General features: G+C 40.1%; 3 protein-coding genes across 6 annotated transcripts in view; 2 read left to right on the top strand and 1 right to left on the bottom strand.

Annotated features, from left to right (window-relative positions):
• The window catches only part of TCAIM (T cell activation inhibitor, mitochondrial), a 22,729-nt gene extending 17,497 nt beyond the window's left edge, over positions 1-5,232 (top strand). For 2 of the 3 annotated variants that reach the window (XM_042476481.1, XM_042476480.1), the window contains exons 10-11: positions 1,400-1,531; positions 2,215-4,237. In XM_042476481.1, the coding sequence (XP_042332415.1) occupies positions 1,400-1,531; positions 2,215-2,458 (376 nt within the window). In that variant the 3' untranslated portion in view covers positions 2,459-4,237. Of the gene's footprint in view, positions 1-1,399; positions 1,532-2,214; positions 4,238-4,847 lie in introns of those variants that run through there. The other variant, XM_042476482.1, reaches the window with a different exon arrangement.
• Positions 5,233-48,708: 43,476 nt separating this feature from the next.
• On the top strand, positions 48,709-105,199 carry TRIM71 (tripartite motif containing 71). Its single transcript, XM_042475793.1, has 5 exons — positions 48,709-49,875; positions 49,957-50,082; positions 92,407-92,574; positions 98,793-98,927; positions 103,351-105,199. The coding sequence occupies exons 1-5, from the start codon at positions 49,075-49,077 to the stop codon at positions 104,800-104,802; spliced, it is 2,682 nt and encodes an 893-aa protein (XP_042331727.1). The 5' UTR covers positions 48,709-49,074; the 3' UTR covers positions 104,803-105,199.
• Positions 105,200-115,162: 9,963 nt separating this feature from the next.
• On the bottom strand, positions 115,163-141,204 carry CNOT10 (CCR4-NOT transcription complex subunit 10). Of its 2 annotated transcripts, none has more exons than XM_042475131.1 (19): positions 141,005-141,204; positions 138,735-138,829; positions 136,302-136,463; positions 135,016-135,166; positions 133,372-133,514; positions 132,752-132,838; positions 132,129-132,212; positions 130,788-130,905; positions 129,768-129,917; positions 128,672-128,874; positions 127,948-128,069; positions 126,930-127,103; positions 124,943-125,020; positions 119,650-119,763; positions 118,914-119,044; positions 118,262-118,297; positions 117,257-117,384; positions 116,295-116,370; positions 115,163-115,382 (listed from the first exon to the last, which is right to left on the bottom strand). In XM_042475131.1, the coding sequence occupies exons 1-19, from the start codon at positions 141,024-141,026 to the stop codon at positions 115,228-115,230; spliced, it is 2,229 nt and encodes a 742-aa protein (XP_042331065.1). In that variant the 5' UTR covers positions 141,027-141,204; the 3' UTR covers positions 115,163-115,227. The 2 variants fall into 2 exon arrangements, with proteins under 2 accessions (XP_042331065.1, XP_042331064.1); XM_042475130.1 differs by having other exon boundaries at positions 124,943-125,023; positions 141,005-141,202.
• Positions 141,205-144,179: the final 2,975 nt, after the last annotated feature.

The following is a 144,179-nucleotide window of genomic DNA, read 5'->3' as shown; positions in this document are numbered from 1 at the left end:
AATTGATCATGCTTTCTTTTTAAGAATTATTTTAGCCAAGATCAAAGTATGGGTGGCAGTGTTTTGCTTCCACAAGGTATACTTCAGTTGCCTTCTTCCAACATGAGTCCCAAAAACACACCTTTAAAAGTACATCCTTGGAAGGCAAGTTGCCCTCCAGAGTGACACCTTATAAATTGTGAAGAGCTGCTGGTAGAAAGATCTGTCATTACTAATTACAAAGCTAAAAAGCTAAAAATGTATATTCCCTAGGTTTTTCAAATAGGATCTTGATTCATGCATTTTAAAGTATTTATTGTATTTCAGATCGTTCTTTTTCCTGTAGGAAGAGTGGCCACCTTATGTATATTCTGAATATTTTTCTCTTTTTCACTGAGACTGAAGAAAACATTTCTAACTAGAGCGAAATATCTATGCATTGGAAAACATTTGTATAGCACATTCTGCAAAACAAATGACTCATGGATATTGCTTCTTGTATGTAAATAGTCAAATTGTCCTCTATATCAACTCTAGTTGTGACTAGCAACTAGAGTAGGGTGTAGGCCTAGTTTTCTAATGAATATAACATTTTGAATTAAAGAGGTTTAGTAGCAAGAAAGCAGGCGGTTGGGCAGTCAGTTAAAATGAAGAAGATGCAGGTTACTCATGTTCACTGTGTATTTGTTCACTAGTGCTTCAGTCCTTCTTCCTGATTGGGCCGCAACAGATCCACTTGTCAGGCCTAGGTACACCCAGCAGCATATAGTCCTTTCCTCTGATGGTACTGTGGTTTACAGAGAACTCTGGGGGTTCTTAGGTTAATCTGACCTTTCGAACAGTCACATACATCTTCCTGCTGCAAAGCCTAGCAATAAAAGATTCCCACTATTCTTCTTCTGGAGAAGCTGAGCTTTAGAGCAGTACCATCATTTCTCTGACTGTTCTGAAGGTACCATGATATGAGGGAAACTCCTTACCCTCTGTAGAGTCCTCTGGCATTCACAGGACAAAAAGGTTTGGTTAGCAGACACAAAAAGTGACTGGTTGCTAAACCAGGTCAAACTGTGCAGACTCTTTAAGTGTATGCATTCATTTTGATGTAATGCTTGTAGTTCATTAAAAACTGTTCAGTATGCAGTTGTTGGTCCAATTTAACCGTCTGTTATCCCCTCTGTTGTAAGCCGCCCGGATTCCCAGTGATTGGGCGGCATATAAATAAATCCTATTATTATTATCTTGATATCTGCTGGAAATTGTTGGGCTAATTTGTGTAAGACCTGGATTTACAGATGATCTTCAGGCATATCCAACATTTGTCTTTTCTTCTTGTTAAAATGCCTATTTTATGAACAAAAGACTTTCGGAAAAGATGTATGGTTGACCTGTTCGTACTGTCTTTAATGCACTTTTATTGCAGTGACAGGTATGCACCAAGTTTGCATGAATTGGGCCATTTCATCATCCCAACAACCTGTGATTTTGTAGCCCTTCAGTGGTTTATCATCAGCAAAGCACAACAAGCAAGAGAAAAACTGAAAAGAAAGGAAGAGTAAGTAAAACACGTTGCTATCTGTGTTCCATTCTGGGCTTGATATCATGGGAAATTTCCATGGAGACTGCTGTGGAGAGAAGTACTCTCTTTAGTATACGTAAAAAGAGAATTTCAGCTAAAAATTAAAAAGATTGGAGTGTGACATTAGAATATTTTTATTCAGTAAAACATAAAAGTCTCTACTGTCACGTTTGCATCTTGCTCAGTTTTTATATTCTGAGTTTTTGTTTTTACTGTTTGTTCCAGCCAGAGAGAGGCACCCAGTGGCTATAAAAAAGGACCAGGGCCACATGTCAGTTTCCCAAACTGTGAAGTAGTGTGCCTGCACATACACAAGTTGACCAAAGTGAAACAGAGAGGGAGTTGGGGAACTGGTTCTTCCCCTGGCATTCATGATAGTCATTTGCTAGTCTGCCATGGCACTTCTCTCCCTCTCAAGTAGGATGTGATTAAAGAATTGGATGGGGATTGGCCAAAAGAATGGGGATGGACTGAAAAAGACTGCTACAAAATTATTGATTACTTCCTTCCCCCCACCCATACACAGATGGTTATATGAACTACTACTTGTTGAACAGATTATTTTCCAGCCAGAAAATCATTTTGTAGCACAAATAATTCCCACTAAAATTTAAAAACACAGTTTGAAGACTGGGGGTGGGGGTTGTTTACTCTTTCAGATTAATGAAGCTAGAAAAGGAGCTGGTAGAGGCTGCTACAGAAAAATTCTGTCTCCAACGACTGTATAAGGAGCCCAGTGTTTCCAGTGTACAGATGATTCATTCATGCAGCCGACTGCTAGAACAGAAGTTGCTGCCATACCTGCAGGGCATGCACCTCTGCATATCCCACTTCTATTCAGTGCTGCAAGATGGAGACCTCTGTATCCCTTGGAACTGGAAGAATGGAGGACATGCCCAGTGAACTGACAGGTCTTATATTTTGTGTAAGAGAAAATGGAACATTTCTCAGAACTTGATTTAAATTCCCCAAACCCTTTTCATGCCAGTATTACAAGTAAACCAAGCCATCTCCTTGGTTTTTAATTACTGTTCAGAAAGCTACAAACAGGTGTCTTTTAAAGATACACAGTTTCAGCAAAAGGTTGAATGGTTTCTATATGAATCTGCGTCAAGATGTTAATGAAAGACTTTGTTATGGAATGAGTTGTACAAAACCTGAATGAAACGGAAAAGCACAACAATATGTGGATTTTATATATTTTAAAAATGGTGAATTATAGATAGACCTGAGATTTACTTAAACAGGGCAAATTGTAACGTATAAGGAACTGTACTTAGAGAAGCATTCTGCAAATTGAAACTAATATGTGGCACATTCAGAGAATGTTGCAGTATAAAAGCAGGAGAGCTAACATCTCTGAAGCTATACAATGTTTTAGTTACATATTTGTACATAAAACATTTTCCAGTGAAAGAGATAGTATTTATTTTGCAAAAATGCTGTACAACTCCCTTGAGAAGATTTTATATATTGACAACGGTTATCCACTAGATCTTGCACTTTCAATATTTTTTCCAGATAAATAGACAAAAAAAATATGTATCAGCCTAAATTGTGATTACTTTTCTGAATATAGTTTGTCCTTTTAAACCAAGGAGCCAAAGTGTGATTCTCTGTAGGAACTCAGGCCTACCCAGAGTGTGGGAGGGAGAGCAGGAAAAATGTTTCCAGTACTCCACACCTCATCTCCTGTATGTACTGATGGCCCTGGCCCAACCCTGCCATGATGCTTACCAGAGCCCCACATGCACAGACTCATGAGGTGTGACAGGCTTACGGTTGCTCCAGGACTAGTTAAACTCCTGATCTAGTTCTGGGTACACTGCATCTTAAAAGACATAGCTCTTCATCTTCCCTGATAGGGCACCTCTTTGCCAAGAGCATTAAATTGTTTGTTTCAATTACTATCCTATCAGCAGTGCAGGTGGATCGGTAAAGGGAGGGGAACCAAATTGGGCTGAAGTTACCATAGTATGTGACACAGCTTAAATTCCTAAAATGAGCACCTTGTGTTTATTATATTCCCATAATCTCCAGGAAGACAATTGATTTCAGGATGAGTGGCCTGTAGCCCTCTACATGTTCATATACCCATCCGCCCCTTCCACCATAGACAGTAGTCAAGAAGGATGTGAGCTGTAATCCTGCAACTTCTGGAGGGCCACAGTTTGCCACCCCAAACAAAAATATGATTTCACTAGTATGAGTCAGGAAACATGAACCTGTTTGATTATGACAAGCTAGTTTTCATCCATGTATACATATGCCTAGCTGAATGGTTTGGTACAGTGTATTTAAGGTACAAATATTATCAGCCTTGAATGTCAACAAGGTAATTTGTAGCTCTAACCTTTCTTTTGAAAGCTTCAGTATTCTCTGCAAATTTTGTGTTTCAAAAGTATGCCTAGTTTAATGAAATTATTGATTGAGGAAGAGAAGAAAATATTAAGACTGGTTACTACAGATGACAGTGCACCTTTGAATCCAGTAGAAACTTAGAGCACAAAGATTCTTGCAGAGTGATTCTTAAACATGCAGGTACATATTTTGTTGCTGGATGTCAGTTGTCTGAAAATTGTGTTGTGCTATTTCAGTATTTTTAAAGTTTTCCTGATGAGGGAACAGTGCTGTTTTGTTTGTTTGTTTGTTTTTCAGAAATAAAGAAGTTCTTTAATATGATGTGGCTATGTAATATTATTTGTGATTTTGGTGAAGATGGTTCATTAAAATCCAACACAGAACAGCCCACCAAACAGGACCTCTTTTAGCCCAAAGGTCAAATTCAGTTTCATATTCCTGAAGTCCGCATTCAAGATCAAAGAAAAAAGTACTGAAAGACAAAAAATATCACCATATAAATATGACCCTTGGTATCATCTAGGGTTTGGTTCCAGGACTCCCTGTGGATATCACTATCTATGGATGCTCAAGTCCCATTATACGCAGTGGCATAGAAAAATGGTGTCCTTATATAAAATGGCAAAATCAAGGTTTACTTTTAGGTTATTTTAAATATTTTCAAGCAATGGATGGTTGTCATTCTGGATGCAGGATCTGTGAATACAGAGAACTGACTGTATTTTAGTTTAATCAGTTATTGCCATCAACAAAGCTGTAGGAGAGATGTTTCAACCTTTTAGACCTGGTAAACTGAGAAGCCAGCAAATGGTAGCATCCTAGGGAAGCAGGCCTTGCTTTCTGGGTAACCCAAGAGGGATGGAGAGAATCCAGACCTCCAAAGGGCTCAGGGTTCAATATAAATAAATAATAAATATTTTTTTATTTATAGCCCGCTCCTCTGTCCAAGACAACCAGGACGGCACATCACTGCACCAAGCCACAAGACAGCTCACCAACCATGGATCATGCTCTATTAAAGTCTCAATAAATCAGATATATTTGCTGCATGCCTGGCACTGAAAAATAAATCAGGAGGATTTTTCATGCTCATGGCAAGAATACAGGACATAATCATTGGTCTTTGTTAGGTTTGTTAGATCACAGTTTGCAGAGCCTTTTAGTTTACTATGGGAGGGGCAGCATGGCTCTCCAAATTTTGTTGTGTTGCGCCTCCGATAATCCCTTACACTTTGTTACAGTTGGGAAATACAGTCCAACACCTGAAAGGTCATGGATTGTCAGTTATATCCCAGTTTATAAAGTGAATAAGTACTGTAACTGAGATGCTATTTTTACTTCTACTCCTTGAAATTAGAAAAACTGCAGCCATTCTGCTACAGAAAGGGGTTAGTGCAAATGTTCTTCTCAAGTTTAAGAAAGCCTAAGAGTCCCAGTGGATTTCCAGCTAGTTTTCCCTGGTTGAGCTTAGTTTACTTAGCTTTCATTGTGCTGCCTAGCCTTCCCAGCAGAGGGAGAGCTTTCCAAAAGAATCATGTAAATCTGAACCAGGGACAAACCAGTGGACTGGCAAAGAGCCAGGAAAAGATTTATAGGCCTTTTGCATCAGAAGGAAAAGGAGAATTAAGCTACTTGGTAGTCCATTCTCTTGGCTATAAAAGAACATTAAATATTGAAGTGTCCAGTATTTGCCTTCATTTGGAAAGTAGCTCTGCTGACAGTGCCACCTTCTGGAAATAACTCTATAAATGGGAAACTGTGCAGGCCATTACTACAACCTGAGATTTGTTTTTACATCCATATTGTTTCTGGCCATGAGAGCATAGCTGAGAGTAAAAATGCATAACATCAATGCTGGCCAAATGGACAGTCATTTTTAGTATCGTCCATTAAAAAAAATATCTCTGGGCTAGACTACAAGATTATTCAAATGATTAAAACTGCAAGAATGCAATTTACATCCCGCTGGCTAGATAACTGAGTAAACATAATGCAAAATGTTCCATGATGGTATTTGTTGTTATGTGCTGGATGTGTGTGTGCACATTTATTATAGCAAAAGAGAGATACTCCCAAGGGAAAACAAAATCTAGGTCTGTCTCAGGTTATTAAAAACAGAATTGCAAGGCATTCTCAGTAGCTTGTTGCTAAGCAGCCAACAGAAGTCATTGGCCATCAGTTTAGTTTTCTTTCAGTAAGAGTGTCCAAGACTAGCTTACGTCTTTCTTTATATGTAGAAGGGGAGATGTTCTAAAATAGGGTGGGAAACCATTTTAGGAGACATGTATCCATTTTAAATTGCCTGGTGCAGGTACTGTCCTGTGAGGCACTACATCAAACACACACACTCATCTGCTGTTGGGGATTGCAGGTGTTTTATTATACCAGACCCTATATCAAGTTCTCAGGGCAATGTACAGATAAGATAGATTTTAAATTAATTTAGAGCAATTTAAAGAAAACCATAATAAATTATATGGATTTAGAAATTTATCCAACAGTGCAACTGTGAAGACAAAACAGTCTAAAGCTGTCTACCTGGGTGAAATTGCTAGATCCCAAGGGGCTTTGATAATTGTTTTAATGTGACAACAAAATAAAGCCACCATCAGCAACAGCTGGACCTCCAATGAAAGGGTCTTCCACAACCAGGCCACCACAATAGAAAAGACCCACATACTTGTTTTGCTCCTATTGGAAGAAAACAAAAGAAGGTCCTCCAGCAGAACACCAGTAGGTGTATACGGGGCTAGATCCCTCCAGCAATCTTCAGTCCCTGGGTAGGCATGTAGTGGAAGAGCTCAGAATCCTTTCAGGACTTAAATGTCATCACCAGCACCTTAAGTTCAGCATAGTGGCAGCCAGTGCAACTCTTTTACAAACAGTCTCATGTGGTTTCTATAATGTATTTGCATCAGTGGCTTAGCTGCTCTGTGTTGCACTACCTACAACCTCTGAGTCATCAAGGGCTGCTCCTTGTAGAGTGTGTTGCTGTGGTCTAATCAGGATGTTACCTTTCCATGCTCTGCCATTAATATATGTTCTAGAAGTGGTTTGCTGCCGCGGACCAACACTGCTGCCTGCAGTTCTGTCCTCTTCTTTAAGATGTGGTTATGGGGCCTATCAAACTGAATGCCTGAACGTCACAGCTCTCAAGCATGTGTGCCATGTTAATGTCCTCTTTGATGCTCTTGGCCTGTTAACTCAGCCCATGTGGCATTTATTTTAAATAATAATGTCCCGGTAGGAAGATAGTGGTAATGCCCAAAAGTTTTGGGTTGCACCCTGAACAGTCTCAGTCAGATCTAAGACTCATTAAAACAGATAGGCTTAATACCAGATAGTCTTGTGTAGAACATTATTATTATTATTATTATTATTATTATTATTCTTTATTTATGTTTTTCCAGGTTCCAGCCCATCATATACTTGTGTCCTCCAGATATGTTGGACAGTTGGACTGTATAGATTCTCTTACCAGAGAGACCTATACAGTACTTTTTAACACTAACAAATACCAATATTTCAAAACCAGAAGTGGACTTCTTCCCAGGGAAGTAGTGAGACAATTTTCACAAGGGGAAGCATAGAAAGGGTTGGTTAGCTATCAGTAGAAAGAAGTTTCTGTGGACAAAAATGTTTTTGTAGGTAATGGCAAAAAATAACTTCCAATTCATGAATTGTAATTAGAAAATACATTGAGAAGCTTCCAAAAACTCAAATCAATTTAAACTGCATTATTTTCCACATGCAAAGTAGGGATGTAAATGAAGTCACAGTGACTAGGAATTAGATGCATATTTTGCAAGTTGTCTTACTATAAATATTTGAACAGTTAATCAAGTCTAAATGAACTGTGATGTCTCTGCAAACTCGTGTAGAAACTCTCCACTTTAAGTTCCGTCATATATGTTACTTTCAAAACCCAAGACTACTCAATTTTCCTTTCTCCGATGAAGCACAGAAAGCTTGGCTGGTATCAACACATGCGTCAGAGTTGGAAATTAATTTTCACATACAGCCGTAAATGCAACAAAGATGGATCCTAAAGTGTAGAGAGTCTTCCTTTTATAAGTACAATGTTTTAGTATGTTCGTGAAGTGCTCATGTTGGAGATCTGCATGATTTTCGCACATCCTTTTCTTAGGTGAATAAACTATATTTCTGAATTGAAGTTTTAAGTTTCTGCAATATTGGAAATTTGGGGACTATAGGAGAATTTCATTTGCGGTCATAATTCTTACTTGGGGGTCAGTGCCGCCACACACACACATCACTACATGTCTATTTCTGACCAGTTGTGAGGGTAATTTTTGACAGAACATATGACCTTCTGAGATTGACCCTGAGACCTTCCTGAGATCCTACCCTTGATGTTCACCAATACGTTCAGATAATGTCAGACTCTTATTTCAAAATCTCTGTATTTTCCTTTTTCTCACTTTTGCCTTGCTTGCTAGTTTAGCTGAATTGGCATTTCATCAAATTTTACAGTGGAGTAAGATCAGATCCAAAACCCCGTCCCCCTTCTCTCCCATCCAATCTTGGCTTGAAGTTGCCCACACTTTTCTCAACAGATCTGTTTTTCAGATTTACCCCCATTTGAAGCAAGCATGTGTATTAAGAGTTCCCAGATCTTAACCTGGCTCTGAAGATCCATTCCTTAGATCAAGGAAAAGGAAGCTCAGATTGAGAGTGCTTCCTTTAAAATTAAGTTTACGTATTGCTCATTTGTTTTGTGTTAGAATTTAATACTCTGTCCAGCACTGTGATTGCTGCTTAATTAATTGTCCTTAATGACTTCATCAGAGACTGCCCCTTGTAACATAACTCTTAACATCACAAGCAGACACCTCTAGACCTCAGATTTTGGTCTTGAAATCTAGGGCCTGCCAGCACTTGGCAACCCTCATGTGTATACAGAGTCCTTTTGCTATCTGGGATGTGGAACGGAGGGAGAGGAACAGTTCTTGAACTTCTAGGAAAAGCCTCTGCCCAAGGAGTCCAGTTGCTTTCTGGGCACACATACCTGAGGGCCAGACTCCTCCTTTAACACTCAAACTGTGCTTAACTGGTAAATAAGTACTGAGTCAATTGTTGTTCCCTCTTCCCAGTGAATTATCATACTCAGAGCTTGGAAACATTACTTTTCAATACTACAACTCTTATAAACACCAGCCCAAATGGCCACTGGCTATGCTGGCTAGGGAGTGCTGGGATTTGCAATTGAAAAAAAATTACTTGTTAAACATTTTAACAGTTTAGGGATAACAGACTACTGAATTAAGTTCATTTTTTAATCACAGAAAAACATATAGAAAAGTGTGTGTGTGTGTGTGTGTGTTGTGTGTGTGTGTTGTGTTGTGTTGTGTTGTGTGCCTTCAAGTCATTTCTGACTTATGGCAATCCTAAGGTGAATCCTATCATGGGGTTTTCTTGGCAAGATTTATTCAGATGAGGTTTCCCATTGATTTCCCCTAAGGCTGAGAAAGTGTGACTGGGAATCAAACTGGTCTCCAGCGTAATGATCCAACACTCAAACCAGTATGCTGTGCTGGCAAAAAAACACTAAAAGGGGGGGGGGGGGGGGAGAAACCAGAATAATATAACATGCACATGTAAAATATGAAATAATAATATTAAAATACTTATACCTTTCTTAACAAGCTTAAACAGATATTAAAGCATTGTTTTTTCAGTAAACTACCTACAGAAACTAGCTGTGGCCTGAGGATTCTGATCTGACAAAAGATCTAGTAAATGAAATTCATCAAATCTGCCAGGAATTTTCTGTACAATTGGAGTAATAAAAGTAAATTGGATATCTCAATAAAGAAGAAAAATACAGTAAAATGTGTCCAACTGCTTCCACTTTCCCCATCTCACAAGGGCATAATCACTCTTGATAAAAGACCCTCTTAAATCTTCCTTCCAGAAGCGCAGATGGCAGAACATTGAATCTTCCTAATGTAAATGCTTTTCTGAATTTAGAAATGATCAAATTTGCTAAGTAATTTGTGGGCAGAAATGTCCTTCCAGTGTCCCTAAAATCAGGGCAAATTGATGTCAAACATAAATGATTTTGCAATTCTTATCACATACAGGCTGGATATTAGATATCCTTATGCAGACTGTCTTGCCAAACTGGAGTTCCCAGTATCCTTTGGGAATAGTGTGTCCATTGTCACGATGGACAGAGCTTGGGAATTATCATTAAGAAATATTTTCCTCCTGTTCCTTGTTGTAATATTTTTAAATTATTGATTGCTGTTACTCTTTACAAGGTTTGACAACTGACCCACTGTATTACTCCTTCTGTTCAATTTGTTTGTTTCTTTGTCTAATATCCTGCCTTTCTCCCAAAATTAGACTCAAGTATCCAAGTGATTTGGTAGCATCTTTGTTGTGACAGCCAGTGTGTGGGTGAGTGGTCTCAGCTTTGGACTAGGTTTTGAGAAGACATGAGGTTGAAAATCTGCTCAGCCATGGAAACACATGACCCAAGACCAGTCATACTTTCTCATCCTAAGAGGAAGGCAATGGCAAACCTCCTCTTCCAAGACAACTCTATAAACTGACACTAACTTGAAGGCATATTTTGTTACCTCCTAGAAAATAATATGGAGTTCTAATCTCTGAGTTACAAGGAGTTAGGTTGGGGAATAACCAATGTCTGGGAGCTTTCCCATTTGCTAAAAATAGAACTTCACAAAGGTGTTTGTGGGAGGGGAGAAAGACTATCCCACTTTTATAATAATGCACATGGCCAAAACAAACACCTGGTTGAAAACCTTATCTACTGTATTCACTTGTTTCATCCATTGAGTAGCTCAGTGATTCCCAAACTCTGGTCCTTTTGGACTTCAGCTGCCAGAAGCCTCAGCCATCTTGGCCAACGGTCTGGGATTCTGGGAACCAAAGTCCAAAATACTTGGATAGACAGAGCTTGGGAATCACTGGCGCTGAATATACTTAACATATGATTCAACCACATGGACTTATCCTATCATGGGAACCATGTGGCTCCCCAGATCTCATTAGACAAAAACTCTCAGCTTTCCTTTCTTTTTGCTTTATTGGCTAAGCTGCTGGAATTTACAGGCCGACAACATCTGGAGTGTCACATGATTCCCAACTCTATATAAGGAAGAATGAGGTGTCTACTCCAATAACAGATTATAGGTATACAAAAGGACAGCCAATGGATATGTTGCTTTATTTTTACTTAACTACCATGGATGAGGAGCAGAACCCATTAAATTGTCCACCTCAGATGCACAAGGGTTGACTGGTGTGAGTAATAGGCACCTTGAAAGAGGTAGTTGGGTGTGCTATGCTCCATTCTTCCTCAAATGGAAAGATGCCTTGGGCAGACCTTGCCAACCATATTTTATACAATGCTATTACAAGGCATTCTGTACAACTATAGTCATGCGTTTGTGACATTCACAGCGGGTGGGCAGACATGCTCAATAGCAGTAACAGTATGCCTAACCCTTGTAGCTGTTCCTGCTCTTTAAAAAATGATGGTGGAATTATGTCCGAATTGAAACATGTAAAATCCCATCATAGCAGGTCTACATCTACTAACTTAGCATGTTTATAATTTACACACTGACAATTTTTTTTAATCACATTTTACGTACAAATCACTTGCCCCTGGGAGAAAGATGGCTCATAAAAACAACTACTACTAGCAACTGTTTCTTGCATTTTTTTAAAACAGGCTTGCAAATTAAATTGAACAATTTATTTTATTCGAGGTGATCTGAATAAGAAATTGGGTGAAATGCCTTTGGGTAGTTTAAACAAATCCTAGTCACGTCAGCTGCATTTACCAGGATGGATCTAAATTAGCATTTGCAAATGTTACGCCCGTTTGTGTCCTACAACCCTTGGTTCCCCAAACTTTTCAGAAGAATGTGAAAATATTCATTACTTTTTGGACTACCACTTGAAACCCACAGCTCCGCTTTGAACAAGCTCTACTTGCAGGAGCCGTTCCTACAGACAAAACTAAAGATCATTATGCTCACTGAAAGTGCGATACAAAGAATGGATGAAATTATGTTGAGAATTTGGTCATTCCTTCCATGCTTCTGGTGCAGCTGGAGCTGGTTTCAAGGCGCTCTGCTCCAAATGCCTCATTAACAAAGGGGTTACAGTGGGCTAGAAAATTTGAGAGAGCCTAGCGTGCCAGGGTCAGCTGCCCTTGCTTCCTTGCGCCTCCCCCTTCCATGTGCCTAAAAATAGAGATAATCAGGTTTCAAAGAGGAAAAAGGAATGGAAAGGTCAAGTGTCATGACCTCAGCTATATTCCAACACTGCTTTTCTCTCCAACCCCCTGTTTTCCTTAGCTGGGCCTCCTCCGGCAGCAGTTCTTTTCCAAGGAGGGAATCCATCACTGTGGCTTGCTCTTGGACCTATCATTATCATTGATTGTCTTTGACCCTTTCGCTCCAGTAACCCCTTCCTTGTTTACTTCCTGCTTTGCTGATCTTGATTCCTTCTTTAAAGGGGGAAAAATGATAATCATAAACAAAAATACACCCAATTATAAAGTATCTTTTGTTAGGCTGCTGCATCAGTCAACAAAGCCGTAATTGCTGCTGTTCCTGCAGAAGTCCCCAAAGCCGGATGCAAGACACATTTTTGTGTGTGACAAGCCTGGTATTGTATGCCTGAAGTGGCCCTTACATGTTTAACTTTCAATCCCCTGAGCATCACAATTTTCCAGAGCATGGAAACATTACAACATGTGTGTCTGTGTGCTACTACTCCAAGAATTGATCAGGGAACAGATTATACATCATATAAAATTCTACAGTGAGTTGTCTTCAAAATAAGTGGCTGTTCTTTCTCCCAGTTTTGGAATATGCAGGTCCAAGATACTGTGAAAAGCATAGGATTACAAATAGGAGCAGCCCCAAGATGTACAGAACTTGAAGGCATCAGGCTAAAACAGGAGTTGCATAGCTCTGCCTGCCTGCATAGATCAGTCCTGCTCAAGTAGCATTTGCTGTCAGAGACAGTCCCTTCATCTTATCTAACAGGAGAGCCAGGCTTTATAACTAGGCTGCATCCGCACTGCGGAAATAATCCAGTTGGCCCTCACTTTAAGTGCCATGTCTCGAGCCTATGGAATTCTGGGATTTGTAGTTTGTTGTGGCATCAGAGCTTTGCTCTGAATACAGCTCTGGTGCCACAACAAACTACCATTCCCAAAAGTCCATAGCCTTGAGCCATGGCAGTTAAAGTGGTGTCAAACCAGATTATTTCTGCAGTGAGGATGTAGCCAAGGAAATAATTGTTGTAATACCTCTGTGGAGGCACTGTCCTGGAAGGAAGATTCTGTCAATATCCCCTCAACTTGACATGGAGTAAACCTTGCATTTTTGGCAGTTGCTAGGCGACATTAAGCTAAATGCCTTCACCACTTCACTGGTTCCCTGAGTAACATGCTTTTGTCAACCTTGAATGTTGCAGGGTTACAGGGTTACATTCCTTTCTCTGTGACAAAGGGACATCAGATATTGTATAGGTCGAAGGTAACACCCACCCTGCAAAGCCTTTCCCCTGAACTGTATTGTAGTTTATCTGCAGGTTTGTCCGCCCCCAAGGAAACAAAACAACAACCTATAAGTGTTGCGAGCCCAGATGAGGAAGCAAAATAAATACATTTCCCAAATATCTCACCATATTTCAAAACCAAGCCAAACGTCCCCATAGGAAGGTGGCATGCCGGAAATATCTAGTTCCCACACACAAGACAAGGCCTCTGTAGACAAACTTGGTGAATTTCCATCAGCCATTGACTGCTCTATTTGAACAGTGGTAGAAACCCGACACAAAAAGAAAGAAAAATCCTGCCACAATACTTAAAGCAGCTATGTCTGGCTTTGTGCATCAGAGGCCATGCCAAACATTAGCATGCCCAATTATTCTTCCCACTATTATTATATATTCTATACCTATATGATACCCCAATTTTTCTCTAGTAGGCACTGGTTACCAGTAGATGATCCCTCAGCATCAGTAGGTATTTCTCATTGTCTTCTCCATTCACTGATATCCTTAGATCTTTCCAGAGAGACCTTAATTGTGTGTTCAGATCCAGCCAGCTATGCTTAGTTACATATTTTAGCCTGTCTCAATATGCGTACTGACTAGCCAAGATTTCGTGTTCTTCTCGTTCAATTTTTTCTCCGTCCATCTTGCACACGTTTCACAGCATGGAGAGCGTAGCCAGGGCATGCAAAGAAAGGGAATTATGGGTTTAGTAATTTAGTTTTAAGATGTGGGATACAAGTTGGCATGGAAACAATATTTGAAGACCATTTGCAATTGTAATCTGTCTGTTTCAGGGTTTAGATTTTAAAAAACTATTTTGTGGGTTACATTTGATATCGAACCTGGATGGGCATAGTGAAAGCCAACAAGATATATGGAGCATATGGCACATGGCTACATTGGCTCCCTCATCATGTTGACCAGGATTGATGGGGTTACAGTACAGCAGCTTCTAGAAGGACACATAATAGATACAAGCCAGAAATAAGTTAACCTATCTAATAAATTTTGGTAAATCATCTAGTTTATTCTAGTTGTATTTCTGCTTAAATATCAACTAATCACTTGTCAAGGGTGGCCAATAGGGACCATAAATGGCTTGCTCAAATGCTTTTCATCGTCTCAATATAGACATCTAAACCAGTGTGCTTTTCAGACTCACTGAACAATAATTCCTTGCTTAGTTCCTTGCAGCCATTCCCTCTACAGGTGAAATCCTTCCTCTTTGGACAGGCTTTTAGAAAATGACCATTAAGATTTTTAATAGTGTGCTGTTTTGCTGATCTTAATGGATCTTAATGTTTTAAATGAGAACATTTTAACTGGTTTTCATTTCTATATGTACGTTAATTGCATTTTAATAGCAACTTTTTAATGTTTTTATGTATACTTTGTGTTTTAACAGTGTGTGTATTCTAACCCATGTAAGCTTCTTTAAGTCCTAGCATTGGGGAAAAGACAGGATATAAATGAATAAAGAGTGTAGTAGTAAGAATAATGATGCCCAGAATCCTGTTGGGGACTTAAATCTTCATAAGTGGATATATGTATGTGGGAATTAGAGGGGCTCAGTAGTATAACATCCATACCTTGTAGAGAAATGCTATTATATTATTACTTAGCAGAACCAGCAAAGTACCCAAGGCACATTGGTGCCCGATGCACAAGGAGACTGATGCATAACAAGACACATTGCACCAGTCCTGATAGGTATTGGACACTATTGGGCACTCTTGCTAGTGTCCCATTATGCATCTTTCCAGCTAATTCAAGTGGCTTCTTAGCATCGCTATTAAGTAGCTAGGTAAATGTAAAGTTACATAATATAACAGATCATATAGGATTCCACCATAGAATGAGAATAAGAATGGGAATGAGAATGAATCCCAGCATCCCAGACAGCATAGATAAGACAAAAACCTGTACCTCAACTGAATTTATTCCCAACTATGTTGTTCCCATGAGAACAAAATCAATACTTATGTAAAGCCAAAGGCTTTCACGGCTGGCATTCATGCCTGAAAAACCCACAAAATACTTACATAAGTACCATAGATCCAGTAGGTCTACTCTAGTTGGGATTAGGTCACAACGCTGAGAAAAAAGAGGTGCTCTGCTTCCCTCAAGCTTTTGAAGACAGAGAGCACACTTGGAATTTGGAGAATGTCATGCAGGTGTTTTCACAAATTGGGTGCTGTAAGGTGGGGATCGCCCATTCACAAAATGACTGTTTTGGTGGATGTTGTTGGGGGGGGGAATACTGCCTACAACTAATGGGGCTAATACAGGGTAGGCAAAGTGCAATTCATGGGTCACATGCAAATCCTCAGATTAATTTTAAAACCCTGGTGGGGGTCTTGCCCCCCAAATGCTCTAAATGGGTGAAAAGCACCACAATATGAAGCAGTTTTGCCATCATAACTCCCAAGCCCCCAAATACACCAAAACATTCCTTAAATGCAATACATACATACATACATTCAGCAAAACATTGGCCAAGAATGATGCCATACTACTGCCAATTGTGTCAGGCACACCAATGCAGCCTGTCAGTGCAGAAGTCTGTTGAAAACCACTCCCCAACCCCTCCACAACTATCCACCCCAGTCTAGAAAAATGTAACTTACTCAAGACAGTTATTATGCAAGCACATTGGGTGGCTTTGTCTTGAATGGGTAATTAAGACCTATTTGCATTACAAGAAGGATGCTCTTGGTAGAGAAGACAACTATCACACCTACTTAAAAACAAACCAGCTATAACTAGCCTTGTTTGAGCATTGATCTACAACTCTGGAGACCAGTTTTCGAATTCTTCTCAGACATGGAAACCCAGTGGGTGACCTCGGGCCAGTTACACTCTCTCAGCCTCAGAGCAAGACAAAGGCAAACCCCCCTCTGAATAAATCTTGCCAAGAAGCCTCTGTGATAGGGTCGCCATAACTCATACATGCCTTGAAGATTTACAACAGGTTTTGTTGGTATGGACCAATTCAGCTACCTGCCTTTTTGAACTCTCTTAAGGACATGAGGCTCTTTTGTACTGTGAGAGCGAGCATGGTGTAGCGGTTTGAGTTTTGGACTATGACTCTGGAGACTTGGATTGATTCCCCACTTGACTATGAAATCCACTGAGTGACCTTGGGGACGTCACATGCTCTCAACTTCAGGAGAAGGCAATGACAAACCTCCTCTGAGCAAATGTTGCCAAGATAACTCCTAGGGTCACCATAGGCCAGAAATAACTTGAAGGCACACAACAACAAATTTGTGCTGTAAGATCATCGTTTCCATCTGTTTTCTCCATATTAGAGGCGAAACAGGTCATAATGAAAAACAAGACCTTGTGGATCAGGCAACCTGGTCCACAGAAAACAGTCCCTTGGCTCAGAAACAGCATCGTTCTCTTGTAGGCGCCACACAACTTCCCTCCAAGACTTTTAAAATATGCTTGCAGTTTTAAAACCTACAGTAGCCATTTGCTCTCTTTTAATCTGATGGTTCTTGTTATGCAACCTGATGGCTCATACAAAAATAAAATCTGTAAATTTTGGAATTATATCTAACTGATGGGGATACAGACATATTTTAAATTAAGTCAGATAAGTACATGGAAAATGGTTTAACTGGCTTCTTTGTCATCGTGTTGTATTATTTCGGATGTGCATCCCCCAGTTGCATCAAAAGGCCAAGTGGATCAAAATTCTACTTAGGCCTATAAGACGTTGGCTGTCGTGGCACCTGTTCCATTGAAAGAAGACCCCAAGGAAACCTATTTCAGCCCAGCTCTGTAGAGCTCCTGGAAGCAGAGTGGGTTGTGTGTTTTGTTTTGTTTTTCTGCTAATGGAAAAACCCTATTATTTTTATGGGTTTTAATAATTAAAATGCATATAGTTTTATTAGTTCCAGTAATGCGGTATATAATGTTTTTAATATTGAATTTACTAGTTCTTGCACAGTGTTTTATGGTATTATGTTTAAATATTATGGTTTGTTGCCTGCCTTGGGCTTCTTAACTTAAAATTCAACAAATAAAAGGGAGATAATTTTGCCTGTCATCTTACAGTGACCTCATTAATTTCATAGGGTTTTATTAGACAAGGTTTTGCCAGTTCCTTCCTCTGTATAGCAAACAGCATCTGATATTAACTGGCAGTCTTAGCCTCCAAGATCAGATGGGATCTGGTGTCTTTAGGGTATTTAGGCCCCATTTACCTCATTTACCAGTCAGTAACCACAATACTGCCTGTGCTGTATTCTAGCAATACAGAGCTTAGCAAAGTTGCTTTTTTTGGACCAACATTTGCCTTGCTGGTTAGAAAGAAAGAAAGAGAGAGAGAGAGAGAGAGAGAGAGAGAAAGAAAGAAAGAAAGAAAGATAGAAAGAAAGAAAGAAGTTTGGGAAGCATCATAGCTAGTTGATTCTCTGGAAAGCTTGGAAATTTGGGGGTTTTTTTCCTAATACAGTTCCCAGAATCCTCCAGTCTGCATTGGTGGCCATAATGACTAAGGAGTTAAAGAAGTCTAAAAAGTATTTTTTCCAGACTCTGGTTTTCTTCTTCTTTCTTAGAATGGATAGAACAAGTAATGCTTCATTTAAAAAAAATAGTTGCAAATTAGAAGAACTTCACTTTCCTTGGCAACCTCCTTGCAGATAATTGTTGCTCAGCACAAAGCTCTGATTAGTTGTTTTTTTTCTGAGTTGGTGGTGTGAAAAATTTGAGGAAGGAGAAAGCTGGCTTATCTTTAATGTCCTAATCCAAGAATAAGAGTGCCAAACGATTCTCTCTTTCCTGAGGATACCTGATAACTTTGAGTGGGTAGCTGGATATGGGTAAATTCTCAGTTGGCTTGAACAGCTGCAGGCTTTGTGTAAAATTTATTATATTTGCCTCTGCCAGGACGCTGTTGCCAGAAATGGGAGTTGATATTTGCAGTGGAGAGAAGATATGTACTATAGTTGTAGATTTATTATAAATGCAAACAATTCCTAGCAAGAATGTGAAAGTGGGTGATTTCTTTCTTTCTTTCTTTCTTTCTTTCTTTCCTTTTTTGACTTGAAGTAAAAGCAGCCAAAACTGGGAGTTATGAAAAATTACTCATAGAGGCAGATGGTGTAACTATTGCCATAACAGAATAGCAGAAGCATACCACAAATATAGCACCAGTTTATTAGGGCATTGTCACCAGGCTCACCATACCATTAGGGAGAGTGAGGCAGTCATTTCAGGCAGCAAATATGAGGAAGGGGAGCATTGGCAGACCCTTGGGTTCTTCCTCCATTGTATAGGCCGCACATGTCCTCCTGGACCTGCTAAACTATTGTGTTAGTTTATCCACTAATCTTTAAGTAATCCTAGTCCTCTCTTTAATTCGAACCAGACAGCTATGGTTACCAGCTTTTGAACCAGCCAGGATCTTAAAGCAGAGGTTGAAGACAGTTTAATATCCCGGCTAGTTCCTAAGCTGGTTAACATTATTCCCTAGCTTAGACGGAATAGGAAGTTACGGCCCCTATGGGCTTTTTTTAAACAAAAATATTTGATTGCTCATACCATAAAGGAAGGAGAAAATGTACTGCTTGCATTCTCAAATCTTGGTGTACTATTGAGAGAAAACGTGATCCTCCCAGCATAGCCAATGTATTATATAAACATCCGGTGCTTACATCTTATTCTTGCCAGTAGCTCTTATAGCTATACTCTGTGGTAATATACCATGTAGTTGCAAACATAGTTTGAGATACTTTATCCCAGAAATTGCAAATGTCACTTTTGCGGGGTGGGTCTACCACTCCCATAATCTTGCAGCTCAGTTCTTCCCTACTACTGTACATACAGTTGCATGCACAGATACATACATACATTTTGTATTTCTTCTCGCAATATTACTCTAGACAATGGTATCAACATGTTGGAGATCCCAGGGTTTGGTGGTTCAGGGGAGATGCAGTCCCCTATAGGATCAGCTTTATAACTTGGGGTTCTCCCAGACAAGCTTTATCTATGGAATCCTGGGATTGGCAGTTTTGTTCTTAACTGCTGTCAAGTCAACTTCAATTTATGGCAACCCTATGAATGAGAGAGCACTAAGTCACTGTGTCATCAATTCAGGCCTTGCAGACTCAGGGTTGTGGCTTCCTTGATTGACATCTCGAATGCACTTCCTTTTTTCCCTACTGCCTTCTACTTTACCAAGCATTATTGTCTTTTCTAGTGAGTCATGTCTTCTGATTATATGTCTGAAGTACAACAGCTTCAGTTTAGTCATCTTGGCTTCTAGGGAGAGTTTAGGCTTTATTTGCTCTAGGACTCATATATTACATTACATTTTAAGCAGTCCATGGTATCTGTAGAACTCTTCTTCAGCACCATGTTTCAAATGCGTTTATTTTCTTCCTATCAGCTTTTTTTCACAATCATACATAAAAATGGGAAATACAATGGTATGGAGTGGACAAACAATTCTGTTTCTCTCTATTCTGTCCCAATTGTAGCCTCTAAACCTGAGTACAGGTTACACATCCGGACAATCAAATGTATTGGCAGTCCCATTTCTTTTATAGCGAGCCATAGTTTTTCATTATCTACACTACACAAATCAAAGGCTTTGTTATAACCTGTAAAGCACAGACAGGTTTTCTTCTAAAATTATCTGGTGCACTCCATTATCCAATGTAGGTTTCCAGTATGATCCCTAGTGCCTCTTCCTTTCCTGAACATCTTGGACGTCTGGCATTTCTCACTCCATATATGGCAAAAGCCTTTGATGTAGAATTTTGAGCATCACTTTGCTTGCATGGGAAGTCAAAGCAGATGTCCTGTGATTACTGCAATTCCTGGTTTCCCTTTTCTTGGGAACTATATTGTATCTTGAGCATTTCCAATCTTTTGGCCATTGTTTTATTTTTCATATTTGTTCACCTTCAAAATATGTAAATAGACATAATAAACATTATTTAGTTCATGGGTGGGAACTACGCATCCCTCGAACTGCTGTTGAACTGCAGCAGCCGAAAACATTGTCCAGCCTAACCAATGGTAAAAATGCTGGGAGTTGCAGTCCAATAACATCTAGAGAGTTACACAATTTCTATCCCTGCTTCAATTACTTATGCCTGATATAAAAAGAGTAGGATTTTTAGTGCAGCCAATGTAATTTTTCTCTCACTCCAGAACTGACTGCCATAAAATGTATCTGGACAATTATTTTTAGCATATAAAATCAATGCTAATTAGCTATATTCTAAGTGTCAGTCCACAGACCAGTTAGTTTAACATAAAGGTACTTTACTGAGATAGCACAAAAGGAGTCAAAGCAATACTGCAGATATGAATGCCTTTTATTTAAAAAAATGGTGTCAGGGGATCTTTCCCTCCTCCTCCCTGCCGACAGCAGCTTTGATTTAAAATGTCAGCAAAGAGATCACTTCACTGGCAACCAATATTACTTCCTTGCTAGCTGCTCGGGTGTTGACAGCAGGCAGTAAAGGCTCCTCAGCCATGACATCAAGTCAGATAGCATGGTTCCTGAGGCAGGTCTCATGGCACATTGATATTCCAGCATCTAATTCACAGGTTATAAATTTAGAATCGGTCTCTGGACATATTCCCTGAACTGTGACTACAGGATTGTTGCCACACGTTTTAAAACACACACACACACCAGTTACATGTTTTCACAGTACTCAAAATTAAGATGGAAAACATGGGAACACCAATCCATTGCAGGAGTGTGCACAAAATTGTTTTTCTTTGACTCTAACATGACACATACATGTATGAACAGCTCCATGATGAGCCAAATTGGGGGGGCTGTAATGTGGCAGGAAAAAAAAAAGCAATAAGCACAAAGGTTAGCAATCAGTAGCCTAAGAGTCACAGGCATCTATTAGTTTAATTTTAAACATCTTCTGCAAAAAAAAAGCACTCTTGACTTTGCCAAGCATGATAAATAATAATAAAAAATAAAACTATTTTTCTACCCCTCTTTTTGTTAAACAAAGCGCCTTACAACAGTTAAAATAGTACATCCATATATACAATGTATCCCCCCTTTAAAAATATTAAACAATATAAGATTTAAAATTACATAACTATTAAAACCAGTAACAGTGTCAGAGTCATGACATATATGTGAGAGAATCACCACATGGCCGAGTAGTTTATTCTAGAAAAGCCTGCCGGAAGAGATCTGTTTTGGCAGCTTTCTTGAAGCTATCTAAGTTGGTAATTTGACATATCTCATCCGGCAGGCGATTCCATAGACTGGGAGTGGTTGCAGAAAAGGTCCTGTGGGAAGTGGCAGTCAGTCTGGTTTTCATAGGTTGCAATAAACTCTTCTCAGAGGACTCGAGTGCACGGGGCGGGTTATATGCAAGTGGGCAATTCCTTAGATAAGTTGGGCCCAAGCCATGTAGGGCTTTAAAGGCGATAACCAACACCTTGTACTGTGCCCGGAAACTAATAGGCAACCAGTGGAGTAACTTTAGTATTGGTGTTATATGGCCACTCCTGGATGTTCCAGTAATCAACCTGGCTGCCATTTTCTGTACCAGTTGAAGTTTTCAGACTAGGCACAAGGGTAACCCCATGTAGAGTGCATTGCAAAAATCAAGTCTTGAAGTTACCAGTGCGTGTACTACATTTTCCCGGTTCCAGGAAAGGGCGCAGTGGGTGTACCAACTGAAGCTGATAACAGGCGCTCTTGACTGTCGCATTCACCAGATTTCTCATGTGAAGCGACGGATCAAGAAGCACCCCCAGACTGCGAACACAGTCCTTTGAGGAGAGTGTGAACCCCTCTTGGACTGGAGGTTGCAACCTGATACCTGGTTTGGGGGCCCTACCATAAGTACTTCTGTTTTGACTGGATTCAGCTTGAGCTTATTTTCCCTCATCCAGTCCATTACTGCCTCAAGACACTGATTGAGAGGAGAAATACTATCTGTCATCGTCGCCGATGTCTGAGACATGGAGAAATATATTTGGGTGTCATCAGCATACTGATGATCTGTTCCTGCCTTCCCAACAGTCTTCTGCATGGGGAGAAAATTAGAGAAAGAGAAGGAAGTGGTACAAGGAGATATAACAGGGTGGCCCTATCCACTTTGATTCTGGCTCTTCCTACTAGCAACTCTGGTCTTACCAGTGTCATCATGCAGACCCTGAGATATTACTCCTAATGATCATATCTTGGTGGGTACCTCTAGGCACAGGCACTCCCTTCTGAGGGAAGCTAGCATGGCCTCTTACTTCTAGTCCTTCTGTCAATGGGCAAAATCTTTTTTTTTCTAACAGGGTGGAGAACTGAAGATTTTAAAATAAAGGGCTTTTCTGATAGGGTGCTTAAATGTTCTCTGCTGGACCAAGAGAGGAATGACCTAGAGCCATTAAACTTAGTGCTATTCCACATATTCACTCCAAAGTTCAGCATACACATTATTTCTCAAGTTTCTTTAATTCTTCAACAACAACAACAACAAAAATCAGATGCTGGTCACTGAAATACTGTTCTGCTGCTGCTGTCACACAAAATCATTAAAATGTCCTTCCTTTCAAACTCGTTTTAAGGTTTGGAAAGAGGAAATAGCCATTTTTATTGTAAAGTAAACAAAGTTTCAAAATAACTACTGTATTAAATTTACTTGTTAAGTGAATAATTCATAGATGTTTTAATATGGCTGGACTCACTAGATCTTCTCATCAACACTTAAATTAATCTCATGCTTTAATGAGTTAGTTAACTTTAGAATCATGGAATTTATCTGAGTGTTCTTCCTCTTGCAAATTCATTAAAACAGAAAGAATGATAGAGAAGAAAGATTAGGACTTGGAGCAATGTTTTCATTGCTATGCAGTAGAACTAGGCAGGGAAGCAATTAAAGAACAACAACTGGGGATCAACTGAAGAAGACTGAAAAGGAAGAAAAGATAGTAATGGAATGGAGTGAAAGACTGATTTGTTTGCTGAGCCATTAAGTAGCTGTGGTTCTTACAGAATGTCAAACTCTAAAGGTCTGAAAAGCTGGTGTCCCTGCCACCCCTTCACCTGTCTATCTTGGTGACAATGCATTTTGATTCTCTTCACTTATCTTCCTCTGTTGATACTGTTCTGGTTTCTATTGTATAGTGTAGAATATTGTATTGTATTATTTGGAATTAGTTGCAATGAACTTTGTGTACTCTTTTAGTGTCTTTGTTACTGCTCACACAGCTAGACACTTGGCACCTTATTACACGAGAGAAACACAAGACAAAGCAGAGGCGGCTTTCTCTTTTCCTCTCTGCATGCTGTTGTAGCACTTCCGTTCTCCTTCCAGAGGGAGACAGTTGTAAAAGGGTGCCTTTTGCCAAATGGATTTTTCCAGGGGGAAAAAGACACTTTTATTACCATCTCCCTTGGGAAGAGAATGGAAGTGCTTCGACAGCATGCAGAGAGACATGGAGAAAGCCAGTACTCTCCAGCTCTGTTTCAGCTTTTTTTTCTCATGCCATAAGGCTCTAGGATATAAGTGATCCCCCCCCCAACCCCAACTCACCCATTTCCTCCTCTCTTGGTTTATCTTCCACTCTTCACTATCACCATTCCCCACTCCCTTTATTCATTGTATCACACTCTTTTAGGAATTTGGTATGGATGGCATTTGGAGCAAAAAGATTAAAGTTAACTAAACTCCCCTCCCCCGGTCCTATATATCTACTCAGAAGTAAATCCTATTGAAAGTGTTTATAATCTTTCAGCATGTTTTATTATTATTCACAAAGGGTGGCCACTTGAATAATTAAACAGGAAGTTTTCCTGTCATACTTACCCATTTCCTCCTCTCTTGGTTTATCCTCTCCTCCCCATCTCTCTTATTTCGCTTCTTACTCAGGCTCTTCTTCATACTTTAAGGGGTTTAGTAAGATTACTTGAGCATCCATGGATTTTGTTATCCACGGAGGATCCTGGAACCAAACCCCAGCGGATGGGCTAGATCCAACATTAGTCCTACCCACCTAAATGCTTGAGACTTGTCAGGCTAAAGTAAACTACTGCTGTACCTAATTTCAGTTAGTTTACTGTAGGTATGAGCAACCTTGTATTTAATATAATAATCACAGATTTGCGTAGTGGTGGATATTTCCCCCCCTGAGGAATGAACTTTTATTTCTCCCTGACAAGCCTAAGAGAACAAGATGTAGCAAGGTCATGCAGTGTTGTAGTTAATAGATAATTTTGTGATACATTCCAGTAAACTTGATTCTAGTTCATTTTATTGCACATGCCTGACTTCAGTTTTTAGAGTGGGATGGATGTGGATGTATTTCCAAGGGACAGCTAGACATGAATGAGGTTTTAGAATGCAAGCATTAGATTTTACAATGCTTGCTGAGGAAAGGTAGGATGGGTGAGATGAATGAGCAGATTAATCCATCAATAAATTAAGGGAAGAAATGTGCATTTTACATTCAGTTTAGGAAAGTGTTGAGGAAAAAGATGGATCCCTTCTGGCAAAAGTTACCATGTACAGTGAAAATCCTTACACACATAGAACAGAAGTAAATCCAATTGAATTCAATTGGAGTTTTTATGGGTAGTGGGGCCCAGGAAGACCTAAACCACCATATTTTGTAGCAGCTTGGAAGGTTATTAAAATTTGTAGTCTAGGGTCTGCAACATGGGGTCCTGGGGTGCACTAGTAGAGGACTTACTTCTGGGAAAAGCCTAGAAAAATTAAGGAGCCTGTAAAAGTTACCTTTTCAACTACAAATCCCATAATGCCTGAGCTTGTTGCTGGGGAGGTTATAAGGGCTGTAGTTCAAAAATGTAACTTTCCCAGGCTCTGCTTCTGGGTGAATTTGCACAGGATTGCACTGCAGGAGCCATAAAGCAAGCACAAGTCTCTCCTGCCCAGTAGATTATGGCTTTGTAGAAATCTAGCATTCCTTTTGAATTAACTGGAGTGAAATGGAAGGCCTTGAAGAAACAACTTCGCAATAGATCTCTCACTTCATTTCCTCTGATGACTGTGCCTGTCTCTGAGCCGGTTTCATGGGTCACTTTGTACCCCCTGCCTAATTTTAATATCTGACCCACCAGGGGTTTATTCATTCATAACATCTCAACCATGAATTCTCACGTGATACGAAGGCAACTTGGAGCATCTTTTCAAGAGAGCGCCTGTATTATTCATCATATTAACAAAGTTATATATTTTCTAATAAGATAATCACCTTGGGTCCTTCAATAAGAGATTGCAATCTCTGTTATTAAAACATGTTGCAGTTTATAATTTAGTCTATTTGAACCTCTTTTTCTGAAATGTTAACGACCTAATTTAAAATAACTGTCCCACGTATTTGAAAGTTTTTTTTTACAAATACATTCAAGAAGTTAATATAATTCCTTCCCCAACTTTTAGAAACAAGGTACCAAAATGTTCTACAATTAACATTGCACCTTTCTTCTTTCTTTCTTTCTTTTTAATCATTTATTAAAATATTTGTTCACCAAGTTCTTGCTGGGGTGGCTGAATACAATGAGAACACTTTCTCATTTAGGATTACAATATCTAAGAGCACTCTTTCTATTCCTAGTGTCTGTGTTTGGATATCTGTATTCAAGAGACTGTGAACTTCATTAGATTTGCACTGAATTTACTGAAGCCAACTAAAAGTGCATATTTTTATTTTCCTGGTCCTGAAAACTGAATTCTGAGTTGGAAATTCTGTTTAAATAACTGGGGACTATTATAGTCACTGATCCCAAATAATTAAGTTTAGGATTGTGAAGCTGTTTTGAAAGGGGAGCATACAGTGATGCAGTCCTGCCATTTACATCCAAGGCGCTTTGTTTTAGTGAAGACAACCCAGCAAAGCAAACCACTTTCTGTATTTAGGAGAGTGTGACTCAATAGTTGATCTTCCTGTGTCAAGGCCACAATTTACCGCATAAGATCAGTAGAAGCAGATGAGTGCTTTATCTCTGAATGTTCAAATTATCAGAATCTAGAAACCATTATGGAGTCACATCTTACCTTCACTTTCCTACTGTCTCTTGCACACAGAAGTACTGTACAAATTTATAACGTTTCAGATGCTAAAATAAATAAATAAATGGATATCTGTGTCCTAACCCAACAGGAGAGAGAAAAATGTATATTCCTCAGTTTGCCAATACGCCTCAAAGATATTCCCTGGAATGTTTTACCAAAATCCAAAATCCCCAGAATTCCCCAATGTTTATTAATATTCAGTCAAAATCCCCAGAAAGAAATTAATTAAATTCCCCAGATTCCTGGAAATTCCCCAGAAATTGGCAACACTGTTCCTCATGCAGGCTAGTTTAAGTACATAATAATATAAGAAGACAATTGCTGGATCAGACTAAAGCCTATCCAGTATTATTTGCCAGTGCATAACCTCATACTGGGTATATATAAAAGCATAACTGATATCTAGCACAGAGCATAACTGGATGTCATGATGATGGCTGACACATATTTTGGGATTCATGATGGCCAACGGTTACTAGAAAAGCGCCAGTGTCAGGACACACAGAATAGGCCATGCCAAGCTAGAGAGACAAGCACCATGGGTAATACATGACCCAACGTTACCCCTACCAGCTTATTTTGCATTTACTATGGGAAAGGAAATGACAAAGAGTCTGTCAAAGGAGACAGAAGCCAGAACTCATCTAACTCTATGAAATTATCTTCCACTTCTCCATGCCTACCCCCAGATCAAAGAAAGGCATTCCAGACTGTATCAATATATAACACCTCAGTGCCACAATCCTTTTAGGTTGTATCCTTTCCCAGGAAAACATCAAGAAGGCTTTTAAACCCTTTGTGAGTCCACAAACATATTACTCTGAGGCAAGGGTTTTTTTTTTTTTTTTTTGTATAAATGCATCTCCAATCTGAAATGCCTTTGTTCACTTCGTTGAAGGAGTGTTCCCACAGCAATGGCTGAATATCCAGCATCTTTTGGCTTGTTCACCACTCTTTGTAGTGTTCCCTTCTGCTCTGGCTGAGATCCCAGCTTTCTCTTTCCTAAGGTCCCAAACACACTGCAGAAATAATCCATTTTGAGACCACTTTAGCTACCCTGCTCTGGGCTAAAGAATCCTGGGAATTGTAGTTTACTGTGGCACCAGAGCTCTCTGACAGAGAAGGCTAAATGTCTCACAAAACTACACTTCGCAGAATTCCCTAGCATTGAGCCAGGGCAGTTAAAGCAGTCTCAAACTGGATTATTTCTGCAGTGTGTTGTGGACCTAAATTAACCTTCTGGGATCTCCTTCATTCTCTCTCTCTCTCTCTCTCTCTCTTTCAAGCCTCACCTTTGTGAATAATAGCAGTCCTACATTCTGTCCACACAGGGATTAAACATTTGCCTCTTCAAAGTCCGGAGCATAACTGCATTCCTATGCAACTGATATACATAGGTATATTGCCCCTGGTATTGAGAGGAATAGATTTCTGACTTGACTGGAAGCTATCAATAGACTTATCCCTTTGTGTAGCAGGAGCTGTGGTTTCACAGGATATATAAACAAGGCCACTGAATACGAAGGGAGGAAAGAGTGTGGGAGCCTAAGGGTCAGGCATGAAACACCAGCCATCTGATTGATAGCTACGAGAGGATACTTGATGCTTGCTTGACCAAGTGTAGAATTCTAACACTGGTAAACAGGATTTAAAATAGGACTCAGCTCAAAATGTCACCCATGCACAATTTTAAAGTCTCTATTAGTGATTTAAAAATACATTAATTATATACATAACATAATTTGAAGTACAGCTCACGTTTACTTGGTAGCTTTTGAAACAAAAATGTAGAGCATCATTTGCAGCAATAGAATGGGCCAAACACAATATTAGACCATTATGTGGTGTTCCATGCCTGAGCTTTGGGTTTATTAACTCCTTCCATTGTGCATACATTACTGCAAGTCCTTCATGTCATTCAGATCATAGAATCATAGAGTTGGAAGAGTCCTCAAGGATCATCCAGTCCAACCCTCCTGCCATGTAGGAGCATATGATCAAAGCAGCCCTGACAGATGACCATCAAGACTCTGTTTAAAAACCTCCAAAGAAGGAGACTCTACCACTCCCCAAGGGAGTATGTTCCACTTTCGAACAGCTCTTGCTGTCAGGAAGCTCTTCTCAATGTTGAGGTGAAATCTCTTTTCCTGCAGTTTGCATCCATTACACCATGTCCTGTTCTCTGGAGCAACAGAAAACAAGCTTGCTCTGTCCTCAATATGACATCCCTTCAAATATTTAAACAGGGCTATCATTTCACCTCTTAACCTTCTCTTCTCCAAGATAAACAAACCCTAAGTTGCTCCATAGAGCATGGTTTCCTGTAGCGCTTGCTTCTGCTTTTAAGTAAATCACTGTTTTTGTCAGATCCAAATTCCGGGAACTGTGGCTGTTTTAAACTGGTTTCAGTACAAGCCAGGATTCAAAACCAATTTTATTATGGCTTGCTTTCATTCAACCATAGAGTGAAGAAACCAAGACACCTTGTAGGACCAAAAGGCACCATTGGTGCAAAGGGAAAGAAGGTTTCTATATTATCTGCTAGTGCCCACCCCTCCCAGTGTCACATCCTAATACAAGGTGAGCAGTAGTTAGTTTCAGATGTAATGAGTGATTTGCAATTGATCAGCAAATGTCTCGTGTCTAACACAATAGACTTTTTATGGTATAAATTTGACAGTATTTGCATAAAAGGAAAATTGCTGAAAGACTAAACCTCAACAGGAAGTAGTGAAAAAAGGTAGATATAAGATTTGCCACTTTCAGACCAGCACTTTCCTGCCTGACCAGAAAATCAAATCCTAGGTGTGAGACATTAATTCAGACATGTTAAGGCAACCCTATGATATCAAAGAAATCCTGAGTTCTGACATATTGGGCAGCCTAAGCATGAATGTTGAGGTTTCCAGGATAATAATCATGGGACAGAACAGTGTTTGCTGGGGGATTCTGGCAGCTAGAGTCAAAAAATAACTTTTACAAATTTTGTTCTGAGGGCCCTCACTCTGCCTAAACTTTTGTGTTGGGACCTTTATGTGGGAGCTATTTTGCTTATATCCTGCTCCAAGATTTTAAGTCAAACTCCTTTCTTACTACCTGCAAAGGCAGAAATAGATAATGTGTATCATGAACAGCCACAAAAAATAATTCATGTGATTAAAAATCCAGCCACAGGGTGCCACTGTTGATCTACATAAACAAAAATGAAAAGAACCCTATGTTTTCAGGACTGCAGCGGCTGCTGATAGATGGTTGTTGTGTGCCTTCAAGTCATTTCCGACTTATTATGACACTGAAATGGGGTTTTCTTGGCATGATTTGTTCAGGGGAATTTTGCCATTGCCTTCCTCTGAGGCTGAGAGAGTGTGATTTTCCCGCAGTCACCTATTGGATTTCCATGGCCAAAGGGGGATTCAAACTGGTCTCCAAAGCTGGATTCCAACAGACAAGCATGCCGGCTCTTGATATGTAAATATCTAATGATTTTTGCAGCAATGTATGTTCATTCATAAGTGTTCTGATGTGTAATTCCATCTCAAAAAAATAGTTTTGTTATGCATCTGGAAAAAGTAAGGTGCCTCCCAAGCAATATGATATTATATTAAAATACATCTTCCTTTCCCTAAATTGTAGCCAACATGGATTAATTTAAAATGGGAGAGATCTTCCAAAAGTAACTGCTTTGAGCTACCCAGCTCTGCAATGAAAAAGTTATTCATTAGGGAAGAAAATGCACATTCTACATATGCACAGAGATGTAATTTTCCCTAGTTGTTATTATTATTATTTATATATTCCAGGGATGAGTCTTCCTGTTGTTGAAATAGATTTCTAGGGTGCTGGTGAACAAATTTACCAGCACTTCTGGCCTAACTGTCTACTCAAATTAAACCCTGGGCTTTCTGTTAACACATGTAAATTTTGAGACCCATAGCCTCCCCCAACCATTTGCATGCAGACTTCCTGCTGAAATCAATGAGGAGAATCAATGGACCCAGCTAGAGGGAATCCAGCATCCAAGTGTCTCTGCTGAAGAGAAGGAGCAGGAAGTAAGAGGATGTTCAAATTAATTGTAGTAAACTTGCAATACATCTCAATCCAGGTTTTTTTTTTTTAAAAAAATCCTAACTACTATGTGGTCCTTAAAGCATTAATTGGGTTCAGGTTACCAAACACAACCCTTTCTACTCATTTGTTTTGTGAGGCTTCCTGGTGGTTCTTCATTTATTAAAGAACAGCAGAGTGAGAGGTAGGCAGCTCAGATTCATGGCTACAGGAACCAAGAGATCTGATAAAATCAAGAAGTTTTCAACAACCAGTGATTAAACAGGGTTGCCAATGCTCTTTGTATGTGTGGATTCCCAAATTATCTACCTCAAGGTAGGGCTTATTTGTTAATGGAATAATTGCACTGTTGTGAGGCACAGCAACAGGAAAGGCCTGAAATGATTTTTACAGGAGACTGTGGTAGATCTTTTTATTCACATTGCAAACCAATATGCATCCAGGAAAAGAGTAGAAGTGCAAGAAAAATCAGCTGGAATCCTGTTGGTTAGTCCCAACTAGTGTTCAATGAATTGTGGAATGGTAAGTCAGCGCATAGGTAAATCCCACTGATTCAATGGGTTTAATTTAGGTAATACTAGCAACAGATTTCAGACCATCATTTTTTAAAATCACAATTTTTTTTAGAAAGGTAACAATATATTTTACTTAAATAACCAAATCAGTAACATAGTATGTTAAAACAAAGGCATGTAAATATTATTAGAATATTTTCCCTTATTTCACTGATTCCATTATAGAAATAAAAACAATAGTGGCTAGTGTTTAATTATATTAAATACTAGAAGCTTAACTTTTCCCAATACAAAATAAACAACCACTGGTGCTAAAATATTTTAGTGTGATTTTCAGCTCTTGCTCGGCTATACTTTCTTCTTCGTGTTACAAACAGAAAAGGAGTTCAAGCAATTAGGAAGTCTGAGGGTTGAGTTTTGTTTACACAGAAAATCTGAGCTGGTGCTTGTAATTTTCTCTGTGATGGCAACAATCCCACATGTCTGAAAAACAAGGCTATAAATGGATCTTAATTGACTGGGCCCTTTTCTTAAATGCTGTGCTATCTCTGCTTTTGTCACTGTCAAATATAAGCAGAGAAGCACATAGTACTGAAACACAAGTTTTGATTCACACAGGATTCTCCAGATCTTGGAAAAAGCTGAAGAGCAATTGAAGGATAATGGCTTCTTTTGGTTTCTCATCTTCCCTCCCCCCCCTCCCTGTTCTGTTTTCCAGCCACTCCAGCCCAGCTCACACACTTTGAGTTTGGTGGATTGAAGCTATTAGTTTGAAGCCAAAGGATTAGTTTTCCAGCACTTGTGCCTTCACTAGGTCTACTTAGGTGTAAAATTTAACCCCTTTATAATCCTTCAGAGTGTTTATTAATGCACACAAACTACTGGACAACTGGCTAGTAAAGTGCAATATTTTCCTCCCCCGTCCTGAGCAGACAATGAAAGGACATAGATTTAAATAAATTAATGTTTTGGCTCCAGACTAATAGCTCACACTTCACCATAAGCTCTCAGCTTTTTCATAACTCTTGACTTTCATTTCCCCTGACCTTATTCTACCCCACTCTCCTATTCTCTTTTTCACTCACCTCCTCACAACATATTTGCAAGGTTTTGGTGAGGATGGAATTAAAAGAGAGAGAGGGAAATTCATACTCTCTCATCCCTCCTTACATGTTAATTTTTAAAAGTCTATTTATAACTAAGTTTCATTAACTTCAGTGAACAAAACATGTGCTCTACCACTGATCTTTACACATCATGTCCCTTGGTAGGATGTGGGAAAGCAGAGAGCATCCAGTGATGTATATTTTGCAAAAAAATATTCTGCATATGCTCAGAAGCATTTGAAACATTTCTAGTTAAGAATTCTCTACCTTTGATTCACAGATGGATCTCTGTAGCCAGCTGTGTGTTGCAGCACTCCCAGTGGATCACTGTCCTCTAGCTAAAATTAACACACCGTTCCTTACAACTGTTTAGCATCACTCTTTATTAACCTTTAATAAGCAAGATCCTTGGAAAGCAAATGAGCACTGTAGATGTTGGTTAGGGTGCAGTGGTAGGGAAAAGAGGATAAATAAAAGTCAGCGACAATACATAACTGAGCAGGTTTGGGGATGATTGAGATCCTATACTTTAGCACAGCCTTTCCCAATATGACGATTTCCAGATGTCTTGAAGACCCATCATTCCTAGTCAACAATTATATGATGGGCTTTGTAGCCAGCCTGACAGGGGAAATCCAGGTTGAGGGAAGGCAACTTTTAAAGGTGGAAAATAATACTTCTGAAAATACTAGTAATAAAATATGCCCTGAGAGCCAGTGTGGTGTAATGGTTCGAGTGTTGGATTATGACTCTGGAGACCAGGGTTCAAATCACCACTCCAGCATAAAAACCCACTGGATGACCTTGGGCAAGTCACACACTCTCAATCTCAAGGATAGCAATGGCAAGCCCCCTCTGAATCAACTTGCCAAGAAAACCCTGTGATAGCTTCACTTTAGGGTTGCCATAAGACAAAGGCATCATTCCCACTGGGTTACAAAGCAGATTATAGGATATCAAGAATCGGATTATAGGATATTGTTCCCATTTGAATGCATGTTCAATCTTCATTACAGGGACATCATTCCCATTAGAATTCAGATTCGATCCTCATTTGATCGATTCTCTAGTGATAACCCTAATCAGCTGTGGTCTAACACAGGTTATCCTGACACCACTTTTCCAGCGGTTCTTTTGTCAGGGACCATGTCCAATCCAGGGTAAATTTATGGGAACGTCAAGCGTGTCCGTTTCAGGTATTTTGGGATGGGAGGGCCAGCGTTAAAGGGGCTGCTCTGGGGGTGTCACCCGCTTTGTTCTCTTTGCTGGTATTCCCGGCGCCATTTTCCCATTCACATTTCCTCGGTAGTGTGAGAAGCGATTGTGTGTGTAGCTGAATAATTGCTACATTGAGCTCAAAATGCAGTAAGCATATTCCCCCCCCCCCCGGCATAACTGTCCCCTGCTGTACAGACATCGAGTGTGAGAAGACCCATTGAACACCATCTTTAAACTTTTTTGTTCTTTGGTGATTGAGCGCCTAAGCGCTTAACGCCTAAGCACCTAGCATTCCTGGCGTTCATTTGATTTGCTGTGGTTGGAGCCAAGCTTGGTGCATGGAAATAATTTAGCCTAACTGATTGATCGACTGACTGCTCAACCCAAAACAAAAACAAAAGAAGGTTTTAAGGTGCAATGGGAATGGGGAACAAAAATAGTCCACTCAAAATGCACCGAAGAAATAGGTGTCACAGTGATGTCTAATCACCTAAACGCTTGAGCAACAGCTCAAAATAATAATAAGGGAAAAAAACACAGAAAAAACAGTTCCACAAATGCAATGGGAATGGGACGCAAGCTAAATCCATGTCAAAATACACCGGAGAAATGTAAATGGGAATGAAACATGAGCTAATAAAAACTGAGTCCGTATGCTCTTGTTGATAATGGGAATTATAACCATGATTCGAATATGATTCGAATACTCGATCAAGATAAGTTGGTTTATATGCCCAGTGGGAATATAAAATTGTGGCATACAACAATAACAGTCAAGAATGATAAAGTCCCTGCCATTCTCTCCAAATTCCATAATCTGTCCTGGAAACCCATTAACTAACAATAGCTCAACTAGTTAAATAAGTTAAATTATTTGCGTTGGTAATTAATTAATTTCACAAATCGTAACATTCAGCATTACCAAATTCAGTTGCAAAGCTAATGCTCCAAACTCTGTAATTGGTAAACAGAGAGAGAGGAAAGGATGTCAGCTCTCCTTTGTTCTTTATTAGTATAATTTCCAGGATGTATCTTCTATGCAATATGGATGTTTGAAGTGGTAAAGGTTTGTGATTGTTTGCTGTCTGCCAGGAGTGACTAAATATTTACATTAGCTTATTATTACCTAGGACCTAAAGTTGGGATATATGTATTTTCATTATGAGTTGCTGCTAGACAGAAAGCTTTTCTTTTTAATGAAGGATTGCAAATTCCAGATCATAAAGTGTGCTGCCATACAATGTAATTAACTCAGTAAATTTACTGGAGTGTGAAACTGACAATAGAACAACAATAAAATTATATAGTTAAAGTGTATAGATCCAGAGTAAAAATACAATGCTGTATATACCTACTGCAAAGTAAGTCCCATTCAGTTCAATTATGTATAGCTGGTGTGGATATATTTGGTGTGTTGAGGGCAGTTTTGATTGCAGTCCCAATGAGGGTGGCCACATAAAAAGGAGGACATGTTAGCAGCATATGGCAAAATTCCCTCTTATGCTTCTAGGAGTTCTCCTTGATTTTTCCAGAGGTTTGGAAGAGGCACTGGGAAAGAATTCCAGGGGCCACAATCATGGGCAGAAGGCCACATGAAACCTACAGCTCCCATATTGCTCACTTTGACCGTATACTTTTCCTCAGCCTTACCTTAGAGCAACTATTTAGTCATGATTAGCTTGTGTTGATTTCAATGAGACTGCAAGGTGACTCTCATGGTCTGAAACCAGTCCATTGACTTTGTTACGGAACTGTGCAGCATAAAAAGTCATGGCAAAGTTAATGCTTGTCATTGCAAAGTTAATGCTTCAAGCTATTTTGAGACTGTATCATGCAGATGATACATTTACCCAGTCCTATCTCTTTGACTATTAGTTATATTTAACACTATACTGTGAACAACTATAGTTAGAGCAGACAATTTCTCTATATTTTGTACAAATGTATTCTTCTCTATCCGAAGGCTCAGAAGTGGATTACAGATGACACATGCAGATGGACATCCTAATCCTAAACAGAAGTCCTAAATCCTAAAGAGAGAGCCAATGGATTGGGACTTTACGATTTCAGGTTACGATTTCCAACACAAAAATGTTTTTAATTCTTTAAATTGAGACTACATTTGGCATGTTTTATCAAAACAGCACCTAAAATCTTCCTAAGGCAAAAGCATGGAGGCATCTCTTGAGTAAATATTTTCTCCCTACGAAAGGTTTTTGTGGCCTCACAAGGGACAAAGACATCCTGGATCTTTTTGTGTTGCTAATGGAATTTAAGTTTGGTCTCTTGGACTTTGGATTGCTTTGTTCCCAGTGCTACATGACCAGGAGGAGGAAGGGCCTGCCTACAAAGATATCCCTCCATGAAACTGCAGCTCAGAGAAACACCAACATCATGAAAAAATGCAAGCCTGAAACTAACATCATTCCTTGCCCGCCCTGCTCCCTTCTGTATGATTTTTAACACCTTTTATCTGATAAAGAAGCCAGTGGGGCTTCAAAAGCTTGCAATATGTATTTTATGCATTTTGGTTGGCCCAATACAAATATCACAGTTTTGTGGATTTTGGATGTTATTGTACTTTGCTATATGGCCAATACGGTTACCCTTGGATAGGTTTCCTAACCTGAAGTGTGTGCCAGAGATTTAAATGGACCATCCAAGTACGTCTTGGTCACACTCAGAAGAGTAAGATTCAGCAATGTGAATTCCCAGTTTGCAAAACAGAATGATGAATCTGCAATGCAGTCCTATATTGGTCTGCTCAGAAATAAGTTTCTTGATTTCAATGGGGCCCTGGCCTGAGGTAAGTAGAGAGATGGCCTCAGCCCTAGTTTTATTTAAATTGCTGAAACCAGCTTGGTTACTAGAGTGAAGCAGATTCCCTTTTTTCTTCATCGAAACACCCAGTCGATGCTGACTTTAAGATATTGCTTACCATAGTTCAGTGTTAATATTTGCCCTTTTTATCTCTTTGCTTTGTCTTTCTCAAAAGAACATTGCATGATAAGGGATCCACTCTTCCTTTGATCATTAAGGTTTTTCTGTTGACCAGAGATCCCAGAAGAGAGGTTCATAAGGTTCAAAAGATTATTCTACTTCCAGTGCTGTAAAAGTTTTAAAAAACTATAAAGAAGGCATGGAAGGATAAACTTTGAAAAACCACAGGTAAACAAAGGTCCGTGCTAAATTCAGGTCAACAAACGGCCATTCAAAATGGCTATTGTCAACACTGAAAGAAGGAAAGTTGAATTCATTTTTTTACAGCATGCCTAAAAACAGTCCAACTGGAAAATCTTACTCTATTGAGTGTGACCAAGAAAAGCAGCAATGCACAAGAATTAAGCAAATTAAACTGCTTTTGGTTACCTGTATTCGTGTTGTTTTCAACACAGATATTCATCACACAGAACCTAAGTCTACATGTAAGTCCCAGTCAAAGTAGCAACAGAGAATTAGTGAGAATTTACAAAAGTTAAATTTAATTAATGGGTCTACTTGGTTAGAAGTAACAATCAAATATTGGCTATGGTTATACAAACTGAACATTTGTTCATCAGTTCTCACAACTGTAGATGCATGAACTCAAGTCCAGATGTATACTTGATCTATGATGTGAATTTAATAGAAGTCTAGTATATGGAAATAAACCAGAAAGAAACACAGGTACACTCGTCCCTCCACATTCGCTGGGATTAAGGGCACAGGACCCCTGTGAATGTGGCAAAACCGCAAATAACAAAAACACTTTGTTTTTACCTGAGAGAGCACCTCTCTAGGAATCTCTGGGTCTTCCAGTGCAACTCTGTGGTCAATATCTGCCAGATATTGACCATAGAATTGTGCTGGAGGAGCTACAAATGCCTTTTGGAGTGTTCTCTCTAGGAATCTCTAGGTCCTTCCGTGGTTAAAGTTGACCATAGAGTTGTGCTGGAGGACCTAGAGATCCCTAGAGAGAACATATTAATAAAATCTGTGAATCATCAAATCCACAAAAGTCAAAGCTGCAAATGTGGAGGGACAAGTGTGTATAAATTCTCACAGCCACTTGGATGAGTGTTGTTGTTAGTTGCCCTTGAGTCTACCCCAACTCATGGTGACTTTGTGGATGAGACATTTCCAAGACTCTCTATCCTCCATTGCTCTACTTAGGTCCTGCAAATTCGTGCCCATGACCTCCCTAATAGACTCCATCCATCTAGTGTACACTCTTTCTACTTCCCTCTGCCTTTCCTAGCATTATTGTCTTTTCTAATTAGTTGTGCCTTTTCATGTTATGGCCAAATATGACAGCCTCAGTTTCATCATCTTGGCCTGAGCTGGGAAAGAATGGGATTTTGCTCTACTGTAGAATCCTATTGTAGCTGTTTTTGCCTATCTACAAAAGGCGAGGTGAACAGCAGCTGCTTCCAGATACTCTTACTAAGCATGTGTGAATAGCAAAACAGAAAGGAAAGAACTGAGCAGATAGGCCTGCCTCACCAGAGCGTGTTTTTAAAAACATAAATCTATACATTTGGCCACCAAAATGTAAATCATTAAAAAAAATGGAGGTTGGTGTATGACATAAAGGAATACTTCTCAGTACATATTGGAAGGAGCTTTTAAGAGGCCTCTAGAGAAGTTTCAAAATGTATTTGTTTACTCATGCATGGCTTGTTGTTTGCTGAAACATGCTGAGATTGCTTCTTTTTGTAGTGTAGGAACCTATCCCATCCCCCCCCCCATTTCATTTCTGTCTATAGTGCCAAACTTTCTGTTAAAGAAGTCATGCCCAGGAGTATATCCACTTCATTAAGTGAAGTGTACCTGTATGTTTATTATAACAGAAACTTTAATGGATATCAGTTCAGTTCCTTAGATGCCTTAAATATGATCCCAAGTTACAAGTGTTTGTGTGTATATGCTCAGAGAGCAAATTCTAAACAGTGAGATCAGGAGGAATTTAAATACAGGATGTACAATTGCACATTATTGCCCATTATTTTATTGCCATTTACAAAACAGTTGTTTGGTGATGACACATATTGTTGCAGTGCGGAACTGATTAACTGGTATAATAAAATCATTTAGATAAAAACATGCACATACGCACATGTGCGCACAAACATTGTAATCCCTGTTTAAAACACAAGAGATAAAGGCTGAATTTATTAACGAATTCTATTTCATTTGTTTTGGGTTGCAACTGACTCTTTGAAGTTTATTTGCTGAAGAATTACCACCTTAAAGTCAATGAGAAGGCATTCTGGGAGGTTGGAGTCTTGCCTTGGTACATCTATTTTTTAAATATTGTAGTGTTGTTGTTGCTGCTGTTATTAACATTATCCCACTTTTCTTCCAATGAGCTCAAGGCAGAGTATATTGCCTCTGCCTCCCCACTTTATCTTCACAATAACCCCGTAAAGTAGACCAGGCTGGGAGTGACTGGCCAAAGGTTGCCCCAGTTAACTTTATAGCTCAGTGCAAGCTTGAAACACAGTTTCCTAAATTTCAGTCCAACACTTTAAACACAACAGCACACTGGAGAAGGGAATTAGGGTTGCCAAGGGCAGGACTATCCCAGGGTCAAAACCTGAGATCACAGGTTTTGATGTCACAGAAGGCAGATCCCATAGATGTTACAAGGTGCAGCTCCTGGTAATGTCATTAAGCATCAACCACATCTGCACAGAGTATGCTAATAACAAAAAATGAACAAGTCTGACAAATGTGGAAATACATATACACACATACCCTTCAAGTGTTCTTGCTCTAAGATTCCTCCCTCTTGCCCTGAGGAGAGGAGTACAGAGTACAAGTCTTGAGAACTGACAACCCGAAACAGAATAATACCATTTTAAAGTCACGTAATACCTAATGTCACTCAGTGTATCAATCTTCCATTGAAATGACAAATCTCAACAAAACTGAAGCTCGCCCCTAAGAATGGAAAGCAAATGAGACTACTCTGGAGAAACAATTAAGAAAATAAGAATTGTCATAGTCGATTACAGAAAAGTGCAAGACTTGCATGTTTGATAGCCTTTTCAGCTTGATGCTTTCCAAATATTCTGGACTAAAACTCCTCTAATTTCCCAGCAAATAAGGAAAAGGGATGTATGGGGGGTGGGGTGGTGGTGGAAGGAAGCAGGTCTTATTGCATGGCAGATGAAGTGGTCCTCTTTCTGATCTCATCTTCTTTTGCCATAAGAATGGAAGGGGGAAAGGTGACCAGATACAAGAGGGCAGGGCCCCTGTACTTGGAATAGTTGTGAAGAAGGAGTAATTTTATCAAGCACAGTTTGTTGTGCTAGCTATATCTACTGAAATTCCCTCTTCTGCTACAGAGCTATTAAGAACACAGGAAGCAGACATATGCTAAGTCACAGCCACTGGTCCATCTAGCCCAACACCCTTCAGATGAAAAATGGAACACGTGTGGCCAAGCAACATCACTGTGCAGTCAGTATGGCAAAAGTTATGAATGAGAAAGAAGAGCATACCAGTTAAGAGATGCTGCAGCAGTTTGCTTTTACCAGCCTACTGGGGAGGGCAAGATTCTGCTTATACCTCTCATCTCCCCACTGATGAGTGAATTAAGTGCAAATTGCTCTTGCACTTTCAACTCCATTTGCACCAGCTGAGTAAGTTGAAAGCAAAGGGAGGGAGTGGGAGGAGAAGAGAGCAACTGGGGCATTTTAAAAGCAGTTTTAAAAGTGCGAAAACAAACTGTCCCTTTTGGAGGCTGTGCCAATATTGGTAACTCTGAATGCAAACAGCTATCCAGAATTTCTGGAAGGGTTGTGTCTTAACCCCTCCTGAGCACCTCTGCTTAGTTTTCTAAAATCATATAAGATCAGCTGTGTTTAGGGCAAGGTGAATTGTTAAAATGTTTAGATTATATTTTCATATCAATCTTAAAGTCTTAAAAGTTTAGAACCCCCATTCTCTTTTGTATCTGTCCCTGCCTAATAACAAATAAAACTGCAATTCTGTGCTCACCTTAGTTTAGCTGTAACTTTTAATACCCAAAATGCAACGGCCCTGGGCACACCTAATTAATATTAAATAGAAGAATTTTATTAGTTGAATTAAAAGCAGCCAAGAGGGCTCAGGCCCTTTCACAAAGCTTCCAGTTAAGCATTCACCAGTCTTTTAAAAGCAAGGGGTGCAAAAAGCATGGCTCTTCAGAGGTTGTCCGACTGCAACTCCCACAAGCCCTAGGCAATATATGCAGTGGTGAGGAATGCTGGGAGTTGGAATCCAACTATATTTAGATGGCCACAAATTGTAGCAGTGGTGGCAGTTTGGGCACCTGAATATTGTGCAATTTCTCTCATTTATTTTGTGTTGTATCCTGGTTTTGTCTCAGAATGAGCTGCATCATGCCATGACTAACCTTCAGAACACTACAGATACACTTTAATATAGGATTTGTAGAGAGGGAACCCAACAGACGGCCTTCAGGTAACCTGGTCTCAATCCATTTAGGCTTCTGTAGGTAAAACTCGGCATTTTTCATTTGTACCTGAAATGATAAGAAAGCCAGTGAAGTTGCTGCAGATGGCCAGTTATGCAGTCAAAAGGAATGTGATTCCTAAAGTATGGATCAGTTTACTCTGCGATAATGCACTTTTCCCCACCCCAATTTCTGAAAATTAGCTAAGGGGGGCCCATACCAAAAGGCATAAAGGCTGTCTCACCCTGTAATTCAGACGCTGTGTTCTCCTGCCCTAGTGCTGTACTATAGACATTTATTGATCCATTCATTACTCTTGTAGACATTCACTACCTGGAGTTCTCTGGATGGTTTACAACAAAATAGAAACAAAATACAGACAACAATTAAAATCACGTATCATAAAACCAAGTTTAATCCAGCTGTAAATCCACAGTGCCACATAAATCCAAAATTAAACTAGCAGTAAAACTGAGAAAGCATAAGATCTTAAAGCATAAAAATCAGTTCATGTCTGGGAGAAGAAAACAACTTTTCACCTGATAGCAAAAACACCACAGCGTAGGTGACAGGCAAGCATCTCTGGAGAAGGTTTTCCATAGACATGGTGCCATAAATAGAAATGCCGTCTTTTGTAGTCACCACTAGTCTCATTTGGTGGGGGCATGTGATGAAGGGTCTCAGATTATGACCATAGGTCCATGTGCCTTCAGATAGTTTGGTCCCAAGCTTTTCATAACTTTATAAGGTTAAAACCATTTTTGTTTTAACTTGGCCTGGAAACAGACTGATAGCCAGTGCAAATGGCAAAGTACTGGCATAATGCAATGGAGCCATCCACTCCCACTTAACAGTCAAGCTGCTTGGGACTAAAACTTCACATTTTTGTCACAAGATAAATGGGTTTTTGGGTTCCAATACCGCAAGGCTTCAGATATAGCTTAAACAGTACAATGTAGGGCTGAGGAAACTGTGTCCCTCCAGATGTTGTTGAATTGAACCTCCGTTCCCATCGGCCTTGGGCAGTCTGGCCATTAGAGAGGCATGACTAAAGTAAAAATACATCAACACCTAGAGGATCAAAGATTCCCCATCACTAGCACTGGAGAAGACCACAGCACTGGCTAATGTAGAGCCAGTTCTCATGCTATGTTTTCAGTGTGGAAAGCTGCTGAAAGCACTTTTGTGTGGCAGTGCACCTCTGTGTTAGGAGTGAATCTTGGAAAAATTATTTTTGGAAGGCCATAGTTTTCCACAGTCCCCCAGATGGCTACAACTCCCCAAATTCCAGTGGGCTGGAACATTCCGGCAATTGTAGTCAGGTGCTGGATTCTGGTAGCTATAGCCTTCTAAAAATAACTTTTCTAAGTTATTCAGTGACATAAGTGTGTTAGTCTGGAATGTGAGTATGCAAAAGGTTCTTGTAGCACCTTTGAGACTAACTACTGAAAGAACTTGGAGCATAAGTGTTCTTAGACTTCATCAGTTGCTATTTCACTCCATGTATCTGAGGAAGCAGACCATGTCTAGAAAAGTTTATGCTACATCTGAGGAAGCAGACCAAGTCTAGAAAAGTTTATGCTACCTTTGAGTTAATCTCAAAGGTACTACAAGGCTCCTCTTCCAAGTTTCCAAAAGTATGCAAAGAGATCATAACATAGAAGAGTTATGTGAAGCCTCCAAGTCAACATTACACAGTTCTAATGTCTTGGCACAGCCCTTAGACAACTTGCTCCCTAAAAACAGTCAACCTGAGGAGTGCAGGCTGAGAAGAGGAGAGAGAAACCAGAGGCTACATATAAAGGAAGTTTTTAAAGTGGTGAGATCATTAGAGGAGCTAGCAGACTTTACTGTCTTCTTTGTCAAAGAGTGGCTCCAGAAAGTACAGAGGTTTCTAGGTGAGGTAGGGCTAAATTTCTTATTAAAGCTGAACTTTCTAGAAACTGAGGTCTTTGCAAGAGCGCTTGTTGTTTCCTTTTCAAGTTTTAATGAAGCTTTGCAACTGTTCCTCTGCAACACCAGAAAAGATTACAATCCATGAGGAGAAAGTGGGGAGAGCATAAACATATACTCCAGGGTTAATTTCTAAGTAAGTATACAGGATTGCACTATTAGAGAACCAGCTTTATATCCATAAAGTGCAAAGCTCAGTCTCCAACAAAAATAAGTACAAGAGCAGGGGATATACTGTTAGGCTATACTGGTCTCAACTAACAGGTAAAGAAATATGCTCTAGGTATGATTCGTCACTCCATGGAACGGTCCTAGATTTGGAACATGGAGCAGTTGCTTTGCTGGATGTTATATGCCATCAATGGACTTCAATTTACAGTGTCCCAATGGAATACTATGTTCATCTCTGGGCATCAAAGTTCAAGAAGGATATTGAAAAGCTGGACTGGGTCCTGAGGAAAGCAACCAAGATGATAACATTTCTGGAAACGGATGAAGCCATGACAGTTGAAATTGAGCCATAGCCCAATATTTGTGTAGCATGAAAATGCCAACAGTAACACACCAGGCTGATTTATTTCTGATCAGCTAGCAATCCTATTTGCAACAGTTGAGATAAGTTTCCATACTCTGGGGAAACGGGGTGGGAGGGATGAGATTTTGCTTTCTCACTTGACATTACTATTTCCTTCAAAATCTTAAGATTACCTTCTTCTGCTTCTTCTGCCGCCACATCTGTTTCCTTGGGTTCCTACTCCTCTGTTCTCCTTCACCTGCTTTTCCCTCAGTCTTTTGTCAGAGTTCCTGAAATTCCCATTTTGCTCTTTAATTCTGTTTCCTGGCAGACTTCTCTCTTCTTCACATTTATTATTTAGATTTGCAATTGTGTACAAAGTGGTGGATTATTTTCAAATACAGGAGGAGTGTGCAATATTTCATTTCAAAGAAAGCTTGCTATTCACAGACAAAATTGTCCTCTTCTGGACGTGAGCCACAAATTGATTTTATAGCAATAATTATTTGCTTTGCAATCTGTATGCGAATTAATAACTGTAATAACAAGAGCTGTCTACTAGTTAAAGATCTGACAATGATTAATCATCTGGCTTTCAGTCCCTTAATTGATTAAATGTAAATAAATGATATTTGCATATCATTAACATTGCAAACATTGACTTTTTAAGGAAACAGAAGTGTAAGACGTTTCTTTCGTTGCTGTGTGCCTTCAAGCTGTTTCGAATGTATGGAACTTACCCTGGTGTTTCCTTGGCAAGATTTGTTCAGAGGGGCTTTGCTTTTGCCTCCTTCTGGGGCTGAGAGAGTGTGACTTGCTTTGGTTCAACATCCAAATAGGTTTTAAAAAACAGATATTCGAAATCATATTAAATGTTATTAAAATTTTATGTGTGTGGTGGGATTTATGTATCCCTCCAGTTTTTGTGCACTACAACTCCCAGCAGCCCTTGCCAGCAAAGCCAATGTTGAGGAATGCTGGGATTTGTAGTGCAAAAATACCTGAAGGACAGTATGCTCATCCCCTGCAGCTCTAAGCAGACAGTTAGCTCTTAATTGGGAATAATAATAATAATAATAATAAACAGAATAAACAACAAGACAACATAAGATTATGCTGTTTAAAACTGCAAGAGACAGACTTACTGAAGTAAACTGGAATTGTACTGAAGACATAATTATTATGACTTTAAAACCCTCTTTAGGAGGAAGAGGTCAGGAAATTCAGAAGTAAATGGATCCTGATGTGGTTGCTCTGAATCTTAATCTTGTAGCCTTTTTCAGGCATTGGTTTTTACTTGTGTGATTTGGAGCAATGCTGAACAACAGTAACAAATGACTCAAGAGACCCATCACAGAGCCCCAAATAGTCTGCCAAAGATGGATCAAGATGGAGGTCACTATGAAATTTCAAGTAAGAACTTTGGGGTAAGAATTAGATAGCTCCCGACTGTTGCTGAACTGGAACTTCCAACAGCCCTAGTCAGCATAGCTAATGGTGACCCATGCTGGCAGCCCAACAACATCCGGGGCCTTTTCACAGTATAGTTATAGTGCTGTGATTCTATTTTAATTGCCATTTAGTTTAAAAACAGGTATGCATCTATCTATGTTGCCATGTAAGAAGAGAAAATTGTATGATCTCTCTGTTAATGAAATAAGATGGGATTTATGGTCAGTTGGCATCATTTCACAAAAATCTTGTGGATGCTGGTGGCACAGTAAAAGGAAGAACAAGTCAATTTAAAAGTAGTTTAAACAAATATACTATTTAAGCCAAGCTGGCTCCAAGGACTGGAGCGCAGCTTTGGTGCAGCCTCTGGCCTCTTAAGATGCGTGTGTCATTTAAACAGCATACCTCCAAAGTGACCCGAAGCAGCTTTATTTTGGCCTGTCTGTATGGGCCCTGAATATGCTTTCTCTGATTTAATGAGGATAGAGGAGGGAAAGTTGAACAAATTTAGACTTATCTGTGGCACAAAGGACATATTAAGCGGCCAACAATAATGATAATGAATAGCGTACGAGAATAAACTAAGCATATCCGAAACCTATAGCTGGGCTATAACTTTATTAGTACCAAACCAAGTGCCACAAAGTGGCATATAGTTTTTGAGTGCAGTGAAAATCTTCAGTCTGGGTGGCAAGCAGACTATTTTGCAATTGTTTGGTTCGTCCTAATAATGGTATTGCTATGGAATTTTTATCTATTTATTTTTGTAAAGAGGAAGGCAAGGCAACATGCTTATTTCTTATGCTTCTTTGCTCCTGTGTGAAGGGCATCACCAGTCTATGGCAGCAGTTTGGAAGTGACACGCAATGGGATGGTGTGTGTGTGTTTAAATACTGGCACGGCATATGTAGCCCTCAGGTTGCGACCTCTGCATTACAGTAATTCAACACCGGAGTTTATTAATGAATAGATAACCAAATATTGAATTAATCAGTTATTCCCAAGCTCTCCTATTGACGCAGAAGGAAGAAGCCTTGTGTTTGAGAAACTTTTGAGTCTGGGACAAAATGAAATGAAATCATTTGTGGGCAGCTTGCCCATAAAATAATTCTTGTCATAAGTGTTCAAGACGAAAACCTCCGAAGTAAACATGTGCACGGCATGTATGTAAAATGGCAAATGAAAGCAAATCCCAACCTCTCATGTGGACAAGTGTCATGAAACCCTATCTTATCAAGTCACTGGGATTTGCAATGCTACAACAACAGTATTGGCTGTAATTCACTGAGACCCACAACACGCTGCAGAAATAATCCAGTTTGAGACCGCTTTAACTACCCTGGCTCAGTGCTAGGGAAGCCTGGGAATTGTAGTTTATCCTGGCACCAGAGCTATCTCTGACAGAGAAGACTGAATGTCTCATGAAACTACAGTTCCCAGAAATCCCTAGCATTGAGCCAAGGCAGTTAAAGCAGTCTCAAACTGGATTATTTCTGCAGTGTGTTGTGGACCTAAGTCACCCTCCACAGGACTGCTTGCCCCCCCATTAAATCTAATAGTTTTTCTTATTTATTTTCACTACTGTATTGCTCTTAACTTTTACTTCACCTAAATACCTGACAGACACCAAAAGCCATCTAATTTGGAAGCTAAGCACGGTCAGTCCTGGTTAGTGCTTGGATGGGTGACCACCAAATCATAACCAGGCCCTGTAGGCTCTGCTCCGGGCCCACAACAAACTCCAAATCCCAGAATTCCATAGCAAAGAGCCAGAAAAACAGTTAAAGCGGTGCCAAACCGGCTTATTTCTCCAATGTGGATGCCTCCCAATGTGGTGCAGAGGTTTCAGTGTTGGATTATGATTCTGGAGACCAGGGTTCAAATCTCACCTCAGCCATGGAAACCCACTGAGTGGCTTTGGGGCAAGTCACACTCTCTCAGCCTCAGAGAGAAAGCAATGGCAAACCCTTTTTGAAGAAACTGTCATAGGGTCACTTTAAATTGGAAACGACTTGGAGGCACACAACAAAACAAAACTATTCCTCCTAATTTCAACGAATTAGGGATTATTTGTGGGTTAGCCGCCCTGAGACCCAGTTCTGGGAAAAGAGCGGGATACAAATAAATAATGATAGTAATAATAATAATAATAATAATAATAATAATAATAATAAATTCGTTTCAAGGGGAAGCGAAATGCCCAAAATGAGCGCGAAAGCTCCAATCTTCCCTCTCCTTTTAAAAATAAAAAGCCCATTCCTTTCATAGACGGTTCTCCTCCTTTTCTCCCCGCCTTTCGTCGAGTCGCCTCAGAAATGCAAAACACACTGCAAAAATAATCCAGTTTGAGACCGCTTTAACTGCCCTGGCTCAGTGCTAGGGAATCCTGGGAAGTAGTTTAGTGAGACGTTTGGCCTTCTCTGTCAGAAAGCTCTGAGGCCACGATACACTACAATTCCCAGCATTCCCTAGCCCTGAGCCAAGGGCATTTCAAGCGGTCTCAAACCGGATTATTTTTGCAGTGTGTTTTGGACCAATGTTTCCTGGGGGCTTTCCTTTCTAACACATGCCCCCAAGACTCCCCCAAGAGGAAGCCGCTTCTTCTTCTCTTTAACTGCCTTGGCGCCAGGAATTCTGGACCTGGTCGTTTGTTGGGCAAAGAGAAAAACGATTCCAAACCGCGTTATTCCGCCGTGCGGATGCATTCTCAGAAACCCAGCTCTCGAAGTGGAGTCTTTTAGAGAATGCTCTGCTAAATCCAAGGGAGGAGAGGAAGCGGGTGTGGGGCACATTTCAAAACCAAGACCCCCCCCCCAAATAGCCACTCAAGGATTTGTGTCGGATTGTGCTGGAACCCAATGCGGAGTCGCTGTAATTTCAGCTCCCAGCTCACCTTCCCTCCTGCGCTTATTTTCATAACCTTTAGGGTTTTCCTCTCCTGGTTTTATCCCCACAAAAACCCAGCCCTCCCTTCCTTCCCTCCCAGGCAGCCCAGCGCAGGGTCCAAACGACAAAGGAAACGTGATCCCGAGGGGCTCCGCTGAGAGGAAGCGGGTGGATCCCGGCGGATCCTCCTCCCTTCGAGGGAAAAATAATCCTCCTCTCCATGAATAATTCAAGCCGGCCGGCAAGGAGCGAATGTGTTGTTGCGCCGGTTCAAGGATGCCCCTGGAAAAGAGAGGAGGTAGAGGCCCCGGGGAGGCAATCTCGGGATAAGGAAGACGTGTGGATCCCTCCCTTCTTGGTGGGGAATCTGTTGGGAAAGGAGCGGATCCCTCCCCCGACCTCCACCGGTTTCCAGTGTAAGACTGCGCTTTTCCGCCATTCGTTCATTCATTCATTCTTTCCCTCATTCATTCATTCATTCATTCTCTGGCGCGCCCAAACCCCTCCTCTTCTTCCTCTTCCTCCCTCCCTCCTTCTCGCCATCTCTAGTTGCTCCTCCTGCCCAGCCATGCGGCGGAAGAGCCGGCCAGGGGCCCGGGTCGGTGCCGGTGGAGCCCGCTTTGCCACGCCGCTCGCCCGCCGGAGCCTCCGGGAGCAGGAGGAGGAGCAGCCCCCCAGGAAGGAGACCTAAACCCCCCAAAGAACCCCTTCCTCGGAGGAAAGAAGCGAGCCCAACCCCCCTCCCCGCATCTCCAGCAGCCCTTTCCCCTCGCCGCTTCAGAGTCCGAGGGGGCTTCCCCCCCCCACTGAGGAAGAACCCCTTTTTCCGCCTCTGTCTGACCCAGGAAGCCCCGACGCCGATGGTCTTTCCGCCGCCCAAGGAGGGAGCCCCGACGCCGACAGCCACGTTGCTCCAAGGGCGCTGAGAGGAAAGAGGAAGAGGGCGGCGGAGGGGAGAAGGAGGAAGGGGCCCCCGGAGGAGCAGGGGAAGGAAGGAAGGAAGGAAGGAAGGAAGGAAGGAAGGAAGGAAGGAAGGAAGGAGACTCTTGGGGCCTTGGTCTTCCCCCTCTGCGTCCCTCACAGCGCCCTATTGACGGAGGTGTAAGAAAGCCGGCGGTGGGGGGGAAAGGAAGGAAGGAAGGAGAAGGAAAGGCAGAGACCATATGCTTCAAAGGACCGGGGTCCTTTCCCTCTGCGCCCCCCACAGCGCCCTCCTGATGAAGGTGTAGGAAAGCCGGCGGTGGGAGGAAGAAAGCAAGAGGAAGACAGGCAATCCAGGAGACGCTGGGCTCCAAGGGCCCGGACTCTGCCCCTTCGGCGCCCCCTTGATGCCCCCCAGCGGAGCCTGGCAAGGGGGGCGTCGTTGTCCCCGATAGCTCCTCTCTCCCCCTCGTTCTGCCCATGGCCTCCTTCCCGGAGCCGGACTTCCAGATCTGCCCGTTGTGCAAGGAGATGTGCGGCTCCCCTCCGGCGCCGGCTTCCTCGTCCTCCAACTCCTCGTCTTCCTCCTCGCAGACCTCCAGCTCCTCCTCCTCCTCCTCCTCCTCGGCCTCCTCCTGCTCTTCCTCCTCGCGGCGCCTGCTGGTGCTGCCTTGCCTGCACGCCTTCTGCCGCCAGTGCCTCGAGTCCCAGCGGGCCCTGCAGAGGCAGCAGCAGCAGAAGCACCCGCCTCCGCCCTCCTCCTCGTCGGGGGAGGCCGCCCTGAAGCTGCGCTGCCCCGTCTGCGACCAGAAGGTGGTGATCTCGGAGCCGTCGGGCATGGACGCCCTGCCTTCCTCCAACTTCCTCCTCAGCAACTTGCTCGACGTCGTGGTCGCCGCCGCGGCCGCCGAGGAGCACCAGCAGAACAACGGGAGGCCGCCCGCCGGGGCCTCGGTCGTCGGAAGCAGCAACGCCAGCACCAACAACCGGCACCACCACCCCCCTCACCCCCGGCAGCAGCAGCCGAGCCAACCGGGAGGAGGCTCCTCGCCAGGCTCGGCGGCGCCGTCGGGGGGAAGCGGCGGCGGCGGCGGGGGCTCGCTGCTGCTCCGACGGCCCCACAGCCGCCAAGGCGAGCCCCGTTGCAGCTCCTGCGACGAAGGCAACGCGGCCAGCTCCCGCTGCCTGGACTGCCAGGAGCACCTCTGCGACAACTGCGTCCGCGCCCACCAGAGGGTCCGCCTCACCAAGGACCACTTCATCGAGCGCTACGGGCCAGGCATCAGCCCCCAGAACCAGGGACAGAACCAGCCCCCGCCGCCGCCGCCAGCCTCTGGCTCGGCCCTCGGCCAGCAGCCCTACTCCTCGGCCGCCGCTGCCTCCTCCTCGGCCTCCTCTTCCTCCGCCGCCGCCGTCGGCTCCGCGCCTTACAACCTCCTGGCCGCCTTCCCGGACAGGGTCAGCTACTGCCAGCAGCACGACGACGAGGTCAGTCGCCTCTGGAAGGAAAGCGGGCTCTGCAGAAGGAGAAACCCCTCCTGGAAGGAAGGATGAGCAGATGGAGGACAGGTCCTGGGGAAAGGAGGACATCCATGGAAAGGCACTCTGGGACCCAGCCCCCATTTACAGCAGGCAGTTGCTTCTACCTTTATCTGTGTTTACCTCTTTCCCGGGTCCTGCCCTGCCTTCCATCCTTCTGACCAGGAGGAGTTTCAAAATACCCTCCATTTAGAGCATGCCTTTACATGGTTTTACCTCAGAGTAGCCAGGTGTCCTCCTTTCCCCAGCACCTGTCCTACATTGAATCCTTCTGTCCAGGAGGGGTTTCAAAATAGTCTCCATTTAAAGCATGCGTTGACATGTATATGTTTCTACCTCAGGGTAACCAGGTGTCCTCCTTTCCCAGGACCTGCCCTACAATTCATCCCTCTGTCCAGGAGAAAAGTCAAAATATCCTCCCTTTAGAGCATGCATTCACATGTTTTTACCTCAGAGTAACCCTCTTTTTTCCAGGACCTACTTTACCGTTCATCCTTCTGTCCAGGAGGGAGTTCAAAATAAACTCCATGTAGAGCATGCGTTTACATCTTTTTACCTCAGTATCCAGGTGTCCTCCTTTTTCCAGCACCTGTCCTACAATTCATCCTTCTGTCCAGGAGGACCTTCAAAATACCCTCCATTTAGAGCAGGACCAAGGACCTTGTGTTTATGTGTATGTGTCCATCCCTGAGGAGTGTACCTTTTGGTGTGGTTCTCAAGCCCAGAGTGACCAGACGTCCTCCTGTCCTCCTTTCCCAGGACTGGTCCTACAGTTCATCTTTCTGTCCGCGAGAATTCCTCCTGCAAGGCAGAAGGCTGAAATGTAGGACACGTCCTGGAAAAGGAGGATGGCTGGTCACCCTGGGCTTGGGGGCCAGTCCCCACCATTAAGGGCTACTCTGAGGTGTTGGGGGTCCACAGTCCTAGGTAATAGTCCCCCCACAGACAGTATTTTGAGGTGCCTCGTTGAATGAAAGGGGGGGGAAACATGTGGTCTCTCCAGGTTTGAGAGAAATGAAGGCTTGGAGCACATGGGGCTTGAGACCCCCTCAGGAGCCCTCAGCGGCCATAACTGCCTGTGTGGTGATGGTGGTCTTTTGGTGCGTGTCTCTCAGCCTCAAACAGTTATAATACATTTTGAACTTTTTTAGCCTTTTCAGGTAGCCACAAATCTCCCTCTTGGCTCCACTTTGCCTAAACTTAGGGCTGCTTCCTTTTTGTGGGGCCGCCTTGGGCTTTCTGAGGGGGTTGAAGAGTCTGGATTTAAGGGGCAAGGCGTAATAGCCAAGGGATGGTCCCATCCTGGCCCTTTGTTAGTAGCGAACACATTTTGTCCCACCTTCAAGTGGAGAGAAACAGGAATCTGGTTGAGGGAGCTGGGGATGTTTAGCCTGGAGAAGAGAAGGTTAAGAGGTGATATGATAGCCCTGTTTAAATATTTGAAGGGATGTCCTATTGAGGAGGGAGCAAGCTTGTTTTCTGCTGCTCCAGAGACTAGGACCCGGAGCAATGGATGCAAGCTACAAGAAAAGAGATTCCACCTCAACATTAGGAGGAACTTGCAGATAGTAAGGGCTGTTCGACAGTGGAACAAACAGTAGAGTCTCCTTCCTTGGAGGTCTTTAAACAGAGGCTGGATGGCCATCTGTCAATGGGGATGCTTTGAATGAGAGTTCCTGCATGGCAGAATGGGGTTGGACTGGATGGCCCTTGTAGTCTCTTCCAACTCTGTGCTTCTGTTCCAGACATGTAGCTGATGAAGCCAGGTTTAGTTCCAGGGTGTAGTTTTGAGGATGATATCTGTACCATTTCTCTATTATGACCTTGGGAAGGTGGTTAAAAGATGCTCTCTGTCATGGGCTTTCAATATTGCTACTACTTTACTACTCGTGCATAAAGGTTTAAATGCCGCTGCCGATATGTCACGTATAAAGTGGGATATTTATTCATTTATTTATTTTGATATCCTGCCTTTCTCCCACAACGAGATTCAAGGTGGGTTAGCACCCATAGCCATAAAGTTCCATAACTTTGTTTCTTCCCTATAAGAATCCTTTAGGTCTGGCGAATGTTGTTATCTGCCTTTTGAAAGTGGCAGAGATCCATTTATTTTCTGCAGAGCTGTCATGTTCCTGCTGCCCCCTTCACCCCACCATTTCCCGGGGTGGCCCTCCTTCATTGGCAGGACATCTGGCCCCTTTAAGTCCCTTTTCAAATACCCCCCTCCTCTTTCATTCCTCTTCTTTGCCGCCCTTCCTGGTTCCACCACTTAGTTCTCTCTTTCTTCCATGCTTTGTTCACGTGGAGCTGTCCATGCTTAACTGGCGGAAATCTCCATAGCACTCTGCAAAGGAGCAGGATTTTCTCCCCCTTTTCTTCTTTCTTTTCGCATGTGCTGCAGGGATGTGAGGATGGTTGGGAGTGTTAAAAACAACAATGCGGCACATCAATGCTATATATTCCAGTTGGCCATTCTTTTGAGAAAGGGGACCATCCACCCGCTCTCTTTCTATGCGGCAGGGGATAGCACACTGAAATAAGTTTTAAAGTGAATATTGCAGCCCCAAACCTGAGTTTGGAGACCTTTTCCCTCCTTGCTGTATGCCCTTCTAACTACCATCTTCATGGCGTTCCCCAACATTACAGAAACATCATCTGAGACTTGATAGGATGCTAATCTCTTAGGAAGAATTTAACCTCCCTTCTTCCCTTGAATTAAGTGGCATAACATTGGATAGATATAGCTATATTTGCCACCCTGCTTGATGGCTCTCTTTTTTGTTTCAGGCATGCTGCAAGACCCATCTTTTTGCACATAAGACGGGAATACAGTATTCAGAATACTTTTATGTATATATATGTGTGTGTGGTGTGTGTATTTTTCAAAAGGATTCAGTCAGCAAGTATTTCTACTTAATCTCTTTATCAGGACCTAATTTGAACCATAGCTGAATTGTACAACTCAAGGCACAAATGTCTCTGCGAACATGTGGAACATTTTGCTCCAGTGTGTTGTAACAGCCAAGTCTCACACGTGAGATAAAGAGACAAAGGCTTTCAGGTTCAGACGGTGTGGCTTGAAGAAAACTTCAGTCCCCTCTCTCTCTTTTGTGTATTGACGTCGGACTTTGCGCTTCTGGAATTTACCTTTAGTTTAAAGGGGAAATGGACCTTATAGGATTCCCCCCCCCCGCCTCTTTCTCTGTGTTTTTTATTACCATTTTTTAAAACCAAAAACGAAATCACCTGCCCATAGTTGTTACTCAGTATTTCTAACGGTTTGAAATATTTTTGCCACTGAATTACTCTGAGAAAGGAAAAACAATGGAAAAATAACCACCGTGTTAATAGAGTAGAAATAGCGTGGGGAGAAAAACAACAAGGAAGTGAATGGGTTGATAGTTCTGGCAGTGCTTCCTAAAAGGGGAAGGATATTGGTTTGGTTGTCTCTTTAATATAGTTAATGCTCACAACAACCACATTCTGAAAAGATGGATGGATAAGGTAAACTCATTCCTGAAGGCTGCGGGGGGGGGGGGATCCCACAAATAGGATGCACAGACAAGTGCTTGAGGAAGCTTTTTATGCTGCTGAGAGAAAGAAATTATGTTTCGCTTTGTAAAGGGAAGATACCAGAGCTTGGGAATGTTGCATTTTTAAAAAATCGTTGTTGGGTTCCTTTAAGTTGATTCCAGTTTAGAGCAACCCTAAAGTGATTCTGTCATGGTTTTTTGGGTGGGGGCAAGATTTGTTGCAAAGAGGTTTGTCTTTGCTGTGACTGAGAGAGTGTGGCTTGCCCAAATTCACCCAATGGGTTTCCATGGCTGAGAGGAGCTTCAAACCCTGGTCTTCAGAGTCATGGTTCAATGCTGAAACCACTAAATCAACTCCCCAAATTCCCCAACCAATACAGCCAGTAAACCGTAAGTGGCTATGCTGATTGAAGAATCATGGGAGTTGTAGTTTAAAAGAAACAGATAAGTGTGCTAGAGAACTGTATGTAATTTGTACAGAATTGTGCTCTTCTGAAAATGAGTGTTTGGGCCAAAAAGCATGAACATTTACCCTTAATTTTGAATTGTAGAGAATATTTGTTAGTAGCACAGCTTCTCATTCAGAGAGATGAAGAAGATCAGAATGGAAACCTAAGAAGACAAGGGATTTTATATCAAGGCAGAATTGATGGGCTGATTATTGCCATTATGTTTTGCTGCTTTAAAATTGCATGTAAAACTGTAGACTAAGATGGGCATTGATTAATATGTAAATAAAAGCCAGGAGGAAATTGGAGCTTTCAGTTGTGCAAAATCCTTTTAAGGCTCCCCAAAAAGGACAATATTTGACATGAATCTATAGTTAAAAAGGTTATTCTCGTTTTCTGGGGATTCTGATGCCAAAGAATAACACCCAGTTTCTGCTGCATGGACTGGAAGTTCAACTTGTGAGCCGACATTCCTCTTGGTGGTGGTTTGCATGGAGGCACAGTGGAATTTTCCATCAGCTTCATTGTTAAAAAAGATAGCTTGCTCTCCATGCTGAAGTTCTTAGTTGGTCCTGGCTAGTTTTGAGATAAGATCCATGTCTGAGGGCTGAATGGGTGAAGGATTCCCTTGATGGGTGCTGTATAAATACTCTATTTAGCCAACAAAACCAAACTAAAAAAATCTTTTTCCCCCCACTGTTTCTCAGCAGATCATTACAGTAGTCAAGCATTATTCATGCCAAGAAACTGGTAACCTTTGTTTTTCTGTGTGGTTATTTAGGGGGGGGGGGGAGGGGGTGCTGCCTTTTGCAAATAAAAGGAATGTTTAGAATGGCTTTTCAGGAAGGGTTTGAGGAAATGCAAAAATCTCCTCATTAGCACTTGGCTCTCCCACTGAGCTTTCTAGTGTTTGACAAATACACTCGCCTGTTTGTGAACAGCTGAAGGATATTTGGAGACTCTAAATCAAAATTAAGAATGAAAAAAGGAATTGTGCTTGTGTGTGTAAAAGGGAAAGAGTATTTAGTTGACTGTCAGTAATACTCTTGTGCTCCACTGTAAATATTTTCTGTACTGTTCAGTTACAGTAAACTGGCTATCTTTTTAAAAGGTTCTGTAAAAAACTGGAAATACTTTCTTCCATGGCTGCATTGTGGATGTATCTATCTTGTGGAAGCTGTTGCAATTAAACCTTAGCGAGAGGTTATATGTTCATTCAGAAAGTATTCTTTGCTTTTTCCAACGTCTTCTGCCTTTGTAAAAACATCCTATGCACCATACCTTAAATATGTTGCTTTAAAAAAAGGTCACATTTTTGAATGTTCAGTGTGTGTACATGATATCTATGGTAATTAATAAATATTTCTTTTGTAATAGAACAGGAATATGTGACTGGAAAGTTTGCCACTTCAGTTTCATTAATATTCAGTTTTGTTTTGTTTTTTGGCACCAGCTTTACACATGGAAACCTAGTGGTTAACCATGGTTGGAATTACTTATGAATTACGGGGGGGGGGGGGGGCTTCATAAGGTTGTACAGTATTCTTAAAAGAGTGACTGACTGGACTTGTGTTTTATATATTGAGGGGCACATTAACATAGCATGGGGTTCATCTATTAATTTAAGGGTAGCTGTCCTAAGGAATACTGTGGATTGTATTCAGTGGCAGCTTTGCCCTTCTGCTTGTACAAAGTCAAGGCATTCTTTTCCTGCCTCCTTTGTTCCCCTCAGCCACTTACTCCACCAACACCCACTGACCTTGAAGACTGAGGGGTGAAATAGACTATCCCTTCGTGCTGCCTTCTGGGTGGCTTGAGATTGCGGCATTTATACAATGCCCGCCCCCAAGATACCTGGAGGCCGGTTTCATGCTGCCTGGCTGCCCACATGTGGGCAGGCTTCAGGACACTTGGGCAGCAGGGCATTTACACACTGCATGCTGCTGGAGCACCTTAGAGCTGGCTTCTGGCTGCAGCAGGACTGGAAAACTGGCTTTTTGCCAGCACAAAAAGGAGCATCTGTTGGCCGCTTCTTTTTGGCTGGCAAAAAAGATGGATTGGGGGGTGCAGCATGTGGTTTCCACAGCCCCAATCCAGCTTTGTCAGGGGCAGCTTCAAGTCATTTGAGGTGGTCTGTTTCACCCCTGAGGTAACCATCTGGATCCATAGAGCCTATGCTGTGCAGTAGGTAAGAGCAAAGTTGATGAAACCTTAACCACAGGAGAAACCCTTTCTAGTAGTGAAAAGCTGCCTCTGTGTTTGACACTGTTTTTCTGCCTCGTTTGTTCAAACAGACCATATAGGGCCAGTCCTCCCATCACAACTACTGTATGGTGGCCATTTCATGGTTAGATGCTCATCTCATGGATTAGACAATATCTTGTTGCTGCTGACTGCAAACATGCTATAGGAATAAGTTGCACAGTTGGTGTGGGAGAATCCCAGTAATCTATATGGTGGACCACATGATGACAGCTGCCACGTGAATTAATTTAAAACAGTGTTGACTTCTCCTAATGGTCCTTGCTTACCTGGGGTAACTGTGAGAGTGGTATTAGTCAAAACTAGGAATGCTTCAAGAATGTTTCACTCAAACAACAATAGGGAAAGGAAGCAAGCTTTGTCTTGTTGCACAAATGCACCTGAAATACATTCTGGTTTGTGTGTGTGTGTGTGTTTGGTTTTGAGACATGATTGTAAATACCAAAGAATGGTAATGTGGGCATCAAATATTATTGAGAAAGACTGCAATAAAGAGGCACCTCTTTATGAAAAAGTGCCACCAAACTCCATCAAAAGCAGTCTCAAATAATTTGAAACAAGTCTTCAAAAATATTTTAAACTAAAATTTTACTTTAAAAATACACTCCATCCACAGATTTAACCATCCATGGTTTGAAAATCTTCTTTTAAAAATCCAAAAAGCAAACCCAGGTTTTGCCATTATATATAAGGGACACCATTTTACTACAGATATGAGCATTCGGAGAGTTTGGTATCCACTGAGGAGGGGCCCTGGAACCAAACAGCACTAGGTATGAAGGTCCCAGATGTACATTCATCCAGCCACCAACAACTGTAGCTATAAGAGCTAAAATGTTTTTCAATAATGAACTAAATTATTATTTTTAGTTGGCTTTTGGGGTGCAATTAACACCTTTGGCCTTATACTTTTTTCCTGTTTGCCAGTCTGATCGTTTTCTGTTATCTTTTGTTGTCCTGCCACTTTCTCTTAGGTAGCAATTCATATGGTTAGTCTGGCAGGGCTTCCCTCTCTATATATGAGACATGACTGTCGGCATTTGCATTTTTGATGTATTTTCATATTATGAAGTGGGTACCAAATAGGTATCCTTGAATGAAGAGAGATACAGTTAAGACAATGGCAAAACATATATATCTCAAGGTTGTTTTCAGATTGATGGGGGAAATTTGAATGGGAACTTAAAAAGAGAGGGATGGGGAGAGAAAAGAAGGTTCTTCTGTGGTGTCTTAGAGCTTAGCTTTCTTAGAGTGCAGACATGGTCTTTGGAGTGTGTTCCAAAGGGTTTTTTTGTGCAGATTTGTCAGTTTTAATCACTACAGAAGACAGCATCATCTCAAAGATAGCTGATCCATGTTTTGAAGATATTTACAAGAAAATGATGTTAAGTATCTGAAAGATGTGTGGGGCCTCAATGCATCAAGTATACATTGCTCTGTATGGTTTTCTGATTTGGATTTGATGCGCAAGAATTGTGAGGAAGGTGAAAATGGTGTATAAGGGGTATACACACATACTTTTGGAAATACTGATAGCAATAACTTGTGCCTTTTTATTTTTACATTTTGATGTTGGTAATGGATGTTTGTACTAGCTGCTTAAGTTTGGTTTGTGTAAAAAACATAAAGATCTGTTCATTGCTGTCTTAAACAGCATGTTATAATCAAGCAGAAGAGTAATCATTTACCTCAAAGAGGTTAGTAGCTTTAGAAAAAGTTTGAACAACAGACTTCATGGTGCCAATTATCATAAGAAGTGACCCCAAATGGTCACATCAAAACACAGCTAATAAAAAGGTATCTATAAAATGAGAGAGGGAAATATTTCTATTGGGCTCAAAATTGTTTCAACAGTTTCAAAAAAATGAATTTAAACTTGCAATTGAAGAGGGTGTCTTCTTTACATAGATGACACCTGAAACAGGTTTCAGAATAAGGGTCTTGCCAGATAGCTCTTATTACCCATTTTTCATGTTTATGTCAAACCCTAGTTTCTGTATAACGTAAGAGCCTTTCTAGTCCTGCATTCTCTTCACACGGTGCCATACAGTTCCCTATGGAAAGCATATCAGTGAAACACGAGTCCAGTTGCACCCTCCGTCTCATGTTCCCTGCAACCGATATGCAAAGGCATACTGCTATCAACACTGGAGGTAACATCTGACCTGACTAGTAGCCACTGATGGCACCATTCCCCATGAATTTATCCAGTCCTCCTTTAAAGCCATCCAAGCTGTCAGCCATAATTATATCTCGTGGAAGTAAAGGAGTTGTTCTTTGTATTTGTCCTGAATCTTCCACCATTCAGCTTCAGTGGACAATCCCAGGTTCTAATATTGTGTATGAATGAGAAAAGCTTTTCCTTATATACTCCCCCCCCCCAACACTTTGTAAGTCCATACATCTTTATCTCCTTTTTTTCTAAGATAAACAGCCCAAGTGTTGCAACTTTTCCTCATAAGGTATTTTCTTCAATTTCGTGATCATACAAGTTTCCCTTTTCTGAAGCTTTTTTAGCTCTTGGTCGCCCCTACTAATTTCCTCCCTTGTGCTCACCTTATTTATTATTTAGATACATGGCTCATCCTTCAGACAGGTTACCAAGGCAGCTTGCAATACAGTTGCATTGTGGAGTGATCCTTCCACTAGATGCTTCCATCTTGTTTTGTAAGCTGTTTTTTGCCTGGAGTAACATCTCTCCTTTGTGAACCTAACTGTCACTGTGAAATAAGAGTGATTTTTTCCCCTCTGATGATTGACTATGAGGGAACGTATCCTTTTTTTTAGTTTTTTCCCCATTTATTTTGACCCTTTTCAAATGTGTGAGATTGAAGTACACTTTGAAAACCTATCAGGGTGTGACTGACTACAGGAGGCACTAAATGAGGGTATTGCACCCTCAGCAAAAACTTTGCAATCCAAATGAAATTCAGTCACAATTTCTAGCATTACGGTAAATTAAAACTTCAGTTGAGTACTGTGTTTAGAACTGAGCCAGCATGGCATAATGGCTTGAGTGTTGGACTATGATTCTGGAGACCAGAGCTTGAAACTTCGCTCAGTCATGGGTGACTTTTGGGAAAGTCAAAGTCTGCCAGCCCTCAGAGGAAGTCAAAGGCAACCCCTGAACAAGTCTTGCCAAGAAAGCCCCATGAAGAAGTTGATGGGGTGTGTAAAGAAGGGGATTTTTATTTGCAGAGTTGCCCACCAGCATAGCTTGATTCCCTAAAAGAGAAAGGAAAGTTGATTGAATTGTAAGAGAGAACATGTCACATGTATTGCCACTGGAACTTTTTCAGAAATTTGGTGTATAAATGATGTTTGCCACCACAAAAAAAAACGTAAAGGGAATGTACAGCACTTTAGATGTTTTTGAGCATTACCGCTTTCAGCAGCTCCAGCCAGCAAAATCCATAGTAACAGATAAAGAGAGTTGTGGGCCAAGAACATCTGGAAAGCCACACATTTATGTCTCCTACTGTAAACTATTTTCTGTGTAAAAAGACAGTCTGTAACTTGGTTCATCTGGGGCACAAAGGGCTTGGTTCATCTGGGGCACCACTTGTGCTGGACTTCAGGTGCCAGGGAGGAGGCAGCATGCAACAATAACACAACTTTGTGGAAGAAGTTGATGGGGTGTGTAAAGAGGGGGATTTTTATTTGTAGAGTTGCCCACCAGCATAGCTTGATTCCCTAAAAGAGAATCTTGTTTTTATATATGGCCAATCTATTAGAATTTTAAAATGAGTACCTTTTAATGGCATGCTGTTGTTTCTGGAAGCTTTAAGATGGCCAAGCTCTTTTCCTTGTCTTATAAGCATAAGCTTTAAGCATTGTTATCCACAGAAAAAGCCTTGTATATTTTCTGTAATATAAAGTGCTATCAGTAGAAAACACAGAGGTTTTGGTATCATTTGGGTTAACGAAAAGAAGGACCATACACTCTGAAGTAGGTGGTGGTACGAATTTGAGTTCTAGCCATTCTTTTAAGGTCAGAAACATATACAGGTTTTTGTGGTTATGTTGAAAGGGGGAAAACCTTGTGAAATTGTACATTTTGGAATGTGGGTGCTCCTAGATTAAGAGAGTTTATGAACTTTGAAACTTAAGAATGGGTTGACTTGAATAATCTAATTCAAATTGTGCCTTTTTAATGTACATTAATTGTAAGTTTTGTGATGGGTTGACTTCTTTTAATTTTTAGCTAGCTTTTAAAATTGCCTCTTATTGCTCTTCCACCAATGCCAAGGAGAATTAAATAATAAGTTATTCAACAATATATATATTTTAAACTGAAACAATGGTGCTGCGATTTCACCTTTGTATCTTGTACATGTTTCCATATCTAAATGTTTGCCATCTTAACAGTGCTCTGAATAAAAACCGGGAAGTTACATTTCCTTTGAAACAAAGTAGTGGCAATGATGAATACCAGTGGTTGTCAAATGCAGTTCACTATTGTGCTATCCATGTGAATGTTGAGGTGGGGGTGGGCTGAAGAGATCAATGAGCTCTAATTTTTATACTGGGAATAGCACAGAAAGAGGAATGGCCACTGGCCATATCTACTTGCATCTGTCTCTACCAAGAATTGATCCTAAATGATGCTGAATTTGGACAAGTTAGTTAAAACTTGTATACTTTTCATGGGTTTGTCATTTGATCTCAGTAATTGGTCAGTTAGTATCTTCTTAAAAGTTAAGACAAGGTGTAGATTAAAAATACCAATGTTTTTCTTATTAACTGGGTGCAAAGGGAATGGCAGAATACAATTCAGCTCAGAAATATTTTTCTTTTTGGAGTATTGTGTTTCTGAAATCTCACGTACTCAGCAGCTACATCCCAGATGACCAACCAGCCATCTATGTTGGCTGCAGCATTCACTTAGTATGATTCCTTTGTACACTACAAGCAGTTCATCCAGAAAGTCAGCAAATGAGATTCGTGGATTAACCAAGCAATAGATTATACTGATTTTGACCAATGTCTGTGTGCTTGAATCTAGTTAATTTGTGTATGGATACTTGCCTTTTCTGTTCTACGCTAGGATTGTAGATTAACTTGTAGAGTTGCTCTGGTTATCAGTTCTGTCTTGGAATAGGAATCAATTACATGAGATGAGCTTTGATGTGCTGACCTCCTCTTCAGACTGGCTCCTTCCACACTACTGTGGCCTATATTAGTATTATTAATTATTTATTAATTAATAATTGAGCATATATTGGGCTCAAATCATGCCAGTCTGCTGACTGAACACAGTATACATATGTGAGCTTTGATAGACAGCTGTTTTGGACAAGGCATGTTCAGCAGTTGAATCTTGCAATGTGTGTGAAGTTTTCATGCGTTAAAATACAAGAAGCTAATTTTTGTAAGAGGCAATTTGCTATCCTGACATTTCTCTACAATGGGTCTTGTGCCTCTTACAATAATGTAAAGCAGAAAGTTGCATATACACAGGTAGAGGAAGTGTTTAGAATGCAAATACCATTGGTGGAGAGCCCTTGAATGGACTTAGTAAGAGATACCAGCTTTTCTTTCAAGTAGTCAGTGAAGAACACCCTACATTCGCTAGTATTTGCTTTTTGTTCCAAATTCTGATCCTGCTTACCTTAGATTTAAAAAGATAATTAGCCTTCTATAAATACACAAGCTGTCTTGCACATTCCCTCCCACCTCTTAAAGAAAAAGAACAAATTGATAGACTTAAGAAGAACTGTTGGTGGTTTGGGCCCTGAAGACATGTATTCTGTTGGCATTCTTGGATTGTGACTCATCTGTCTGGAAGATTCCCGTTCATTCGTTCTCTCTCTCGTTCTCTCCTCATCTGTGCAGTCAGGATTACTGCTAACTCAGACTTGTTAAATTCAGATGTGTTCCCTTCTACAGTATTATTAGTGATACAAATATCTCATTTGGCATACAATGTGCTTCCTCGACATTTTATGTGTGTGACAGTGAAAGTTGCAGATTTTGCAAATCTGCGGTGTACTGCTGCTTGAATTTAAGGGGTAATTTGTGATTTATTAATTTATTTAAATACATTAGGTCCTTTTCATGCTTATCTGAGTGTTAAGATTTACTTTTACCAGAGTTAAACTGTATGTGTGCATATTTAGGGCAACCTTCCCTTAACAATGCACCCTCTGCATGTGGATTATAATCCCTGTTACTCCTAGCCAATGTGGTCATTGGGAATGATGGTCAAAGAGATCTAGAGAGAATTGGTTTGAGAAGGTTGATCTAGAAAATGTGTAAACTGCATTACAGTCCAAGTTTCAAGCCAACATTCCTGCCGTCATAAACAATTAAACCTGCTATCATTATACTCTTGTACAGAGGTAGGCAATTGTGGAGGACTACATGACTGGCTGCATTAGCCTCCAGAAGACTTTAAACAACCATACCTGCTTCTGCAATAAATAAATATTTTTGGCTCCCAAAACATGTCTAAGGGGTACGTGGCAATTTTCATGATATTTTGAGGTTTTAAAAAGCCCTCTCTTGGGCCTAAATTAGCCCAGGGGCAGGGATGTAGCCAAGGGGTCCGGACCCCCCCCCCTTAGAAAAAAGAAAGGGGGGGGGCGGCGGCCCCCCCCCCCCCAACCCCCATTATAATGGTGGCACTTAGTCTGGCCCCCCCCCCCCTCCTAAAATCCTGGCTATGTCCCTGCCAGGGGCCTACAAAATTGGTGGAAATAACACCCTACAGCCCCCAGGGGATATTTTGGAGCATTTCAAGGCAAACAAAACATTTATTTGAGGGGGAAAAAATGCAAAAATTCTGATCAACCCAAGGAGAGGCAATCTGATGGAAATGGTTTCTAAACTGCAGAGAGTGTATTTGTTGGGGCATCCTGGAGCAAAGAAACATGTTGCTTGAGCCTTGAGGGTAACCAATACAGCCCTTGGGGCCACATGCAGCCTGCACTTTGCCCACCTCTCTTCTAGTAAATGGATTGTGCAAATTTATCTTTACTTCTGTCCTCTCATTTGTTTTCATACCTCTTACTTTGAGATGTGAAGATTAAAGGAATTTCTACTGTCCTGTATTATTTCAGTTGTGGTTAACTCACTTTCTGGTGGAAATTCTGAATTTTGTTATGGAGTAATCCAAGTTCCTCATCTTGAATTCTAGTACATCAAACCATATGTGCACAAAATTTTAACTTACTTGCTAGCGTTGAAGTGCACTGACTTTACTGGTATCTGAAATGAGTCATAAAAAGTTGCTTGGGACATAATCAAAGGTATATCAAAAATAAGGCTTTAAGAGTTATTGTCATTAACATGAATGGTAGAGATTGCAAATAGAAAGTGTGCTTCCATGATTGCAGAAATGACCAGGTTTCAATGTCAAGAGGTCTGTGTTTGAAGGGGTTGTCAATTAAAACATGGTCATTCATTTACTTATTTATACCCAATCCTTCCACAACAGCAGCTAAGCTCAGGGTACTTTATAAGAACTAGAAAACCTCTCAGAAAACATGAAAGTTAAAACAACAATGTAAAACATTATATAGAGGAGTAGATGAAAATCTAAAAATGAAATTGACCAAATGCCTGCCAGAAGAAAAATAGGTTTTTTAAAAAATCAGTGACTGATACTGGCTAAGTTGTAATATCTAATTATAAGCAATACATTTTGGGCCCAAGCCATCTGAAAGACCATATTTTGCCACGTAAGCCTGTCTAGGGTATGAAGCCTTTGAAAGAGGCCTTCTTTTGGTTTTGCCACCTTCAGAGGCTTGTTTGGTGAACACATAAAACATATAAAAGAGGGCTGTAAGAGTAGCTGCTCCCAGATTGTGGAACTCCTTCCAAGGGAGGTTACAGTGATTTTATGGATACTTTTTTTAATGTGTTGTAAGCTACTTTGTTCTCAGTTCAGGGAGATATGTGGGAAACAAATCAAAACAATAGAATAGACTTAACTCAGTAGTAGATTTATTACAGTCAACTGATCAAACATCACAAACATCATTTCTATACCACTTATCAGTGCACTTAAGCACTCCCTAAGCGGTTTACAAAGTGTAAGCTAATTGCCCCCAACAATCTGGGTACTCATTTTAGCGAAGGATGCAAGCCTGAGTCAAGCTTGAACCCTTTTGCTGGTGTTGAACTCACAACCTTATGGTTTTGAGTAAGTGGCTGCAGTACAGGCATTTAACCACTGCGCAACCAGGGATGTGTGGGTAAAGTCCACCTCTCCCAGATGTTGGGTTGCAACAGTCAACATTCCTCACTATTGTCTACAGTGATCAAAGTTTATGGGAACTGCAATACAGTAATATTTGGAGAGCTGCAGTTTCCTACTCAGGGCTTATAAGACCTGATATATACTATTGCTAAAATAGTTTTTCACGGTTTAGTGGCAGCTGGGGAAATGATGTGAGCTGTAATCCAGTACACTGGGAGGACACAGTTTTGAGAGGGCTATTGCAAATGAGAAAAATGGGAACAGGGAATCACCACAGTATGTAGTTCAGTTGCCTGAATGGGATGCACAGTGTAACAAAATTCTAGTAATGCCTGTATTAGGGAAGAACTTGGCAATTTGATTTGATTTAAAAGGGTTCTTTCAGTATAAGATTATTTTCCCTGCTAGAGAAGGTGTCCTTCTTAAATCTTTCAGTTTAAAAATCTTAAATTCTGCCCTGTAGAATTGTGTCTGTTGATGGCAATATTACCAAAGTTGCAAAATGTAGGGTGGGGTTAAATTATTAAATGGGAACTGCAACAGTGCAGCTAGGTCTTAAGGGGGGGAGGGATAAAGTGTTTTTAATTGTTATATTTTATTGTTGTCAACTGCCCGGATTGGTTTTCCATAGGGTGGTATAATAATAATAATAATAATAATAATAATAATAATAATAATTATTATTATTATTATTATTATTATTATTATTATTATTATTATTATTTTAGGTGAGCCCTTTCTAACCTGGTGCCCTCAAGATGTATTGTAGGACAATTCCCATAATCACAGAATTATCTGGAGGTAGAACCAGAGATTGACAGGACAGGCATGAGATAGATTAAAGAATGTTACACACATGATGATGTTATAGTAGAAGGTGGGCATGTATACCATGACCAAAGAACATTTTAAACACAGCATTTCAGCCTAATCTGTTTTGATATCATTTCAGAGTACCGGTATATTAATTTCCACACACAGAACAAGGTGTTGGTTATAACCTTTCAAGCCTTTCGTGGCCTGGATCCAGGTTACTTACGGGATCGCTTATTCCCATATAGTCCACCCTGCACATTGAGGTCTTCTAATAAGGCTGGCTCCGGTTACTCAGAAAACCTTTTCCTCAGCCGCTCCCAAGTTATGGAATAGCCTGCCAAAGGAGATCCGATATATTACCAGTCTTGAAAGCTTTAAAAAGGCAATCAAGAAGTGTATCTTTTCCCGTCCCAGCTTAACATTCCAACAACCTCCTGTCAATTTGACTAATTATTTAGCAACCGCACGCTGCCTTTGCCCTGCTTTTACTAATTGTTTTAACAATTGTTAATAATTTAATTATATTTTATTGTGGTTGAGAATGTTGGGAGGGTTTGGAATACAATGGACAATGAGACATTTATTGTATGTATTATTATCTATTTTGGTAAATTTATTGTACTTTGCCTATTGCATTAGAAAGAGCCAAAATGAAGAGTTTCTCATATTACAGTCGACCCTTCTTATACACAGATTTTTTATACATGGATTCAAGCATACATGGTTTGAAAATGTTAAATATATATATATATATATATTCAAATATCAAACCTTGATTTTCCATTTTTTTTTTATGAGAGACACCATTTTGCTATGTCATTATATTTAATGGGACTTGAGCATCCACGGATTTTGTTATCCCCAGAGGATCTTGGAACCAAACCCCAGAATATAACAAGGGCCCACTGTAGTTTATAGTGTCTCTGGCTGTTATAAAATTTTAAGCTACAGATGATGTAGAATTAAAAATATACTTTAGTTGTGGTTTTAAGATTAAATAACTACTATAGTGCAATCTTCTTGGTATTTTGGTGCATGTGCTTTTTAAAAATTATAATACCATAATAGGAAATCGTACAGTTTGGGTAGAATATTATGCCAGATTGCCACCAGAAAATTGCATGGGCCACTTCATGCAAAATAAAAGGTCAACACCATGCCTTGGTGGCAGCTGGGAACTAATGATTTAATGCTGCTTTGACCTTTGACTTTCTAGTCCGTTTGAATCTGACCCAGTGTTTTAATTTCCCAGTACTGCTGGGCTTTGGGCTTTTGTCTCTTTCCAGATGTATCTTGTGGCCTGTTACCAAATTAGATGCCCTACACCATGTCACTGAAACCTTTGAGCTTGAAAGGGGGGAGGGACATAGCATAGGTTTTTGTATGAATGTTGGGTGAGTCTTGAGTGATTGCTAGTAATAATATAAATAGACTAACCCATGCAGTAGACAGAACTCATCTTGTGATTGTCTAATCTTCATTACAGAAAGAACCTGGATATTTTTAAGTAGTCTGTCTTTGAATCTTTTTTGGGATTAACCATTTCTTTTTTAGTTACTATGAAATGCATAACCATAGCATTTGTGTATGCCATCTGAAAGATTTCACTTGATCACTTGTCTTTCAAATATACCTTCTACAAAGAAGGGTAGAGAGAGGTTTTCTGCTGAAAGTGATACACAAGGTTTCCCTTATTTCATCTTTCACAATAGCCTTATCAGGCAGGCTGAGAGATGGTCACTGCTTAATCCTTTGTTTTGATCTGGTGGTGTTTCAGTGTGTGTGTGTGTGTTAAATGTAGATTTTATTGTGCTTTCTCTATCTTTAGTCAGCTGCTCTGATTACCCTTGTAGAAAAGTGAGATGCAAATAATGGATTAACATATCTGATATGAACCTGGGTTTGAACCTAATCAAAATTTGAACCTGGGTTTCCTTGAACCTAATCCTACTTGTTAACTACTGTGCCACTAGTTTCATTTATTAATGGTATGACATAAAGGCTGTTGCTCTGGCCCTTTGCCAGGGTATACTGAACTCTAGTAGAGTAACAGTGCCACAGCAGTGAAGCTTTCAGAACTAGAGACCAATTAATGGTTAAATATAGCTGATGGGTCTTCTGTTTGCTCATTGTCAAATACTGTGCCCTTGAGTGGCAGCCTACCTTTTTATTTTATGATAGGATTATTTGATAGAAATGATAGGATGGAGGCTTGCTCCTTGGTCCTCCTTTCTTCAGTCAGGCTGATTCTGTATGATGTTTATCACACTATGCTCTTAAAGAGGTACTATTCCAGTGTGACTCCTCTAGCAGCCTCCTGTTGCATGCTGGGATTGGCAGTTTTAAGGAGTTGAACTTCTCTGCCTGAGAATTCTAAATACCCCTCCTTAAAACTGCCAATCCCAGCATGCAACAGGAGGCAGCTAGAGGAGTCACACTGGAATAGTACCTCTTTAAGAGCTTGTCTGATAAACACCTGTGATAGCAGCAGGCAACCACTTCCCTAGAATTCTGCAGAAATTTTATATCATTATTTTTCTTAATTAATCTTCTGTTGGTCAGTCTTTATTATTACTGCTAGTGTCTTCTACCATTGAGCTAAATTCAATGTTAAACATTCTTAGAGCAGATATATTATTTCTTTTTCTTTATACAAAGCAATGTGTTTATTTCTGAATTCAGCTGCTAGAGAGAGAAGAACATTGGAAAAGGAACTGGGATAGATTATCCAAGGATGAAAAAGTCAGTGGACTAAGAACATGTGAAGAGCTGCAGTGGATTGGATCAAATCCATATCTAGTTCCACATCATTCATTTGTATTTTTCATAGTGGCAGTCAGATCACAAGTCAGATAAAAATGCAGTAGGTTTCTCTTGTTGTTTTCAAGCACATGATATCAGGATGAAGGAATTCTTCAATAAAATACACACAGATGTCATGGATTGTAGATGTGTTACTTTACTAAGGGCTAAATATGTGCTTTTAGACATTAGCAGTACCCATAAGGCAGCATTTCAGACAGCAGAATAGGGATGTTGGTGAATTGCGAGTGTACACACACACAAAACACTGCCTCACTACATCAGGGGTATATTGCATCATGGTACTGCAGGAAATGCAGCCAGTGGAGTAGTGACCTGCACAATACTTCCCTTGATATATCCTCAGACAATGTGGACAGGCTTTTCTACGGGGTACTTCACTAGCCACAAAAACAAAACATCACGGAAGGGCTGTACAGACTGGCACTTTATGCCAGCCTGTATGCACGGTAAGGGTTGAGCATCCGCACACTCAAAGCCTTTACCATGTTGCCTGGCCACCATTATGGCACACACCTGTCCACACGGCACACACCATGATGCACACTGGGCGCAGTACTCAAACGGCACTGCGTGGAAGGGGCATCATGACGCGGCACCACGGTGTTTATGCCACCCCTTCCGGGATGCAAAAAGAAGCCCCTTTTCCGGACTTCCCTGCCTCCTTCTGGAGTCCACGGCATGTGGTTGCTGTGGCCTCCATTCGGGGAACAAAGGGATGGCGTTGAGCCATCCATATGTACAGCCCAAAAGTTGCTGACTACAGAATCTGGTGTTTTTTCCCTTATGGACCAATGCACCTATCTCGTTTTTCCTCCCCTCTGCTTTTGAATACTGTCCTGGGAGAAAGATGAGTGATAAAATAAATAAAAGTCACTGTGTCTTTTTATACTACTCACCTTGCCTTGGTTTCTTGTGTTAAACTGTGAATCAGTATTCTCCTGAACTATATAAATGTGATATACTTCACATGCATACCTTATTTGATTATCCATGTAATGTTGACATTGACTCATGGCAATCCTGTAGATGAGACATGTCAAAGACTCTGTCTTCCACTGTTCTGCTTACATTTTGCAGGCTCATGCCTGCATCCTCCTTGAGTCTATTCATCTGGCATGTGGTTTTCCTCTTTCTATAACCCTCAACCTTTCCCAGCATCATTGTCTCTTTTAATGAAATGCGCCTTCTCATGATGTGGCCAAAGTATGACAGCCTCAATTTAGTCATCTTGGCCTCTAGGGGTATTTCATGCTTGATCTGTTCACAGTATCCTTAGCGTTCTTCTCCAGCACCACATCTCAAACGATTTGACTTTCTTTTTATCCACTTTATTCACTGTTCAGCTCTCAGGCTCATACATCATGATGAGACATACCATGGCTTGGACTATTCTAACTTTCGTACTCAGCTGTATATCTTTACTCTTTAGGGTTTTTTCTAGCACTTTCACAGCTGCCCTTCCCATTACTAGTCTTCTTCTTATCTCTTGACTGCAGTCTCCATTCTGTTCTCTGTCATTGTACAAAAAATCTTTAACTATTTTGATAAATCCAAACTTTAATAATCTGTGACCTAGATTCTAAGTAGACAAAGAAGAGCAACATAGATATTCCTGATACAGTTCACATGCTCTCCTCTTGGTATGTTTGGATGGCAATGGTGTTGTTAGAATGACTTTGCTGCTGCTGTCATCACCATCATATTCTTTATTATTTTTATTTATTTATACCCAGCCTTTCCCTCTAAACCATAGGTCAAGGCAGCTCTGTTTGAACAGTGCAACTCCAGCTTTCAGATTTGTTAGGGCACATCTTCTGTCATACCTAACCATTAGCTGTGCTTGGTAGAGCTGATGCATATTGTTGTCCAAAGTTTGAGGAAGATTGGTCTTGGCTAAAACATATATACTTGTCGATCTAACACAGATTTGCCCTACATTTTAAGAAATCTCTGGCTGTAGTACAGATAGAAACTTGCACATCCTGATACCCAAGTTACACCCTATACAATACTTAGATTTGTTTTTAACTGCTCCTTTTGCCATGTAGTAAAGTACTTCTGAATTCCTGTTAGACTGAGAAGTAGTTTGTGTTGGTTGTAACAAACAAAGGCCCCACTAGATGTATGGAACTCTTCCTGCAGCTTTTTGGCTAGTGAGACAGAGCAAGAGTAAAAATGCATTATTTTTACTTTGTAAATGAAGTCTATTTCAGGCAGAGTTATTCTAAGTCGAGCACCATTTTGTAAACAATGTCTTTTAAAACATAAGACCTTTGTGATTTGATGTTAAGTTGTTGTTTTTTAGTGTCATGTAAGCTCACATTCATAAAATTGTTATCTCACTGCTAAGGTGCATATGACTGTGATCTGCTTATCTGAAAAGAGAATTACTGGAAAATTTGGTAATACTAGATAGGAAGAACTGGCCAGTGTTACAAATCTGTAATGTAGGAGGTACAACATATCCCATGGGTATTGAGAATGAATTTCCCTTCCCATTGGTTTCCTAATAGTCAAATTCTAGTTGATCATACCTTGAGATCTTAGCTACCTTGGTGTGTCCTCTGTGAATTCTTTCTGGGAGCAGTTTGTTTCAATAAACAATTTGTGTTGGGAAGATGGCAAGCACATGAAATGCATTCGCATGTGAGAATGTATAAATATTTATTCACTTTAGCAGCAATGTGAGTTTTCTCGGAAAACTAATTTCTACCTTTCTAATATACAGATTGATGAAGAGATCTGATTTGGAATGTGTTTGACATTTTATTAACTAATTTTTTTAAAAAAGCATGCCAATACATTTTATGAATGTTTTAAATAAGTATCTCAAATATTTTCCAGCAGCCAAATTTCTTTGAATTTAAATATTTAAATAGGGCAAACACCTCAGTAAAATTCATAAAGGATACTTTAATGTTATATTCAAGGTTTTTCTTGCAGATTAATCTTGCTAGAATACTTCTTGATATTTTGAGATATCAGATCAGTAGCATACATCCCTCCTCCTGTATTGTTTGCATTTTAAGAAAACATAAAACAGTGAAAAAATACACAGGTGTTAGGATGCTTAAAGAGCCATGCATAAGTGTGTGTTTCCTAGGGATTGTCATCTGAAAACTTGATTTAATTGTAGATTTCACTGGCAACATACCCACTGACTGTGAAACAATCAATTTTCTAGTAATGATCATTTTTTTAATGATCCAAGAAGAAATAAGAAAGTTTTCTGTTTAACTTCTAAGTGAGTGGACTTTAGATGCTGCAATTTAAGAAAAAGGAATGCCTTGGTTTGTTTGGAACTAAGTAGCCAAGCTCCCTCCATTTTTGTGAAAGATCTAGTGCTTGCTGTTATCCTTGTTCAAAATACTGAGAGTGGACTATGAGGCTCACACGTGGCATTCTCTTCCCCTTTCTTCTGTAGATTTGTCCTTCCTTTCCCTTGTTGGCCTTAACCACACCTAGCTTTGGTAGTAACCAAGGCATCATGATTGATATTGACAAGAGAAACAATGGGAGGATTTGCAGAAGCTGGGGAGGGGTGAGACAGATGTGCCTGCAAGCTTGCTGTCAGTCCCTTAGCCATGGTTAAGGTAATGGTGGCATTACATTGCACTGTTCTAGTAGGGTAATGAAACAAAATGGGAGAACAGGTGAAGCTGCTTGCATCTCAGAATGGTTTTGAACAGTAAAGAAGTTGGGACTCAGTGAAAACACAATATGTTTTTTAAAAAGATAGCTGGATGCAGGACAAAGTACTAAAGAATTGTTCTGTGGAATCGAGCAAAAATAGGGAGGTGGATATTCCTACAATCTAGGGAGAACTGAGAAGTGACTACAGTACTGCATTGGTGACCTATTGTTTTCTGCAAACTCTGATAATAGCAATACTGAATGTTTTTACTCTCATCTTATCGATAATTGTGCTTTGTGCATTGTGCCAGGCTAACATAAATAGTGTGCTAAGGCAAATGAATGCACAAAAAGTAAATCTGTATTTTGCGTATTTCAAATAACTTGATAACTTCTCATGTTTTTCAAAGAAAATGACTTGGAACATTCTAGCAAAGATTGGGAAGGTAGGAAAAGGTATACTGATATAAGAAGTACCCAAGAAACAACCATACAAGATATATATATATATCTTTTTAAATGGGAAAATCAATGAACTACTGCTTCTTGTTCATATGGTGATTGTTTGTTCATGTTCTATCTGATGACTGCAACCACTTGTGACTTCACCAGGCAGTCCCTGTATGTTTTATAATAACTAAAACAGTTCTAACATGAAACTGAACTTGACATCTAGTTCCATGCTTGTATGGAGATTATGCAGATAACATGATGACCCCTTATAATTATCAGTCACCAAGGATCAAGACCATCCAGATTCCTGTGCAGTTGAACCCCCTAAGGAACGGCCAGTCAGAATTATCAAAGCTTATAGCTGTGTTTGCATTTGGTTAATAGTGTTTTATATATTTTCCCCTTTCCTTGATATATTCATTTTATGATATAAATTGGGGGTTCCCAGCCTTTTTGACTCACAGAGCCTTAAGGGCTCCATGGAGCACAGGTTGAGAACTGCTGATTTAAATAATTTTTTGTTTCACTTAACGTTTTTCATTGCCTTCATGGTAGTCACACTGTTAACTGTTTTATCATGTGGTATTATTATTGCTCTGAAGATCCAAATACCCTATATTCACTGGATCTGAAGCTAACCAGAGCCAGCACTGGTTAGTATTTGGATGGGAGAACACCAATGAATACTAGGTGCTGTGGGCTATATTTCAGAGGAAGGAACTGGCACGCCACCTCTGAGTATTTCTTGCCTATGAAAACCCTATGAAAAACAATGTATGGAATTTGTAAATGATGGCTTGACTTGAAGATGTGTGTGTACACACATACCGTACTTACTGTTATCATCATTATTATTCACTGTATGCTGTGTTTTTATAGTTTAGTGCATACATGCGTACAAATATGCAAATTTTTTAATGACTGGCTTGCCACTTTTGAGCTGCCAAACCTTAAAAATAGTTCTGGAGTTCCTGAGCATTTTATTGAGTTTCAACCCAGCTATTTTATAGAGACTGCATTGTTAGTTCTGTAGTTATTAACCCATTGAAGGCATGATCCCATTAAAGATATGTTAAACTATGAGCACTCTTTTTCTCCAGGTGACTTGGGGGGGAGTGTGACATTGAAATTGCTTATTAGACCAGAGGGAGGTATTTCCACAGAATATTATTTAACCTTAATACTTGAAATGGAAATTATTAGAGAAAAATACATCTAGAATAACAACTTTATTAGAGACTTCAGTAAGCAGGGAATTACTGTGATCTCATTAAAAAAGTTACAGTCACACATTTGTTGGCAATAATATTAGTTGTTCTGTACCATAACAGTGGGAACTCCTAACCTATGGAAAAAGTGATACTACAAAACTTTTTTCACTGTCTACCTCTCGCATTCTTACATGGTGAGGGCAACATAATGGCTTGGACTATTCCCAGTTTAGTGTTCACAGTTAAATCTTTACACTTTATGATCTTGTCCAGTTCTTTCCTAGCTGCCCTTCCCAAATCTAGTCTTCTGATTTCTTGACTGCAGCCTCTTAGTCTAAGATGCTTTGTGTGCAATATTTTCTGCATACATAAATAGGGTGATAGTATGCAGTCTTGCCTAACCCATTTGCCAATTGAGAACCATTCTATTTCTCCATGTTCTGTTCTGATGGTAGCATTTGTCCTGAGTAGAGATTACGCATCAGGACAATCAGATGTTGTGTCATTCCCAACATTCCCAAAGTACAAGTGTTAGCTTTTTGTGATCTATGCAGTCATAGGTTTTGCTGTAGTCGGTAAAGCATGTGCAGATTTACTTCAGGAATTCCCTCGTGCACTCCATTATCTAGCATATGATTCCTATTACCTCTTCTTTTCCTAAATCCAGTTTGAGATATATTCCAATCCATAAAAAAGGGGAGACAGTACATTGCAGTAATTACAGAACCATCACACTAATTTCCCAGGAAAGTAAAGTCATGCTAAAAATTATGCCGTAAATACTCCTACCATACATGGAGAAGCTTTATAATCATCAAAATATTATAGGCATTTTAATGTGGTAGGAAAACGATAAATGTTTAGGTCTAAAGCTGATTGTCCTTTCCAAATATATGATGGAGGAGGAGATTACATCACCCTATGCAATGCATTATGAAATCTTGCAGTTATCATCTGTAGACACATATGGGGTGTATATAGCATTTTTCAGTTCCTACTCCCCACCTTTGCTGAACCTGTGTAAGAATGGGCATACGCTGGGAGAAGCATGTGTGCCAGCCATATTCATGTGTATTGCTCCATATCCACACACTGGGAAGTCATGCGTGGCCACAGAGCCAACCCTTTGAATCCCCACCAAAAGTTCCATTTTAGAGTCATGACTGCCGGTGGTATTCAGAGTTCAAATACTCACTGTTCCGCTGCCTCTTGATCCAAGGACTGAGAGTGGGAAGTCAAACCCCCTTTCTCTCTGCTGGATTCATACATGAATAATTAGGCAAAGCATGACAAGTAAGCTGTTAGCCAAGTCCCCAGTGAGCTTCACAGAGAGCCTAAGCTTCTTTTGCATCACTGCTTTCACTGGAAGCTGTGACAGGGAGAAATCCACATTCCATTGCTTTTGTTAACTGTGCCTGGCACTTGAAACTTTTGGAGAGAGGAGGCAGGTGGGTGGGGCATGTTTGGAAAGCTGACCAACAGCGAGGGGGAAGGGAGCTAGTATTGGAATTGTCCACTCAGGTCAGAGTTTAACTCTGGCAGCCATTCATCAGATGTGGGTTGATTGCTATGGAATCCTAGGAGGCATTTAACTGAATTGCTAACCATCCCCCCCCAGAATTACATTTAAAAGGAGATGGACAAAAAAGCAAGGGGTATGACACCCAGGAATTCTGGATGTTGTAAAATGTTCTCTCTCTCTCTTTTACAGTGCACTGTAAAGCCCTTTCCTAGAGCAATCTAATTTATGGCCTGGTTCTAGTACCCCTTGGCCTGCTGTGGCTATAAAAGATGAATAGCCCTGTGATATGCTTCACCAGCAGGTTCCTATTGTTTGCCTGGTTTTTTTATTATTATTATTTTGAATTTTTCAAAATGTATACCAGCAAGAAAGATCTGCATTTAGGAAGTGAGCAATTAACTTACACTAAGCAGCTGTCTTCAGTGCAAGTTGAATAAGTCCCTTAATCACTCAAACCAGTTTCTTTCTCTGCTTCTTCTTTTTCAGCATGCCATATTATTTATTTGGAAGATACCCTAAAAAGAAAGTTTATTGTGTTTGGAGCTTGAGTATCGATAAATCTTAATAACACCTAATTTTGGGAATTTTAAACAGTCATGATAAGTGGCTTTGTTTTAACTTAACAAGCAACCGCTGCCAAAAACCTTTAAATTTCTGGCCTTAGATTTCAGTCTTTTCATGCCCCCCCCTTTTTAAAAAAAAACAAAAAGTTGTTCTCAATCTGTTAAGCCAGGGGTAGGCATCCTTTTTGAGCCGGGGGCCGGGTTGCTGTCCCTCAGACAACTGGGGGGCCAAAGCCAAAAAATAAATAATTAAATAATTTTTTTTTTTAAAAAAAAATTAAATATATAAATAAACCAGGACAAATGTAGGGCAAAATTTTCAAATGGAAGACACTTTTTTTTTAAAAAAAATGGAGGACACGTGAAAAAATTTGCTGATTTTTTAAAAAATGTTAATATAAATGCATGTTTCTGAGGCTTCTATAGACAATTGTCCTCCAAAGGCCCCGGTGGCAATCGGCGGCAGGACCAGGCTGGGGCCGTTCCCGAGGCCTTGCCGGGCCGCATCCGGCCCGCGGGCCGCAGGTTGCCTACCCCTGTGTTAAGCTATTGCTTAGCTATATGAATGTATTACTTTGCTAACAAGTATGTGTCATCCGTAAAATGTTATTTGTGGGTTCAAGATGCAGGATATTCACTGACTATATGTGTGTCTGTGCTACATAGTTATATATCCGTTTCATACAACTTCTCTTTTCGCTGCTTCATCTTGAGGAGTCCTGGGATTTTATGAGTTACATAGAATTGTTTACTGGAGATCTCTAGTCCATTCCTTTGAACTATAGTTCTCAAAGTACCATGGGTCCCTGTCTATTGAATTAAACTGATTTAATATTCAGTCCTATTCTTCTCTGGGTATCTTGATCCCTTCTAACTACCTCTCCAAGCTGTAAGTCCTGGGATTCCTTAGGACAGACCCATTGCATTTTATGTTGGTATGAAACCTGAAGCCCATTCACGCCATAATTATAGCAGCATTATTCTGCTTTTGCTACTGCTTCTGTGGAATCCGGGAATTTGTTGTAGCACTAGAACTCCTTGGCTCTCCCTAGACTGCAAATCCCAGGTTAACATAGGATGAAATCATGGTAGTTAAAGTGGAATGATAGTGTTATAATTGTGTAGTGTGAAAGGACCCCTGATGTAATGATATAGCTGAGAAACCTGCTATAATAAATCTGCAAATACTAATTCCCAATCTATTTACCAGCAAGACTGCTTTCTGTCCTGGGGGGAGTTGGAAATGTTTAGACCTATATATGAAGGACTGTAGCAAACAAGGCTTTAGTGGTCATGCAGATAGTTTTCATGCATTCAGTCCAGTTTTTGGTTCTCATAAATTCAAAATTATTTTAACACATTATATCTAGTAGTGCTGTTTTTACAACAACAACAACAAAACTTCACAGTTTAGAGAACTATCCTCTGTTCATTGACTAGGATGCAGATAATATGTTTGTGTTGGTGTTATGTGTCTTTGTAATTTCTTCCTTTTTCCAAAGCTTGGTCAACTCTGTAGTGATACCTTATGAGGCAGCCACAGAATTAATGGCCTGGACTCTTTTGTTAATCCCAAGTAGACTTACACCTACTGAATCAATGGAATTTATCAACCCATCAATGGAATTTACTTATGTATTAATTCACCATTCAACAATGAGTCTACTCTAGTTAGGGCTTGCCAGTAGGATTCAGGTGTTGTTAGCATTACAAGGTAACAAGAAGTTAATGGTAAAGATTACTTTTTCTGTGTGTAATGAAGTTACATTTCAAAAACACTTCAGCTGATGGGAATTGCATGGAGTTTTTTTTGGTGGAGCAAGTAACATTTCTTAACTTACTTTTAACTGGGTACTTTTAAAGGCATTTTGAGATTAATTTGACAACTTTCGTGATATTCTCTTACCACAACATACACAAGGAAAAGTAACAAGCAACAGGCAGCACTTTTTCAAAAACATGTAATATGCAATGAAAGTGAATTGTATTTTAAACATGTTGATCAGTGACAGGAACAAATTATGCTTTAAAATTAATGTCCCAAGCTCTGGGTAATAGTAGCTTTCTGCTTGGAGGGGAAAAAAACCCTTTAGCAACTCTGCCTGGATTATGTTTTCAGCATTTATCACAGAACACTGATTGTTCCAGAAACAACACAAGAGCACATGCCCATCTAACTTGTTTCCATGAACTGCTGGTGTGCCTTAACTATAGTAATAGTAGCCTGGTTAGAAACAACCACCTTGCATCTCTGTTTCTTTGCATGTAATTAAATGCTACAATCTGTATAAAATACCACAAACAGACATTCTTTTGATTCTTTTTTAAAGAAGCCTTTTCCAGTTCACCTCTAACTTTCCTTCAGCCATGGCATGATTAACAACATCTTTCTTTTTAAATTCCTTTCTGAATCTGTTCAACAGCTCATTTTACAAATATTCCAAACTCTTAAACAAAAGGATTTTGCTTCTTCTAGTGTAATTTGTTAAATGGGATGGCTCAAAACTGTGTGTGGTATTTGAAATGTAGTGCAAATAACATGGCCTTTTGATCATTGTACCCATGCTGGCTGTCGAGGATGGGAACGATGGGAGACACACAGAAGTTGGTGAATTGACTGAAAAGTTGCTCCTAATCAGTGTAGGTTGGGATGGGAGGCCGTACTTAGTGTGGATTGGAAAAATGAAGGGGAGAAACTTGCTTCTGTCCACAATTTTCTCTGTAGCTGTTTTTCTTTGGATGGAGGTTGCTTTGGATCACAATACCCAGCTAGATAGTACATGACTTGGAGGGATGAAACATGATTTTGGAGTAAAGAGGAAATGAGCAAGGGAAGGCCCTAGCCCCACCCATCCCTCCATCCGGCCTGTTCTTTTTACATTGCCCCCACAACACTCCCATATAATTTGTGTTGTCACAGGCCTCATCTGCACTGCAAAAATAATACAGTTTGACACCGCTTTAACTGCCATGGCTCAGTGCTGTGGAATTCTGTGAGTTGTAGTTTTGTGAGATATTTAGCCATCCTTGTCAGAAAGCTCTGGTGCCACAAAAACTACAAATCCCAGTATTCCATAGCATAGAGCCATGGCAGTTAAAGTGGTGTCAATCTGCATTATTTCTGCAGTGCAAATACGGCCACAGATTTATCTAACATGTTCTCTGGGTTGTACAAAGCAAGGGGGTTAACTATTAAATCGGATGAAGAGATAATAATGAGAATTTATGAGTGCTATAAACTGGTTCAAATTGCCTTAACTTTGTACTGCTTGATAATTTAGAAGAGTCCATCCAGCTTTTTAAAAAACATTGTTTATTTAACACTTTCGAAATCAGATTGATACACATTCAGAAAATGAAAAAAACAAAACAAGAGAAGACATAACAAGAGAAATAAAGAGGGGGAAATAGAGAAAAATTAACAACATAAATGAAACAAAGTAGGGCTCTGAAAAAACATATAGAGGAAAAAATAGAGAAAAATACTATTCTGACCTAAATGAAGACACTCTCACTAATGCCTTGAATGTGGGTGACATCCATTACAAGATGATGCTTTTTAAAAAGCTGGATGGGTTATTCTAAATTGTCAAGCAATATACCATTACAGATCCAGCTAAATAAATCTTACTAGAATTACTAATGACCATGACTACAAATGATTACATTGTTATATTTCTTGTTGGCCAGAAAGTCCATAAATAGCTTCCAGTCTTGTAGAACATGTTCAATTGGCTTATCCATTAGAACTCAATTTAATTTTGCAATTTAGACCAACTCAGCAACGTTAACACTCCATTGTCCATTGTTGGTACTTAAGTTTGTTTCCAAGACTGAGCAAATGCAAGTCTTGCGGCTGTTTATCATGTGTTGAAGAAGTACAGTAATCTGTATTTGCTATCTAGTTCTTTATCCATAACTCCCAACAGAAACATTTCAGGCACCTCTATTATTATTATTATTATTATTATTATTATTATTACTACTACTACTACTAATTGGATTGACATATCAATCTTAGACTATTTTGCCTTCTTACAAGTCCACCAAATGTGAAAAAAGGAGCCCTCCTTGTCTTGATATCCTTGCCTTGTCTTGATATCCCCAACATTGGTTTGAAAAATTCCTGGACATTTTGTACAGTGTATTTTGGGTTATGTACCACCCCAGGAAGCCTCAGGGGAGACTAAACGGATGGGTAGTTTGGGCAGCTTTGTGATAGCAACATGTGCAGCAACAGTGGTGGTAACATATTAGAACTGCCATATTGTGCTATGTGTTCTAGTAAAGGCAGAGCTCTGAAGATTTCACAGTCTTATGCAAATACAGTAGTTTGGATCTGATCCAGGGCTTTGCATTCTGAATGTCTTCTCTCCCACCGTACTACATTTTAATGTTGTAGCTGCAAAGATATGTTCCCAATATCAGTGTCTGCTCAGAGAACAAGGACTGATAGATTGATTGACAAAACTGGCAAAGGACATTGAATTGTTTGTGGGCTTTTCGGGCTGTGTGGCCATGTTCTAGAAGAGTTTCTTCCTGATGTTTCACCAGCATCTGTGGCTGGCATCTTCAGAGAATAATATGAACTCTGTTTTGTGAGACTTTATAGACATCAGTGTGGTTTACTTGATGGCTCTAGGCAGGAACACTGAGTACTCTACAATGTTTCATATGATCAGTACTATGGAAGATAGTGTGCTTCTGTTTTTGTTGTGTGCCTTCAAGATGTTGCTTTATTACAGTGATCCTAAGGGTAACTTATTTTACCTAAGTTCAGTAAGTGTGGTCCAAAACACACTGCAAAAATAATCCAGTTTGATACCACTTTAGCTGCCCTGGTTCAATGCTAGGGAATCCTGGGAATTGTAGTTTATTCTGGCACCACAGCTCTCACAAAACTGGATGTTAGGACTGGAAATGAATGTAACATGGGTAAGTACCAACGTCCGTTTCCCAGAACTCCCTAGCATTAAGCCTGAGCAGTTAAAGCAGTCTCAAACTGGATTATTTTGGCAGTGTGTTTTAGACCTATTATAACAACATCAGCAACAGTAATAATTCACTGTGAAAGAACTGGACAAGATCATACAATGTAAAGACATTGCTCTGAACATTGAAGTGTGGATTGTCCAAGTCATTGTATTCCTCATCACCATGTACAGATGTGAGAGTTGGACAGTACATAGAAAATCAACTCAGAGTTGGTTTAAATATAGATAGTTTGAGTTCTTTCTCTTATTCCTTTTCAACCAAAGGCTGCTGTCTGTTCTCAGGTTGCAGGGAAGGCCATTTCTGAAAACCAAGAATACAACCTACTGGTACGCATATATGAGCTGTCCTGTCAATTAGATCGGTGAAGGGAGGGATCATAGGACCCTCCAGACAGTACTGGACTGGGGCTCCCAGCATTCCCTATCTTTGGATGTGCTGATAAGGGCTGATGAGATTTGCAGTCCTGTAACATCTGGAGAGGGTCATGGCTTTAGGTGTTGAACTAAATTGAGTTCAACTGCAGCTGGCTGTACCAGAAAGATAATAAAACGAGTGTATAATATTGTCAGTCTCTCTTTTCGATTTATTATTACAGCACATGGGCAGCACAAAATAATAAAAAGTTTACAAAAATTACATTGCATTGCATCCATTGGAAACAACATATTCTAGTATATCGTATGAATACATATATACATATAAATGTCAAGGATAAAATTCAGCGATGTGCACCTAAATGAATTTAACAGTATACTAAAATATATGGGTATAACAAAGATAATTGACTGTCTACTATCAAAGTATCTCCGGAAGAAGTTATAGTAATTTACTGCATCTGTTTTAAAAAGTTTTTACGACAAATAATAGCAGCCGCAAAGAATTTAGCAACTTTGATAGTTACATATTCACTGTTGTCTGCAAAAGAGCAGGAGGCCCTTTAACAGTCTCCCTTTTCTTCCTCATCTCTTATCTAGCTAGAAGGTTTTTTTAAAGCAACCTCAACATTGAGATAATGATGGTAAACACTAGAGAAACACAGATTTTTCATTTGTACAGTAGCAAATTGGCAGTAAACAGTGCAATAATCAGAGCCTGAGCTGGAAAGGAAAGGGATTGTAGTCTAACAAATCCTCCTGTAGCTGTGTATTCTTGCCAAAACTGATAGGGTAAATAGTAGCAACTTCCCAAATCCTATACTGAGCATGTGTGAACAGCAAAACAGAGAGAAAAAGGGAAAACAGATCAGCCTGCCTCATCAGCTTTCTTCAGATTTTTTTTTTTTTTTAAAGAGCTATGTTTGGTCACTAAAATGCAAAAAATAAGAAAACCTCAGGCTGGTGCAAGAAAGTCATCCCTTTGTAAGAGACCTTCCAAGTAGCCTCTGTGCATGTGAGTGTGCATGCACCTTCAAATCACCTGTTGACTTATGGTGACCCCATGAATTTCATAGCGTTTTCATAGACAAGGAATACTCAAGAGATGGTTTTGCTAGTTTCTTGGCGGCCCCCCATCTAAGTACTAATCAGAGCTAATCCTGTTTAGCTTCCATGATCAACAAGGATCTAGTGCATTTGGGCATTTAGGCCATTCAAATGGTCTCTAGAAAGTCCAAAAATGTTTTTGTTTATTTATACAAGGCTTACTTGAGCTGTTTGTATTTCACATATTGATTGTTTTGAATAAAAAGAGTACTGAAGCATGTTGAACTGCTATTTTATTACGGTACAGGAGCCTATCCCTATTTTCATGTTTTTTTGTCTCTAGTAACCCTGTTTTCTGTTAAAGGTGTAATGCCCAAGAACACACTTTGTTAGATGAGTTATGCCTATATTTTGTCTTGATCATATAATGTGTTCCCTTGTTGGTTATAAAGCATCCCTCCTCTTGGTGCTAATTTACTTTGATTTCTCAGTTCTTGTGGAAGAGGTCTTTTATTCTGCATTTTGTTGTTTTCGACTTTCTTTGTACATTCGTCCCTCCACATTTGTGGCTTTGACTTGGCGGATTAGATTATTCATGGATTTTATTAATACAGTGGACCCTTGTTATATGCTGGGGTTTGGTTCCAAGTTCCCCCGTGGATAACAAAATCCACGGATGCTCTAGTCCACATTAAATATAATGACATAGCAAAATGGTGTCCCTTATAAAATTGGAAAATCAAGGTTTGATATTTGAAATTTATACTTTTTTGAACATTTTCAAACTGTAGATGCTTGAATCCATGTATAAAAAAAATCAATGTATAGGCCGACTGTATGTTCTCTCTAGGAATGTTTAGGCCCTCCAGTGCAATTCTGTGGTCAACTGAAGGACCTCGGGACTCCTAGAGAGAACACTCCACTAGCATTATAAAGTACATTTCTATGCCGCTTATCAGTGCATTAAGCACTCCCTAAGTGGTTTACAAAGTGTAAGCTAATTGCCCCCAACAATCTGGATACTCATTTTAGCGACCTTGGAAGAATGAAAGCCTGAGTCGAGCCTGAGTCCTTTCACCGATATTGAACTCGCAACCTTATGGTTTGTAAGTGAGTGGCTGCAGTACAGGCATTTAACCACTGCGCCACCAGGGCTCATTTGTAGCTCCTCCAGTGCAGTTCTGTGGTCCATGTCTTGCAGATGTTCACCACAGAATTGCACTGGAGGACCTAGAGATTCCTAGAGAGGTGTTCTCTCAGGTAAAAACATAGTGTTTTTGTTATTTGCGATTTTTCCACATTCACAGGAGTCCTGTGCCCTTAATCCCAGCAAATGTGGAGGGACTGATTATTATAATAGTATTCTTTGTCCTTACATACAAGTTGTTGAACATTTGCATTCAAGATTCTGATCTTATTTCTGTCACTTTTAATTTTGCTTTTCGCCTGTCCTTAACCATTTGAAAGTTCATCTGTCATCCTGTGAGGCCTTTCTTTCTTTTTGTCTATATATAGGGTCTATTTGCATTCTTTGCAAACTGCTTCAGGCCAGTCAAGTACAAATCAGTGATGGGAAAAATAAAATCAGATTTTTACATATTTTCATTAGATTTGCCTTTAAAAAAATATCAGTATGCACCTAAAATCCTTTCTAGTTCATATATAATATAATTAAACCTAATTGCAGACATACTAAACCTATAATTATAGCCCCTTAGAAATTACTTTTTTGTCTCTGTTTTACAATGTCCTATTCGCACACATTGATAATCCCTATCTGGAGTTTAGAAGTAAAACATTACAACTGCCAGTGTTACTTGTAACGTGTGCTCCACTTTGGACATCAGCTTTACCTAAGGTGTTACTTCAGGAGATAGCATGGCAAGTGATCATTTCTTTTTCAGTGTTAGTAATTTTGTAATAGCTTTATTTTGTTATTCCTAAAATGTTGCTTGGGAGAAAGTTATGTATTAGGTTTTGGGGGGGATAATTCCATAATTTTAAATTGTATTGTTTTACAAATTTTTAAAAAAACCTGCATCTGGTCCTCAGTATCCACAGATTCAACCATCCACATTTTGAAAATACCCCCCCCAATCCAAAAAGCAAACCTTGATTTTGCCATTTATATAAAAGACACCATTTTATGACACCATTGTATATAAGGGACTGAGCATCCACTAATTTTGGTATCCATGCAGAGTCCTAGAACCAAACTCCAACAGATAGAATCATAGAGTTGGAAGAGACCGCAAGGGCCATCCAGTCCAACCCCCTGTCATGCAGGAAATCTAAATCAAAGCATCCCCAAATTTTTTCTTAGACAATTAGGGTAGCATTAAATAATGTACAGTATATGGAATCATTTTACACTTCCTAAACAGAAACATTATCCAAGCACATTGATCTAAAAGAAGCTTGTCTATGTAGATCTGCTCATTTCTAAAATAAGAATATTTGCATTTTAGCTGCCAAACAGACATTTCATTTTCATCTGATGAAAACAAGCTGTTTCTAGTCAACCCAGTAACTATATCAAACCTTAGTTTGACTTATTGACTTATTAGTCAAGTATTTTATTTTTGTTTGCTACGTGAGTTTAGAGTTAGAGCCAGAACAGACCAAACTCTAAAACCACCATCAGTGTGGCTTAGGAGCGTGGCGTTTATACGGAAACAACCTGGAAGTTACCCAGACATGGGCAACTCTAAGATGCTGCAGTAGTGCGGCATTTACATGCCGCATGACACCACTGCATCTAGAAGCTGGCTATGGGCTGTGGTGGGACAGGAAAAGCCACCCTTTCCCCAACTAAAAAAGGAGCGGATCTTTGGGCTCCACAGTATACCACGTATAGCAATCGCAAGTACATTCTATACCGCTTAGCAGTGCACTTAAGCACTCCCTAAGCAGTTTACAATGTGTACGCTAATTAGAATAATAGAATCATAGAATCATAGAGTTGGAAGAGACCACTAGGGCCATCCAGTCCAACCCCCTGCCATGCAGGAAATCCAAATCAAAGCATCCCCGACAGATGGCCATCCAGCCTCTGTTTAAAGACCTCCAAGGAAGGAGACTCTATCACCTTCCGAGGAAGTGCATTCCACTGTCCCTTACTGTCAGGAAGTTCCTCCTAATGTTCAGGTGGAATCTCTTTTCCTGTAGCTTGCATCCATTGCTCCGGGTCCTGTTTTCTGGAGCAGCAGAAAACAAGCTTGCTCCCTCTTCAACATGACATCCTTTCAAATATTTAAACAGGGCTATCATATCACCTCTTAACCTTCTTTTCTCCAGGCTAAACATCCCCAGCTCCCTAAGTCGTTCCTCATAGGGCATGGTTTCCAGACCCTTCACCATTTTTGTCGCCCTCCTTTGGACACGCTCCAGTTTCTCAATGTCCTTTCTGAATTGTGGTGCCCAGAACTGGACACAATATTCTAGGTGGGGCCTGACCAGAGCAGAATACAGTGGCACTATTACTTCTCTTGATCTAGACACTATACTTCTATTGATGCAGCCTAAAATAGCATTGGCCTTTTTAGCTGCCGCATCACACTGTTCACTCATGTTCAACTTGTAGTCTACTTGGACTCCTAGATCCCTTTCACATGTAGTTTCATTCAGCCAGGTGTCACCCATCCTATATCTGTACATTTTATTTTTCCGCCCTAAGTGCAATACCTTACATTTCTCCGTGTTGAATTTCATTTTGTTAGCTTTGGCCCAGCTTTCTAGTCTATTCAGATCATTTTGAATCTTGATCCTGTCCTCTGGGGTATTAGCTATTCCCCCTAATTTGGTGTCATCTGCAAATTTGATAAGTATGCTCCCAATTCTGTCATCCAGGTCATTGATAAAGATGTTGAATAGCACTGGGCCCAGGACAGAGCCCTGTGGGACCCCACTGGTCACTTCTCTCCAGGATGAAAAGGAGCCATTGTTGAGCACCCTTTGGGTTCGGCCGGTCAACCAATTACAGATCCATTTAACAGTTCCTTTGTCTAGCCCACATTTTACAAGCTTGTTTGCAAGAATGTCATGGGGAACTTTGTCAAAGGCCTTACTGAAATCAAGATATACTATATCCACAGCATTCCCTTCATCTACCAAGCTGGTAATTTTATCAAAGAAAGAGATTAGGTTTGTCTGGCATGACTTGTTTCTCTGAAACCCATGTTGACTTTTTGTGATTATGGCATTGCCTTCTAGATGTTCACAGACTCTCTGTTTAATGATCTGCTCCAGAATCTTTCCTAGTACTGATGTCAGACTAACTGGACGATAATTGTTGGGATCCCCTTTTTTCCCCTTTTTGAAGATGGGGACAACGTTTGCCCTCCTCCAGTCTGCTGGGACTTTTCCTGTTCTCCAGGAGTTTTCAAAGATTATTGCCAATGGCTCCGATATTACATTTGCCAGTTCTTTTAATACCCTTGGATGGAGTTCATCTGATCCCGGAGACTTAAATTCATTTAGATTAACAAGGTGTTCCTCTACTATCTCTTTACTTATTCTGTGCTGAAATTCCCCTATTCTGTCCTCTGCTCCATTATCCTCAGGTTGAGCACCCTTTGCCTTTTCTGAGAAGACTGTGGCAAAGAAGGTGTTGAGTAATTCTGCCTTTTCTCTGTCTTCTGTTAGCATTTTGCCATCTTCTCCACGGAGTGGCCCTACCGTTTCCTTCTTCTTCCTTTTGCTGCGGACATATCCAAAAAAGCCCTTTTTATTGTTCTTAACCTCTCTAGCAAGCCTGAGTTCATTCTGCGCTTTAGCTTTTCTGACTTTACCCCTACACATGCCTGCTGTTTCTTTGAATTCCTTTTTTGTGATTTCCCCCTTTTTCCATTTCTTATACATGTTCCATTTCAAACTCAGCTCAGTTGAAATTGCCCCTAACAAGCTGGGTATCCATTTTAGCAACCTGTGGAAGGATGCCAGGCTGAGTCAACCCAGAGCTCCTGGCTGGCATTGAACCCACAACCTTGCGGTTTGTGAGTGAGTGGCTGCAGTACAGGCATTTAACCACTGCACCACCAGGGCTCCACATTCATGCAATGTGATAAGTTTACTGAATCGTTTTACTGCTGGGAGATCCCTTACTCCGGTGGTGGGGAATATTCATGCCTCCAGCTGTTTTGGATTCCAACTCCCATCAGCTCAAGTCAGCACAGCCATTGGTTAGGGATGATAAAAACTGCAGGCTAACAACATCTGGTAGGCCATTGATTTCCCATCCCTTCCTATCTTGCTGCTTCTAAATGAGAAAGGCAGATGAAAGGGGGAGTGAAATAATGCTTGCTTACTTATGGAAGTTTAAGGAAGGTCACTGGTGGGTGGGAGTGAACCGGTTAATCTGCTTTCATTCCCCACTGATAAGTTTTGTAGGGTCATGCCCAACATTTGTGCATGCACCTTTAAATTCTGGAAGTGACATGATTGGGAGCCCTTTCACCTGCCCTTCTCCTGCTGTAGAAATGCAGCAATTCCAAAGAGATTGGGTGAACAGAGTTAAACTTTTTTTCCCTTTTCTCTGGTCATGCTTGAAATATTGGCTGGTAATTGGCACATGCATAATCTCCCAGGTTTGAGTACATAAAACATGTAGCTGGCTCAGCGGCAGATGTTGCCATGCATTTTTGTATCAAAAGCAGAAAATTGAGATATTCACCACAGCCCAGAGACTTGAAGGACAGATCCGATTGTTATTAATTCTCCAAAAAGAAAGGCACATATGCAGCCTCTGAGGAAGGTCAGTTTAAAATAACACTGCAAACAATTTAGTGGCATTTGAGCCTTTGGTCAGAGTGAGACTGCTAGAGCCAATTTGGTAAATGGAGAAAGCAGACAGACCAAATGGCAATTCTTCCTCCAGTCCCCACTCCACCCCCCAGAACCTTAAGATCAACATCTCTTGCCCTGTTATTGCCTTCTGTGATGAAAGGAACTCGGTTATTATTGAAGACACTTCCACTAGGCAGCCTACAAGAGTCTTTTGCACTCCTGAAACCAACTTGAAAAACCAGTTTTTTTCCTCAAGACTTAAAAAAAACCCTTTATGCTAAGTTAGTTTGGGAAAAAACATGTTTAGCATGGAATAAAACCTTTGCTGCTTTTGAGCTAGCATTTCTTGATACAGTGGACCAAAGGATTTCTTTAACAATCTGTTAATTGTTTTGATTACTTTTCCCCTCTCTTTTGTGGCTTGGGTGCCTCAGTGACTCCTACACTGTGCCTTGTATTCTTGCGGAAAGCAGCATCTGGATCTGCATGACAGGACTGCTCTCTGGCCTTTGACCTAGCTTTGCTTCTGGCATTAACTGTTTCAGCGGGTTAATAGTAGGTTTAGCTTGAAGCTGAACCCTTGCTCATATTGACGCCATTTTCTCTTCAGCTGGCCCCTTTTGACTAGAGGGAGAAGGGGGGTGCGATACTTTTAACAACCAGGAGAATTGTAATATTCATGTGACTCAATGGCTGGCCAGAATTAGGTTCTTTCTGCTGCAGTGCTTTAAAAACTTGTAAGAGAATTTTTCTTTAATGGTTTACTCTTCACATGGAAGTGTGCTGCAGAGCATTGTCCAGCCAAAGGGCAATAGTGAGCATTGTAAGAGCCTGGATATAATTTTTGAGGTTTCTGCTTCAACAGATATTTGCAGTTACGTTTAAAACACTACTCTGTGGGTTGTGTTTTGTTTGGGGAAGTCATGGGGTTAGATTGTAACATGAGTTCCATAAAGAATCCTTTGAATGCTTTCAACAAATTAAAAAAAGAATCCCTACATTTATTGAATTCCCCCAAATTCCTCTCACTGTGTAGTATGTTTGGCTAAATGTGTTGTCCTGAGAAAATATCTGACCCTTGGCTTTGTTTAAAAGAGGAACTAACTTTTGAACATGACATTGAGGAATGTGTGGTGCAATTTTTTCTGGTTGACTCTTACTCACTATTTCAAATTCTATACCTTTTGAACTACCGGTGGTTCTCTGGGGATAAATCTAAAACTGCCATGCAGTTAGAGCAGGAATAGGGTCTTTATAAAATGATGGACTGTAGTTCCCACCATCCCTTACCATCAAGTATACTAGATAAGAGCAGATCAGAGTAGCATCTGCTCATCCCTGAATTACATGATGGATATCTTAATAATATATATATATATATATATATATATATATAATTGTTTTTATTAAGATAAAAACTACATACACACGCGCGCACACATGCTCCAGAGAAGGTGATCCTGTCTTTGTTGTTGTTCCTAATGGATGGAAAGTGAAAATAATCTTGTGGCTTGTTTTTTGTTTGTTTTGTTTTGTTTTGTTTTGTTTTGCCATCAAGTCAACTTCAACTTATAGTGACTTTATGAATGAAAAATTTGTTACCCTTCTCAGGTGCAGTGCTATCTCTTGTTTCATCACATTTTAAGATAAATAGAACTCAAGAACGGTATACCACCGCCTTCGTTCTTTGTTGTGTGCCTCCAAGTCATTTTTGACTTAATGGCAAAAGCATAATTTCTTGGCAGGTTTCTTCAGAGGAAGTTTGCTATTGCCTTACTCTGAGGCTGAGAGAGTGTGACTTGCCCAAGGCCATCCAGTGAGTTTTTATGTTGGAGCAGGGGATCAATCCTTGACATCCAGAGACCTAGTCCAATATTCAAACCCTTACATCTCGGTGGCTTAGCTAAAATGCCACTGCCTTTTTCTCTGAGAGATCCTCTCCTCCACCAGTGTTAGCACCCACTCTTGCTGCTGCTTTGTTTTGGACATTTAGTCTGGACCCTTAGCAAAAACCTCTGACTTGGAAGACCCTGTCAGTAGCAGTGCTTACAGTCAGTATAGCCTCTTGCCTCATGGGAACATGCTGTCTCACTACCATGGGAAATACAGTGCCATAGTGGGGCTTGTAATTTTGTTGTTCTTAACTACCTTTGAGTCGATCTCAAATCATGTTGATCCTATGGATGAGACCTCTCTGAGACTCCCTATCCTCCACTATAGTACAGTCGGCCCTTATACACAGATTTTTTATACACAGATTCAAGCATACACAGCTTGAAAATATTTTTAAAAGCATCTATTTCAAATATCAAACCTTGATTTTCCATTTTTTATAAGGGACACCATTTTGCTACGTCATTATATTTAATGGGACTTGAGCATCCACGGATTTTGTTATACACGGGGGCTTGGAACCTAACCCCAACATATAACAAGGGTCCACTGTATTGCTGCTGCTGCTAGATGCCCTTGAGTTGATTTCGACTCATGGTGGTCCCATGAATGAGATTTCTCTAAACTTCCTGATCCTCTCTACCTCTCTGGTCAGGTCCTACAGACTCAGGCCTGGGGCCTCCCTAATTGAGTCTATATGGCATGCAGTCTTCCTCTCTTTCTGCTACCCTCTACTTTCCCCAGCATTATTGCCTTTTCTAATGAGCTGTGCCTTTTCCTGCAGAGTGGGGAGGGCATTCTTTTAATGGGTCTCGCTCCACCTCCTTCTCCTCAACCTCTCTCTCATAAATATCTTCCAAAATTCATTTCCCATTACCTGTACCATATTGCTGTTTGGAAACAGGATATTTTTAAAACTTGCATTGTCCATTTTTTCTTGTTAATACAAGGTGTTAACTTCATTGTCTGCAGTTAGCAGTTCTGAACAGAATATTGATCACAACAGTACCTCACATGTAAATATGGTAAACCTGACCCAATCCTTTAAGCACTAAAGGGCTTAATGCCAAGGACAACAAACACGCTTTGTTGCTGCTCTAATACACATATGTCTGGAGACATCCCAAGCAAAGTAAGTACTGCTCCCAATATTACAAAAGCATTTTTCTATCTTCCACTTCTTCCTTTAACGGGTTTATGGTGGTGCACATTGTGCGTCTGTTCATTTTGTCCATGTCACAATCCCATTAATTAGGTTAAGATGAGACAGTGACTGACCACAAAGTGATTCAATTAGCTTGAAGGCTGAGCAGGAATATGAAGTTGAGAGAGAATGTAAGAGAGCCAGCATGATGTGGTGGTTTTGAGTGTTGGACCAGGACTCTGAGGGACCATAGTTCAAATCCTCACTTGGCCACAGAAACCCACTGCCTGACCTTGGGCAAGTCACACTCTTTTGGCTTCAGAAGAAGGCAGTGGCAAGCCACCTCTGAATAAATCTTGCCAAGAAAACTCAATTACAGGCTTGCTTTAGGATCACCATAAGTTGGAAACAACCTGAAACAGGATCCATTTGTTTGTCTTTATGGCTGTCCACAGTATCCTCAGCACTCTTCTCCATTATCACATCTCAAATGAATTGATTTTCTTCTTATCCTCTTTCTTAATTGTCTGGTTCTCACATCCATACATTGTAATAGGGAATGCAATGGCTTTTACGATTCTAACATTCATGTTTACTTGTATATCTTTTGCTCCTTGTAATTTACTGTTGAATAAATTAGTGAATCCATATGGTACAGTGTTTTGAAAGAGTTGATAACAGTCTGCTGGAGGGTTACGTGCTACAGACAGAATGAAGAATGCAGCAGGAGTACAGTCAGCCCTCCGTTTTCATGGGGGATCCATTCTGGACTCCCTGTGAAAATGGAATTTCGCACATATTCAAGCCCCATAGGCTTGAATGGGGGGCACGTGCCCACCATTTTAATCTCCTCCGTTTTCTCCTTGTGAGTAAGTGCAGGTCGCAGATATGAAATCCATACAAACGGAGGGGCAACTGTACTTCCAACAAATGTAATAGCGGTTAAGGAATATCGTGTGTAATGGAAGAATTGGTATTAGAAGATACTAACTCTTTACGTTGGATTAGTGTTCAGATTAATGATGACGGGATACAGACCGCCCAAAAAGGGCGATCTGCCGCCGCCTTCATTTCCGCCGGCGGGAAACCTCAGCTGCCAAACGGCAAGGCTTCCCAGCAGCGGAAAAAGAACTCGCAAAAAGCGGGTTCTTTTTGCGTCACGCTTGTGATGCCCGAGTGTGCAAATGGCATACTCATGATGTCGCTGGTGCAACGGGACATGCGGATGCTATGCATCTGTCACATCCAAATGACGGCACCCATGTGTACAGGGTGCCGTCATTTTGATGCCCCCGTCACGTGCTAGGGGTGAGGCCGGTATGGACACTGTCCTCGACCAACCCCTATCACGTGACAGGGGCAGCGCAAAGGCCTGTTTAAATTGGGCCATTGTTAATTAATATTTGCAAAGAGACCTTTCTGTTTTCCATTGTCTTCCACCCCTCCCTGCCATTTACAGGTGATTGTTGTTAAGTCTTATGCATTACTGTGGGACTTCTATTATTATTCAATTTTTAAGGCCTGTCCCTCTTCTTACACAATTTACTGAACCTTCTCTCTTGCAGGTGTTGCATTTTTACTGTGACACATGCTCTGTCCCCATCTGCCGGGAATGTACCATGGAACGACATGTGGGTCACAGCTTTATCTACCTCCAAGATGCTCTGCAGGACTCTAGAACTCTTACCATTCAGCTGCTCGCGGATGCTCAACAGGGACGACAGGCCATTCAGGTGAGTGTACACTTCATAGCAATAGCATGTACATTTCTGTACTGCTTATCAGGGAACTCAGCACTCTCTCATTAGTTTACATTCTCTAAGCTAATTGCTCCCAACAAGCTAGATATTCATTTTACCAACCTATGAAAGGATGATGTTGTAGCTGTTCCTGGAAGTCCCTGCACCTGATTTGTATTTTCAGTTGCTGTAGCAGTTGCCAGTTGATAATACAATATGACTCCATATCCATAAGGAATATATTCCTGGACTTACTATGGAAACATGAAACTACAGATAATAGCTAACCCTACTGAAATAAATTTCTGGTGGAAGTTGACCATAAGAGTCACACTGGAGGATTAATAGATTCTTGGATAGAATAACTCTATGCTTTTCTAGGTCTTCCAGCATGACTTTGTGGTCAACATCAACTGGAGGCATACCATAGAATCATGCTGAAGGACCTAGAAAATGCCTAGAGAAAATATTTTTTCAGACATGTATAAGTGAAACTATGAGTACTTGTCCTATGGTTACAGAGGTCATACGGGATGTCTTATTTGAGGTAGTTTGTTGTTGTGGTGTGGCTTCAAGTTATTTCTAACATATGGTGATCATAAGGCGAACCTATCAAACAAAATGTTCGTGGCAGGATTTCTTCAGAAGAATTTGGTCCTTGTCTTCTCAAAGGCTGAAAGTGTGTGACTTGCCCAATGTCACCCAGTGGGCTTCTGTGGCTGAGTGGAGATTTGAACCCTGGTCTCCAGAGTCCTAGTCCAACACCTAAATCACTACACCATAATGTCTCCAATTTGGGGTAGTAGTCACCGGTCAATAAATTTAACATTTGATACATCCAACTCCTTAATACTCTTTCTGCAGTTGCTTTGTAGTTTGGGTTAACAAGGTTACTATAGTTAGTTAATTGTGAAAATTTCAAAGCCCTGTTGGTAGGATCCATTAAAAACAATGGTCTTGTGGAGCCATGAAGATTAAACAAAGTTATTGTGATATAAGCTTTTGCCATAATACAGTGCTCCAAAGTCTTGCAGGTTAGATAGTGATCTGTAGTTCATGAAAGCTTATAATGTGTTAATATTTAATAAGATACTACATGCATATCATTTTGTGAATTAGACTACATACCCTGGTCTTTTGCATTGTAATATTTGATGTAGTATAAATATGTCACAAAGAACTGGCTGTAAATGGCATTATATAAATAGGTTATGGCTTACAAAACCCTACACAGCTTAGGGCCAGGCTATCTGACAGACCATATGTTCCCATAAGACCCTGACTCAGCTTTGAGTTACTAAGGAGGAACCCATCTATCAGTTCCATTACCTTCACAGGCATGTTCAGCCTGGATATAAGACTGGGTCTTCTCAGTGGCTGCCCCTTGGTTCTGGTACACCTTCTGTAGAAAGGCTAAAATAGTCTCCTCCTTGCACTCCTTCCACTGGCAACAATAAACTTTCAAGTACCTAAGATTTTTAAAGAAAGGGCTTTTATTACGGCACTGTACTGGTTTATACTGTACAGTGGGCCCACTTTATCTACAGGGATTGGTTCTAGGACTCCCTGTGGATACCAAAAGCCACAGATGATAAGATCCCTTATATAAAATGGTGTAGTACAGTAATGCCTTTGCAAAAAGATACAAACATCCTCCCTTGTATTTTGAATTACATTATTACTTTTTTAGATTAACTTTAATATCTAATATTAAGGTGGCACAAGGTTACAGAGAGATTGAGGGTCTGTGAAATGATGGAAGCACCATTTAATAGATCCTTAGTCTCTTGCATACTGTGCATCTCTCTCCACCCTCAAGTCTCATTTGTTTGCTTCTTGTGTAGTATTGTGTTGTGTAGTTTGAATTAATAGTTGGTTGAATCTACAGATCCAGACCTCACAGATAAAGCAGGTCACTGTACTGTTTTTAAATGGATTTATATTATTGTGGGTGGGTATTTTTGAGAGCTTAATTACATATCACTGTTACCACTTTTATGCTTTAGCTATACTGTATTTGTTTGAATCTGAAAGCTGCCTTGAAAGCTGGTTTGGGGGAAAAGGTAGAAAATAACAACAACAAAAAGGGATTTATGATGCAACATATATCTTAAGCCCACCATATTGCTAAGGCACAAGATGAATTACAATTTTGGGTGGAAAGAAGGGGGATTTGTTAATTTTCAATTTGATTGGATAGATCCCAGTTTCTCTCAATTTTACTGTCCTAAGGCAACAAGATTTCCAGAATGTTTTCCCATTGTCAGAAGACTTATACGGTGGTACCTCGGGATACGAAATACCCAGGTTACGAAATTTTCGGGATACGAAAAAAATCCCATTGGAAAACATTGTTCCGGGTTACGAATGTTTTTTCGGGTTACGAAAAAACTTTTGGTGCTTTTCGGCGCTATTTTACACGGAATCGCGGCTTTTCCCCATTAGCGCCTATGGCATTTCGGCTTACGAAGGCTTTTCGGGTTACGAAAGCGGCCGCGGAACGAATTACTTTCGTAACCCGAGGCACCACTGTATGTGCATATAAGCTAAATCGTTCTTCCTAAGAATCTCTAAAATTTCCAATGACTAGACTGTTCTTATTTTCTCCTTGTTATTGCTTTCAAAGTGGAAGAAAGAACTTAGGGAGATGGTCTAAACTGAATGTTTGAATGAACATGTGGATCATGGGTACTGTTTTTGTTCTCTTTTCCATCTTCTTGTGAGTTTTCATGAAGTATCCTTGTGAACCTCTCCCATCATTTGGCACTTAAAAGAACACCACTGGCTGAAATATGTTTCCACAGTATGGTCTCTGGGAAATCATCCTATAGCCTCTGTTTCAGCTACTATTTCCTTTACATTGGAAAATATCTCAAAGCAGAGTTCTTTTTCTTCAAAGGATAGGCACTCAGTATTGTATCGTAGGCCTGTGCCACTGAACCAGTTAAGCCAGTCCAGCTCATCTTGAAATGGAAAATTTGCAGCAAGAAGCATTTGTTATCATACAGACTTGGATATGAGGAGCATTACCTCCTGCACCATCAATATTAAGCAAAACTTGGGAACATCTTATCTATTACTTGAAATTTTATATACTTCACATGATTTTGAACTAGTAAAGGCACACTCTGCACCAAACAGCTCCATCTGCTGGCGGTAGCATTCATTAAAAAAAATCCAAGGAAGTATTTTGTAGCTCCTGGGGATCAGGAAATATGCACTAAGTCCTGGATACTAGGTGCCATTATTTTAGGATAAAAAAAAATGAGAACTAGGTTCTCAGAAAAGTTGACATGGAAATTTGCAACCTTTTATTCACCAGATGTTTTGGACTTCAGCTCCCAAAAGCCACAGCCAAAATGGCTAATGGCACATAGCAACTTGGTTACAAATTAATCCAACATTACTCAAAGATAAAACTCACATACTGATAAATCTGATATATTTATTGGCCTAGATTGAATGTGAAGCTAAATCATATTTGGCTCTTGGTTTGTTTGATCTAACTACAGCTTGTTCTAATTATTTATTCCCATTTGCCATATCTCTTCTTGGTACTGGGATATGGAGGAAAGCCTCAATAGAAGAAGGTGTTGTTGTGTATCTTCCAGTCATTTTCAGCTTATGGTGACCCTAAATGTATGCTTATGTAAATATAAGGCAGACGTATAATAAGATTTTCTTGGTAAGGCTTGTTCAGAGAGGGTTTGCCTTTCTTGGAGAGTATAACTTGTCCAGGGTCACTCAGTGGGTTTCCATGGCTCCAGAATCATAGTCCCATGCTCAAGCCACTATACCATGCTGGCTCTCTATAAGAAGGTATGTATCGCCATTAAAAAAAAGCTAGCTGGAGGAGAGAAATTCTTAAGGTTGTCATGAAATCTTCTTCAAGTACAGTGACTCATTTTATGCATACAGAAGAACAGATAGATAAAGCTTATCATGGGCTGTGACCACTTCAGGGTGCAGAGTAGAGGGATTTTTGGGTTTTGAGGGTACCACGTGAAAAGCTTCTAGACACAGAAGAACAACACAGGAGAGAGAAGATTCGGATGAACTACTGCCTGACACACTAGTTTACTATACGACAGAAAGATTTCTATCTATTTGCCTTCAGATAAGCATTTAAACAAGTGGATCCTCATTTTCACACTAAGGATGTTGTGCAGGAAAAGTTTTAGCATTTGAGTTTGCTATGTTAATAACAGACCTGTAATGGGAGAGCTGTCATATTTTCTGTTGTGGTCAGACCTTTGTGTGTGCTTTTGGTGGAGTATATAAATGAGGAAGCCATATTTTTTTAAAAGACTGAAAAATGTCATGTAACTGTTCTCACGATGAAGTCTTTTTAAAAGCAAGCCTTGATCTTTTGAACAGGGCAGGGAGGATGGATGCATTGGCTCTGCTTGACTTTTGTGACAAAGCCTGGCACTCGTTTGCTCAGTGGGCCTCTGGACAAGAGATACGAAATGAACTCGTGGAATTTCCATCTTTGTAAAAGAACATCTGCAAGGAGAGATGCTAATTGTGAAAGTTGGAAACAAGGGTCATGCACCAACCAACCTTCTCTTTTTCTGAAACTGCTCTGTGGGGTCTCTCCCCCCCCATATTTTTTCATTTAGATCTTATCCATATTTTTTCATTATAAAACCATGCAAACAGATAATTTGCTTCCCCAATAAACAGTTGTTTTAGAAAATTGTTCTTGAAAACAATGGAAGCCCAGTTGGTATAAACTTGTAGTCTTTCAACCTAACTTTCCGTCAGGTGGATTTGTTGTATCTAACTGTGTCAGCCATGCAAGTGTTTGATCATAAATCTAAACTAGACTATCATACTTTGGACGCATCATAAGATGAGATAACTTTGAAAAGACAATAATGCTGCAAAAATGTGGAGGACAGTAGGAAAAGAGGAAGAAATTGTTACAGATGGATTGATTCAGTCAAGGAAGTGATGGACCTGAGTTAGCAGAAGATGTTGATGCTTGACTCTTTCTGGTCTCTCATTTATTGGGTCTCCATAAGTTGAAGTTAATTTAACAGAAAATAACAGCCACATAATTTGGATTTAGAATAATTTAATTCCACCAGTCTTGACATGGCTGTTAGAGAGAGGTAAAATGGACGACTACAGCATGGTAACAGCAAGATGTGTTAAGGGCTTGATCCAGTCTGTTCTAGGTGTGTGAGACAGATTCCCACAATAGGGCACTAAGAGTCTTGGTTCTCTTCCTTTATGTTTTGTGGCACATAGATGGTGCACTACGCTGTTGAAAAGAATGGGCAGTATCTGCAAGAGTTTGTGGATTAAATGGAGTGTGAGAGATAGATTATACAGTGCGCTCTTGCTATCTGCGGGGGGGCCCATTGCGGATCCCCCTGTGGATAGTCAAAAAAATGGGACCTTAAGTCCCATTCTTCTCAATGGGTGCTCGTTCTTGTTTGTGTCACTGTGTGCGCACACGGCCATTCAGAAAACCAGGGTTTGCTATCCCCTGAAGTTCAAACCACGGATGGCAAACCTGCACTTGGCATGGGCACACTATAATAATTACGCACAGGCCTCCATTTCCCCATAACAGCTTGGTTGTGTGCCCATACATACTATAAGGAGCAGGAAGGGAGGAAAATAGACACCTTGAGCAAGATCCTGGATCAGGCAGATAAGAGTATAACATGCCACCCATGCAGATTTGTGTCTGCCCATCCCATCCCATCAGCTGTCAAGCGCAGAGAGGCAGACAAGTGAACAGCAGTACTGCCTTGCTTTCCCACTGCAGTTGTCTAGACACATGGAAAGGGGATAAGGTTGACATTTCACTTCTCTGTGTCCAGAGAACTGCAGCAGGGATGGGAAGCAGTCTTCATTGTACAATTGCCCCCACCCCTTCATTTAATGACTGCAGCAGCACACACAACCTGGAAAATTTAATGAAGTTCCAGAACTGTATGAACAGCTAAAGCATAAATAGTCTTTTTCTCTCTGTGTCTGGATCAGTTATTAGAAGCAGGTACACTGGAGATTGTTATACACAGAACTATCTTGCCTATTCTGATACAGACTGGGTCAGGTCTTGCATGTGCTGTCTTGAAATGGAGTCCCATATTTGAAGTTGGTTCTAGAAATATTAAGTTGTGTGATTAATGCCCTGGATGCTGCTATATGGTTACTTTCTTTGAGTAAGCAGTGTTTTCTCCCTCTCATTCTAGCTGAGTATCGAGCAGGCCCAAGCTATAGCAGAACAAGTTGAGATGAAGGCCAAGATGGTACAATCTGAAGTGAAGGCAGTGACATCTAGACACAAGAAGGCTTTAGAAGAAAGAGAATGTGAGCTGCTATGGAAGGTAAAAATAAAAAACTGGCAGACTTTCTTAGCATATTTGTTTATTCTGTCAAAGGACAAATAGCAAATGTGATAGAAGCATCTGCACTGGCTCGGGTAACTAGTTCTGCTTTTCTGACACATACATACACATACAGCTTTGCATCTGCTGACGGCCACATACAGGAATATTCTAGAACTGAACAGCTTGTCAGGAGGAACCCTGTACTTGGGGGTGAAAATCCACTTTACTTAGTTCTGTTTTGTCTGCTGCTCAGGCAGCAGTGTTTGGAATGCTCTCTCATTAGCTTCTTTCTCCAGTTTCTTTGAGCAATATGAATGTTTGTTCTGCCTCAGAAAGAAGGAGAAAATCTGTTCTATTCTACTGTGCTGTGAATTGTTTGAGTTTTACAGAGCAGAGACTTCAGAACTCTATCTCCAGACTTAGACTTCACTTTCAATTAGACGTCACATTCCCTCCAGATCACAGGCAAAACTGAGAAACTTTGCACTTCTTGTCTCTGGTGCTCCCATTTCTATGGTCTGTATCACCCAGCAGTTGCTGAGCATCACTGTAGTGATATATTCTTCCAGACTGCTCTTCCCATTCTGGTTCATCTTTAGACTGTGACTCTGACAGCCATCACAACAAACTCACTCCTCTCAGAGAGATAGAAGGATGTTCTGTGATTGCTGTCCATTTTTATCATCATGACTGGCATTCCTTTCTAGTTCCTACAGCTTTATGCTAACAATGGACAATTTCCTTCAAGATGCAGAGCCCACTCTTGAGTTGTGTATGTCCACAATCTTCCAAAATGACTTCCTCATAAATGTACAGAAGGTTGTAAAAGCTTTTTTGAGTTTTCAATCACCACCTTCATGAGAGAGTTACACAGATTGTTACAGACATCAACAGCACAGTGTTCTGTGTGAACAAGCAAGGAGGTACAAGGTTGAGAACACTTCTTTGCCTGGCAATAGATCTGTGGAAGTTGTGCATCCAAAGAGAAAGAAGTCCAATAGCCTTCCATCTTTTGACAGAGGACACTATCATCACAGATTCCCTAGCAGGTCAGAGAATGATGTCTCTTGCCAATGTGTTTTTGATGGTAACTACCACTGAGGCATGACACAAGTGGTCATGTTTTCAACCTGCTGCAGCAGGGAAAGGCATGTTGTAACCAGGTGGTGGTAGGACACCACTGCTCTGGAGATGCTTTCATCCACAAGTGACAGGACTTGCTTGTTTACTTGTTTCCTCCTATCCCATTGGAAGAGTGTTGGTCAAATTCAGCATTGTTGAGACTGACTCTATCCTTGTCACCTTTCTGTGGCCTGGGTAACAAGGAAACAGTCAGCATCATCATGCTCTTTCACCATGCTACTGGTACTGTCCTTTCAGAAGTTGCCAGATCATCATACACAGAGACCAAATGAAAACCTAATTACTTGAATCTTCAAACTTTGTGGCTGATAGTATGAAAATGGAGAGCACCATTTCTGATTACCATTTTGGATCTTAAGAGCTTCCAGTAAACTTTCTGCACACTGTTGGTTCTAAGCCTTTGCTTGTTCTCAGTCATCTCTGCTGTGTTCCCATTTTCTGCTTCCACCTTTAACTGAAGGACTGAGGGCTTTCCATTTTCATCTTTAAAGATTTGCCTCACTTTGTCTCGTCTTGTCTATCTTATTTTAGTGTTCAGGATCTTCACTGTTCATTGACCTGTTGACCAAACATTTCCTAAAAAAAACTCCCTCATCTGTACTTGCCAGTTATTCCACCAATTTTGACTTTGTCTTGTTGGTAGCCTTACTACAGTTCATGAAAAGGTTATTTGAATTCCTAGCTACCTGTGATCTCCAGCCACTTAAGCAATAGTTTTGGCCACAGTCACCTGTGTGAATAAGCCAGGTGAGCTATGCACTCTGTGTTTAAATCTACCATACAAAATCATACTAGGTTTTGTGTTGGGACACGGTGGGACTCCATGCCAGCATCTCCTTTCTCCCACAAGTGTTGTCATTATTTCACTTGGAACAGGATATTGTTCAGACTGTTCTCATTCAGAATTCTTTTCCTTTGCTGGATCTGACCATACACTCCTTGTTTGCGGAGCCCTTGCATTCTGTGTTCAACAGATTGCTTTGTTCATTGGTTTCCCCAGACTTCTTGTTTTGCTATGTCTGGTCCCATTGTTTCTGCAAATGAATTGTGGAGGCCATCACCCTGGCTTATAAGATACCAGCTACCTTGTCATCTGCACAGCTATGGGGTGGTCCCAACCTGCATAAGGTGCAGGTACAGCTGGTAGTTGAGGCCAGAATGGATGCTTCCTTTGTATGGTTTCTTGTAATAAGTCAGCTACTTAATCACTTATATGTGTCAGTCACAGAGACCATAAAAATAACAAATTGCTTATTTGTAGCATCTTTGAGTGAAAATCTGTGAATTTGTATGACCCTCCCATCTTCCTTCTTTCTTATCCTTTCTCTTTGTTCTTTGGCGGTGGACATGGAATTGGGCATACTTTGACATGCCCAAACATGTACACAGAGAGTTAGGAGGGGTGTTCCCACCAAAAAGCTGCTCAGCTCTAGAGTGCTCTATTATGTGGCTTTGTTCAGGTGAATAGTCAAGATGTGTAAGAGCACAGTAGCCATGGGAAGCCGATGAGCATAAAACGAATACAACTGAAGCATAAAATGCAGGTTTATTGTTTCATAACAATCATCTGAAACAGTTCCTCATCTATAAAATGAATGTTATAAAAGTCTTAGCTGTATACAAATGTACCTTTGTAAACACAGTGTATAGGAAGTCTGTCCTATGAGCCATATTTGCCCCCAACCCCTTTTGTAGTCCTTGAAACCTCCCCCAGCCCCGCAAGATTTTTAAAATGTTGAAATTTGGCTGCACAATTTTGCAGCAGTGTAGTATGCCACCAAAAACAGAACAAAACACACAAATGCTGTGAGCTGCCACTAAGGAGTGCATCTGCTTGCCCCTCCACTCACCCTCCTCTACCATGTCCTCCATGGTGACCATACTGCTGCATCTATCTCCTCATGAAAGGAAATGAGGAAAACAAGGAATGTGGCAATTGCAGAAGCAGCTTTGTTCCCACTAGCTTTGCCTTCCTTGTAGGCACAAGGGGATGGCTGCTCTCTTGTTCCCCAGCACTGATGATGAATACATGAATGTTCATTCCCTGTAGTTGTAGTGTCGCAGAGCAAATGATCCCCTCTCACTGCTTGGTTATTCCTTCCTTCCCATCCCAGCTGTTGCAGCCTTCAGAGAGAAGGAAAGAAACAAGGTTGATTGTCAGCTGCTTCTTGAATTCCTGAGTCTTCAGCACTAGGATGTTAGGAAGGAGAGTAAAGTAACTGGTCAAATTGCTTATGCAGTAGTATAGGCAGTTTCCATGATCATTCCCTTTCCCTCCCACAGAGCCTGCTTTGTTCAGTAGACCCTGCTGCTAGTTCATGATGAGACAACAAGAGAAAAAGTGAATGACTGAGTACATTCCATCTCTCCAAAGATGGAAGTGAAGTAGCAGAAAACTCATGGGGGTGGGAAGCTCACTAGCTGACAGGAGGAAAAGAAAGGGTGGCACGAGGAAAGGAGTGTTGCAAGTGAACATTCAAACCATATTTTATGAAGCTAACTTGTTTCTACTAAGCACAGTTAAGATCAATCACAGGTTGCCCAGGTTCAGGTAATGTAGCAAATCACATTTAGTCTAATGGAAACAAAAATTTCCAGATTTCCCTTTACAGCTATGCTAGAGAAAGAGGAGAGTGCACATTCTTGTATGTGTGTTAAACTCATTCCTATTATGCTAATAAATGGGGTTCCTAAATCAATGATTTCCAGATTATGGTGAACTTAAGAAGAGACAGTCTGTATTCACATCATTTCCAATTTTAATGTGTCCTTCTCCTTTCCCTAACATTCAGCCTGCCGCTTAGATCATTATGTTAAGACACTTAGAAATCAGAGTAGGTAGGTGGCTATGTAATAGCTCCCTGTGTAAGTTGGAATGACCTATATGCAGTTACGCATTCTGCTCCAGACAAAGCCTTCAGCATCCTGGATTTAGTACATTCATCTTGTCCTTTGTCCCTTTTCTCTATGAAATATTTGAACTCTTATGTCAATATAAGGGTATCATTTAAGTGAGATGTGATGCATTTTTAAAATCAAGTTTAAATTGTTTATAAAAAATTATAATAATAAAAATATATACTGTTCCTCATTTCCCCCATGACAAGACATACCTTTCTACTAAACAAAAAATAATCCTTGAGAATTGAGGTAGATCAGAATTTTTTGCATCTTTCACAGTTCCAAATATATGTGCCTTCATGCCCAAGTAAATTTCTGTTCTACTGTATGATCAATACAGCTGATAGTTTAAATATGTCTAATGATCTTATTTTAGGTGGAAAAAATCCGCCAAGTGAAAGCAAAGTCCCTCTACCTTCAGGTTGAAAAGTTGCGTCAAAACCTCAACAAGCTAGACAACACCATCAGTGCAGTCCAGCAGGTCCTAGAGGAGGGTCGAAGCATGGATATCCTCTTGGCACGAGACCGGATGCTTGCTCAGGTCCAGGAGCTGAAGAATGTCAGAGGCTTCCTACAGCCTCAAGAGGATGACAGGGTCATGTTCACACCTCCCGATCAGGCTTTGTATATGGCCATCAAGTCCATGGGGTTTGTCAGCAGTGGGGCTTTCGCTCCTCTGACCAAAGCCACTGGGGAAGGTCTCAAACGTGCACTTCAAGGCAAAGTAGCCTCTTTCACAGTGATAGGCTATGACCATGATGGAGAGCTGCGCCGTTCCGGGGGAGACATGATCTCTGCTGTAGTCATGGGGCCAGATGGGAATCTCTTTGGAGCAGATATTGGTGACCAACAGAATGGGACCTATCTGGTCAATTACAGGCCACAAATGGAAGGGGAACACCTCATTTCAGTCATGATGTGCAACCAGCATATAGAAAATAGCCCATTCAAAATCACCGTCAAATCAGGGCGCAGCTATGTTGGCATTGGACTGCCAGGGCTCTGTTTTGCTAGCGAGGGAGATGGTGATGGGAAGTTGTGCCGCCCCTGGGGCGTGAGTGTAGATAAAGAAGGCTATATCATTGTTGCTGATCGCAGTAATAACCGCATCCAGGTCTTTAAGCCTTGTGGGGCTTTCCATCATAAGTTTGGCACCTTGGGCTCCAGGCCCGGCCAATTCGATAGGCCTGCTGGTGTTGCCTCAGACTCATCACGGAGGATTATAGTGGCAGACAAGGACAATCATCGCATCCAGATCTTCACATTCGATGGCCAGTTCATTCTGAAATTTGGGGAGAAAGGAACCAAGAATGGGCAGTTCAATTACCCATGGGATGTAGCGGTAAACTCCGAGGGAAAAATCCTGGTCTCTGACACAAGGAATCATCGGGTTCAGCTCTTTGGCCCTGATGGAGTATTCCTGAATAAGTATGGTTTTGAAGGAGCGCTCTGGAAGCACTTTGATTCTCCAAGAGGTGTGACGTTTAATCACGAAGGCCATCTAGTCGTAACAGATTTCAACAATCATCGTCTCTTGGTCATACATCCAGACTGTCAGTCAGCCCGCTTCCTTGGGTCTGAAGGCACAAGCAATGGGCAGTTTCTGCGCCCGCAGGGTGTGGCAGTCGATCAGGAAGGCCGTATCATTGTGGCAGATTCCAGGAACCATCGTGTGCAGATATTTGAGCCAAATGGTAGTTTTTTATGCAAATTTGGCACTCAGGGAAGTGGCTTTGGTCAGATGGACCGTCCTTCAGGTATTACAGTCACCCCGGATGGCATGATTGTTGTGGTTGACTTTGGAAACAATCGAATTCTCGTCTTCTAATCTGTGTTTATCTGTACTAGGAAAAATCTGTCTCAGGGAAAAAAAATCCTTTTAAGAGAACACATACACACATATACAAAATATTACAATGTTAGTTCAAACCTACCTCATCTTTAATTTTTTATAGATGAATGTACTTTCCCTTTTTATCTGCAGGGAGTGAACCTGTGGTGTTGTTATGAACTCTTATCTACCTCATTATTTTTGTGTTCTTTTACCTCCACAGTATACAAAGCGCAGTATAAAATTAAGCCTCTTTTCCCTGGATGGGACATTAATGCAAAAACATGTTTCTGTGCACATTTAGCTGGTTTGTGTGATAAATTCTGTAGGTTCTGCCAAAAAGGCACACTCTCATCTTTAAAAAGAAAAAAAATAGTAGTGTTAGTTATTTTTAATGCTCTTGTGTTATGTTCATACTGTGGGGTGGGGTATTTTTTGTTGTTTGTTTGTTTGGAGGGGGATAAAGGGGATTGTGTGATTTAGATGCTGCTGCAGCAGAGAACTCTTTCCTTGTTCTCCTTTTTTTAATACCTCAGTGCATTTGACTTACTGTTCAATATAGTGTCTTGTTACCAGAGGACTCTGGTCTTTTGAAGTGGGATGGGATTCACCGGGGAGGGGGGGAGCTAAGGTTTTTTTTTTTCCTTTCAATTTTTGTTTGCATGTATATTTTGAAAAAAGAAATGCAGTAACTCCACAACGCAAAGGCAACCATTTAAGAATGCACAAAATGTTATATGCTTAACCTCTTATTTGGTGGCGTTGGACTCTGGTTAAATGTGTGACATGGTGAATGTAACCCATGTGTAAGGACCCAGGAGAACTTGCCCAAGCTGAGAGAAGGCAGCCATATGTACTGCTGTTGGACAGTGCTGTTTTCCAAACTCAGGATCTTCAAATGTTATCTCAGATGGCAGCTTGGGGAGGTGCTGCCTTGGTGAGTGTGTGAGGAAAGCTTAATGAAACTCCTAATGCACAAATATAAGCTCTTCCTGATGTCAAAAGGAGATCTTTGGAGTGAAGCTTTGTATTTTGAACTTGTATTTTTCTCTTGGTCTTTGTTTCAGTGCCCTCCCCCCCAAAGAATTCCTTTTCCTTTACATTTTGCCTGTCTGTGGCTGATGTGGTTGTCTGTGGCAGTTACAACACCTAGTGAAAGACAGTGAGTCAAATGTTTCAGCTTAGTGTTTTGAAGGGTTGTGTTGAAAGGTGTCACTCTATGAAGAGTAGTGCATAATTTTTTTCCTGGTCTAAGTAACAGGAAGCAGACATTTTGGAATTTCAGGGTGTGTTTCAGAAATGCCTGATGAAGGAAACCAGATTTATAGTAACTAACCTGAGTTGACGGACTGTTTCTTGCCTCTTTCAGGCTCCCCTTTAAATGGAACTTCTGCATATAATGTTCATCTTGCCAGGACACCCGTGTAGCCTTTCTCTGTTGTAGCAGAGATTGTGGAAATAAAACCACCCTAAACTCTACCTCATTTGTTCCAGCGCCAAAGAATGCCATGTAAAATGGGGGTGCAGTATCTAAAAACAAAAACGAGTGAGTTCCTTGAATTTAATCATCCACAAAGTTTAGCACTGAAAAAGCTGTGGATTCTTATACTTCTTCAAGAAGCTCCAGATTTGAAATTTTTGTACCAAATCTTAGGAATGTGATTCCTTTTGTGTATCATTTTCTCCTCCAGTTTGGAGGAGAACTACATGCATTTAGAAATAAGTCCTCTTGATCTCAAATAGGGACTTGCTCACAAGAAAGCATGTGGTGGATTTGTAGGTGTGGTGCTTAGGATGTATGCCAAGGTTAACTCAAGAGACACATTTGTAATATATTGTTATGTCTCATCTAGGATCCTGGTTGGAGATCTAATGTGCTGATAATGTAGTCTGAATGTTATTGTTGCAGTGAGACTTTTGTCCTTTTTTGTATTCATCCTGTAATGTCATCAACAAGGAAGACTGAGTTGTGATTATATAAAATCAAGGCAGGAATGCCCTCCAGCTAATGTGGAGGAATGCTGTTTCCCCTCTGTCTACCAATTTCTGGCCAGAGATATTCAAGGTTTTCTGTGTGAACAAAGATGCTGTGAATTGCACTTTTCATGCTTTTCTCGAAAGTCATATTCAGCTGTAAGGAGCTCAGTTCTGTCTTTCAATTGGACTGCAGCATACACAAAGCCACGAGCATATGAGCCTTTCTCCAGCAATTTATATGATCCCAAAATGAAACAGAATTGGTGAGCTTCTGAACTGACTTAGCATTTCTGGTGTTCTAGTCATAAACTTTGTGTTTCTATATGTTGCCCACCCCTCTTTCAGTCAACACCAGAAATATTCTTACAGATGGTGACCTGCAGTCCTGAATTGTCCAGCATTATAATTGGACATTCACTAATCTCCAGGCCTATTGTATAGTCACTACACACACACACACCATGGCCATTCTGTAGCTGATGAGGACAGTTGGAATTTGGAGAAGCATCTGCCTATGTCCCTGTAGCCAGACAGACAGCCAAAATAAAGCTGCTTCGAGTCACAGTGGAGGTATGGCGTTTCAATGATGCATGCGTCCTAAGAGTCCAGAAGCCCCACCAAAGCCACGCTCCAGTCCTTAGGGCTGGAGTGTGGCTTTGGTGTGACTTCTGGACTCTCTGGACGCATGCATCATTGAAACACCATACCTCCATTGTGACTTGAAGCAGCTTTATTTTGGCTGTCTGTAACAGGCCGAATTTATTACTCCTGCTGGGGCTCTTCAGAAGTCTTCCAGGATGATTTTGTATCTGATTATGGGGATATAGCCACCATTGCCATCACTTTGAGGAGGCACAGGGAAAGGTCCAGTGACTCTACAGTAGGTCTGGAGGGCCTTTGGTCAGTACAGAGGGAGGGACTACCAGAATCCACATTGATCAAAGAGAGACATCTGTAGGCATTAGGTTGACTAATACCTACATATGACACTTATATGATGCCAGCTTTTATGTGGAGTTTTTCTAATGGATGTTATTTTTAAACCAAAATTCCAGACTTAGTTGAATTAAATTGGGCAGTGGTTCCATCCAGCCAAATGGGGACCTTAGTCATCTGCCAGAGGTAATATTGGAGGATGTTCTAACTGATGTAGTTGATTAATTGTATAGAAGCTTTCTCTGGTGGGGGGAAAGGAGTCAGTGTGCATGGGTCCCATATCCTCACCCATAGACTTCTTGACACCAAAACTGTATTTCTACTTGCACGCTGCAAAGTTGAAAGCTGTATTCTTTTTCTCTCAGAACATAACATTCATCCTGTCATCGCCCCATCTTCTGAGGCAAAGTAGTTGGTGTGTTTGTAGTGGGATGCTTGTCAGAAATGGTTGCAGTCAGAGAGGGGGCATGGCTTGAGTCACATACTAGTCCCACATATTTTTGAAGAGAGTGATGTGTTTTTAATATTGTATCCATATTTATTGCAGCATGTCATTGATTTTGACAGCATTTCAATTTGAAAATTTTGCTTTCTACTCAAGCTGATAAAAGTTAGTTTTCCTGATATAGCTACCAAAGATAACTGGTTTAAAAGCTTTAATTTTAGAGTTGGCAGAATTCCCTGTGTCTGTGTCTGTGTGTAAGGCAAGCATTTATTTCCTTTGCTTTTCATATTTCCCCTATTTTCCGATCAGATACAGAACTCTTTGTGCCATTCTCCATCTCTACCTCTCTTTCCATAATGGAAAGCTGCAGTTGAGTGTAGGATAGAAATTATGCAGCCCTCAACGTTACTAGATTACAACGCCCAACATTTCTTCCTATTGGCAATATTGGTTAAGCTGGTGCAAGTTGTGGTCCAACAGCTGGAAGGCTGCATAATTTCCAGCCCTGGTCTAGCATAATCCTTTGTTTGAGCTTCATAAATTGTGTTTGCAGCTGTATTGAGCTTCATATGTGTTTGCAGCATAGAAATTTTGGGAAGATTGGGGTTACTGTGCCATTGTTTCTTCTTCCATTAATATGCTGTTTACTTCTACTAGCAGAGCTACAGATCTGCTGCTTTGGCATAAAGGAACAACCACCAAAAAGGGTATTTATTTCTAGCATGCATATTTCTAAGGCTGCTGTTTGGCTACCCAGAGTGACTCCCTGTACAGTTACCACAGAAGGTAGTGCTAAGCACATGTTATCCCACTTAAAGTATTAGTGTGGCTTTTGACATAAAAGTGTTTATAATGCTATGAAGCTAAGTAGTGTAATAATACAGGAAACATTTAATGCCAACATAAAATGCCCCTTAGGGGCTTGGTTTTTATTGGTTATATAACTGACAGGATTTAAAGTCCATCTGTTTGCATGCTCATGGGCTTATTGGGCAATCTTGATATACAAAGATGGAATGCAGAACAGTGAGGGAGCTCTAAAGGTATATAGTGATTTCTCCTGAACTGTCGATGTAATCTTTCAAGTTGTTAAATTTGGACTAGGAGGGGAAAAAGTGGGGTCATGAAAAATACTTTTTTATATTTGGGAAGGCAATTGTACACAAAGTACTTGAATCTAAGTTGTGATATAAATGGTTAATTTGGGAAGAGTCTTTTAAAAAACAAGACTCCATCCTGAATCAACGTTTGAATCTTTTGCTTAACCCAGTATTCCACACCCTCAGTTCTGCTTTAAGCCCAATAGAAGTCATGGCCTAAGCAGCAATATCTCAGAGATGATGTTGTGTATTCTATGTGCAGCTTACTTGAGGAAATCTTCAAGGACATACCATAAGCATAGGATACAGTGGTGCCCAGAAATATCCTGTAAACGATACTGTTCCTAAAGCTAATGAGATCTAGAGACAAAAGAAATGCTTCTTTATGACAATTTCCAATAGAATGGCATAAGACTGGTACTGTCTGTTTTAGTTAGTTAAGCCAAAACTAATTTATTGAAGAGGAATCTCTGCTTGATTTTAGCCATATCTCTGATTTCTTCTGAAAGTTAGAAGATTCCTATATTTAGTTCTGGTTTAAATTAAGAAGTGCCAAAGCATGTTCTGTGTTGTTGTTGTTGTTTTTTGTTGTTGTTTTTACATGACTGTATCCAAATGGTGCCAAAAGGTAATAGGATTTTAAAAAAATATCTTTACTTACACACACACACAAACACACTTGTATCCTACCTCACTTTTGAAGGAAAAAAAAAACACAGCGTTTACCTCAAACTCAATAACAAAAAAGTCATAGAAGAAAGTAGGTATTCAATATAAGGGGGAATGGGATTGACTGTATACAGCTAAGCCCCCACCCCGGTAAATATACATTTTGAATACATTTAAGCATATGCATATGGCTGCATTTCTTTAGAGATGTTAGGCTACCATGACAGAAGGTGTAAGTAAGAAACACTAAGGGACCCAATGGCCCGGCAATTAATGCTTTCTCCCACACTGGCTGGTGTGGTGAACTGGTTCTTTCTGGTAGAGTTTTTTGTGACTATAGGTCTCGTCTACAAGAAGAGAAAAGAGTCTGCTCCATATCTAGAGGAAGCATATTGGAAAATAATTTTCTGGGAACCTGATAGAACTGGTGTTTAAACCTCTCCTTGGTAGTTAAGATTCTATGAAAGGATATAGTGGTCATTCTCCTACATTTAAAGCAAAGTATTGCATATGATGGCAGAGAATGAGGCTGGGAGTTATCAAGTTTTGATTCGAATGTGATATTTAGAGGCAGTGTTAATATATTCATACCAAAGGCAGCTTAGACTGAACTCTTTTGTCCATTGTTTCCCATGTACAGCAAAGCTAGCTGAGAAGCACACTATGGATTTTTGGCACATTATGGGTGATGACTGCCTCTTCCTCTGACTTGCTTATAAGAGAGGTTGAAGAAATGAGTACAGAAAACTACTAGTGATTATGCCATGCTGAACCTGGTAAATGTTCCAGTGGCATGTGTAGTACCTCTTGCTTCATGTTTAGGTAATCGTACGGGTTGGTTAACAAGCCAAGATTGGATGGCTTTGTTTTTTCCCCCATTGGCATTTAACCAGTCATGGTTCTTCAGGAAGAAATTGGGAAGAAAAAGCTTTGTGTTACCTGCATGGTCTTAGACCTCTTCAATGATTGTATCTACTTACAAACTCAGGTTGCCTTTTTGTTTTGCTTGAAGCTCCTTTATTAGAGCTTTGGTAACTGAATGTTAAGTGTACGTAGTAGATTAGATGGTGTTCTTAAAGCCACCAAACCAGTAAGTTCTTTTTGTAGAATGATAGAATAACTTCTCAGTCTATGTAGCTTCTTTCCCAGGGAGAGATCTTTATTTTTTTAGCCCCTCCCATTTATGACTTTAAAAACTTGGTGTGTACTCAGTCATCCAGAAAGATGGTGACTTTTCTTACTGTATGTGATTCTGCTTGCATTGTGCCTCACCTGTTGTGCATCTGTTCAGTTGTTGGTACACATTTTTATTTTTAAAAAGGTATGTCTTTCTTACTTTAAAAAAAAATCAGTATTTTTATATGCCTAAACACAAAGTTGTTGGTCTAAGACCAAAACAAAAAACAAAAAAAACCCCACCGTGTCCAAGAACTAGCATAGAAAAACTGTGCGGATTAAACTCCTCCATATTTGTAAATCCACATTTTGTCAAACAAGATACTTGTTTTTAAATAAATATGCACCCTATTGAGGGAGCGCTCAAGAGTCTGCTTGTCATTGGAAAATTCATTTCTCTTGAGCTGGCTGGTTTTTATAGTAGTTCCTTGATTTGATATATATGTGTATATATACTTTGCCTCTGTTGTACATCTACCATGAAAAAGTACAGCTAGTGTTCTATAGAACAATGATTGTTTTTTAGGTATATAGATTCCAGAGCAGTGCAAGATTGCTCTGTTTTTTTTCCTCCAATTTGAAGGCCCTTACCTTTTAAAAATTTGGTCACTTGGTGTTTTGAACTCCAGACGTTGCAGAGTAAAAGCAGGTCAGGTGAGGCACAAGTTTTCTTTAAAGGGGCTAAAAATCTTAGAATGTGTGTGTTTTTAATGGAGGCTTCTGAATGTATCTTTGTGGTCCATGGAGAAGGCTGAAGGATGTAGCAAGGAGACAATGTATCAGCTACTGGCAGCCTTAAAACAAAGTCATGGTCTCTCTGGACTTTAAAAAGTTTCTATGCAGTTTATTTTATTTTTGTTTAATCAAATAAATGTGAGTTTCACTTCACCTGTGGTTTGTCTTTTCTCTTCAGATGCTGTCTCTAGGACACAGCAAATGCACATTTTTATATAAAATTCACAGGAATACTTTAGCAAACACCTTGTGTGTGCAGGATGCAAGACACATCGACACTCCTTCAACGATTTCAGTAGTCAGTCTCCCTCACAGGGTTGTGAGACAATGGGCCTTATCACACGTGAAACAGGAGCTCCAATTCGAAGCGAGGGGGGGAGCAGAGTCACTTCGGATCCAATGCAATTCACGTGATGTATTATACCCGAGAAACGAAATTGTGGTCTCTACTTGGGCAAAGCGGAGAGAGTGCACATTGTATTACCACACCAGAAGGATTCAGTGATTCGAATTGGCACCCTGGCGCATGCCCAGTGGGGCTCTGGACGCTATCATCCTTCCCTGTCCCCTCCTTAGCTGTCATCCTTCTTCAGGGTAAAACAGGAGGCAGGGGATGATGGGACAGGTGGCAGCCTTGGCAGAGGGGGTGAGATTGGGGTGAAGGAGCAGGCAGGGGATGATGGGACAGGTCACAGGGGGTCACTGGGGATGGGATCAGTGTGATCTTCCACACCAGACCAATTCGAAGTGAAATCGAAGTGAGCTTGGAAATAATTTTTGTAAAGTTGCTTGTTACCAAAATCACAAAAATGAGGAGTCATTCCGAATTGACTGTGGATCCGCTTTGGAACGACCCCCCATAGAATGCAATCATGTCTGATAATACATCATTATAACGTGAATATGCATGGCTGGACCCGCAGTGACTCTGGATCTGAGCTGCAAAACCCCTTGTGTGATAAAGCCCAATGCTGCGATAGATTTGCTTGAGGCAAGTTTAGTAAGCCTGGGCTGCACTTATTTATTAAATATCCTGAACGCTTAATACCACTTTCCTATGCCTCCTCACAAATGAAGTGACATAGGGTCCCTTGACGACAAGAGTCACAGCAAGGTTTTTAAACCTTTCTTTTGAGATGTATTTAAGAGTTCACTGAACAACAAAGATTAAGAACTATGAAAGTAGGAAATAGTCACATAACAGCAGCTATACTTTTGGGAAGGAAATGTAGAAATACAGTGCTTGCAGTAGGGGCAGAGTCTTTCTCCAACTGTAAGCAATTGATCTAGACTCAGGATTTCCATCATAATGGAGCTATATATTAAAGAATTTCCCAGTCACTTTGGGATGGTAGAACAATGATTCCCAAACTTTGGTCCTTCAGATGTTTTGGACTTCAGCTCCCAGAATACATGACTATTGGTCAAACTGGCTGGCGCTTTTAGGAATTTAAATCCAAAAAAACTGGAGGACAAATGTTTGGGAATCACTGAGATAGAATAAGACTGTGATGAACTCAGTCTCCAGTTCAGTTTCCCATTCACCCTAAATATATGACTGCTTTATCTCTGGCATACTAGCTTGCTTTACAGACCTGTTATAAGAATACCTGGGCATGTACTTGAATCACCTGGAATGCTATATAAAATTTAAGCATTGAACCCACTAAAAAAAACCTATAAAATACATGCAGTCATATTTCACACCTGCGAAGGCTAACAGGAAAATAGCTTACACTCTTGATTGGGAAGCAGGAACTTCGTAACCCATCTACCCTCCAGACATAAGTCACCATAAGCCCGGTACAATGAAGTTTGTGTCTCTTCATAGTTAAAGGGAGCATATTCAGAAAAGAACCAACATTCAAAGTGCCCAGGACATCTACATTATGAATAATTCTGCAAATTGATGTTCTCATTAGGCTGAAATTTAACACGTTTGTTCAGTGCACTGGCAGTTTGGTTAAGGTTACTATTGTTTCTGACTTGATCCGACACTTGTACACGAGTACAGAATTGCTGTTGCTGTGTCAACTGCAAGGTTGAGCTTTGGGGATCTATGGTATGACCGTCTGATTCTTGAACACTTTCAGAGCTGCTGAGTTGATCAAGAGTAGTGAAATCCCCTATGAAGTTACCCCAGATTAGCATTTCCTACTTTCTGATCTCTTTAAGAGGCATGGGGTCAGAAGGAACCATGTAGTGTTCTTTTCCTAGAGACCTATCAACTTTAATGGAGACATGGTTACATGGTTTCAATCAGATACAGACTTTGAAGAAAAAAATATCATCCTGTTCTATTAAATGGTATGTGATATAGAGTACAAATACAAATAATTAGTAAGATAGCTTCAGTCTGTAATCTGTCGCAGACAGATTTAGGGGTTGATCTGTATTTTTTCTACACTTATTAATTTTTCACTTACCAACTACAATAATCTAACACAGAAGCTGCCATATGAAACTTCCCACTGTCAAGCAGAGTGATTCCTCAGCCATCTGAGGAACAAATATGGAACAAGACATGTTTAAAAATCCAGTTACCTTAGGGCAGGGCTCCACTAAGGGGAAAACTGCTTGCTCCCCAAAGTGAAAGAAACATACAGATTGCACCTTTAAATATTTTTATCCATGTAATATGGTATCGTATCCCACTTACAGCATTCACTTTACCATGCTATTGTGTGCCTTCAAGTTATTTCTGATTCATGGTGCCTGAAGCAAACCTATGATGGGGTTTTCTTGGCAAGATTTGTTCAGAGGTGGTTTGCCACTGCTTTCCCCTGAGGCTGAGAGCATGTGACATAGTCAAGATCAGCAAAGGGCTATATTCACGAATGAAAGACATCAATGTTTTCAACATTGAAAAACATTTTGGGAGAAAATAAGCAGGTCATCATTTCAGCTCTTCCTAGAAGCCCTTTCCTAAAATTAAAAAACCCAGTGGATCTTCAGTTTTACAGATAATAATGCAAAGCAGCATCAAGGAGAAATTAAGTTTCCTATTATAGAAAAAAAATTAAAAGCAAAGGATGCTCCTTTGCCATTAGATATGGATTCAGGACAGATACAGTGGAGGTTTAAAGCTCCTGGAGATAAATGAGTACATTTGATGTTTTCCTTTAAATCGTGGTTCACAGGGCAAAAATGCCTTTGAATCATGTCAGAAGCAGAAATCCAGGTACCTCTACTAACCACAATGGAAATCATGGTACAAAGGATTTAAATATACAAGTCTTTCTTGTCATTTTTTTAATGAAAAGCACATATCAACACACTTTCGTACATCTTACATGTAGATAACAGAAACAGTGTTCTTAAAATTACAAAAAAAAAAAAAAAAATCCAAGTGCTTCCTTGGAGGACAAGTTTCAACACAAAACTTCACTTCCTCTGAACAGTGGTGAATGCCGGCATCTGAATAGGCTGGACCAGGTGAGTTGGTTGAAATACAGGTTTCTTTCGCATCTCAGACAGCATTTTCACCGAAGGCAGGAGCTGGTTTCTTTTGATGATTTGCAGTGCCAGTTGGGTATTGCCTACAAAATGATTTCAAAGAATTTAAATAACACATGACAAGCCAATGAAACAGCATTTGTATCCATAGCAACTTTTCACAGGCTCTCTGTACGAGTCTTATTTCTATTTCAGTGATACATAGCAAATACCACTTACTGATGTACTAAGCGGTGTACAAAGTCTAACCTTATTGCCCCAACAAGCTGGGTACTCATTTTAGTGACCTATGGAAGGATGTCAGGCTGAGTCAACCTGGAGCCCCTGGCTGGTATTGCACTCACAACTTTGTAGTTTGTGAGTGAGTGGCTGCAGTACAGTGGTACCTCGGATTACGAAATTAATTCGTTCTGCCGCCGCTTTCGTAACCCGAAAAGCCTTCGCAAGCCGAAAACCCATAGGCGCTAATGGGGAAAAGCCGCGATTTCGTGTGAAATAGCGCCGAAAAGCACCAAAATTTTCTTCGTAACCCGAAATAACCTTCGTAACCCGGAACAGTTATTTCCTATGGGATTTTTTCGTATCCCGGAAATTTCGTAACGTGGGTATTTCGTATCCCGGGGTACCACTGTACAGGCATTTAACCATTGTACCACCATGGCTTCTTAAATAAAATATATAAAAATATCCCACCTGGGTACTTTGCAATAAAATAAATATAATTAAAAGCAGCAAAAACTTCAATTCCATATGGTTGTTTTAATGCTCTGCTTCACTTTTCTCTATATAGTCTTTCCTTCTTGACACATATGCAGCTAATTTAAAACATAATGGAACCACGTAATGTTACAGCATAAGGTAGGCCTGTAAAATACTACTTCCCACTGCAGATTATGTAGAGGAATAAGGTCCCTGAATCTCCTGTGTGACCGGCCTACTTCAACTAGCAAGGCATACTGACTAGGATTTGAGTTAACAATGATAATAAGATTTACCATTTTGAAGTTCAAGATAGACCGCCAGTAAGATTGCCTCTGGTGGGATCTCTTTCGGATGAATTAGTGAGGCAGCCTTATACCAAAAGAGAAAAGGAGAGCTGAACACAAGGTATGAAAAAGTGCTAATGTAGAAAAGTATATACAAATAACTTATTTTTTAAACAAGATCATAGCTAATCCAGAATGGGATTCTCAAACAATGTAAAAATCAGTAGCACAGAAATTGCTCCATTGTGTTAGTTTATGAAAGCACAATAATGTTTGTGCTCCAATAGGAAGCATTATACTATGGATAAACACTGTCCTAAAAATAAATAAATAAAAAATAAATCCATGTCAGACCTTACAAGCTTCTGAAGGAAGCACTATAATTTTCTCAAAACATCTTGAGCGCAGCAGTGGCTGCTTATCTCCTGAATGAGGACTTGTGTCCTCTGGGAGAGAAAGTACACTGGTTTCCCTAGGATGTTGCCTCTTTTTTTGATCAAGACTGCTATATATCCTCGTGTGTGAGTTGAAAAATTTTGGCAAAAAATTTGACCCAAAAAACCTGGGTAGACTTATACACAGGTCAATAGGATATCAAGCCTCCTCTCCAGCTCAGCTTTCTCCCAAGGGGACAGCCGGGGTGCAAAGAAGGGGAAGGAAGGGTGTTGAGAGTTTTTGATAATCCCTGAATTTGGTAATCTGGAATTTAAATTTTGGTAATTTGGAATTTAGGTAATCCCTAAATTTGGCCACAAAAGGTCCTTTGAGTTATAAATGCAGTCGACTTATAGGCAAGTGTATATGGTAGATAGGTCATGGAGGAGGCTAAGTCAGATGGAAACAACCCCATAGTTGACAAAATACTGGCAAATACTGTTGTACCCCCAATAACTCCAGCATATATGGTCTAGCATATACTGTGTTAATTTTGCGAGTTTCTGCTAGTGAAAATATAGCACAATTTTTGTAACCTGGTGCAGACATTTCCGAGCTTTGTCATACTCGCTTCTCAGACAGTAGGCACTTCCAAGGTTGAACAGCATCATTGTCCGTGCAGATGTGACAGAGCTGGGGTAACACTGCGGAGTCTGCTTTCCAGCTGGAAAAAAATATACCAAAGATTGACAAAACACCTTACTGGTTTAAATGAAAGATTATTAGCCTACTTTTTGTGGATTTCCCACAAAAAGGGCTAATGCCAATAACTACTTAATACATTAACTGGCAGCCATCATTCATTACACTGAACACGAAGTGTCACAAATCTCTTATGTACTTGGGGGGTACTTATGGAAACACTTCAATTGGCTGCACTTTTCTGATGCCTATCTGTAGGTGTATCCCTGGAGATGTGTTCCATATTTTCATTTACTGCTGTAAATATTAGGGCCTTTAGGAGAAATGTAGGGTAACTGAGCCACTCCCCTTTCAGTGTACAGCCTGGGGCTTATTTCAGCCACCCTGAGTTGTCTGTTCCAGCAGCATTTTTTCCCCAATGCATCATGTCTGTACTGAGATATGTGGACCTATACTGGGATAATGGACACGTGGTCCCTTCTTTGTGGCTGTGTTGAATGACTGACCCTTTTCCATTATGTGATTCCTTCCTTAGGAGATGCTGCAAGTCAAACATTCCATAATTTTAATTCTGAATTTTGTTTTTTTCCATTCCATTTAGAGACCTCTCTTCCATGATATATAACATCTTGACTAAAAACAGTATGTTTAACAGCAATTCCTAACATACATGGTTCCATAAAATTTACTACTTTGATGTGGTAGCTTGTTCAATAAGTAAGGGACCTTAGTTAATTATGTTAACTGATCATTTCAGAAAGAACATAAGCACTTCTTTGATCTACAGCTCATTGTTAGTTATGAAATGATAGACAGGAAGTTCCTTTCCCAATATTATATTCTGTAGTTTCACAGAATAAACAGGAAGATGCTGATTTGCAGAGAGATGCATTGCTTACTGGATTCCATGGCTTCGTTTTCTCCTTTATCAGACCCTGCAGAGAAAAATAAGATTTCATTATGAACAAATCAAATTCCTAGTGGAAGTACAGTTTCAAGAAGCAATGATTAACAAAACTTTTACTCTACAAATTTCAACAAGGAATGTGCTAAATAGTCACACTTAGAACTTCTAACTACCATTCCACCAGGTTTGGATATATTATATTGAATATATGACAAAAACCTCAGAAGCATTTAGTGTACATAAAGTTACACAGTCTATAAAAGTTGCAACTGAAATTGCGTATCTGGAAATCAATCTCATTTCCCCCTCTATATGGCACACTTATTGTTCATGCATAAAATATTATACCCTTACTAAAACATTCCAAAGTGGTATGATATTAAGGTCTGTGCAACTTATAATTAAAAAAAGAAACCAGTATGATAAACAGCTAAAATATATAAGGTTTAATAATATAGAGAAGGTAAAGTGAAGATAAAATGTTCCAGAACATTTAACTGATGCAAAATGCATAGATTTGAGGAAATGTGGAAGCAGCAGCTCTGCCCTTCATAACAATGCATTAAAAGGCAGAGCTCTTACAAGTTACAGCAGGAAGAGAGTTGAAAGCATGCCCGGTTCTAATCAAGTATGGACTCATTAACCTTGATCCGGCTCATTTGAAGAAATCCCCAGGGACACATCAGTGACATTCTCAGGGTTCAAGTGAGTAATGGCATCAGAGATTCTGTCTAAAGAGATGAGAGCCTCTGCAGCATACAAATGGCCAAGGAACCTACAAACAGCAAAGAATGCATGGTTGCAAAGGTCAGTCTGTCAGCCTACAAAGCAAGCTATTGCTAGAGAGCAGAGAACACGGATGTCTTTATCAGAAGAACTGCCTCATTCCAGTCAATTCCCATCTTAAACATTTGGTAGGATGGAACAGCAATTATCTGAACCATTCAGGAGTAGAGACTAATGCCAGTTGCTCACCTGCTCCTATAAAGCCAAACATGCTTATACGCAGTAAAGTGATCCATAAAATACTCTGTTTTACCCAAAAGAGTGCTAGGTATCATTATAGAGGAATAGGGAGCCTGTTCAGATGCTGTTGAGCTGCAATTCTGAACATCCCTCACCACTGGCTATACTGGTTAGGAACTGCAATCCAATGACATCTAGTTCATCACATATTCCCCACTTCTATTTATATGGCCTGGCTTGGCACAAAAACTGTAAATTTATTTCCCATTTACCTTCCAACACATCTGTATTAGTTTGTTGAAACAGCAAGGGAGGAAAATAGACAGTATCAGTTTTCCAGTACACATGGTTATGTTATATACAGGAATGAATTTTCCTGTAAATATTTTGAGATAAAGACTGGATCAAACTTACTTAAGTGATCCTGACAGTTTGGGCTGCTGAAGAAGTTTATCAGCATGATTCAAAGCCATAAGGTTGTCCCCCAATGCCAGAGCCACGTAAGCACTGCAAGCGAGTATAGAGCACCTGAAAGAAAAGACATCCAATGTATTGTAACTTACCTTACAGAAACATGGGGTTAAAAGATGTATTATGTAGTACTAGATATATTTAATTTCACTAGAGTTTAGATAAAAGGTGATTTCTTTATTCAAAGGACCCATGAAATTAGTATTAACTATATCCTGCATGAAGGAAAGAAACAGTACAAAATGAAAGAATTTTAGCATTATTGCTGTTTTCAAACAGAAAGCAATTAGCAGATTCTGCTTGCTTAACACGTATGGCACGCCAGCAAAAATGCTTTGTGGACACTGCTATCATGTGGCCTCCCAATAAAGCACAAGTTGCTCCTGAAATTCTTGCCCTGAAATTTGAGCCACACATTCCACAGCTTCAAACAAAAGGCCCCCATCAGGATGTCAGTATTAGGTCAGGCTTTTACAGCTTGTAATTCTTCCCCCTCCCCTCTTAACACAGCACTTTGGGATATTTTCCACTTCACAAGGCAGAGTTCAAGGCAGGCTGCATTGGCTTCAGGGCATAAGCCATTCCCTGCCTTGCTCTAAGAACAGGCCCAATTCTCTGGCATGGCAGGAAGAGGGAAAAGAAGAGTGAGTGGATCCTCTTGGACAGAACTGGTGTTGGGGGAGCCGCAGAAGAGTACATTAAAACTCTCTAGCCAGTAGGTGGGCTATTACTGCTCCAGCCTTCTGGCAACTGTCAAGCCCACTTTTGGTTCAGCAGTAAGCCATGTTAATTCATGGCAGGGCCTGGGGTTCCTTTATTCCTGGGTCCCAGGAGGCATGCACTTTAATTATACACAAGCAGGATAAGAAACCTCTCCCCTTCTCCCTCCCCATTTCCTCTGTACCATACCCAGATGTCACATCATATCTCAACGCATACAGAAGCTCACTAAGAAAAGCAGGCGTCCTTTCAGCCCCAAGACGTATTTGGTTTCTTTAAATCAATGGATCCAGTTGCTGAGAGGAATAGGGTACTGATGGCTGGCAGGCTCCTGCTAGCTTGTTTGTAGTATAGACAAACTACCTAACAAATTTCCTGCAAAAACCTAGCAGCTAATTGATGCAAAAGCCATCTTCACTGCATTGGCTTGCAGAAAGGCGTTTTGAGATCAAGTCACAGTACTTGAACATCACATACCCTGCAGGCTAAAACATAAAATTGGAAAATGTAGTTTAGCTATTCCTCCTCTCCCATTTCCTAGCAGTAGACATTTGATACAAATGGGCATGTACATAAAATACTAAGTGTCCAAAAATTATCTTTTACCATTTTAATTGCATATAGATTAGAACTAAAATTGTAAAGGTAATTTTTGGATGCCCTGTAGATCAATGAGCCACATTTCCACAAGAACGGAAATTTCTTCTTGCAAAGTCAGCATCTGAAGACATAAGGAACGTTATTCCTAAATGTCAAACCTACCAAGCACAGCAAATCAAGAATTTTGGAAGCTAGATTAAAGTGACTCCATCAAAAAAAAGAGGAAAAACTGGAAGAAATTGGGTCATTGTTATACACAGGCTCTATAACAGGGGTAGGCAACCTGTGGCCCGCGGGCCGGATGTGGCCCGGTGAGGCCTTGGGACCGGTCCCAGCCTGGTCCTGCCGCCGAGGCCTTTGGGGGGCAATTGTCTATAGAAGCTTCAGAAACATGCATTTATATTAACATTTTTTTAAAATCAGCAAATTTTTTCGCGTGTCCTCCATTTTTTTTTTAAAAAAGTGTCTTCCATTTGAAAATTTTGTCCTACATTTGTCCTGGTTTATTTATATATGTAATTTTTTAAAATTATTTAATTATTTATTTTTTGGCTTCGGCCCCCCAGTTGTCTGAGGGACAGCAACCCGGCCCCCGGCTCAAAAAGATTGCCTACCCCTGCTCTATAAGAATGGTGCCATCTGCAACCAAGCTGCCTTTATTTTATTTACTTTATACCCAGCTTTTCTCCTAACTCAAAGTAGCTTCCAAAAGTTGAAAATGAAATCCCAGCCTTTAATGGTTACAGAGCCCTCAATATTCCTGAACTACTACTCCTGAGAATGCTTTTGGTTCAGAATAAAAAAGGTTTAAAAATAAACTGCCATAGCCTATCCATTTGCCAGATGAGACAACTGGACAAGAGAATTTGTCAGCCACTAAGTTCACTCCCTCTCAGCTAGACAATGAAGTTTAGATCACATGCAAGCTTAAGCAGGCTAAATTCAAATCAGTATTATTACTGAGAAGTAATGCTTCAGTTCATCATAGCACAACTTTAAATGCAACTAGCAACTAAAGCCAGATGAATGTCATGCTCAAGCTGGCAAACTCATTTTCAATGACACTGAAGCAATTATTTCATCATACTAAGTTCCAAAGTGAATATGAAAGAACTAAACCAACAACAACAAAAGCTGGTTTATTATAAGGTCTGAAATCAGCTTGTGATTATCCTCAAAATATTACCATTTTTTAAGTACCAAAAGCAAGTAAGTATTTTTAAAGAACATTAAGACTAACAAATTTTATTTGGCATAGGATTTTGTGGACTATAGCCCACTTTATCAAATGCAGTGAATCTTGTCTACATTGTTTAAAGATTCTTTTGAGCTATAATGTTTTTTCAGAATTTGTTGGCACAGTCCTATAGTTTTTCTTTCTTGAACCCACACACAGTTGGCATAGCCATGGTTCAGCCTTGCTTCTTATTTAACAGCAGCCCCATTCTCTGCTGGCCAAGCTACTCCAGACAACTTTAGAAGAAGCCTCCAACATAGTACAAGGAACAGATGCCATAAAAGTAAACCTGATCTACTAGGATTAACAACTCCTTTTCCGGCAGGGAAACTATACTTTTAACAGCTGCTTTACTTTTACATGCAGGATAGCTTTTTAAAACCAGAATCCTAGCAGCAAGAAACTGGTACTGTTGCAACACAAGTATGAAAGACTTGCATGAGTCTAGAGAAGGGTTGTTTTTTTTTTAACTACAGTGGTACCCCAGGATACGAAATGACCGCGTTACGAAATTTCCGGGATACGAAAAAATTAGATAGGAAAAAACTGTTCCGGGTTACATTTTTTTTTTCGGCTTACGAAAATTTTTTTGGTGCTTTTCGGCGCTTTTTCGCACGAAATCGCGGCTTTCCAACGCTAGCGGCTATGGCTTTTTCGGGTTGCGAAATCTTTCGGGTTACGAACGGCGCCGCGGAACGAATTAAATTCGTAACCCGGGGTACCACTGTATAAGGCTAATTTGCAAATTTTCATGGCTCATATTATGAGCCAAAAAGAGAAAGAGAGAAACATACTTTCAAAATATTCTATATAAAGATTACTTTAAAAGCAAGCAATAGATATACAGCTTGACAATTGATGCCACTTGTACAAGTAAAGGATGAGAGCTTGGCATCTAAATGCCAAATAGGGCAAACAGAAAGCAATGTATAGGATGGTAGTTGATTCACATCTGCAGGGGCTGGAGAGACTATATATCAGAAACTGACAAAGCTCAGTGATACCTAACTATTTGAATCAAGATGACAATCCTATTACATCAGTGTTTTTCAAACTTTTTAACCTTGTGACCCCCTTTATATTTTGCATCCAGACACTGCATCCCTTCCCACTTGACATAGTATATGTATAAAATATGTTTGTTTAGTATGCACATTTTAGGTCACATATTCATGTATATTCATATTTTAACATCTTACAAAGAAATAGCTTTCCTCCTCCTCCCTCAAGCAGAGGCTCTGAGAGCCCTCCTTGCCTTTCTCTTCCCCTCCAAGACAGAAAAGATTTGGGAAGCGGAGGAAGAGGGATAAGGGCCTCCAGGTTTTGCACCTCATTTGAGCAACTCTCACATACCCTTGGAGGTCCCACCCCACAGTCTGAGAACCACTGTATTACATCATAGTTTCTGGAGCATTTACACAAAACCTCCTGCTGCGAGGTCAGTCATCAATAATCTTAGGTAAACACTTGTTCTGCAGCCATTGTAAGCCTGAGGGCAGGGAACCGTCTAACTAAAAAGATTGCATGTACAGCGCTATGTAAATTTACAGCGCTTCATAAATAAAGGTTAATAATAATAATAATTAATGAGTTCTAATTATTTCTGCATCCTTCCTACAAAGTTCTGTCCTGCTAGGAATGGCAAAGAAAGAAAAAAACTTTCCTTCGAAGGAGTAGGAGAACATAGTTTACAGTTACAGACTTAATACAAAGAGTGCAGAGAAGATTAACGTGTGAAAAATTTACTTATTGTTCTTTTCCATCATGCTATGTCACATGCACCCAGAATAGAAAATGTAAGCCATGGGAAGTAAATAAAGGCTCCCTCAAATTTAACAACTGAGCAAATCTTACAAGAGCTAAATATCAATGTTTTTCTTCCCCCTGTGATGCTGTTTTACTCCAGTAAGAGTAAAATCATTCTGGTTGTAATGACAAGATTTTCTTGACAGGTTGTCAAGTTTCATCACTAGAGAACAACAGCTGATTGTGAAAGATTACATTCCTTTCTTTACAACACATGTCCTGCCAAATGTGAGACTGTTCTCACCACATTCGTATTACACGTCTAATCAAAGAATTACAGTTCTTCACAATGACTGGAGTCTAAATCAACAGCAGGGAAGAAACCATCGTCTAATTAATTTCTTAACAAAATGGCTGTAAGACAGGCTGATGAAGACACTACATTTCTATATGCACAGGTCCTTATTAACATGCATGGGAACACACAATTCCCCAGTATTGGGAAGACTTTAAGGTTTAACATCTTTACTGGTACAGCCAGACCCTCATGACAAAATGAGAGGGTGAGTTTCTGAAGCTTCAATAGTGTACCTGGATTATGTTACAGGAATGTACCAGAAAAAGACACTATGGAAATGCACTGCAGCAACCCAAAATATGTAGTTCATCATCTAGGCAGTGACATATTTAACTACTTAAGAGCTATATGAGAACCTCTGTAAACTTTTTTGTGCAACCGTACAAGTAAACAATCTATAATATTTCATTTAGATTCAACTGAGATATAATTAAGATTTAGTATATATATCATACGCCTTTAAAGATGGGGAAACTTATTACAAGTAGCACACATCAGATTTGCCATATTGAGAAAAAAAGTATCTGAATCTGTTGTGTTTGCTAGCACATTCTATCATAACATATCAAAATTACCTTAAATTTTCTAATTCTTGCTTCCTCAGTGGAGAAGATGGTGGAGCAGGAACACATTTGTCTCCTTCATGACCTTTACTACTGAAATGGCGACAGAATGAATAAAGCATTAGTAGCTTAAGCAATAAAAGCAACAATAGGATCAAGTTTACAACAGCAGAAAATGACGATTTGTTTGTTTAGAAGTGCTATATTTTTAAAATACATATTGATAGTAAAAGCACCAAAAAGATAAAGGACTAAAACTGATGCTTATGTACTACAATAAATACAGCTTCTTTGTCAGCTTATAGAAAGAGACAATGTACAACCCATATTTCTTATCAATGCTTTCCAAGTGAAGAAATTAATATTTCCTTCTTGGTAAATACAGAATATGGTCCATGTATTGGATTGCTCTTATAGTGACTGAAGCTTAATGTAGCATAAAGGTAGATCAATCAAATTGCCAAGACAAGAGTGGAATAGTCACAGGAATACAATTTGGTAGGCACAGAAAATGTGTGACTGCAAATCCCATCCTTCCTCATAATTGGCTAAGCTGGTGGTATTGATACAGGTTATAGCCCAACAACACCTAGAGGGCCATACAACCTCCAGCCATTGTTTAAAATTGCACTGACTAGGCCTGGAATAAGGGGATGTTTTATAACATTTATATCCTGCTTTTCTTAAAAATTCAAGGTGGATAGCAAGCTGCAGTTTTAGATACAATGAAAATAATTTTAAGCACATAAGATTATCAGGCAGTAGATAAAATTGGCAGTTTAAGACAATTAAGAATAGTAGCTAAAACTATTAGAAATATCTAAAGAGACTCCTTAAATGTCTTTATTCTAGGAGATAAAGAAGAATGGAGCTTCATGAGTCAGATGAAGAGCAAGAAGGCTCCAATGAAGCCTTTAGAGATTAAAAGACATCCTTAAAAATAAATTTTTCTCCAGGCAGACCTTGCATTTTAAAAGCATTTTAAAACCAAGCAGATGAATGCCATAGCCCATTTCTGCCAAAAGGTACATGTGTGAGGAACAGTGGTGTCACCCCTGCCTTAGGTGTCACCTGATGTGATTTGCACCCCCATGATGCCACTGCACTTAAATAACATGCTATGATAATCTTATCTTCCACACCTGTTAGAGAAACATTCATTGATATTGGACATATTTGCTAAGCAAACCAAATACTTGGGGATCTGGCTACATGACATTGCTGGGGCGGGGAGATGTCTGCATAAAGCAAAATAAACATTTGAGATTGTAATGTTAACAAAGCAACGCTCTGATAAAGGGTTTTCCACTTATTCCCCATGATGAGAATGTAAAGTTTTTTTTCTAAATGAATTAAAAAAACATTCTGGTATTTTTTTTTTAATTGAGTATGGTATAATTCTACTTCCAGATTTAAACAGGTCAAGATAGCACCAGGAATAACATTGTATAATGTTTTCTTCTACTCAGGCTACAAGCACAAACCAATTGCTCAAAAATGCTGTGAATCAAATCAGTTTCTCAAACATTTTGTTTGTAATTACAAGCTTTTGAGATTTACACAACTGCTCATTTTCTCTTTCCTGAACCAAGTAGGTTTAGCCATTAACTTTATTCCAAGAATGCAGTTGATGTGCGCACCTGCTGTGCATAGGTCGTAAGATGCCCAAGGCAACTACTAGGTTACAATTATATATCTACTATAGCTCCAGTAGTTACACAACTTATGTATCTTACGCTTTGTTCACCATTAGCAGATGCATAAATTCAAGATATCATCATCCACTGGTACATGTACAGTACCATTCCTTCGGAGGGAAGCATAATTATTAGTTTTTATATATATTAAGCACACTTGTTTTAATCACTTTTCATTACTTCAACTTTTCCCTTTGTTTCAGCTATCAAAACACTATTAGAAGCTGTAGAAGCTGTCCATAGTTGAGGTAAGCAGGGAGACTTTCGTTAAACAAGCAGGAATGACCAACTGTCACACTTACCTGCAAGATTCATTGTTCTCACTGCTCTCATTATTTCCCAACTGGTTGCCAACTTTAGACCCATTTTCCTGCTTTAACTCCTGCTGGTCTTCAGGAAGAAGCAGCAAGGCATTTCTTAGACATATTGCTGCAAACTCCATGCTAGCTACAGGAATAGCTGAAGACTGACCGTCACTTGAAAAGGAAAAACAACAAAAACAACTTTTTGTACTAAATGATAATTACAATTTTTATGCCTGTATGGATTATGTATGCACACACACACATATATGAATATCAGTTAAAGTGGGGGGAGTATTTCCTGTGCTGCTGGTGGAATGAATTCCCCCTCAAATCTGAAGCATTCTACACATATCAAATCTGCTCCTAAGGATTTGCGGACCCTCTGGAACAGATTTAGAATCAATCAGGAATCAAGGGGGGGGAAAGACCTATTGCAAAAATGGATGTCTGCTCATCCTATCGCCTTGAATGATGCCTCTCATGTTCCTGTTTTAAATTATGTTTGAATAGATGATATTCATAGTCATATTAATATATTCATATTTTAAAGATGTCCCATACAGCCTATGGATAAAGATTTACAGTAATGATGAGACTGCAAATAGTTAGGAATATTATTACTAAAGAAGCCAGCCCTTAAGTTACACAGCATTATAATAAGTATCTTTAATTTTTTTTATTTTGTTAGTGAAAACTTTTTTTAAACAAAAACAATGACCATAATCCCCAAATCACAGCAATTGTAAAATATATTCTGTAAGTAAAAGTGGCCAAATTAATATACTTGCAACATTTTAAAAGTCTTCTACTGTATGCACATACAGCATCTTTTGTTATTCATAACCTGAATCTTAAAATCATGTCAGCGCAAAACATTATTCTTTTCTATAAATCAATAACCTGTATTCTTAAATTCAAAAAGAGCAAAAGGGAAGAACAGTTTGAAAATGTTTTTAGCTAACTACCAACTATCGTTTCAGTTATCCTCAAGAGAAAATTGTATAAAAGTACTTACTTATAAACAATGTTCTGCACAGACTGAGATGCCAGCACTATTTTACGATGATAGCCTTGGCCTACAATGGATTGTACAATGCCCTTTTTGCTTGGAAGGCCCTTGGTTTCTTGTTCTGAACTCTAGGGAAAAAATATTAAAGACAGAAAGAATACCTGCTAAATAAATGCCATTCCCTCTACTTGTTCCTATTCAGTGTTCTATTATTTCCTTCTGCATTTGCAGACCTATTTGAAACATGCTTTGACAATTTCTCTTGCCTGGGCAGACTGTGGCAAACCAAGATGGCAATACAGAGGATACAAAGAGAGATGGTTTCTACCTTTTCCTCAACCCCAAACATATTTTAAACTCACAATGAGTTATATCCCTATAATTGATAGCTGAAATAATACAATTTTAAACAAACATAGACAGTTAAAGCTAGCATGCTTCCTCTACTGCTTGCTGGCTTCTCAATGGAGGGAGTGTACCAAAGGATCTTTGACCATTGATCTTGTCTGCATCTCAAAGTAGCAGCGTAAAAACAGTGACAGCATTACACCTCTTTGAGCAGGGGTACATTCTTGCGAAAAATTATTGACTGCTCAGCACTTGACTAGAATGTCAGTCTATTCATCTAGACAGCCAAGCTGCTGCTAATTCTCTGAACCTGACAAATGAAAAACATATATGATGTGCTTTCAATATTTCTTATTATAAATAACTTCAAAACCAGCCTTACTCCTTTATTGGCCGCAATACAGCATTCAGCTATTCTCAACCAGAGGCGAGGGTTTGAGTGATAAACCTGGACAGCTTCTATCAGGCATTCAAAAGCAGCTAGAGGCCTCCCAATGTGTAGAAGCTGAATGCCACAATTATAGAGCAACTCATAACGCTTATTAGTCAGTAACGTGCACATTGGTCGTCCTGAGAACTTTTTACCTGTGAAAAGGAATCAAATAAGATTAACCATGCAGTTTTAAGAGGATATTGCCAGTCAAAGACCAGGTTAAAACGGGAAGAGGAGGAGAGGGAATCCATTTCTGAAATCTTTCAGCTATCTGCAATAACTCTTCCTCTCTGCTGCTTGTGTGCTGTGCCACAATTACATTTCAGGGCCACTGAAAAGTACCTTCTTTCTATATTCCCAGTTAGTGCAGTTAAGACAAACATTGTTAAGTAATTATTTCATTTTAAGTGCACAGAACCAGCAGAGAAGTTGCCTTGAAGGCATTCCACTCATTTAGAGAAAAGATCTTTGTAGTGTGGAATAACAAATAACAAAAGATTTCCATTTTTCTAACCGAGTAACATTTGTTATCTTCAACAAGTCTGTAGTTCAGGCAATACATTGCTTACACAAGTATACTATTCACATATTTACTAATGGACTGATGGGGGTTAGCCGGCTGCATGCTCTGCCATGCTCGACATTCTGATGGTACTAGAAACAATTCAGCCATATTAAGACAGATTAAGAGCCTTTCACCACAACATTATGATTTCATATTGTGCATACATTTATTTCTATTTTAATTTCATCTTGTGATCATACCCTAGCTGGTATCTATTTACGTTTATATAGCTAAAGCAATGTATATGTTCAAATACTGTCTCTTGAGATTTGTCTTAGTTTTGGTTACCTCTTTATGGGAATTGCATTACTTTGAGTTTTAATTCTGGGGGAAAAAAATTAGGTACCCTCCATAGCAAAGTGCCTTGGAAACAAAGATTTTTATCTTTGGTATTCCATTATTTAGTTGCAAATTCAATTTTAAAAGCTATTCAAGGTCCAATCTATATGACTATATGGCATTACTACAATTTCACCTTACCTGGGTCTGTGCCACCTGTTCCAAGCTGTGCACAGGCATTGTCATTTTCCTGCAAAGCCTTTTTAAAATAGAAAATTCCTAAGTTGTGTTTCCCCATGGCAAAGTGGATGCATCCAAGATTATTCCAGAACATGCATCGCAGGCATTCACCTAAGAAAAATGAAAAGGATAAATTAAGGGCCCGTACAGACAGGCCAAAATAAAGCTGTTCCAGGTCACTTTGGAGGTATGCTGTTCTGCCTTGGAAACCCACTGAGTCACATACTCTCAGCCCCAGGAAACCCTGTGACAGGTTCACCTTAGAGTTGCCCTTAGTCGAAAACTATTTGAAGGCACACAACAAAAACAATAACAACAACTATTAATACTACTACTACAGTTTGATTATCCCGTATCCTAAAAAATTGGTGACTAAAACTGTTATGAAATTTGGAATATTTGCATAATCATAATGAAATATCTTGCAGATGGGGCCCAAGTATAAACATGAAGTTTATTTATGCTTCATATACATCTTATACACACATTGAAGGTAAATTTATATAGTATTTTAAATCATTTTGTGCATGAAGCAAAGTTTGTGTACAGTGAACCATCAGAAAGCAAAAGTGTCACTGCCTCAGCCATTCAAGAAAGAAGTTGTGGATTTTGGACCTGTACTTTTATTTTCTCTGTTTGGTAGTAGTAGCTAGTAGTAAATGACAATTTAAGACTCAAGTACAACTGGAAATATCTCCCATCATGTAGTATGCAAGTCTGAACTGATACTACTCACATGACCATTAAAAAGTCAGAAAGGAGAGAAGATATTACATAAAGGATCTGGAGCTAAGTAATCTAAATTCATACAGTATGGGAGATTAACTAATCTCAAATATCAATAAGGCACCATGTATCAATGTAGGCTGAGTCTTCTATACACTCAAACATTTTACACCAATTTAGTAAAAAGGAATTTAAATATTAAACATGGTCCTGTTGTTGTTGTTGTTTTTTTCAAACACGCAAATCTTATTTTACCTGTCTTCATAAATCCAGGATGTTCAGCTATGTTTGAACTGTTCAACAACTTTACTGCTTTCCGATAATTGCCTCTTAAATACTCAAAGTTGCTTTTCAGAAAAAGAGAAGGAGCAGACTGTGAAGAGCATGAAAGTTGTTGTTACTGATACTATGAACAAGAAAGCTAGACTGCAGTTAGATACTACAATTATCTACTTGGTAACCAAGCAAAAGTAACTTCACATACCACAAACAGCCACTATTTAAAACTCCATCATACAGTAGCTTTCATGTTTCAGTGAAACATTATGGCACAAAAATACACAAAGTCCATTAACTCTTAGGAACTATCTTAAAGTGTCCCATCAGATATCTGTTTTCTAGATTCCAGAATCCAGTTAAGAAGAACAAGTAATTGGTCAAAACTAATTTCACAGAGAGATCCTAATTAGCTTACAGACTGAAAACAGCTTAAAGAGTGCTGAATTCACTGGTAAGCAGTATAGAAATGTATATGCTATTAGTAATCATACACATTTTTCTGAAATCCCAAAATGGGGTAACAGCTGTTTTGCTTTAACTTCTCCCTTCAACATCACAAACTAATGACACCATGTTGACATGAGCAGTTTGGAGATATTAAAAGAAGAAAAGAAATACAGTGGTCCCTCCACATTTGCTGAGGTTAGGGGTGAAGAAGGATCCCTGTGAATGTGGAAAAACAGCAAATATAAAAAACCCTATTCTTTTTACCTGAGGGCTGAAACAGATGGCCCTAAAGGGGTGGTGTCATGCTGCCCCTTTGAGCACTGGATTGAGGCCGTGGCAACTGCACCCAGCGTTTTTACGGCCCAAAATGAAGCGGCAAAATGCTGCTCCTTTTTGGGGCAGAAAAAGGGCGCCCTTGCTGCCGTGGCTTTTCAGCGGCATGCTACATCTAAACGCTGTCGCTGAAATGCTGTGAAGATGCCGTGCAGCTTACCAGCAGCATGGGGGCAGCGTCAGAGCATGTGGCTGCGCTTGGACACCACCCCCAGTCCGGCACTTGCTCCCTGTCTGTTTTGCCCCTATGAGAACACTTCTCTAGGAATCTCCAGGACTTCCAATGCAATTCTATGGTCAGCATCTATCAGAAGAATCATCCTGGAGGACCTATAAATGCCTAGAGAAGTGCTTTCTGTAGGAACTTCTAGATTCTCCAGCACAGCTCTATGGTGAACTTCCAGCAGAACTGTGCTGGAGGGCTTATACATTGCTAGATAGAATATATGAATCAAAGCCACAAGTCAAAGTCACAAATGTGGAGTGCCAACTGTATTGATCTACACAACTTTAACAACAACAGTCAAGGTTACTTACATTTCCAGCTGTATTCATAACGGATTTAATCTCTCTTTTGCATGCTTTAAGAGACTTCAGCTGAATATAAGCTCGAACTTTGTACTGTTAAAAATGAGTAACTGATTTCATTACACTGTTTTATAACTATGATCACTACTCAAAAATTACACTGCTTTCGGTTTTATAGTTCAGATACATGTAACATGTGAACACAATTTACTGAGTAAAGCTTAAATCATAAAAGTGTTCCAAATAAAACTAAGTCAAGGTGTTCTAAGTACAGATTTCAAGGAAGATGCCCTAAGCAATGCTGGTAATTAACATGTTAGACTTTAAACATCATCTGCAAGTAAATTAACAGTTCTTACAGACTCTTTCTCCAGTTTAGAGCATACAGAGGTGCCATGCAAAAAGATAATTTTACCTACACAGTATGGATGAAAACTAGAACTAAAGTCTACTTGATGCATTTATCAGGCATTCTTGTGATACCTTCCAGGCACCAGATTATGTAGAGAAATTCTGTTATGAGCTGAGCTGAGCTGTGCATGAATAATGGCCAGCAGCTAGCTGTGCAATCATACCAAATGGAAAGAATACAGACATAATTGCCAGAAGCAGAATCCTGAATTTGGGCTTACCTGATGTATTTTAGATTTGGCAGCTTCCGTTATGGTTCCACTTTCAGTTTTGTGATTGGATGCTTCCTTACTAGTGTTATTACCTGTCTGATCACAAATTGAAATGTCAGTTTTTTAAAGCAATCAACATTTGTCACAGAACATGTGGAATTCCTATGCCATTCATAATCTATGTACTGCTTTAAGCGTTCTAATCCAAGCTATGTTAAAATCCATGATCCAAAAATTGTATTCAGCTTGACAAGACTCAGACGCGTTACAGACCGCCCGTTTGGGGCGGCCTGTAACTGATCCTTTCCCTGCCGGATCAGGGCCTCAGCTGCCAGAACGGCAGCCTCCGAGGCCCCAATCTGCTGCTTTCCAGGCCGCGGGGAAGCAGCAAAAGGCCTCTTCCCCGCAGCCTGGAAAGGGGTGTCCTTGGGGCTTCATGCCCCAAGGACACCCGATGGCAGCGGGGAGGAGGAGAAAGAGGCTGCTCGGCCCCTTTCTCCCTTGCGTCGCTGGCGCAGCCGTCTAAGTGACGCCCCTTTCTAACCCTAACACGGACCCAGTCCGTACTATTACGCCCATCTGTAACAGGCCATAGTTATTGCACTTTTACTGCATTCTCATAGACTCACCTCATTCTTCCCATTTTTACTGTTGCCACCTTGTGAAATCATTTTTTCCAATACAGCAAGCAGATGCAAGGCTTTCTCAGCTTGGCAAGTGAGCAGATACAGGTCCACAAGTAGAAAGCACACTGCCTGGGCAAACTTTTCCTCTACAAATATAACACATATTTAGTCTTTCTCTTAAATCAATACATGATATATAACATTATTTCCAATGAGTGACAAATTGTTACAAATAGAGATTGCCGTATTTTAGAAAACTTTTTTCGGTATTTTTTTAAGAGCCACTTATGAAACCAAACTTATTAAGATGGTTTAAATATTGCTCTTGTAAGGCATATGCAACATGACATTGTTCACACCTGAAAGATTCTACAAACATGTGAACATAGGCATATAAAGAGGAGCTGACATGGCCAGCTGTCTATCCAAATGCTTATTTGCTTCCACAGCTGTGGCATACCTACTTGTATTTGAGAAAAAGGTTTTTAGAGTTCATCTAACCTTGTGTATACATTGAGCTCATGTAGTCAAGGTCAGGTTCTGGAGCCAAAGTTATGGATTTTACTATGACCCATGGATAAGACAAAAGTAAAACCTTGGAAGATGTTACAAATCTTTTCCTCTCATTTTTATAAATGCATAGCAGGAAAATACTTAGGAAGAACTAAAGGGAAGAAGATTTATTTTATTTGAGGTGTTACAATTGGTAGATATGTAAATAGTATTACTAATCTTAAAGTGTCTACATCTGTACAAATACAGATAAGGAAATGAATATAATGAAGAAAAAGAATGAGAACATAGTCTGAAAAAAGGGAGTGGAAAACAACCTTCCTCTATTAGGAACCCAGCGCTAAGGCAGTGACAAGAGGTAGAGGCAAGAAGGCTCTCTTGGCATGGCAGGATGTGGAAGCAATGCTCAATCCCACTCCATAATCCCTCCCTTGCCCAAACCGAAGAAAGGCAGCCATCCCCCCTTCCCCATCTTTTTTCAGACTGAGCAGCATTCTGCAGCAACATGGGGGAGGCTGAACAATGTCATGTGCTCGCCATTTTGGAAGCTTCAGGTGAAGTGGAGCAGAAGTGGCCGTTTAAGTAAGAACTCATTTAGTGAGACCTACAGACAGGTCGCCAAGCCTCCTTAGGCTTGCAAAGGGACTGCCAAGCCTTGTAAGGTTTATACAGTAAACCCTTATTAAAAATAGCTGCCACCACTCTGCTCCTTCTCAAGTGCCAAAAATGGTGGGGAGTACAGCGCTCATCCAGCTGACAGCATTGTGGATAAGTCGACTCAGCTTTTTTTTGGGTTGAGTTTCTGTAAAGTACATACAACACTTTTGTTACTCAACAACGTTTCTGCACTACATATGTCTTTGAATTAATTATTTTAGTTGAAATGCATATGTTAGATACAATTTAAATGGTCTACATCCAATTTTAGTCCCAACTAGTATTGTCCTATTAACATCAATGGGACTTACAGTTAACAAAACTTGTTTATTTCAATGGATCTGCTCTTGTTAGGACTAATATTGGATTCTGCACAATGAACACAACTGCCAAAGAATAGCTGTGTGATACCCACTTAAAGAGAGATTGGAGCAGACAATATAGTACCAGGAGCCTTATGTGTTATTGTAAACTTACCAAAAGGTTCAATAAACTGGTAAAGTTTCTCTCCAATTACTATCGCTTCAGTGTACTGCCGCAGATGATACAAAATAACAGCTTGATTGTAATAGAGCATGCTGTTTTCAACATCATCCAAGCCATCCATTTCCTCAATAGCTGAATGAACCTGGGAAAGGAAGAACCAGAATGCTGTCCAGTTTGATACATTTCTATGACAGAGGACCATAAAAGAAAAACAGCTTAGATAAAAATGTGTGTTACAAACTGGCCCCAAATAAGTGCCAAAGAAAATGCTTTTTGCTTCCCAAAACAGCCCAAAATTAATTAATGCAATACTATAATTTGCCCTTGGTGTTATTTAAATACCAAAGACGTTGTATGCCTATTTATTTGTACAAATGCATAATAAAGGACTACAGTAGTACACCCTTATCTGTGGGTTCGCTTCTGCTATTATTATCCGCGGCAAGCTACAGTCTGAAAATGTACCGTTACTGCCCCCCCTCCGCCGTTTTGCTCTCTGTTTCAATTACCTGCAGTCAATTGCAGTTCAAAAACATTACTGGTATAGGGTTTGGTACTATCCACGGTTTCAGGCCTCCATTGGTGGTCCTGGAACATATCCCCTGCGGATAAGGGGTGACTACTGTAGTTAACAGAGAAGAATCACATAACCATGCTGATTATGTCAGTGCAACAGCCAGGAAGCAGCGTAAGTCTTCCTTTCTCTATCTCATAGTTCTGGATCACACATTCAAGCAATACCAATCAAAAGTACTGTAAAGGAGAGCTTGATATTGCCTTGCAAATGTGCCAGTATCATTTCACTCTGAGTTAATATTCTGTACTAACTGTACTTTAAACTCTCAGTACTCAGTAGTAACCACTGTTCTTTTTTTTTTTAGACTATTGTGGCATAGAACCACATACTTAGACAATTAATAGCATTATTAGATTTAATACATTATGTTTATTTTGAGTATTACACCTAGCATTAGAAGAAGGCTCAGCATATCTTTTTCATTCACAGCTCAAAAGGCAATCTTACAATAGAGAACAACTTCTCAGTCTGGTTACTCTGCTTTTACAATGCTAAACAATAATAGAAAGCACCACAACTTTCTGTAAGATTGAATTTGTCCTTATACTTCTATTACCTTATGGAAAAATTGTTTTAATAGGATTGTGGGTGCTGAGAAATACTTGTTCACATTACAAGGAACTTTAATTTAATTACAAATTGGGAAAAGTTACTGCAAAAACAGGCACACACAAAACCACCCCATACAGCAAAACTATACCTGGTTTTTTAGCTGGTTAAGTGTTTGCTTCAAGTTATCAGTTGTTGTCTGATTACTTTTACAGAATTCAGCTACTGCCATATTCAAAACTATTTTATAGTCATCCTTGTTTATTTCTTGCAAGCAGCTAAGGTGTTGGAGACAACTATCATAGTTTCCAGCCTGTGAATTAAAAACATAAGGTGTGAGTACACTTGAGTTTAAATCAAAAAGTTAAAATGCCAAAGCACTTGCTACTAATTTACACTGGACTGCTATCAGATGTAGATCATAAGTGCATCTCTCCTCCCTCTGCATACTATGCTTGGTAGAACATTTCTGTTTTATCAAACCACAACTTGCCATAAAATCCAATTTAGCATAGAGCTGGGAAATACAATGACATAACAATCTTCCCTTTAGTGTTCTGTTGTAGATCTTCACACTTTAGCATCTTGTCTAGTTCCTTCACAGGTGCTCTTCTAGTCCTAGTCTTCTCCTGACTTCTTGACTGCAGTTTCCATTCTGATCATTGACTGATCCAAAATATGGGAAATCTTTGACTTTCAATTTCCTAACCATCTGTATTGAATCTGTGAATATCCTCTGTGGTCATTAATAATGGCCTGTTACAGACTGCCAAAATAAAGCTGATTCGGGTCTCTTTGGAGGTATGTTGTTTAAATGATGCATGCATCCTAAGAATCTGGAAGCTGCACCAAAGCTGCACTCCAGTGCTTAGGAATGCAGTGTGGCTTTGGCGCGACCTCTGGACTCTTAGGACCCATGCATCATTTAAACAGCATACCTCCAAAGAGACCTGAAGCAGCTTTATTTTGGCAGTCTGTAACAGGCCTTAGTTTTCTTAATGTTCAACTTTAAACCTGCTTTTGCACTTTCTTCTTTGACTTTCCTTAGCAGTGGTTCCAAATATTTTGTTATTTTCTGCTATTATTATGGTGTCATCTGAGAAACTTAGGTTGTTGACTGTCATTCCTTCAATCTTTACTCCTCCTTTCTTCAAATCTAAGCCTGCACTTCATAGGAGATGCATCCTTGTTTAACTCCCTTTCCAAATGGGAACCACGCAATTTCTCTTATTCTGTTCTAACTGTAGCCTCTTGTCCCAAGTATAGACTGCACATCAGGGCAATCAAAGGTTTTGGAACATCCGCTCTTTAAGTGCAATCCATAACTTTTCATGATCTATGCAGTCAAAGGCTTTGCTATAGCCTATAAAGCACATGCTGATTTTCTTCTGGAATTCTCTAATGTGCTCCATTATCCATTGTATGTGTGTGATTTGTTCCTAGTACCTCTTCCCTTCCAGAACCCAGCTTGCACATCTGCAATTTTTCACTCCATATATGGCAGGAATCTCTACTGAAGAATCTTGAACATGGCCTTGCTTGCATATGAAATCAGTGCAATGGTCCTGTAGTTGCTGCAGTCTTTTGGTGTATATTGTTTACAATCTGCAGGCCACTGTTTTGTTTTCCATATTTATTAGCAGATTTTAATTAATTTGATTAAGTAAATCTGATTCTGTCTTCTGCAACAGCTCTATTGATAGGTCATATGTTCTTGGTTATTTATCCTTGTTAACTGCTTTTAGTGAAGCTTTCCCATCACTTTCCAACATCTGGGGTTCATCCTCATATGATTCTTCTTCCTGTGTTTCATTCAGCTTTTCGTCTCTTTTGCATTGCTCTTCTGTGTACTGTTTCCATCATCTTTATTTTATCAGGGTCAAGTATTATGTTCCTCTACTGATCAAAGAACATCCCTACATTACCATTCTTGCCCAACTGGGAAGTAAGGAAAGAGAGCACCCACCCACCACCTTATATGTTACCAAGCTGCAAATGCAGCAGCAGAATATTAAGAAAGGTAACAACTAAACCACATACAAACAGAATTGTACTTGTATTTTAATAAACCTAATTGCACAAGAAGGGGACATAGCCTGTCCTTGCATATATTACTTTAGTAGGAGAAACAGAATTTAAAATTCATTAACTTTCAAGAAGCAAGAACTGGACAACTGAGCTGTACAGAAACATTCTTATAAAAATAATAATGAATCTCATTTTGGATTGAGAAGTAACATAGCATCTGACTGACATTTTTATAAAACTATACGTATAATGTTAGCAAATTTGTAATTAGATTTAATTGTACCAATATATGTTATTTCTTATAAAGTATTTTACTGATTTTTAAATCAAAGATTCTAATTTAAACTAAAAAAAATCTAAAATATGTTACAAATCTGTAACATACACACATGAATTCATTATAAACATCCAATCAGCTTGTGAAGCATAACACATTATTTTAATATTGTTCTAATGTCAAGAAATGTATTTACTCTGCAGAAAGCAGGCTAGAAGACCTGTATGTTTAACATTCAAAAAAGGGAAGAATTATTTGTTATCTTAAGATTTCGCTTACCATAAATGCTTGCAGTGCACTGTTTGACAGCTCCTTCTCTTGATCCGTAATCCCAGAAGAGACACCCGCTCCTTCATGTTTTTCTGTTCCCTGATCTAAGTGAAAAGTAGCGAGTTAAGAAACAGCTAATGCCGATCAGATGTTTCAAGTGATTCTAAGAAAAAGCTTCATCCAGACTTAATTCTTCTTTGGTTCACTCCATGAGTTCTATTTTGAATGGCATTAAGAATTGCAGGCTGAACAAATAATAATAAAAAACCAAGTTAATTTTGGGGGGAAGCGACGGCAAGAATGTCTGACCTGCACTTGTTTGCAAATAACAGCAAAAAAATTATTCCTTCACTCCTCTATGAAAAAAATGAAGAAACCTTGGAGAACTAGGGGCGAAATCTAATTGCTAACCCTAGTTGCAGTAGGTCCATTTGAATCTATGAAATTTATGTTGATTTACCATTCAGCAGTGTATTCAATGAACGTATAGTACTCCATTTGTGACCAGTATCTGGAGTTAGGCATGGAGTGGATTTTAAAAAAAACAGTGTAGAAGGATTTTGAGCACTATTCAATTCTGGTATTCAAAACCTGATATTCTTGGGCTCAGGATCTTTAAATTTTAGTGTATGTCTCTCTTTCAGGCTCCAGTGGCTCCATGATTCTAGAAGGCCTGTTCAACCTTGCCTTATATCAAGAAAAGTTATATTTCTTACCATAATTCAAGGTGCTGGTGATAACATTTAACCCTTGTAAACAGATTGGGATGTCAACGTTTGAGCCTCTGATGCCTAAGTGATTTCACCTAAATCTGAACATGTACATGGCCTTAAACTGTTTTAACTGGCTTTAAACCACTTTGCTGCAACACGTCAAGCTGTTTAATATGTTTTTAGTCTGTTGTTGTTTTAAATCGTTTAAATTCATTCTGTTGTATGACATTCCAGCGCCCTTGAATAAAGGGTGGGATCGACGTTAATAGGTATAAATTAGGTTTCGTTCTTAAAAATCAGGTTTGCAGTGCTCCTAGAGCCGGCATTGCTCCCACAGAATCAGGGGATAGTTGTTATCAGGAGCATTTCTGCCAAGCTTAGGTTTCACTCTCTTTCAAAACGTTATTCTGGCTGTTACATATAGGCCTTGGTTACATCTGGGTTACAATACTGGATGTAAAATGAAATTTCCACTTGGGAACTGTCTCTGAAAAATGTTGGGATGTATTCAACTGGCACAAAGCACAGCAACCTGGGAAGAGCATGGGACCCCCTCAATTATAATTCATCAGCTCCCAGAAACAAATACCAATCCATGGAACTGAAAAAGAAGAGGTGGTGGTATGCCATTTAAAAAAAACCTCACTCCTGATTTTAAGGCCTCAGTTTGGTTTTACTTTATCGTGTCCTGGACTATATTTTAGAGGAAGGAACTTGCAAAACTGCCTCTGAGTATTCCTTGCCTAAGACAGCCCTATGAAATGCATGGGGTTGCCACAAATTGATAGGTGACTTGAAGGCACACACACATACACTGTCACAGTCATAGATGAACTCAGCACTTGCAATGGTTCCATTGAGAGGTTGGTATCCTTAACTGAGTCAGCCTGAGGCAGTGGTTTCAATGTTGGACAACAACTCATAAAGGTGTCACTGTTTTGTGTGTTTTGGATGCGATGGCACTGTGCTACATGGCCAACACGGCTTCCCCTGGGTATGTTATCTATAGACCAGGGTTCGATTCCTCCCTCAGCCATGGAAACCCATTCGGTGACTTTGACTTATTACTGTCGTTTATGACTTATGTTGTCCCTATCATGGGGTTTTCTGGGCAAGGTGTCTTCGGAGGAGGTTCGCCAGTGCCTTCCTCTAAGGCTGACTGGTTTGTGATGGTTTGAAATGGATGTCACCACGAAGCCTAGAGCAGAGCTGCAGTTGTCACTGTGTGCCTTCAACGCCGTCTCCACCTTATGACAGCCCTATCATTTCATGGCAAGGTTTGTTCCCATTGCCATTCCCTGGAGGCTGAGACAGTGTGACTTGCCCAAGGTCACCTAGTGAGTTTCATGGCCGAAGTGGGAACCGAACCCTGCTCCACAAAGTCACAGCGCAACACCCAAACTGCTAGGCCAATGGTAATATCTTTAAAGGGTTTTGGACTCCAGCTCCCAGAATCCCAGGCTACTGGCCAACGTGGCTGAGGCTTCTGGGAAATGAAGTCCAAAACCACACAGTTTGGGGGCCACTGCACTACGCCATGCGGCGGCGGCGCCTCTTTGTCCTCACCTCCGCCTCGGTCCGCTGCCATGGATGCCGCGACGGAAACGAGCTCAGTCCCCAGCTCTCTGGCCTGGAGCGACTCCACGGAAGACCCTCCCTTCGCTCCGGGAAAAAGAAAAAGGATGGCGGAAGGAACGGAACACAGCACTAATTTGGCTCCTCGGCGTCTGACCCGGAGGCTCTTCGTGTTCGCTTCCGGGTTGGTTTTGAGAGGACGCGGGAGACGCTCTAGGACCGCTGCTCGCTCTCTCTCTCTGCAGGAGGTGCTTCTACGTCATCCCTGCAGTGGGCGGAGCGAGAAAGGCTTTTGATGCGTTCGTGGGCGGGGCCAGAAGGGCTTTTGAGGAGTTAGTGGGCGGGGCCAGTTGATGTCTGTTAGACTCAGTTGTGAGGCGGCGGCCTGGAGGGCGGTTGGGTTGTTGTGAGGGGAAGGTGGCCAGATGGCGGCCTCTTCCTCCTCCTCCTCCTCTCCGCCAAGGAGGGCAAGGCGCCTCAAAATGGAGGACGTTACCACATATAAAAGCTAGAGGAGCCCTGGTGGCGCAGTGGTTAAATGCCTGTACTGCAGCCACTCACTCAAAACCACAAGGTTGCGAGTTCAAGACCAGCAAAAGGGCCCAAGCTCGACTCAGGCTTGCATCCTTCCGAGGAGGGAGCTAAAATGAGTACCCAGACTGTTGGGGGCAAATTAGCTTACTTGCTAATTAGCTGCTTAGGAATGCAGTGTGGCTTTGGCGCGACCTCTGGACTCTTAGGACCCATGCATCATTTAAACAGCATACCTCCAAAGAGACCTGAAGCCGCTTTATTTTGGCAGTCTGTAACAGGCCTTAGTTTTCTTAATGTTCAACTTTAAACCTGCTTTTGCACTTTCTTCTTTGACTTTCCTTAGCAGTGGTTCCAAATATTTTGTTATTTTCTGCTATTATTATGGTGTCATCTGAGAAACTTAGGTTGTTGCTGTCATTCCTTCAATCTTTACTCCTCCTTTCTTCAAATCTAAAGCCTGCACTTCATAGGAGATGCATCCTTGTTTAACTCCCTTTCCAAATGGGAACCACGCAATTCTCTTATTCTGTTCTAACTGTAGCCTCTTGTCCCAAGTATAGACTGCACACTCAGGGCAATCAAAGGTTTTGGAACATCCGCTCTTTAAGTGCAATCCATAACTTTTCATGATCTTGCAGTCAAAGGCTTTGCATAGCCATAAAGCACATGCTGATTTTCTTCTTTGGAATTTCTAATGTGCTCCATTATCCATTGTTGGTGTGATTTGTTCCTAGTACCTCTTCCTTCCAGAACCCAGCTTGCACATCTGCAATTTTTCACTCCATATTGGCAGGAATCTCTACTGAGAATCTTGAACATGGCCTGCTTGCATATGACAATCAGTGCAATGGTCCTGTAGTTGCTGCAGTCTTTTGGTGTATATTGTTTACAATCTGCAGCACTGTTTTGTTTTCCATATTTATTAGCAGATTTTATTAATTTGATTAAGTATAAATCTGATTCTGTCTTCTGCAACAGCTCTATGATAGGTCATATGTTCTTGGTTATTTATCCTTGTTAACTGCTTTTAGTGAAGCTTTCCCATCACTTTCCAACATCTGGGGTTCATCCTCATATGATTCTTCTTCCTGTGTTTCATTCAGCTTTTCGTCCTCTTTGCATTGCTCTTCTGTGTACTGTTTCCATCATCTTTATTTTATCAGGGTCAAGTATTATGTTCCTCTACTGATCAAAGCAATCCCTACATTACCATTCTTGCCCAACTGGGAGTAAGGAAAGAGAGCACCCCACCCCCCACCTTATTATGTTACCAAGCTGCAAATGCAGCAGCAGAATATTAAGAAAGGTAACAACTAACCACATACAAAACAGAATTGTACTTGTATTTTAATAAACCTAATTGCACAAGAAGGGGACATAGCCTGTCCTTGCATATAATTACTTTTAGTAGGAGAAACAGAATTTAAAATTCATTAACTTTCAAGAAGCAAGAACTGGACCACTGAGCTGTACAGAAACTTCTTATAAAATAATATGAATCTCCTTTTGGATTGAGAAGTAACCTAGCATCTGACTGACATTTTTATAAAACTATACGTATAATGTTAGCAAATTGTAATTAGATTTATGTACCATATATGTTATTTCTTATAAGTATTTTACTGATTTAAATCAAAGATTCTAATTAAACTAAAAAAATCTAAAATATGTTACAAATCTGTAACATACACACATGAATTCATTATAAAAATCCAATCAGCTTGTGAAGCCACACATTATTTTAATATTGTTCTAATGTCAGAAATGTATTTACTCTGCAGAAAGCAGGCTAGAAGACCTGTATGTTTAACATTCAAAAAAGGGAAGAATTATTTGTTATCTTAAAGATTTCGCTTACCATAAATGCTTGCAGTGCACTGTTTGACAGCTCCTTCTCTTGATCCGTAATCCCAGAAGAGGACACCCGCTCCTTCATGTTTTTCTGTTCCCTGATCTAAGTGAAAAGTAGCGAGTTAAGAAACAGCTAATGCCGATCAGATGTTTCAAGTGATTCTAAGAAAAAGCTTCATCCAGACTTAATTCTCTTGGTTCATCATGAGTTCTATTTTGAATGGCATTAAGAATTGCAGGCTGAACAACTAATAATAAAAAACCAAGTTATTTTGGGGGGAAGCGACGGCAAGAATGTCTGACCTGCACTTGTTTGCAAATAACAGCAAAAAAATTATTCCTCACCTCTCTATGAAAAAAATGAAGAAACCTTGGAGAACTAGGGGGCGAAATCTAATTGCTAACCCTAGTTGCAGTAGGTCCATTTGAATCTATGAAATTTTGTTGATTTACCATTCAGCAGTGTATTCAATGAACGTTAGTACTCCATTTGTGACCAGTATCTGGAGTTAGGCATGGAGTGGATTTTAAAAAAAACAGTGTAGAAGGATTTTGAGGCACTATTCAATTTGGTATTCAAAACCTGTATTCTTGGGCTCAGGATCTTTCTTAAATTTTAGTGTATTCTCTTTTCAGGCTCCAGTGGCTCCATGATTCTAGAAGGCCTGTTCAACCTTGCCTTTATCAAGAAAGTTATATTTCTTACCATAATTCAAGGTGCTGGTGATAACATTTAACCCTTGTAAACAGATTGGATGTCAACGTTTGAGCCTCTGATGCC

This window comes from Sceloporus undulatus, chromosome 6 (genome assembly GCF_019175285.1).
Source record: "Sceloporus undulatus isolate JIND9_A2432 ecotype Alabama chromosome 6, SceUnd_v1.1, whole genome shotgun sequence".
NCBI lineage: Eukaryota > Metazoa > Chordata > Lepidosauria > Squamata > Phrynosomatidae > Sceloporus > Sceloporus undulatus.
The sequence above is the reverse complement of the archived record's forward strand: the minus strand, read 5'-3'. Positions and strand labels throughout refer to the sequence as shown.

What these genes read in the sequence shown, in the direction of transcription:
- CNOT10 (XM_042475130.1), bottom strand. Translation starts at nt 141,026, where the DNA reads ATGGCAGCGGACCGAGGCGGAG. An exon ending in GGCAGCGGACCGAGGCGGAG is followed by an intron (nt 138,830 to 141,004) that starts GTGAGGACAAAG and finishes CTTTTCACTTAG; the next exon opens with ATCAGGGAACAGAAAAACAT. An exon ending in TCCTGGATTTATGAAGACAG is followed by an intron (nt 129,918 to 130,787) that starts GTAAAATAAGAT and finishes CATTTTTCTTAG; the next exon opens with GTGAATGCCTGCGATGCATG.
- TRIM71 (XM_042475793.1), top strand. Translation starts at nt 49,075, where the DNA reads ATGGCCTCCTTCCCGGAGCCGGACTTCCAGATCTGCCCGTTGTGCAAG. An exon ending in TCGAGCGCTACGGGCCAGGC is followed by an intron (nt 49,876 to 49,956) that starts ATCAGCCCCCAG and finishes CAGCAGCCCTAC; the next exon opens with TCCTCGGCCGCCGCTGCCTC. An exon ending in AATGTGAGCTGCTATGGAAG is followed by an intron (nt 98,928 to 103,350) that starts GTAAAAATAAAA and finishes ATCTTATTTTAG; the next exon opens with GTGGAAAAAATCCGCCAAGT.